The sequence below is a fragment of the Cryptomeria japonica genome, chromosome 9 (genome assembly GCF_030272615.1).
Source record: "Cryptomeria japonica chromosome 9, Sugi_1.0, whole genome shotgun sequence".
Classification (NCBI taxonomy): Eukaryota; Viridiplantae; Streptophyta; class Pinopsida; order Cupressales; family Cupressaceae; genus Cryptomeria; species Cryptomeria japonica.
In genome coordinates this window covers 351,457,199-351,601,377 of record NC_081413.1, presented here as the reverse complement: position 1 = coordinate 351,601,377, position 144,179 = coordinate 351,457,199, and the positions used below count along the sequence as shown (strand labels likewise).

Sequence of the window (144,179 nt, the reverse complement as noted above, 5' to 3'; positions counted from 1 at the left end):
CCTTGGATGCCAAGTAGCTATCACTGGTACTATAGACTACTTGCAGAATTTGTTTTGCCATATCCTCTTTTGAATAAACATGTATGGTCTCCTCAAAGTGCCCTTTGATTTTCATATAAATTACTCTCAAACTTTCATTCAATTCAAACCATTCACACAACTTGTCACTCCTCTGCATTATTTTTTGCCAAATGTTTTCTTGTATATACTTCATTGTATTTTTCATATTTTCTTTCAATCTATCCTCCAAATTTTTTATTTTATCATTTGCATTGAGCAGGTCTTCTTTCAATTGTGCATATTTTTTTCTTTCTTCCTCTACTTCCTCTTGCAAATGTTTTTCTTTTTCCTTCCCACAATCCAATAGGTCCTGTATTTTTCTTATTTTGGCAACACCAGACTCGTAACTTTTGTATAATTTTTTAAAACTGGCTCTTTCCTCATCAATTTTTTTACTGTTGTTAGCCAGTTTTTCTCTCAGGTCCTTCAATTCTGCATCCATCTTCTCCTTCTCTGCAATTTCTACTGCAGAGCCCTAATTTTATATCCTTTTCAATAAATCATTGCACTTGTTATCTTTCGCTTTCCTCCTTGATTTTTCGTTTGCCAGGTCTGCCTGTAACTTTTCTATTTGTTTCTCTAGTTTATTTTTTTCTCTCTCCACCTTTAGCAATGAAGTGTAGACCACTTTGTTAGTCCTTTTTGACACACTAATTTTGTCCAGATTATGTACTTTGGAAAAATCCATTTGGAGGGTGCTAATTTGAAATTCAGAGGGATCTATCTGACTATGTGGTGGATTTTTATCTTTAGTTGGGGTCAGGGGCATAACAACCATGAACTCCATCATATCTTTATGTGGGTCATATGTTGGAAATACCCTATTTCTTGCAGGTTGTTTGTCTAAAACTTCAGTTAGGGCACCCCTATGAAATGCTTTCTTTTTTTATTTATTTTCTTTTGTTGTGTGTTCATATTTTTATAGTAGTCACAAATTTGAAAATTTGCGCTTTCTGAAGTAATTGAATGTTTGAAAGGTGACATAGGAATAAAAGAGGCTCTAGTTCCACTTATGCCTGTGGTTTTAACTAATGCTTGACTAGGATTACCATCAACGATTCATGATCTTGTCCCACTCCCACTGACACTTTCATGTGTAGTTTTTATAATCTTTTGAGGTGTGTGATCTGAAGCTACAAATGATTGTTTTGTAGTGTTAGTGGTACTTGATATAGGATTCTAAATGGTATGAGTATCTATCACTAGTGGCCTCTTGCAGGAGATCTTTTGTTGTAGCCCTTTTCCAACACCAAGACAACTAGTATCAGTAGTAGTACCCATGCCAACCCCACTAATCATAGTGGCACTTGACTGAGAAATATTGGGAATACTATCCCCAGATTCCCCACCTGTGGCAGTGGCACTTGATTCACCACCAATGGGAATACCATGATGTGGTGGTAGTTTTGGATTTGAACCTGAAACAAATGTAGGTGGACCCTGAGGGTAATGAGTAGTACCTATTCATGTTGAATATGAAGAATCAAGTCCAATGACTAGTTTAACAAGAGCTTTTTATTTTGAATCTGATGGAAGTTGTACCTGAAGTGGATACCAAATGCCCTCTTCTCTAGGACCTAGACCACCACCTTCAAAACCCATTTTTTCCACAATGCTTGCCCCTTTGCTATATTTTTTCTTTCATGGACTCATTGACTCCACCTAATATTTTAGGGACCGTAGTAGTTGTTGGAGTTGGCTCAACCTCATACTCATCATCATCTTCACTCTTGTCATATGTTGTTGTGGGATGCTCCATATTCCACAATTTTCTAAACTCTCCATCCTCGTCAATGGTCTCAAATTTTGCACTGGTCTTTGGTTCACCGAGATTCTTCCTCATAGTCCAAAAATCATTTATTTTAGTTTGATTCCAAAAACTCTCTTTACATTCTTGCAGAACTGATTTGGAAATAGATTTGTTAGATGGATTAGCAGATTTTTGGTAGAAATTGTAGGACATCCTATTTTGGATGCCCTGGCCCTCCTTTGTTGTCCTCTGTGTGTGCAATGCCATATTTTGTGATGAAATTTCTTCTGTTGAAATGTTATTGTCAGCTACAATTTTCTCCATCTCTTTTTTAACCTCATCCCATGAGTCCATGTTTCTAAGCTTTTCTAGTAATGGTTTACTTTCATGTTGACATAACGCTGAAGAGTTCCCATTTTTATTAAGCCTTGCTTGAAATACATCGATTGGATCATACTGCCAGAGACCCTCATCACCAAAGTTAAAAATTGTCAAAAAATCATGTGCCACATTGAATGCTTTTCCCTCAAATGTGAACCCTCCACATGAGAAAGACAAGGAAGGAAATATGCTCTTCTTTTGCTGACCATGGAAGTGCCTATTTGTTCTCTCCAATTGTCGTAAATACTCCAATGCAAATACCCTTTCTATCACATGTATTGGAAGTCTGTATGGTTTTATTGCCGATCCGTAAAACCTTAACACAGTGAATTCTTCCATGAAGAACCAGTCAGCCAATTCTATTTGACTTCCGAGTTGAATGCAATCTCTACAAGACACATGAAACCTAGGCATTGGATTGCTTGTAATTTCATTATACATTGGTGCCAAAAAGAAGTCTACAAAATGGTTGTGGTTCTTTCTGTTATCATGCATCCTTATCTTTGGTGTCCATTCATATATTGGACACTCTGTTCTGTTCTGAGTCTTCTCATCAATCTTATAGTTCACAATTTGAAGATTGTGGGTCTCGAATATTGCATGATACTTGGATAGAAGGAGATAACACAAGTAGGATGAGAACCTAAATGTCTTACAGGAACCTTTTTTGATCATTAGTAAATGTTTTTGCATGGATTTAACAATGTGCTCAATAAAATTATATCTTATTGGCTGACCTACACAATGGATATTATAAATCATTTCAAGAAGGCTTTCACCCACTTCCCTATCATTTTCCAATCCTAGGCAAAACGACAGCAAGGAAATAGTATCCCCAACCCATGGAACAAAAATGTTAGAATCATAAGGAGGCTTATGATTCTGATCCAACAGAATACCACTCTTTATTAGAGCTTTGATAAATGAATCTTTGTGACTTGGATCGAGACTCTCATACTTCTCTGCCAACTTTCCTAGGTCAATTTGGACGTTTGAGTTTTGGGCTTCAAATCCTAGGTTCAACAAACAAGCAAATTCTCCCTCATTTATGGATAAAATTTCCTCTTTTGTATTTTTATTGACAATTGCATTTTTATCTTCACCATAATTTTCGGTGCAAACCATGAAAAGATCAGGGCAAGGGAATACTTTAGGTAACACCATGCTTCCCAATCCAGCATCCCATGATGCGATTTTATTTGTTCTTTGTTTTAACATTGGGTTGAAAACAATAAATTTTTCCCTGGATGCATCTGTCACCTTACTAGATAATGCATATCTAATATCTATGATACGCTTTTCACCATGGATAGTAGGGTCATAAATATCATGGTATTCATCAGTGAAACCTGGTGTTTTAACCAGTTCGGTTAGGTACATTTTATTTTTCACTTGGCTTCTTGTTGAACTACTGCTTCCCATTTTCCCCATCGTTGTTATTGTTAATAATTCAAAATAATGCTAGATAAAAACCTGAAAATGCTAACCCTCAAATTGAACCACGAGATTAAAAAAAGCAAAAAAAGCGGGATGTAGGTGTTCTAGATTTTACCCGAAATTTCTATTTGACTAGATTGGCGCAGACAGTCTCTGTTGCAACTTGCATTCCTCAATCTAGTAGTTGTTTCTGAATCTACCTTGATTTACTGGTTTGTCCATGAAATGAAATACAATTATGATTTATGAGTCTCTTATTTTGAAAACTCTGAAAAGTACAAAAGTAATACCTAAAGGGAAAAATATCTAGAATCATGTTGTAATTTTATTAATTATTATTAATAACTATTCAATGCTGAAGGACAAAACATTCATTACTTCAGTCTAAATTCTAACATTAAATGTCAAACGTTCAATTCTGAGCGAAGTTCTCACAAATGTGTTCACTTCCCACATTCAGGCCGAAATCCACCCTAAGTCGTTGATCATTGCTCATCCAATGGACAATGGTACATGTTCTCAAATGTCATGGGTCCCATGACTTCTGCCATTTTTCAGGCATGTCACCATACTTGTGTCACTTTTCGAGACTATTTTTAAAGTCTGTTTAATCATTTTAAACTTCCGCCCGAAAAAGAGCTTTATATACTTAATTATGTTTAATTAAATTTAAAATGTTCTATTCCGAACTAGGTTCTCACAAATGTGTTCACTTCCCACATTTGGGCTGAAATCCACCCTAAGTCGTTGATCTTTTCTCATCCAACAGATGATGGTACCTATTTTCAAAGGTCGTGGATCCCATGACTTCTACCATTTTTCGGGCACGTCACCATACTCGTGTCACTTTTCGAGACTATTTTTTAAGTCTGTTTAATCATTTTAAACTTCCGCCCGAAAAAGAGCTTTATAGACTTAATTATATTTAATTAAATTTAAAATGTTCAATTCCGGGCGAAGTTATCACAAATGTGTTCACTTTCCACATTCGGGCCGAAATCCGCCCTAAGCCGTTGATCTTTGCTCATCCAACAAACGATGGTACCTGTTGTCAGATGTCGTGGATCCCATGACTTCTACCATTTTTCAGGCACGTCACCATACTCGTGTCACTTTTCGAGACTCTTTTTTAAGTCTATTTAATCATTTTAAACTTTCACCCGAAAAAGAGCTTTATAGACTTAATTATATTTAATTAAATTTAAAATGTTCAATTTTGGATGAAGTTCTCACAAATGTGTTCACTTACCACATTCATGTCGAAATCCACCTTAAGATGTTGATCTTTTCTCATCCAACGGACGATCGTCGATGGTACCTGTTGTCAGATGTTGTCGGTCCCATAATAAGAGACATTTAAAGATGTGCAATAGTTTGAGATAACTATTAAATATAATGTTAATATTATTTGTAAAAATATGAAATTCAAAAATAGTATAGAACATGAAACTTAGTTTCAATAATAAAACAAATAACTAAATAAAAATATACAATTTGAAAGGTAAAGGTTTAAAATAAAAAAGAAAACATTCAATATTAAATCTAAAATATTAATTTAAAGTTTAACAAAATTCTTAAAAAATATGTTTACGATATATAATTTTAAAAAATAGTTTAAAAATATATATATATAAGTTCAACATAAATTTAATGTAATATAAATTTTAATTTAATAAATAAATAAAGACTAAAAATACATATAAAGCTCAACATAAATTTAGTTTAATATAAATTTTAATTTAATATAATTTTATTGATAAATAATGTGGTGAATCTTATTGATAAATCTGCACCTTCTAAGGACCTATGCAATATGCATTACCTTTGATCCTAGTGAGACTATTGGAAATTGAAATTTGAAACACGTGATGGCCCACTATAAGTTTATATATCACCTACAAAGATCAAAGACATACTCTCACGAGGGGTTCTCATTGATGATTGATCCAACATGTATGGTGAATGTAAAAAGTTAAGAATATCTTTATACTTTACATTGTTACAATTGCATGAAGTAACATTGATATGATACATTTGATTTAGTGGTTAAGATCTTAGATGGTTTCTCTTGTCCTACTATAGGTTCTATTACTCTTCCCGTTCTCGTTAAGGTTGGTACTAAGTGCTTAGATGTGATTTTTTCTATCATTCCTAAATCCTACTTCATAACAATTTTGTGTGAAGTTGGGACATCCTTGCCCTTGGTTCACTTCCATGAAAGCAATCCCATCTACCCTTCATAAATGTCTCAAATTTCTTCATTATGACAAAATCTTAACTATAAATCATAGCATGTACCCAGTACCAAGTTACCAACCCATGCATGCACTAGTTCAAGACTTCAACAACAAGTTGGAGTTTTAGTTTTAATTCACTTATTTTTCACGAGATAAACTTCTTTTTTTATATATTTATAAAATTATAATCAACCATAATCAATGTACAAATAATTAATGGAACGAACTGAATTTTTTTTTATATATATTAAATATAAAGGAAGAAGCATTACATAAAAAAGATCACGGTATTAAATTTATTTCCATTGTTTAACAAAATATTGAAATAACGTAGCTCATAGACAAAAGGCATTTGAAAAACTTTCATTAATAAAAATGAAATAGAATTATAGAAAGCATTTTTATATCCATAAGACTCTAAGAGGCAAACTGAAACAAACTGGAATTTGAAAAATTATCATTAATATTTATGCTTTGGAAATTTATAATTTTTACGTCTGAGACTTGAGTCCCTCAAAAACTTAAAAGCCAAAATGAGTGAGCCACTGAGCCTGTTAGGTTTCGAGGACATAGGGAAAAAAAACTACTAGGGGCCTAGGGGGGCGGGGCTAGGGCACAGGTAGTGGATGGTTTACAACTTTGCCCTAAAATCTGGCCCTCCTTCCATGTAGAATTCTTCAAACAACATAAGCTGAGAGAATTATTCAAGCCACATGTAGTTTGGAAATTAGTCGAGGAGCAACCATTTCCAAAGGAAGTCCCTCCCAATTCGTGCCCATTTCTTGTGATGCGACAAGTGCTCTGCATTCAGGTTCACGAGAAACGGTTGCTTGGCCACTGGCACTGTTTGGTCAAGGAGGAGAAGCTTGGATAATTCACTCGCCCAAGGGATCCCCACCCCTACTTCTGCAAGGACGACAACATTAATGTCGTCTCCAAGGAAGTCTTCCTTAAAAACCTTCCTCAACAGCATCAACATATCCACCTTGTCTCCTCCAAGGTCCAGAAGAGACACTAGGAACCAAGATGTAATGTCTATGTTAACACAGTATCTATTTTTCATTTCGCAAAAACTCTCTGCCCAACACCATCCGCACAGCCTCATTGGTGAACGACCCAATCTCCTTGTAGACTGATTGGAGGGTTTGGTCTCTAACGGAGCCCAAAAAGGCCCTCTGATCCTCTGCAGAAATGCTTCTCAAGCGGATGGGAGTGTCCATCTTGAGAAAACATATTAATAAATTAAACAACCTGAGCCTATAAACCTAAACCAGAGGAAGAATTTAAATACCGCGAGCTCCGACGATTTATCTACCAAATGGCAAAGGCTAATTGAAGATGAAAGAAGCAGAGATCGTATATAAATAATTGAAGCTCTTGATTGTAATAATTACTTCTCTAGCCATATTAATTGCTTTAAATTTTTTTAAATCTTTCGTATCTCTGCAAATATTTCCCATAAATGCACGAGTGTGCGAAATTGGAAACAACTATAAACCAGTACCAAGTTGGCAAGTACCACATTGGAAGTCATGGGGACATAGTGGATTGCAGTAAGTGAATAGATATATATTAAATGATTGAAATTATTGATCGTGATTCGTGACATTTGATACGTGTCTATTGAATCCAATTCCATTCTGGGCACTTTCTGGTGAGTTGTGTTCTCTTTAGAAAATTGAGCCAAAATAAAACTTCAGTCATTGATCTACAATCATCGGACAATGTAAAATCATTGATGGATTTTAGGTATGTGTCACCCTTCATGTGTCATGGAGGCAACTCTTGTTGATACATCGTGTAGATTCCGGACTCAATGTGATGTAAGTTGATGTGATGTGATGTGCCTTGTCTATTAATGGCAATGAATTCATGAAATTGCCAATAAATTATATATTTTTCCATAAATAACAAAATATTCACCAAAACAAATTCAATAATTTTCAAGCGGTGGATAAAAATCGCCAATACATTTAAATAATTTTTCCGTCGGAGTAAAATTTTCGCCCATACAATTATATATTTGTTCCTTTTAACAAAAATTATTCGCCTCCTACAATATATATTTTCCCCATACAACAAGGTATAATTCGCCATAAATTTATGGAATTTCCATACCCTAGAAAAAAATCGCCAATACAAAATAATTTTTTGCCCTATTTTGAAAAAAAAAATCACCATCCATATGAAAATTTCCCCCCGAAAATAATGTCTGATTCACCAGGATTTTACACAGTTGCCTGGGGGGTGGTTTCTTAAAGTTATCCCTTCTTCCATCCATCTTAGGTCCTTATATCCCTCCATCTTTTATTTAGGATAAGCAAAGACACACATCTCTGACAACCTTTCCACCATATACTTACATCAAACCATCCAAAATACCTTCATATCATCCATATCCATCAATAAATTCCATTCCCTTGGGAAGTAATTTGGATGCCAAGCATAAAATCCATAAGTCCAGCAATCCGTGTGTATTTAAGGATCAACATGTCCCATCTAATTGACATGTAAAAACAAAGCAAAATATGATCCAAAGAGAAAATTAAGTATTTAAAAGGCCAAAATGGCCCATTGAGAACAAGAAAACAAAGTCAAAATCCATATGGGTTCCTAAGTCACATGTAGAAGAAATGTGTTCCAAGGAACCACAAAACAAAGAAAAGTAAAAAACCATGTGGATTCCCAAGTGGCTCCTCAAAGCACAACATTGCAAAGAAAAATCAAATTTGGCATCCAAAATTGTTATCCCTCCTTTTAGACTCCTTCAACCTTTCAAATCTATTTTGGGTCCTTATGTCCCAAAATCCATATTCCCTCCATCAAATTCTCAAAATCCAAAATCCACTTTTCCTCCATTACTCCACCATCCCTCAAGGTGTGTTCCAATATTGATCTCGCCAACATTTTTCTCCACATATGCACTAGTCTTGCAACATCCAATCCATTATCCAATCCATTATCCAACACCTCTTTTCCACTCTTTCATCCCTCTTATCCAATCCTTTGCATTAATCCCTATCCCATTTCATTATCCTATCAATATCTTTGAGCATACCTTCATAGCCTTAGTATATTGCAACACATATTTCAAGGGCACCATCCAAACAAGAAGACCCTTGAGTCCTTCTTCTATTTCCTATCATGAATCCATTGTCTTCTGAAAAAGTACAAAAAAAATAAAAAATTGAAAAATGATCCGGAAAAAAGTATAATTTTTTTTGAAAAGGGATCCTAAAAAATATAGTAAATAGAAATAATTTATCCACTAGGGAAAACCTGGAAAACAAGTGCCTTCGGAAAGTACCATGATGAAAACCTAGCAAACAGGCATCATGCGTAATCCTTTATCTTCTTGCATTCCATACTCAGGGGTAGGTTCCATTCATTTTATCCTAGCACATCCTATCCAACACATCTTTCATTATCCTTCATCCTTCATGTCCATCATCCTTATTTGCACCCATATTCTCTTTTCCATCTTTGATATTGACAAGGTTAAGGATCTTCCTAATCGTCACATGTCTTATTTTCCTCACCTTGTCTGCATCCCTTTTGTAAATATCAGTTCCCTTATCACACCCTTATCCTATTCATATCCCTTATCCACTTTTGATCTTGCTTGTCATATCCATGTCCCATTTTAGTCCATACTCTTAAATCCATTCCTTGATCTTGATAAAAGCTAAGGACAAATAGAAAAATGCAAAAAATATTTTCAAAAATCTCTTGACATGTCTAATCTTGTGGACCACGTGCCATATTGTGCACCATACTATCATCTTATCTTATCATTGACAATCCCTTAGTTTGGTGAAAGCATGTTCTCCCATCATCAAATAGTCCTTGACAATTAAAGAAACTTCAATTCCATATAAGCTCCCATTATATTTCCTCTATCCATTTCCATATTACCAGTTCATTCATCCATTCACAATGTTCATGCCTTGCATTTTTTTGAATGTGGTCAATAGATGGAATCCTTCTCCCTACAAAAAATCAGAGAATGAAACATGTACATAACATGATTTCTTGAAAAACAAAAATCCAAAAACATCCACATAACAACCTATAAAAAAAGATGAAAAACATTCATAAAACATCTTGAAGAAATCACAAAAACATCGAATAACCATAAAACCCTAAAAATTCTAAAAACAATCAAAACCTAGAACCAATCCTAGTTATTTCATCAATAAACTGTCCCTTACAATGAGACAAACATTTGAGCAGACAAAACCATAAAACTCATAAAACACTACAATTATCAAATCACACAACAACAAACAACCTATCAACCAAATAAACAATCAAATAGATCAATTTATCATATCAATCAACCTATCAACTAGCCCTATTTGACTATCATTTTTCTTATACAAGGTGCAGTATACTCGAAACCAGACTATGCCCATCTTATATGGGGTACATCATTCTTGAAACTATACATCATGATTGTCCTATCGAACACAAACTATCAAAACTTTGAAAACAAGATCAGAATGGTTGTTGGTTCGCTTGGTCTGGTGAGTCTTATCCTTCTTTTATTTAACTTTGATTATGAACCTATGATACTCAAGGATATCCACAAGTGATTAGAGTGGCCGAGATGGTTCATGGTCTTTTTGTTTTGTATTACGTTTGTGGGATATTTTCATAGCATTCTGAAATAATTATGTCTTAGGTGTTTATATTGGTACGTTCACCATGTAACTATCACACATATCTTGACCCTTAACATACACACCCAACATTTCAAAATAGATTGGAACATTCATTGTTTGTAATATGTCCATTTTTCTATAAAAGGATCACATAATCGCTCTGACCTCATGTGTCATGATGCGATGTATCCATTTGACCATATTTAATAAAGCTCCATGCTACTAAAGGTGCACTTATGAAAGAAAGGATTCAGCATTACTAATTGTTCCTTGTCTAATATTGTTTCTTCTTACTAACCTTTTCTTAACTTTCATCATATTTCCTCTTTCATCTAACATCATTCTCTTATTTCGAGAGATCATTCTTTCATACACAAACAATCTCTTGAGGGGGAATCCTACCTCGATCCCTTGGTCTGTCGAGACATGATTGTTTTTAATTTTCATTGAAACAATGTTCTAAATCACATTGTCTCAAAGTGATGGGATGGGGTTAGGGATAGACTAGCCTAGTCTATGCTCTTGGATCCTTCCCTTGGATCACCTGGTGTTCTCTTCACACCCTAGGGTCTCTAGGACTTCCCTTGCTTGAGGAATCCCCTGACCTTGCCCAATCCACCCACCAATGAGTTGCAATGCTGCTCCTAAGGTCTCACCTACTCATGAGACTCAAAACCCCTTACTATGGCTAATAAGGGCTTGGCTTGTCCTACTACTTCCTAGGTCTTAGCAAGGTTAGGTTAGGTCTATTTCATGGTTTTTCCACCCATTCATGTGCCCCCAAGAGGTTTCAAGATTCCAACCCCTTACCGATTTCACTATTTTGTGTTTTTGCCTACAAAATAGGGCTACAAGGATTTTGACCAATTAGGCCTCCTACCCGGTCCTTTAGGGCTCCCTCTCACAAATGATGCACAAACTACCCAAACTCCCAAAATAGAATACCATTCATTTGGCAAGGGCTCAAGGATTTCTCTGGTTTTTGGGCCTCCAAGTGGCCGTACAGTGCCTTGGGCGAATTTTGGGGTTTTTTAGGGTTTTGTGAGGGTTTTATGGTCTGCCTGGGTCACGGTGTATGTTTTGTGTTTTAGCCACCTTTTCTGGATTGTTGGAGGCTCCCCCTTCACACCAGTAGTGCTTCACACACTCCTCTACACCTCCTCCAAAGGATGCACTCTCCTCTAACCAACCTTTCTCTCCAAGACCTCTGCAACTTGACCCTTCCTAGTCGGGCACTGTCCAGTCTCGCCTAGGAGTGGGTCTTTGTATGGCCTCCTTGCATTTTCAAGGGCCCTGCTTGCATTGAACTATAGTACAAGACCTACACTCTCATTCCCCATGGTTTCATGGTGGTTCCACAATGGGGAATGGAGTCATGATTCCATTTGCACAAACCAGTCCAAAACTGGACAGTGAGAAGACAACTTACAAAATATTTACAAGCACACCAAACTTACAAACCACAACGTAATCTAATTGCTCAAAATGAAATTATTTACACCATAGAAGACACTCCACATAGTTTTGTATGTAAATCAATCCATTAACAATCTTCCTTTACTCCATTTGTGCCGACTGGAAACAAAAATGCAGTCTCAATCAGGTCACTTTGCTTGGGCCATACTATGTCTGACATCCAACCCTTTAACTTAGGGTTTGCAATTACTTATACCACCTTTGCCTTGGTCTGTGTGCCCATATTAGGGTTGTCCACACTACATTAAGTATTTTGACCTCATGGTGGAAAAGTTGCTTGACAACTTTTGAGCAACTTTCCCAATGTTGCTTTTCTTGACTCCTAGACCCACATTGGGAAAACCTAAGGACACCACCATGCTATGAAGGACCCCTAAACACCTCAAAGACACACATACCCTCTATTTTCAAGAAAATCTCAATTTTTTACTCATGACCCTAAGACCTCAACTAGGACCCTAACTAGGACCAATGAGCACATGGCTCTTATTGTATGTACAATGGCTTCATAAAGAAGCAAGAAGACAATCAAAAACAAATGGTGGGAGCCCTTTGAAGGGTGCTCCTGCACCACAAAGAGAGGCAAAATATAGACATCAAAATTTGGTAAATGCCTATGTTCTTCATTTTTAACCTAATCATGCATATAGTCTTTATTATTCGTCGATCTTGTCTTGCTTCCCCTTTCCCATTTTGTGTCCCACTGACACCATTTTCTCCCCATTTTGACTGTAGGATATCATTGTGTCCTTAATTTCATCCTCTTCATGTCATTTCATTCTCTTTTTTATTTGATGATGTCAATTTGTCCCTAAAATTGCTTTGATTAGGTCATTTTGCTTCCTTTTTGGTCATACCACTTCTTGCTTCCCATTTTTTGTCCCGTTGGCATCATTTTCTACCAATTCTTGGTTTATGACATCACTTTGACCTCTTCTCCTACCCCGTGGGTTTGCATTTGTCCCTTCTCTGTCTATTGACCCATTTTGACCCGGTTTACCCTCTTTTACTCGGTTCTACCCGAGTTGACCTTTAACTTTCCCATTTTCACTCAATTCTTCCCATTTTCTATCCGAACCTTCTCATTTCTTCCTATTTTCACCCATTTTGACCTAATTTGACTTAATTTGACCACATAAAGGTCTCTGGACATCGGTTTGACTAATTTTCCATTTTAGGTTTAATTTATTGTTTAATTAGTTAAGCCCCTTTTACTAATTCTCCCAAATAATTTTAATCATTCATCATTAACATGCCTTTTTAATATTAATTAAATAATTTATATTATTTAATTAATTTTGAATTTCACACTTTAATTAAATAATTTTAATTATTTGATTAAACATTCAATTTCTATCTCCCATAATTGAATAATTTATTTAAATTATTTGATTAGCTAATTATGTCATCATAATTAAATAAATATCTTTATTTATTTGATTATTTATCTCCTAATTTTCAAAATGGAAACAAATATATTATTTGCTTTATGTGATTTTCCCCAAATGCTTCTAATTTTCAAAAATTGGAAACTAATATGCTCTTTGATTTTCAAAAATCTATTTTTTTGGAAATCTCATTTATTTTAATTTTAAATTTGAAAATGAGGTATGCATCTTTGAAATTTTGCTTTTTGTTTTTTCTCTGCTTCTTCCTTGTCATCTTCATCTTTCTCCAAATGGTAGCTCTATCATGCGCTTAATCAGGTTTGTCCATCTAACCAAAAATCATTTCATCTCATCTATCTTTTGAATTTCAAGTTTTCTATAAATAGAGAGCTCTTTCATCAATTAGATCATCTAATTTTCTCATCATAATTCTGTCAAATTTTCTATCAATCATCGAGTTTTTAAGTATTGTTATTTTGTTGCATTGGTTAATCATCTAGTTTTTAAGTATTGTTATTTTATTGCATTGGTTAATCATCTAGTTTGTAAGTATGGTGATTATGTCCAATCATCTAATAATCTAGTTTTCATGTATTTTTATTTTGAATTCGTTTCATTGTAGAATTGCATTTTCAAGTATTCTTTGATGTCATCCTTGCTTTCATTCATACTTGCACCTAGACAATGAGAGAGACATAAAATTAGAGAAGGAAGAACAATGGAGCCACATTGAAGGAATGGTGATATTTGTTATTTAGTTTTGTGTTATTTGCATTTCATTTCAATGTCTCTATTGGTTAAATAAGGATAGTTTAGCATTAATTGCTAGGTAGTTTGTGATTTGCTTTGATTGTGCTTTGGTTTTCATGATTAACCCGATTTTCTTGATCCACAACAACAGTTACAAAAAACTAATAGAAATAAACATAAATAGCATGCATACCATAACACAGTGATTTACATGGGGAAACCCTTTCAAGAGATGAACCCCACTCCAAAAGTTCCCAATATATTATTTAGAAATTAACAATAGATTACAATATACTTGCAGAGAAAGATTCTCATAGGAGTATCACCAATGAAGATCTAGAGGTAACTCAATATTTATCAAACATAGAGGAATTATTGAGAATGATTTATCCAATACTCTAAATACACTTGATCACTTGTGTTTTTTTATAGCCATTTAAACACACCATTACAATATTCAACACTCTAAACACACCAATACACTTTTAATTATTATTTCAATGTTGAGACATCATTTTCCTAACAATTCTCCCACTTGTCTAACACTTTGCAAGAGCAATGGGAGGGGTTCCAACATCATTGTTTAATCACTAGGGTTGGGAAGCCTATAAACATCAAACACCATTTGAACTTCTTTGTGGTGACAATATTTGTTAAAGAATATACAACATTCATTAAATTCCCTACCTTAACCAACTTCACCTTGTCATCATCAACCATATCTCTAACAAAATGATACCGAACATCAAAGTAGTTGGTCCTAGCATGGAATGTCAGTTTCTTAGCTAGGGTAGATTGCACTCTGACTATCACAATAAACTGTCACTACACCTTGTTTTATTCTAATACCTGAACACAGAATCTTAAGCCAAATGGCTTCTTTACAAGCTTGAGTAGCTACCATATACTCTATTTCAGTAGTGGACACAACAACCATAGGCTTTTGCTTACTCATCCAACTAATTACACCACCAAATAAAGTAAACACATAAACATTGGTGGATCTTTTTCTATCAATATCACCTACCAAGTTTGAATCCATATAACCATGAATATTAGGGGAAATATTGTTTCCTATCAAATTACCATGATTACACAAAGAGTATTCTAAGGTAACCTTCAAATATTTGAAGACCCTTTTAACTGCATCCCAATGAATTCTACTAGGTTTAGACATATATCTAGAAAGAACTCTCACTGCTTGGGCAATGTCTGGTATAGTGCAAAATATAACATACATAAAAATTCCAATTGCATTTTGCTAAGGCAATCTACTCATGTCTTCCATCTCTGATGGGGATGTATGTGTGTAGGGGAAAAAGTGAGACTAAGCATGAAAACCCTAATCCCACTCTCATACACACTCACGAAATACGAAAGAGCCTAGGGAGGTGACACACTTCGGGCTACTTCTTATGTGGAAGAGAGAGTCGAGGATCACCTCTTAGATTTTATATTCCCTTGTTGCAAATGGGAGGGAGGAATGATTCAAAAATGCAATCTAACCTAGGATGCAAGTAACCAAGGAAACCCTAATCTAAGAATGCAGATCAAAGGACAGTTGATATACTGCTAAAAAGCATAGATCAGAAGGAATCAGAGGTGCACCTATGTCTGAAATCTGAGTAGAAATTTCTGGGAGCAGGGTGCCGTGCCACTGTCCTGATTCTACAAGTCTTGAGCTACAACTAACAGGATGGGTTCTGAAGCCTGCAAGACACTGTTCTGTCAAATCCTGCTAATAGAGGGAAGGACCATGGTTCCACGCCACTCTCTTGGATAGGAACAGCGCACCACGCCCTTGTCCTTAAGGTTTTTGCTAAGATCTGCAGCCAAAAACTATCTTTGTGTGATCTTTTGGTCCCGAAACTTCCAATGACGCACAGATCCGAAGCTGTATTTGAATCTGCAAAATAGGGTTTGGGGTGGCTATATGGGGCTTTGCCTTAGTCCAACCCTTGTGTTTGTGATTTCCACCTCCACAAATAGCCAATAATGTACTAAAATGTGTGTGTAAGAACCTTATGTACATGCAAGATCCTAAAATGAAAGCAAACAATCTAGAGCAACCCTAAAGAGTAAACCCTAATTGCTTATAATTGGCAAAGAAAATGCTCCAAATCCATGATGCAAAGTGATATAAAGCCTGAATATGAATCAAAATGAAGCTTATATAATGACATGAAAACAACATGAAACCATACCCAATCCCAAGGGAGAGGTACAAGCCAATCATCAATCAGTGATCTCCTATTGTTCTTCTACATCTTCAAAATCCCCCAATTGATGAAATGTTGCTTGATGAATGTTTGGTAGATGAATTTTGAATGTTTTTGAAGACTTCAAAGATCTACTCTTTCAATACAAATAAGGCTCTTATGCTCCAAAAACCTGCTCTTAGATTCTTAGCCGAAGACCTCTTCAAATGAAGAAAGAGAGATCTTAAGTATGAAACCCTAGATCTTAATTTCATGTTTAGGATGACCTAGGATTTCAATTTCTTGCCGATATATTGGGGTTAAGCATTATTATATCATAAGATTATGCTCTCAAAATTTTGGGAAAAAAGTCAAGGACCATGTGCATTCCCGCCACGATCCAACCAACTTTTCACCAAATTTTTAGGATCATTCGATATGATAAAATTAGTGTTGGTATTATGGATGACTTCGTCATGTGTTGCATTGGTTTTGTTATTGATTTCAACACTTATATTCTTGGAGGTCTACATTATGTTCACTTGTATGGTTAGTGGCTTATGCACAATCACCGGTATGTGTTCACCAGCAGGTTATATTGTTCACTAGCAACGATGATGACTTGTTATCATCTGGAGATCATTTGGTTATGTCAAAGACATGGATTGGAAGTTTTGATTTGGTGTTTTTCTTATTGGTCTAATCAGGTTGACAGATTTGCCTTTACCAACAAAAAGGTCTAGGTTATGGACCGGTACATGTTATCTATTCCAAATCAGCACGACACATTATAGAGATGGCTTATTGATTGGTAAATGTATTGAGCCGACATGTTGTATCACATCAAGACTTATTTGTAATTGATTTAATTGTAATATCTTCAGTGAGATGACCTACACATTTGGTCATATGTTTTGTATAAATGATTGTAAGATCTTATTGAAGATCGGGATATAGGATATGGTATGAGTGTGTTCGAATATTGAAGAGTGAAAATAAACAGATCCTTGTGCGAATCACACAGACATTATTTTAAGGTTGAAGGAAGGTTATGAAGGTGTTTTAGCACTCATGTTCAGAGCTTAAACTGGTACTGAATCCAGCATTGCAGATGCTACTTTAAGCAGTGCATTATCATTGGATTTAACCATCCAATTGTAGTCACTGTGACTCCTATTTTTTGATTGAGAAGTGAGCTCTAGGTGGTTGGCCTTTTTGTATGTGCAAACCCCATTTGTATACACTTACTATATGCAATAGTATCATATGATTTTGGGTAAGGTTTCCCACCGTGGTTTTTCTCCTTACCGGGTTTCCACGTCAAAATATTTGTGTCATGTGTTGTGGATGTTGTTTCTCTTGATGTTTCATGCATTAAGTTATACCGGTATTGCTATATTTGTTAATCTGTTTTACCGACACTTAAGTTTGGTTTACCTACATTGAGTTTAAGTTGGAATGAATTGCATTTGGATTATAAATTATTCACAACTAATTCACCCCCCTCTCAATCGTCCTTCCTGGGTCCTAACAATTGGTATTAGAGCTAAGTCCTCTTTTTGCAGAAGCCTAACAGCTTGAGGAGATCCTATGGCAACAAATCTTTTTAGGAAGGACAATCTGAAGCTTGATAGAACTAACAATGGTATATGGAAGATCAAAATGGAAACACATATAAACTGCATTGGAAGAGATATATGGGATGTTACAAAGAATGGCTATGTTGCTCCTGTTCTGAATCAACCTCTTCCACCAACATTGGCTAAGGGCATGGACAATGATTGCAAAGCAAGAGAAGCACTTCTAAGTGCATTATCAGATCAACAAATCATGGGATTATCAGACCGATCTACTGCTAAAGCTATTTGGGATAAGCTGGAAACACTGAATGAAGGAGATACCACTGTCAAAATTGCAAAACTGGAATGTTACCGGGTCAGGTATGAAAATTTAAAAATGGAAAAAGATGAAATAATTTCTGCATTTATGCAAAGCGTTAATGAAATTGTTTTAGGAATACAATGTTGTGGAGGATCCTTAAGTGAAGATGAAATTGTGTCTAAAGTTTTAATAGCATTACCACCGACTTACAAAATGAAAGTGATTGTTATTAATGAGATGAGAACAATGCCTAATACTTCAATTTCTAGAGATACTTTGGTTGGAAAACTTTCAGCATTTGAGCTTGAGGAATTTCATCCTGTTGCTACTGTGAAGACTAATTTAGCTTTCAAAGCATCAGCATCATCATCTGACAAAAATGATTGGAAAGCACTTTATGCAAAAGAACTTGAAGATATGAGGAGAGAAAATGAATAACTTGGAGAACTTGAAGCACTATTTGCAAGGAAGATGCCTAAAGGTCCAGTAGGGAGTAAGTATGAAGTTAAAGCACCTTTCAAATGTTTTAATTGCAATAAAGTTGGTCATATAGAATCTAGATGTCTTGATAGACATGCAAGACTAAGGGAGGAAGCAAAAAGATCATATAAGCCTAACCCTGAATATCAGAGATATAGATTCAAGAAAAACAGAGATAAGTCATGTTACTATGCAGATGAAGGTGTTACAGATGATTCAGATGAAAATCCAATAGATAGCGGATGGGCTTTTGTTGCAATAAAGGAAGATCAACCGGCACCTATTGTCAAACCGGTAGAGTAGACACTGGCAGCAAAAATTGAAGAAAATGATGAATGGATAATAGATAGTGGATGCTCGTATCATATGACTGGTGATAAAAGCAAATTCTTATCTTTTCAGCAAATTCATGGAGGTCTAATAAGGTTTGGAGATGATAAAGCTTGTTTAATCAAATGTAGAGGCACTATATCTTTGGATGATAAGCACAATACTGACAATGTTTATTATGTAGAAGGTTTAAAGCATAATATTTTTAGTGTTGGTCAGTTAGTTGAGAAAGGATTTCAGTTACAATTCAAAAATGGAAAATGCAAAATCATAAACAAAACTGGATTGGAGATTGCAACCGGTAATCAGACTAAAGGTGATATCTTTCACTTGAATACCAATGATAAAACATGTTTGATTGCACACATTGATGAAAGTTGGTTATGGCATAAAAGACTCTGTCATGTGAATTTTGATTGCATTGTAAAGATCAGTTCAACGAAGACAGTAAGGGATTTACCTAAGATTGTGAAACCTCATAATCTGGTATGTAAGGAATATCAAATGGGAAAGCAAGTTAGAACAACATTTAAGAGTATTACTGAGAAATTCAATAATATTCTTGATTTAATTCATATTGATTTATGTGGTCCAACAAGAACAAGAAGTCTACAGGGAGATAGATACTTTATGCTAATAATTGATGATTATTCTAGAATGTGTTGGGTTACTTTTATCAGGGAGAAATCAGAAGCTTTTGAAAGATTCAAGATATTCAAGGCAATGGTAGAGAATGCAACCAACAAGAAAATCAAATGTTTGAGATCAGATCAAGAAGGAGAATTTACATCAGGAGAATTTAATGCAATCTGTGAAGTGAATGGAATCAAAAGACAACTATCAGCACTAAGGTGGGTGCTAACCTAAGTGTGAAATTGTACCACCCTAGCAAGGGTATACAATTTACAACACTACATTTAGCCCCCACTTTAGCAGTCATATGACACTACATGCATATGCAAGCTAAAGTACAAAAAAATAAACATCTTTTGAAAAACGATAAGCCATAAGTTGTCGGATGAAGCCCCCAGTGGTATCTGCAGTACACAATTAGGAACCACACCCTACAAAACCACATGTTAGATCACAAAATCACCTAATGCTTACTAAGGAAGGTGATGAAATTCACGGGTAGCTATATGCCCCCCTGTTTCGCCTTTCTTACTAGTGAGGTGAAACAGGGTATCATGTTTACCACAACGAATTGTGATAAAGATTTTGATGAAGAAAGTTCACAACAAGGCTTGATTACTCATCCAAGCACGTTATGGAACTAATACGGAGAGAGAGGTAGAACTCATGATTCTAAAACCACCGACGGTGCGAGAATCAGAGCTTCCTAGCCCAAGGTATGATGAATTGAAAAAAAAAGTGCAGAAATTAGGGTTTTAACTTAAAACATAAAGTGAAAAATGTTCATAACGCATAAATATGAAAGTGGCACCTTCTTTTGTCACTTTTTGACTTTTTCATGCTTTCAATGATTTAGGGATGGTGATGTCATCACCGAGATCGGGTCTGTGCCACCTCTTTGGGCACCTTGGAGTCCTAGGGCGCCCTGGTCCCAAGGGGGCGCCTTGGTCCTCCTAGAGCGCCCTGGTCCCAATAGGGTGCCCTGGTCCACTCAGGACACCCTAGTCCTTGTCCGGGGTGACCAGTGGTGACACGAGATCAAACAATTGAATGTTAGAATAGATAGAATGAATGCTTTGATTAGATTATAATGATAATGATCGATTACTGATGATAGGATGTTTCACTTTTTTTAGACATTGCCATACATTCATGAGCATACTATCGAGCTCACCTTCTGGAGCCTTCGAGAGAAGATCCCAAGGCTGACAATGGGGGAGAGGGAGTTGCTGCATACAGTGGGCTTGTGGTATGCGATGACTATGTCGGCCATCAGATTCCATTCTGCGATGGTGATGGCATTGATGGAGAGGTAGGATGCAAACACCTCAACATTCTTGTTAATTGTGGGGGAGATGAGGGTCACCCTCAAGGATGTATACTACATCTTGTTCCTTCCCATCAGGGGGGACACCATGAGATATTGATCCGACCGTAGTGAGGAGGATTATAGGAGAGAGAAGGTGTATGTTATGGGGAGAGTGATGCTTGGTGAGACAAGGGGTCGTATCATGGTCAGTTGGCTACTATACCCTACCGGGGAGGTTCCATTAGTGAGGTGACTCATGATCGTGACCCTTGCATTAGTTGTGTTCCCTAATGGGCGCAGCACACACATGCATGGAGGACTCATCTACACTATCTGAGTGATGGAGAGACATAGGAGGGTATACTCTTGGGGTCGAAGCATGCTTGTGCATCTCTATCACTACCTTGGGGAGTATGTATTTGGGTAGGGATGCAACCTGCTGACAAGCACGCTACTACAGGTGTGGATGTTCAAGCATATTACCTGCACTAGGCCTATTGGAGACCCTATAGACTTAGTCCTAGAGCAGCCTAGGGTATTTTCTTATCCACTTTCCTATGAGTGGAAATTCGGTGATCTCTTGCATTGGAGGTTGAGATTAGACAGATTGACAATGGGTGGAGTCATATGGAGACCCTACCTTAGGATGCACATGTGGGTAGGGATGCACAGGCAGTTGTTCAGCATGTAGAGGAACCGTCTACTAGAGGGCTAGTACAACCACATAGTCGTACCCTTCTACTTCTATCGAGTTTGGCAGAAGTTCGGGTTAGAGCAGTGTGTTCCTACTAATGTGCCTGTGTACATCCTACACTAACGCGTGATGTCCAGGCTAGGAGCCATTCCTAGGCCTACCAATGATGAGATCGACATCATAAATTCAGACGGGTCGGATCAGGACATTGCGACAAACTATAGAGATGATGTGGGCATGCATCGGCGGTACATCACATGGTGAGGGAGGACATACCTTGGAGCCATATTCCTAGCAGACTTCCATGGAGGGAGCCCTGGACCAAGGAGACAGACAAGTGACAGAGAGGGATCCAATACATTCGAGGATGACTCAGATGATCAGGCTGATGATACAAGAGAGCAGGAGGCAGGCGGAGACAGAGATGATCCTGACACCGGAGAGGGAGATCGGGAAGGAGATGATGAGGAGGATAGAGAGGATGAGGATGAGGAGGATGAGGACAAGGACAAGGAGGATGAGGAGGAGGAGGATGATGATGAGGAGGATGATGAGGATGAGGAAGAGGATGAGGAGGGGGAGGAGATTGAGGAGGAGGATGAGTCAGATGCAGTTCCTCATCATTCGGGGGGGACACCATAACCCTAGATCCACCTATCCTCCCATTACAGGTGGAGAAGGACCCTATAAAGGGTCTTGATCCTAGTCCCCATCGGCCCATACCCATTGTACAGAGACAGTACGAGTGCGAAGAGCCTAGCAGGTCCCAGTCTTAGGTGGTCTCTTTTCACGATCCCTACTGGCGAGAGGGAGATCCAGGTAAGGTGTCTTGTTATTGATTAATTTATGTATCTTACTTGTTTAGATTTGATGATATAGAATGTTACTAATGCAAATTTCTCTTTCTTGCAACTACAGTCTAGGAGTGGCGTTCTCTTATTCAGAATGCAGTGATAGACCTCATTGTGACTGCACACATTCCTATTTCTTCACAGATAGAGCACAGATCCCAGAGGAGTGCAGGATGACACAAGGACCTTTTCTCCCCTATTCAGATGGAGATGGAGGTCCTACAAGGGAGATTATGATAGACAAAGCACGACCTATCAGCATCACAGACAAAGGCAGTCACATATACCGGGATTATGATGGAGAGGGATCACAGGAGCTCCTTGTGGAGCTATTCGCGGTCCATATCGTGATACACCCCCATGGGGCCACCCCCACGGCTAGACCAAGTACATAAGGGAAATATTGAAGACTTTTGGAATGGAAGATTCCAAACCTGTTGGAACTCCAATGGTTACAAGTTGCAAGCTCTCCAAAAATGATGAGGCTAATGAAGTAAATGAGGCACTTTACCGATCCATGATCGGTAAGTTGCAGTATACAGTACATAGTAGACCGAATATAGCACAAGCAGTTGGCTTGGTTGCTAGATTTTCTGCAAATCCAAAAGAGACTCATATGGTGGTGGTTAAGAGAATATTTAGATACCTTAAGGAGACTAATGAGTATGGTCTCTAGTATCCACATAAGGGATATTTTAACTTAAGTGTCTTCACTGATGCAGATTGGGCAAGGAACATTGATGACAAAAAGAGCACTAGTGCAAGTGCATTCTTTCTTGGAGATAGGATTATGTCATGGACAAGCAAAAATAGAATTTAATCTCTCAATCCACAGCTAAGGCAGAGTATGTGGTTGTTGCAATTAATTGGACACAGGTAGTATGGATCAAGCAGATATTGGAAGGTATGCAAGAAAAGGTGACTGAACCTATGGTGATACACTGTGACAATACAAGTGCTATGAACATATCCAAGAATCCGGTGATGCATTCCAAGACAAAGCATATAGCTATCAAATACCACTACCTCAGGGAACAGGTTCAAGACAAGGAAGTAAGATTGGAGTATATACCAACAAAAGAATAGGTGGCTGATATCTTTATCAAGCCACTACCAAAGGACACCTTTGAATATCTCAGAGGTAAGCTAGGGGTGATACCCGTACCTACATTAAAGTAAGTAAACAAGGGCTCTACATCAATCTGGTATGCTTTCTTTATGAAAAATTTCTAAGACTAGATTGATAAGTGTGGACTACTCCGGTTACGGGGAGCAGTCTTGTCAGTGTATTGAAATACATCTTTGGCATTGTTGTCAAAGGGGGAGATTATTATAGTGTTTGAGTATTGTTGAGTAGTGGGCAGAATGTGTGCAGTAGTGTTGAGAAGTAGGTTGATGAAGGTGCAGTAGTGTTGAGCAGAGGGTTGCTAGAAATGGTTAGAGTGGTCTGTTGAAACAAGAGTATTGTCAGTGTTAGGGGGAGATACTCATTACTCAGAGCAGAAGTAATGACCAGTATGAAAATAAAGAAAGAAATGAAGAAATTACATGTAGGAGCAACTGATAAGACAAATTTTGAAGTGTTGCCATCAATGCCAAACGGGGAGATTGTTGGCATTACTGATATTGACAAAACCGGTTAATCCAGTGAACCAGTATATTAGCTGAGATTTGTCATTAATGACTAACACTGACCAGTGGAGTGGTGTATCTCAGGAGCAAAGGTGATGGTTTTCAAACAACATGGAAGCAGTATTAAAGATAGATGATCAAGGTTCAATCGGTTCAAGGGAAGACAAAATAAGCCAATTGGTCTGTCATTCAAGAAGATTGGTGTTAAGGTCAAATCTTCAAGTTGGCTATTCTGATGATGATGTAGTCACATAAGGTGACTTAGGCAAGAAGGTTTGAAGTCCTATGCAAACTAAAACCTCATTGGCAAATAGTAAAAAAGGCTTAATGGAAGTACTGCAAGCCAGTAGTAAAGGACGAACTGGTACTGAAGAGCGCAATGGTATACTGGTAGGTCGGTGAAGCAAAAGGAAGATAGGTGGTCACCGTAAATCTAGGAGCAGTGATCGGTAACAAAGTTGCGATGGCAAAAGGTGAGTTGGTTAGTTTGTGATAATGCTAAACTAAAGGTTAGTGAAGTCAACTTCAGTCATCATGTAGTTAAGCCATGATTTCTTGCAGATTTTTTGGTTCGCATTTAAATGACTGAACTCGACCCAGAAGTCGCTATTTTTGGGGGATGCGATGATAGATTTGGATGAGTAGTTGGTGAAATTGTTGCAGGGCGCGTAGAGAAAGAGTGGGAAGATTTGAATTTGAAATCTACCGAGATTCGTGATTGCATTGATTAAGGAAACACCTAAAGGTGATGATAGAGGGAGTATAAAGTGTTTTGAGTTCATGCAAAACATTTTGATCGATAAATTTGCAAAGTGCAAATCCTCTAAGAGGCGATCCAAAGTGCAGAGTGAAGAGTGAGGAAGTGCTAAGTGATTTAGCAGAGCAAAGTGTGTGTGAAGTAGACCGACAGAGTGCAGAGTCAAGGGTATGAGTAGACAACCGGTGTAGTGCAGAGCAGACACAACTAGTGCAGATAGAGTATGAGATTTATCATGATCTGATCAAGCAATCAGTAGCTATTCTAGAAGATCAACTTCATGTTGCTTTCTAATCATTGCAACTCAAAATCCCTTAATTGGGTGGACTTTAACAGGTCCCTTTCGATGTCTTTTTCTGGTTCTTCATGTTATGTGTGTTGAGATCCCTTTTTGTTTCGATGGGATCAGTTTTTGTTTTTGAAGTGATCAAGCATGGTTCTTTCTAGCTCTTTTACTCTCCTATTATGTAAAAGGTTCAGGTTCCTTTCAAAAACCTATTTTTACTTAATCAAAACAAGTCCCTTTATAAAATCCCTCAACCAGGTGACATCTTAATTGATGATCCTAAGTCCTTTAACAAGGCTACCTCTAACAAGGTAAAGGCACTAATAGGCCTTAAATAAAATCTCTTAACCGGGTGCCACCTAATAGTGTCTTTGTAATCTCCTAACAGGGATGCCTCCTCATAGGGCATACTCCAAAAGAGTGCAGATTTTGTGAGTTTCTACTCACATCGTGGTTTTCTCCCATTTGGGTTTCCACGAGATAAATCTTGGTGTACTTGTGTGAATGGTCATGTATGTGAATGTAGTTTATTAATGTTTCTTATTCTGATGTATTAAGTTTGAATAAAAAAATTGACTAAGGTTAAATCTGATATAACCAGTACAGTGTTGATTCACCCCTCCCCTCTCAGCATCAGATGGGACTAATAATGCATTCACGTTACATTGATTCTCGTAAAGGACTAAATCACCTACTGAGAAGGAACATTGAATAACCTTATCATTGTAGCTTCGTTGCAAAGTTTTATGATATGCTTGAATATGCTCGAGGGCATTTATAGACTGTTCATAGAGCATCTCAAGTTGTTGAAGTCTTTTCTCTCTATAGGAATAATCATCCAATATACCCCTAAGAGAAAATCTCAAAGAAGGAATTTCTAACTCCAAAGGCATAATGGCATCAACACCATAAACAAGATTATAAGGAGTACAACCCGTAGCAACGCGTACACTCGTGTGGTAGGTCCAAAGAGCATAGGTTAATTGAGTATGCCAATTCTTACCATGCTTGTTTACACTCTTTTGAAGAATTTGTTCAATTATCCTATTAGAAGACTCAACTTGACCATTTGATTGAGGATAATAAGGTGTAGAAAATTTAAGTTGAATTAGATATTTCTCGACAAACTTCTTCACATCCTTATTTTTGAATGACGTTCCATTATCAGAAACTAAGGCGGAAGGTATCCCAAATTGGGAAATAATGTTTTTCAAAATGAGTTGACAAATTACTTCAGCGGTAGTGGATCGAAGAGGAATGACTTCCTCTCACTTTGTAAAGTAATCAATTGCAGTTATGATGAAGTATATCCTTGAGATGAAGGAGTTATTTTACCAATGAGATCCAAACCCCATGTAGAAAAGGGCCAAGACGCCACTCGAGATGGAAGTTCTTGGGCAGGGGCATGGATCAAATTGCTATGTTGCTGACACTGATGACATTTTTTAACAAATGCAAAGGAATCCTTTTCTATGGTCTTCCAATAATATCCCATTCAGAGCAATCTCTGAACCAAGGATCTACCCCCAAAATGCCCCCCACAAGCACCTAAATGTGCTTCCTCAAGAGAAATAGGGATTTTAGCCTATTTTAAGCATCGAAGGAGAAGACCATTATAACCCCTCCTATAAATAACTTTAGAAAGGATAATGTATCTAGCAGCCAATTTGTGAATCCTATCCGTAGTATTCTTATTCATAGAGTCAGGAAAGGTACCATCACTCAAATATCTCATGATATGCAAGTACCATTCATCAGAATCTATAATGCAACAATACACCACATCACTAGGATTATCAACAATAGCCGCGGTAGTGAGGTTGTGAATAGTGAATTTAAGATCTACCAAGGGGTCCTCTAGAGACACAAGAGAGGCAACACATGCCATCACATCAGCATGTTGATTATCTTTTCGAGGAAGGGCTCCATGGTATAAGAATTGAATTTTTACAACAAGGATATAGCTAGATCCCTATATTGTGATAATTTATCTTTCTTAGCTTGATAAACTCCTATCACTTGTCTTATGATTAGTTGAGAATCTCCATAAATATATAGATGTTTCACATTCAATGCCAAAGTTGCTTTAATTCCAGCTATAAGAGCCTCATATTCAGCAATGTTGTTGGTACATAAAAAATTGAGACAATATGATAAAGGAATATGCTTCTTTTTAGGAGATATTAAGACCACCCCTGCCCCCGATCTTATACAACACTTAGAACCATCAAAGTACAATTCCCAAGTCTCATCATCCTTAGTGGAAAAAATGTATTTGTCGGGAAAGGATTTTGGATTAGGTAGGGAGAAGGGTGAAGGAGCGTCAACTAAGTGGTCAGTCAATGCTTGACCTTTTATTGCCTTTTGTGAGACAAACTTAAGGTCAAACTCGGTCAACATCATAACCCACTTAGCTAAGCATCCAGAAAGTTTGTTTTTGGAGAAAAGATGTTTAAGAGGATCGAATTTAATGATAACATGGACCTCAGCATTCAAGATATAATGCCTCAAATTTTGGGTTGCAAAGACTAAAGCAAGGCATTGTCTTTCTATTGCAGAATATTGGACTTTGTAACCGAGTAGAGTGTGGCTTATGCAATAAACCAGGCATTCTTTACCATCTTTATCATAGTATGCCAATAGGACTGCAAGAGCTTGAGGGGAAGCAGCAGTGTATAGTGTTAGACAGTTCAGATAACTGGAAGACAACTGAGAGGGGGGGGTGAATCAGTTATCATAGATTACTGGAAGCATTAGCACTTAAAAATTTAATACCGGAACCCAAAACAATAATACCGAAATAGCAGTTAATCCAATTAAGAATAAACAATAATCACATAATAAAAGTCATCCACACAACACCAAGATTTGTACGTGGAAAACCCGGTAAAGGGAAAAACCACGGTGGAAAGCCTACCCACAGTCAGATAATACTTCTCCAGTAAGTATGTGAATTACAATGAAGGGGCCTGCACTTGCAGGAAGACCAACAGCCTAGAGCACACTGCTCATCACAAAAGGAGTCTCACTAACTACATATAAATCCAAACTACAATCCGGAGAAGTGTTGTGTATACACCTAAAAATGGTCTGAAGATAATTAATTAAATAAGCAATTATTTAATTAATCTCCCTCCCCAATTTAATTGAATTCACTAAACAATTTGATTAAATTCTCCCTTTCATCTACTTATTCATAAATCTAAGGATTTATTTAATAGGTTCATTCCAATAATCCTCTTTAATTAATTAATTCAAATTAATTAATTCCCCCCATCAAAATAATTTCTTCTAAATCCCCTAATTAATTAAAACAAATCAAATTCATGAGTTGTTGAAATTAATTAGCCTTTTCCTATTATTTGAATTTTTAAATTCAAATTCTCCTAAATTTTAACCACCTAACCTAACCTCTTCTAAACCTAACCCATTCCATTTACCCATGTCCCCTTTCCTTGAACACTTTCCCCTCTCATGAGCAAAACCTTGTGACACTTGTCACTAAGTGTCCCCTTTCATCTAACCTCTTCTAGAAGCCTCTTGACACTTGTCACCATGGAGATGACAATGTTCCCTTTCATCCAACCCCTTCTCCTACCTACCACTAATTTTCCCCTTTCATCCAACCTCTTTGCCAACCTCCTCCAATTTAACCATTGATATCTTCAAATCAACCTTGACCGTTGATTCCTACCACCTCACCCCTAGCCTTGGGAAATCCTATAAATAGACCTCATTTTGGAGCACAAAGGGTCCCAATTTCATATCATTTTTGCATATCGATTGATTCATCTCATTTGCATTCAAGCATTGTTACTATAGGCATCTAGCTTCTAGTTTCTCATTTCAAGCATTGTTATCATGTTCAATTTTAGCTTAATTGCATCTTCATTCTAGCTTATTTTCTAGAATAATCATGAAATCATGTATCTTAATCATTCTATCATTGCTAGATCATGCATCTTCATCATTTAAATCCTCCATTTAAGTGTAGTCAAGTCACTGGAGTGTGCATAATAAGATATGAGAGCAAAATTCATACTCGCATTTACTAGGAGGCAATAGATCGCTTAGTTATGGTTTTGTCTTTCTTTGATTCAATTCACTAACCATTGCTTGTAATGATCTATTGAGTGTTTTGTGTTTGTAGGAACAGGTACACTTCATAGAGAACAACATTTTGGTGCCTACCGTGAGGCTGAAATCATCATTTTTGGCCTCTCAAGCTTCAACAAACATCCATCTCTGCCAGGACAGAATCAGAATGTTGTACGATTTGATTTTCCAACTCATACGAACTACCTTTTAGTCTGGTACGAAACTTCATCCTGACTTGTACGAGCTCCTTTTCCTTGTCATACTAGAGCTAAATGCATGTCGTACGAGTTTCTATGTTGCAAATTATTTATTCGTACTAGCATAATCCTGTGTCGTACGAGCTGGTTTTGGCTTGTATCAGAGATCTAAATATTTGTCATTTTATCTAATAAATCATGTCGTACGAGTATCTGTCTCTGTGATTTTTAACAGACTACATGTTATGGTTTTCTGATTCTAATTTGAAATTTTCTAACACTAACCCTGACTGGTTTGTGAGATTTTTGGCAGCCTAACTCTTTTCTACAGGACGATTTAAGAAGATACGATTATCAAAGACATAATTCAAAACACAAATCATGACTACTAACAAATTTATTTTGTAGGTTGCCTATGAATCTGACTAAACTTTGTGTATCCATTAAAGTTTTCTAGGCACATTTCAATTTTGCTAAAGGAAATGAACAATCATGTGTTTCGTGTCTTTGATGATAGGCGAGTATGCTCTCACCTTTCTTAGGTGATAAGAAAGCTAGACTTATCTTTTGCTTTCATTAGTGCATTTCTTTAGTAGGCCTGCCCTCCCGAGGAATAATAACTCTTAGCCCTTAAGGCCAGTGAGAGGGGAAAGACCTAAGTGGGAACAGCTAACGCCAAGTAATCCAACCCACTATAAAATAAATGTATTTTTGATGAAAATCAAAGCAACGAAAGTGCTCGGGAATAGCTCTCCTTTGTACCTTCGGGTATATCAAACCTTGGTTTTCAAGGCTGGGAAACCTCTTAATTGAGTTTATACCCCGACGCGCCGAACGGATCCCTTACTAGTACCAGTTAAAATAGAAGCTACCTGATTCACCTCTAAAAGGGTGATAATCTTTGTGCAAGAGAGATAGTAACTCTCCCAAGACACTTGCCATATTGTGCCCCCATTAGCGTATGGAGTCAGATAATATGGCGTTGAGAACCCATTGCGTGAGACTCAGCGGCCGTATTCTGATTAGCTATTGGGTGTGTACCTAAGTCAGCAAGCAAAGGTTTTCATTCTCAGCCAACTTTCTTAGGGTTTAGCATGCTTGGAGTCACTTATCATATCATGTGTTATCTGTGTATTCATCCCTAAATCGACAAATCAGACATCCAAAAACTGGAAGACATAAGCAAAACATTAAAATTCAGTTATCAAAATTCAACCAAACAAGCATTTTTATCTCTGCTCTGTTATCTGTCATACGATTTAGGATCTATGTCATACGAACTTGTTTGCATAAAATCTTGTGTCGTACTACACAACATTTTGTGTCGTACGAGTCAATTGTTTTGTTGTATTGTTCAGAAAAGTGTGGCATACAAGCCTCTGCTTTTTACATGAAAACTTTTGCTTTGTCGTACAGACTCATATCTTGTGTTGTTCTAAACTGCATATCCTGTTGTACGAAACTCTGCATTTGTCTTTGTCAGTCCAGAGCTGTGTCCTGCATGCCTATTTTTGATTTATCATTTATGCCTGATCAATTTGCAGTAAACATAAACACCTGTTATCTATCAATCTGTGCTTAGATTGTCATCCTGGTTCACTTGGTCAAGTTATCATCCGTCAAAATCAGACTTTAGAAAATATACACCTTAAGATTTTCAAGTGCTCACCCTCAACAAGTTCAAAATCTAAAACATCTCAAAGTGCATTATCACCCTCTTTGATAAACTGACCACTCAAACATAGTTTCTCATCAGAACCAATCATCCTTTATCACGAAACTGAAACATTTGGTCAGGATAACCTTGTCCCACATCATAGGATATATCATTCCTACTGGACTTGGGTCTTATCAAATCACCATCATTGCACTCCAAAACCGAAGATCGAAAAGCTTGCAAACCTTTAAACACTTGAACCATCTTTTTGTGTCATATCGCACTATCACACTTATCTTGAAAATTGATCACTTACTCAAAATAACCTTTTGGACAATCGAATCCTAGCAAAATAACACACGTGTATGCCCATTTTAACTAGAGCCCAGAGACGAAGAATCGTAGAGACGGAAATTGAAATGTTAGAAACAACTTAAGAACACATAACCATGGAACATGAAGATGCATTACAAGTTGAAGGAGAAATAATAGAACAAAACATCAGAGACATAAAAAAGGATCCTCAATTCAACAAATTTATATAGAAATTATTAGAGGAAGAAAAAGAAAAATACTTCCTAATGTTAGCCAAATCTAGTGCTACACTTCCCCAAGATTTTGATGTAAATAGATTAACACAAAAGAAAAGTGATCCTCCCCCTAATAACGAACAATATGAGGACATCTTTGGTCTCCGCATGGATGACATATCAATTACAAATAACACCAGAACCAATGAAGAAACTTACATACCTAGAAGAGATGAAGTAGAAATCCTGAACAACATTCAATCCAATGAAGATACAAGAAGAACTAGAGATGACACTAGAAGAGATCCAGATCCTCCTAGAATATAAAATCATGGTCATGCAAGAATAAATCATGTTGATAATCCTATCACAACTCTCACACAACAACTACAAGCAATGCAAACACAAATTCAAGATATGCAAAGAGGAAATGTTAGACGATACTCACTTCAAGAAATATGTCCTTATCCATTTGATAGAAACCTAAACATGATACCATTTCCTATAGGTTTTGAAACTCCTAGATACAAAAAATATGATGGAAGCACTGATCCTCAAGATCATATACGAGAATTTTGCACAATGAGTATGGAGTTTGCACATGAGGATACCTACTTAATGAGATTATTTCTGAAAAGCTTAACTGGACTAGCTATGGAATGGTTCTCCAAATTTCCATCTGGAATAAGATCATTTTCAGAATTGATGGATAAGTTTGTTTCACAATACTCTTACAACATACAACATGAAGTAACAATGCTAGACCTATGTTTGGAGAACCTTTCATGACATTTTTACAAAGATGGAGACGGTTAGCCTCGCGGTATCCTCGTACAGTACCCCCTGGATCAGCACTAAAAACACTTCTCGCAAACAAATTGATCACTTTACCAGAAGAAAGGAACTACGAACCTCAAATCAAACCACCTTGGTGGAATGATAATCAATATTGCAATTTCCATCAAAACAAGGGACATCACACAAATAGTTGTCAGAAGTTGAAACATATCATACAAGATATGATTGATAATGGAGTAATAAAAGTGGATGGACATACAACAAATGAATCTCATATAGCTTTTAAAACTCCGCTTCCAAACTATGAGAAAGGTGAATCATCAACAACAAATAATGGCAAGGGTAAAGCAAAGGTAAACTACGCTCATACATATGATAATGTGGTGAATGTGATTGTAGTAAAAGAAAAACAAAATCAAGAACATGCTCATGCTATCACAAGAAGTAAAGCCAAAATTGTTTTGATGGGTCCTACAACAAACACATCATTCACTACAACAAAACAATACAGTCTAGTGGAGCAATTGCAGAAAACACCCACACAAATATCCATCTTAGAATTGTTAAAACTTTCACCTGCACACAAGCAAATTCTTAAAAAAACATTAGTAGATACAACAGTATCCAAAGATCTTGATATCAATCAATTCCAAACCATGGTGGGACACCTCACAACCCCTCATTGCTTATCATTCACTAAAGAAGACGACATGTCCTTGCAACACCCTTACAACGCTCCTTTGCATATTGAAGTCCTCATTCACAAAACGCGAGTTAAGTGTGTTCTAATAGATGGCGGAGCTGGCCTAAATATTTGCTCACTGAGTCTTGTTCGTGCCTTAAGATATTCAGAAGATGTAGTTGATGTCCGAAAAAAGAATCACTATAAATCCTATGATGAAGAAGAACGTTCCTCCAAGGGAATTGTAATACTACCCACCAAAGTGGGACCTTTGCAGAAGGACACAACCTACCAAGTTCTAGACTTGGACCTATCATATAATATACTCCTAGGGAGACCATGGATACATGACTTACAAGTTGTCCCATCAACATATCACCAGTGTGTAAAATTTCCCTACAATGGGCAAGAAATCACAATATCTACAGATTCAAATCCATTTCAATACTGCAACAATCTAAAAATGGCCCAAGAAGTCATTGTTCCACATAACAGGGAGGTATCATCTTCAAACACACAATCCAAGGAACAATCATTTGCCTCTATTCTATCAAGTATGGAAAAACAAATGCAGCTAAGAGATCGAGGGAGCAGAGAATATTCAATATCACAATTACCACTTTCTCCTAAATCCTTGGGAAAACCATCAAACTCTAAACAACAACCAATTGTGAAACATCTTTTGATATTTGATGGAGCATTTGTTAGCGCTGGAACCTTATCGGAGGAGACAGAAGACAAAGATGTGCTACAGTGGCTATACAAGAATGAAGAAGTTCAACAAAAGATCAACAATGTCAGAATACCTACAGAAAAATATGGAAAAGGATTTAACATTCTCAGAAGAATGGGATACACTGGAACAGGTCCTATAGGAAAAAGAAAAGAAGGTATCTCAGAACCTATTCAACCTTACACTCAGTAGACCAATGAAAAAACGGGCTTAGGGTATGGGCAAGTCACTCTACCAGAAGACACATCTTTTAATAAACAACAAGAGGAATATGAAAACAGACAAGAACAACTAGCAATTGAAAGGGAAGAAAAATCAGCTAAGCAACAAGCACAAGAAAACACAAAATGGCAAAAGAAGCAAGCTTCAAATCAAAAAGAGAAACAAACTAAAAGCATCTCTCAAGAAGCATTAAATCTCAATCAAAACAAGAAAGAAGCTAATATAAGTCTAGGAGAACTCATAGAAAAGTTGACAAAACTCAATCTCAATCTTGAAGAAGTTGAATATGAAAGAAGGAAAAATATAGCCAGAAAAGCGGAAGAAATGTTATATGACCAAATCTATAGAATGCAAGCTGCAAGTGATACAGATTCTAATGAATGAGAATGGGATTCCTATCACTCTAAAGAATCAGTTGAAGAAAATTGCTTTGAAGGAGATATAGAAGTCGATATAGTTCACACGTATGCAGGACAAACGTCAGGAACTAGTTCACTTGAATTAGAATCACATTCGGTTGACTTGGACTTAACCGAGGACAATCAGGAACTTCTTACGCGATGTCATTCTGATGAGAGTACCATTCTAGACATCGACGTACATATTGAAAACTTTGATATATCCATCATGACCCTTGATATCCTCGAAACATACCAACCTGAAGATCCCTTACCTCTAATCCACCCTGAGCTTATTGATTGGGAAAATGAAGGACATACCACCATTGATACCTTTCCAAATGACCATGCCATATCTATATATCTTAACACAATCGAACCCGTAACAACTCTCACCAGGAATGTCGGCAACGCATCTTCCAATCAAGTGGGTGCCAAATCTCCTAGTCACAAAAGTGAAAATAAAGAAAAGAATATCAAGTCTAATGCTGAAAACCATTTATTGGCAACATTAGATCCGGAAAAAGTAAAAAGAAAGGATGCATCTAACGGTGAAAACCTCCTCGAGGCACTGGAAGATGGGATATTTGACACTTTACCTAAGCACTATCAAGAAAGATCATCCATTTTGATCGAACCAACAGAGGCAATTAACATTGGCACAACAGAACAACCAAATATTCTTCATCCAGCAACATCTTTGTCACAGGTAGAAATGCAACAGTATATGGAATTCTTCAAATGAAGGCAAATCAATTTCGCCTGGTCATATGCAGGCATGCCAGGGTTAGATCCAAAGCTTATTATGCATCACTTGAATGTTAGTCTAGGAGCTAAACCAATTAAACAAAAGTTAAGGAAAATGCATCCTCATATTGCTCTTCTAGTCAAGGCAGAACTAAAGAAATTACTGGACGTAGGATTCATCAGACCTATAGCTTATCCTCAATGGGTATCCAACATTGATCCTATTTCAAAACCAGATAAAAGCATCAGAATATGCATAGACTTCAGAGATCTTAATAACGCATGTCCAAAGGATGACTTCCTTTGCCTAAAATTGACATCATTGTAGATTTAACTGCTGGACACTCCATGTTTTCTCTAATGGATGGTTTCTCCGGATACAATCAGATCAAAATAGCACCTGAAGATCAAGAAAAGACAGCTTTCACATGTCCATGGGGTACTTTCTATTGGAACGTCATGCCATTTGGATTAAAGAACGCAGGTGCTACATATCAAAGAGCTATGACAACTATATTTCATGACATGATGCATACATTCATGGAAGACTATGTGGATGACATATTAGCTAAATCCTACGACAGAGAAGAACATATAGAGATATTGGAAAAGATATTTGATAGGTTAGAACAATACAAGCTACGGCTAAACCCTAAGAAATGTGCCTTTGGTGTCACTTCAGGAAAGCTATTGGGATACATTGTTTCAGCTAGAGGTATAGAAGTAGATCCAGCTAAGGTAAAAGAAATCATGGAAATGGCATCTCCTAAGAATATCGGCCAACTAAGATCACTACAAGGAAGACTCCAGTCAATCAGAAAATTTGTTGCTCAATTAGCAGATAAATGACAACCATTTACACATCTATTGCACAAACATGTTAATTTCAAATGGGACCATCAATGTGAAAAAGCATTCAACAAGATCAAGGCATATCTCATGCAACCACCTGTTCTAATGTCACCAATTCAAGGAAATCCATTATTACTCTATGTATCAACTACCGAAGCATCATTGGGATTTTTGTTCGCACAACAAGATAAGGAAGGAAAAGAACGAGCCATCTACTATATTAGCAGAACACTAGTGGGATATGAGATCAACTATTCATCAACAGAAAAAGCATGCTTGGCAGTAGTTTTTGCTTCTCAAAAACTACGACACTATCTACTATCTCACTCCATCAAGTTAATAGCTAAAATCGATCGTTTGAAATATTTACTCAGCAAAGCCACATTGACAGGACGACTAGCAAAATGGATCATGATTCTAAGCGAGTTTGATATCGAATATGTTGACAGAAAAGCTATCAAGGGACAAGTTATCATAGATCAACTAGCAAATACACCACTTCAAGATGACCATCCTCTACAGATTGAGTTTCCTGATGCTGATATCCTAACAGTCACAATAAAAACATGTCAACTATACTTTGATGGTTCATATACACAACACGGATTAGGAGCAGGAATTCTATTCATCACACCACAAGGTCATACCATCCCAAAAGCATACAAATTAAGCTTTCCATGCACCAATAATACTGCAGAGTATGAAGCTTTGGTTACAGGTATCAAAATGGTTGCAGAATGGAATATTAAACAACTTCAGGTCTTTGGAGACTCTCAGCTTGTCATCAATCAAATCAATTGTGACTATCAAACAAAGGATGAAAAGCTAATGCCTTATAAAAAGATGGTGGATGATATCAAGTACTTTGTAGAAATAACTTTTGAACATATTCTAAGAAATGATAATAAAGCAGTAGACGCCATGGCTACACTTGCTTCTCTATTGCAGACACAGGAAAATCAACAACGTTATGAATTCCTGGTAGAAGAGTTGTTTCATCCCGCCTATAATTGTCTTGATTCACAAACCATCTATCAACTTATTGGACAAGATTCCTCTCGCTATGGCTAAAAGATAGCACCTTACCTCCTGACTTATCAAAAAACCAAAAGCGAAACTTTATTCGCCAATCCTCCCATTTTACTCTCGTCGCGGATACCCTGTTTAAACGAGGTCTAGACCGTACTCTCTTAAGATGTCTTGAACAAGAAGAATCTGAGAAGGCCTTACATGAAGTCCATAACGGAATTTGTGGCACTCATTCAAGTGGTCTTACCCTTTCGAAAAGACTCGTATGCTTGGGCTATTATTGGTCGACTATGGAACGAGATTCTTTTCAGATAGCTCAAGCATGCAAACAATGTCATATCCATGGGAATTTGATCCATGCACCAGCATAAGAACTTCATGCTTTAGCAACATCTTGGCCTTTTTGTCAATGGGGTCTTGATCTGGTAGGAAAGATAAATCCTTCTTCATCTAATGGTCACAAATTCATCCTGGTAGCTACAAAATATTTTACAAAATGGATTGAGGCGGTACCTCTCATCAATATCACAGCAAAAAAAATTATTGCATTTATCTTGAATTACATCATATGGCGCTATGGAATACCAATGACCATTGTCACTGATAATGGGCGACCATTCAAGAATCAGGATGTACAAGAGCTATGCGAGAAGTTCAAAATCCAACACAGATTCTCCACACCATACTATCCACAGGGAAATGGGCAGGCAGAAGCATCTAACAAAACTATTATGAAAATCCTCAAAAAGACAGTGAACGATGCTGGGAAAGATTGGCATATTCAACTAAACCCTTCTCTATGGGCTTACTGCACCAGTATCCGCACACCGACAGATGCCACACCTTTCTCCCTTGTATACGGATCAGAAGCCATATTACCAATCGAAGTAGAGATACCCTCTCTATGTGTATCACTAAAAGGAATTATCCCAGATGAAGAACAACGAGTATCTAGACTGCAAGAGTTAGAATTGATCCATGAACGAACACAAAATGCCTTTGATCATTTAAAGGTATATCAGCAAAGAATGCATCGGAGATATAATCACAGGGTCAAACCACGAGTCTTTCAAGTTGGAGAACTAGTGCTAAAAGAAAATCCATGCAACCAGGCAGATCGAGAAAAGAAAGGAAAGTTTGAACCAAAATGGTTAGGTCCATTTGTGGTCACAACAGTATTTGGGTCAAGAGCATATCAGTTATCAACACAGGACGAAGATCAACTTGAAGAACCCATCAATAGCATGCACCTGAAAAATTTCTATGTTTGAAAAATAAGAAAAAATCAAAAAACAGTGAAAATAGAAAAAATAAAAAAAACAGTGAAAGATCAGAAAAAATAAAAAACTGTGAAAAATCAAAATCCAAAAAAAAAAAAATCAAATATGAGGAAAAGTGCAATAAAAACAGATGGTGAAAACCTGGCAAACATGCGCTATCTGTCGGCTAGCTCTTTCATCTATTAGTTCATGCATCTTTCTGCTTGCATTCATTTTCCATCAGAGTTATCCATATCCATCATAAGCATTTGTACATACTCAGGCATCGCAGCTACTCTCTCACCATGGTTTGGATCATTGGGTATATCATGACGAATTTGTTTCTAGGCTTGGGGCAAAATCCTGCACTTAGCTGGGGGCAAAACTTTGGATCAATTTTGAGTTTAATCAAACAGTTAGACAACTCTTATCAAGTGAAAACTGAGACATATCCAACGTTGAACACGAGATCAAACTATCAATTATCAAGCTATCACAAAATCAATCTAAACACATCACACACTTTTCAGTGGATAATATCTTTTTAGATAATGATTGTAACATGTTTGTTCAACTTTTGTATATTGATTTTCGCTATCATGATTTTTGAGTGACTCCACGATGTCTTTGACTAGAGGAACAAGGAAGGAACATGATATTTTTCTTGTCTGTTGTCTGAAAATTAATCATTAATATGTGTAAATTTGTCTTGGGACATGATCATCGAAGTATCATTGAAGATATTTCCGATTTGCGTATTGAAATGATTAATACTGCCTATTTGACGCAAGCAACACTCAAGTCATCTCGGTTCAATTATACCTCTATGCTTGTGCTAACTTGCTATATCAAAATCTAGGAAAGAAGTGCTTAGGTCATCATGGTTTAATTATACCATCGATGTTTGCACTCACTTCCCACATTTCAAAAGCTCAATGATGACAAAAACGCAAAATAATCCATTGACTGGTCTGGTCGTCGCATTGCATTTTCATTTTCATTCTGGCTTGCATTTCATTCTTGCATGGGATCCCACACGCTCCTTTTATCCAAGGTTAAATCTATCGCAAGAATCATCAAAGCATCATCACAAGTGTATACACAATCAGACGAATGACTCATATCTCTCTCATGAAATTATTGACCTAACCCAAATATTATGCTATCTCCATCAACAAAATCAACAATCAGCATATCCAAATATTTCTGCAACTTGATATCAACAAACCGTCAGTTCTTTATCTAATCAACCTTATCAAATCAAATCAATCAATCAAACATAATCAATTCTGAATCATGTCTTATACAGGAAGTATCCTTCCTAAAACTAGACGTTCTGATCATGTCTTATACAGGATGAATGGATTTCTGAAACCAGACGCTTTGATCATCGTTGTCTTATATAGGATGAATCCTTCCTGAAACCAGACTGAATTTCGATCTTATCAATCTAAGCAATCAAGCTAATCGAAGAACTCGCACTTTTATCAAACCACAGTTGCAGAAATCAAATCAAATATATCGAGATATCAATTTCACAAAAACTCCAAAGATCAATTATCTCAATTGATCTCTCAAGGGGGCATCATCGTACCGAAATTTAGCAATCAAGAGCTGGGGCATCCTATCAACCCAATACCATCATCAAAATGAGATTATTCTTTGAGTCAACGCATCATCACACCTTGCTTCAAAGAGGGGCAAAATGTATACACCTAAAAATGGTCTGAAGATACTTAATTAAATAAGCAATTATTTAGTTAATCTCCCTCCCCAATTTAATTGAATTCACTAAACAATTTGATCAAATTTCCCCTTTCATCTACTTATTAATAAATCTAAGGATTTATTTAATAGGTTCATTCCAATAATCCTCTTTAATTAATTAAGTCCCTCCATCAAAATCATTTCTTCTAAATCCCCTAAAAAAATAAAAACAAATCAAATTCATGAGTTGTTGAAATTAATTAGCCTTTTCCTATTATTTGAATTTTTAAATTCAAATTCTCCTAACTTTTAACCACCTAACATAACCTCTTCTAAACCTAACCCATTCCATTTACCCATGTCCCCTTTCCTTGAACACTTTGCCCTCTGATGAGAAAAACCTTGTGACACTTGTCACTAAGTGTCCCCTTTCATTTAACCTCTTCTAGAAGCCTCTTGACAATTGTCACCATGGAGATGACAATGTTCCCTTTCATCCAACCCCTTCTCCTACCTACCACTAGTTGTCCCCTTTCATCCAACCTCTTTGCCAACCTCCTCCAATTTAACCATTGATATCTTCAAATCAGCCTTGACCGTTGATTCCTGCCACCTCACCCCTAGCCTTGGGAAATCCTATAAATAGACCTCATTTTGGAGCACAAAGGGTCCCAATTTCATATCATTTTTGCATATCGATTGATTCATCTCATTTGCATTCAAGCATTGTTACTATAGGCATCTAGCTTCTAGTTTCTCATTTCAAGCATTGTTATCATGTTCAATTTTAGCTTAATTGCATCTTCATTCTAGCTTATTTTCTAGAATAATCATGAAATCATGTAGCTTAATCATGCTATCATTGCTAGATCACGCATCTTCATCATTTAAATTCTCCATTTAAGTGTAGTTAAGTCACTGGACTTTGCATAGTAAGATCTGAGAGAAAAAATCATACTTGCATTTACTAAGAGGTGATAGATCGCTTAGTTATGGTTTTGTCTTTCTTTGATTTAATTCACTAACCATTGCTTGTAATGATCTATTGAGTGTTTTGTATTTGCAGGAACAGGTACACTTCACAGAGCACGACATGTTGAACTGCAAAAGATAGCATCTCCTATGCCAGAGTACAATTCTGGTTAAGCTTAATACCAGAGGACTAAATCCTCTTAAACAAACCCAATTCGATATCCAATGATTGACCAACTCCTCTACCTAAATGATATTACATTATTCGCACTTTACATTCCTTGACCATGACCTCTTACATTAACCATGATGATCTACAATGAGATCTTACATCTATTTATACAATCCCTTGACCATAAACAATCAGGTCGGCCACCAGACAATAAATCGATTACATAATTATAAACCATGTCGGCCTTAGACCAAACAAATAATAACAACACATAAGACATCCCAGAAATACAACAATAGGTCCTATCCACACGTTACATTAAAACTGGTCCATAACCTAGATCAACTGGGACCAAGTATAGGTCCACACACTTCAGAAATGATCTCCAGCCGCCAAGTCTCTAACATGATCACCAACAACATCCTGAAACTCCGTCAAAAGCTGCACCAACACCACTTATGCAATTCATCAAAGATCTCCATCAAAAATCTCTACTGGTGAAACCCTCGCCAGAACCAAAAACCAATCTTCTAAGCAAGCAGGATAGCATCCAATCACCAGACCAAAACCAACTGATCAAATAAGAGTATAAGTATCATGAACAAGCCAATTTTATCATTAGATTGTATCGGACCATGTCGGATCCAAGTTAACCAGAAACCACTCATCCTACCGGAACCAGAAGGGTATCGGTAAAGCATCCAAATGGCTAGTGTTGACATCAATGATAAAACATCAATGCAACATAGAATCAATTCCACCAAATGGCCAACAATATCCCCATTTTGCATTGATGGCAACACTAGATGTGAAAAACATCGAAGTAATAAGAAATGCCAAACAAGTCTCCCCCTGTGGAAGACAACCAACAATCACCTGCATATAGCTTTGAATATCAATATCTCTCCCTTTTCATATTTCTCCCCCTTTGACATTTATCATTTTCTTCCTTTATCTTTTTCACATCACTATCTCTCCCCCTTTGACATCAATGCCAGAAATTTGATAGAAATATCAAAGCAAAAACATAAGCCTCTGAATGTCAAAGCCGACTACTCCCCCTAAGCAGTAGCATCCCATATCAATGTCAGAATGAATAGTATCTCTGATAATGCATGTCAGACTGATGCCAAACCGCATCAATCAAGTCTTTGCGGAAGGGGCGGAAACCCCCAATCTGTCTCTCAGGTACTCAAATGATTCCTTGGATAAAGGTTTAGTGAAAATATCTGCAATTTGCTCTTTAGCGTTCACATAAACTAGTCTAACTTCCTTTGCTTCTACCTTCTCCTTCAAAAAGTTATACTTGATAGATATGTGCATTGTCTTAGAATGAAATGACAGATTCTTTGATATATTAATAGCAGTGGAGTTATCACAGTGAATAATTACCAGTGCATCACAGTCTACCTTTATGTCCTTCAATGTTTTCTTTATCCATAAAACTTGTGTATAATTAGTAACAGCAACAACATACTCAGCTTCAGTAGTAGATAGAGAAGTACATGACTGTTTCTTGTTGATCCATGAAAACAACTTCTTCCCAAGAAAGAAAGCTCCATCGGAAGTACTTTTTCGGTCATCAACATCTCCAACCCAGTCAACATCTGTATATGTACATAGAGTAAAGTTATCATCCTTAGGGTACCATAAGCCATATTCTGATGTACCTTGCAAGTATCTAAAAATCCTTTTCACCGCTATCTCATGATTTTCTCCAGGATCACTCTGAAATCTTGAAACAATACACACAAAATTCATAATGTCAGGCCTAGTCTAAATCAAATAAAGCAGACCTCCAATCATAGATTTGTACCTTGTAGGATTTACCGATGTAGAAACATCTTTTCTTGTCAATTTATCACTTGTAACCATAGGTGTACTTACCGGTTTGGAATCTACCATACCAAATTTCTTCAATAATTCCTTAGCATATTTAGTTTGATAGATAAAAATACCTTTGTCATTCTAAGTAATTTGCAAACCTAAGAAAAATTTCATCTCACCAATCATAGACATCTCAAATCCTTTCTCCATATTCTTAGAAAATTCTATGCACAATTTATCTTCACCTCCAAAAATAATGTCATCAACAAATACATCAATAATCAGTATATCATCATCAATGATTTTATCATATAAATTATTGTCAGCACTGCCCTTAGTAAAACCAAGCTTCAAAAGATATTTATCCAACCTTGCATACCAAGCTCTAGGTGCTTGTTTCAATCCATATAAAGCTTTCCTTAACCTGCAAACAATATTTGTATCATCTGATAGTGAAAAACCACCAGGTTGCTCAATATAAACTTCCTCATCAAGATCCCCATTCAAGAATGCACATTTAACATCCATCTGATAAACCTTATAGTTTTTATAAGCAGCATAGGCAAGAAATAATCTTACAGCTTCAATCCTAGCTACTGGTGCAAAAGTCTCTCCATAATCAATTCCTTCTTTCCGAGAATATCCTTTACAAACCAATCTAGCCTTATTCTTGATAACTTGACCATCCTCATAAAATTTAATCCTAAAAACATAACATTTTTATTTTTAGGCCGGGGAACCAAAGTCCATGTGTTATTTTTCTCAATCTGATCTAATTGTTCTTCCATAGATTTTAACCAAAGTTTATCTTTACATGCCTCAATTACTGATACTGGTTCAACTTGTGAAATTAAACATACCTCATTAGTTGCCAGTCTTCTTCATGTCATCACTCCATTTCTCTTATCCCCAATGATTTGATCTTCAGAATGATTCAATCTCATATACGTAGGAGTCTTCCGAGTCTCTGTTCCTCTTCCCTGTTCTTCAGTTATTGTAGAATTCTTTGATGTTGCCGGAGTAACTTTTTCAACTCTCAATTCCGGTAAAGGTGCTACCGATTCAGATATAATCATTTCCACTATCGGTTCCTTCTCATAAACTTTGATTTGACTTCAGTTCAGTTCATCTACTTTGACATTAGCACTCTCCACAATTCTCTGCAATCTCTTGTTATAACATCTATATGTTTTTCTTTCATCAGAATAACCAAGAAATATGCCTTCATTACATCTAGGATCAAATTTCCCAATAGTATCATCTCTCCTGATATAACATTTACTACTAAAAATTCTGAAATACTTAACTGTAGGTGTATTCCCAAACCATAATTCATAAGGTGTCTTACCGGTTTCTCCTTTGATATGTACTTTGTTGAATGTATAAACCATTGTACTCACTGCTTCTCTCCAGTAGATATGAGGTAGATTATCTTCCATCATCTTTGTTCTAGCAGCATTCAAGATAGTTATGTTCTTCCTTTCCACAACTCCATTCTACTGAGGTGTCCGGGGAGCATAAAATTGTCTTCTTATACCATGCTTGTCACAAAAATTATTAAACTCACTGGATGTGAATTCTCTACCATGATTTGATCTCAAATATTTAATTTTCAATCATGTCTTAGTTCCTACTTTAGCCTTAAAGATTTTAAATTTTTCAAATGCTTCATATTTTTCTCTCAAAAAAGTAACCCACACCATTATAGAATAATCATCAACGATTAGCATGAAATATCTATCACCATGAAAACTTTTAACTCTAGCAGGGCCACACAAATCAGTATGAATAAGATCAAGAACATCATTTGATTTATCTTGTATACTCCTAAAAGAGGTTCTGACTTGTTTACCCATTTGACATTCTTTACATACTGGATTATAGGGCTTCATAATCTTAGGTATATCCCTAACAGCCTTAGTTGAACTAATCTTTACAATGCAATCAAAATTTACATGACACAACCTTTTATGCCATATCCAACTCTCATCAATCTGTGTAATCAAACATGTCTTCTCACTGAAGTTTAAATGAAATACGTTACCTTTTGTGTGTGTACCGGTTGTAATCTCCAAGTCAGATCTGTTAATGATTTTGCATTTTCCATCCTTGAACTGTAATTGAAATCCCTTATCTAACAATTTTCCTACACTCAAAAGATTATGCTTCAAACCTTCAACATAATAGACATTGTCAGTATTGTTCTTACCATCCAATGATATAGTTCCTTTTCCTTTAATCATACATTCCTTATCATCTCCAAATCTAACTAGTCCACCATCAAATTCTTGCAAAGACAAAAACTTCCCTTTATCTCCGGTCATATGATGTGAACAACCACTGTCAATTACCCATTCATCCTTGTCCTCAATTTTAGTAGCAAGTGCCATCTCCTCAAGTACATTCTCTTCCAGTGGAAAGTGATATTCTTTTTAAGCAATTGTGTGAAGGGAAAGGTATGATTTGCAAGTTGAGAAACGAACCTATGAATAGCTTGGATCTTTCCTTGCAAAACTTTTCGTTGGGAGACACTCTTAGGAGGTGGCATGTTAACAGTAGCATCTATCTTCTTCGTATCCACCTCAACGCCATGATGACTATGAATTCTAAAAAAATTCCACTATCCACACCAAAAACACATTTTCGGGGATTCAAACGCATGTTATACTTACGAATTATCTCCAAGATTTGACGGAGGATCTTAACATGATCTGTATGAAGAACATATTTGGCTAATATTCCATCAACGTAATTTTCTAAGGTCTTATGCATATAGTCATGGAAGATGAGAGTCATAGCACGTTGATAGGTTGCGCCTGCGTTTTTCAATCCAAAAGGCATCACAACCTAACAAAACGTACCCCAAGGGGTGGTAAAAGCATTTTTATACCGATCTTGAGGATTAATGAAGATTTGATTATATCCTGAGAAACCATCCATAAAGGATAATAAATCATGACTTGCTACTGAATCCACTATCATATCAATATTCGGGAGAGGAAAGTTATCTTTTAAAGAGGCCTTGTTTAAATCATAATCTTATTCTTCAACCTTAGCCACAAACACAATGTTTGAAATCCATGGGGAATAATCGATAGGACAAATGAATCTAGCATCCAACAGTTTTTCAATCTCAACTTTAAAAGGTAATGCCACTTTAGGGTGAATCTTTCAAATCTTTTGCTTCACAGGTTTAGCATTAGGAATTAGGAAAAAAGTTATGAGTGAAAATCTTAGGATCTATGCCATGCATGTCAGAATATATCCAAGCAAAGATCTCAGGGAATTTATGTAACAACTCAGCATATCATTTTTTCTCTTCTTCATCATGACCTTTCCCTATCTTGATGATTTTATCTTCAACACGAGGATCCATCTTGATATCAATGGTGTCATTTATTAGGAGATTGCTTTGTTGAGGAACATCTTTTAATTGAGGAAATTCCTTATCTATCTCCTCGTTATTTCTTTCTTTCCCAAAGTAAGCTTCCACATTTAGACAATAGGGAAAACTACGTTTATGGTGATAATGAGGAAGGTTTTCATAAGATCCCAGCAATTCAGCTAAGGAATCATCGGTAGAAAAAACATCCAAAGCAAAGACACAAGAAGAGTCACAGTCAATATATTCTAGATATTTTAGCGAGAGAGAAGCAGAATTGACTTTAACACTAATAGATGGCCTCTTAGAGGCTTTAGTATGCTTGAAAGGATCATAACCAAGCCCAAATGTCATATCATGAAAGTTGTTTTCCAAGGGAACCTTAATCCCTTGTTCTTGAGCTCCACATCTATTTCTATTATATCCACACCTAGCTAGGATGTGAAAACCAGGACCATAAAGGTTAGTCATTTTCGAAGAAGAAGGAGGATTTTCATAAAGTGAAGAATCAAAATCCTCTAGGCCAAAAACTAAGGGAGATGAAGTCTGAGAAGCCACCACAAAGTTATTACTCAATGGCCCAGACAAAGTGGATTGCTTTTTAAGTTCTTCTTCTTCTTTCTTCTTTTCGACCTTAGGTTCTCTAGGGTGAATTATGTATTCCCTTACGAAAGTAGGATTGAAATCAAGGGATCCCCAATCATCTTCTGCAAGAACCTTCTCAGGAAAAAAGGTGTCCTCAGTAGTAGAGTCAAGCTGAGAAGACTCTTCCTCAAGAACCTTAGGTCCACTTGAGGAAGAATTGGGAATCGATTCAGATTTAGGAGACATGTTTGATGAAGTGGTCACACTAAATGGAGTATGTGGTACTAGGATATTATGAGCTGCTTTCAGATTGTTGCAATGCTAAAAAGGATTTGTGTTTGCTGATACTGAAATTTCTTGTCAATTGTATAAAAACTTGAGACATTGGTGATATGTTGATGGTACTGCTTGCATCTCATGAATCCAAGGGTGACCCGAGAGTATGTTATAAGACAAGTCTATAACCAAGACTTGACATATGGTATCCTTCTAAATTGGTCCCACTTGGATGGGCAACACCACCAATCCTTTTGTAGCTCTTTCTTCATCATCATATGCTTTTGTGGTTATCTTATTTTTAGGATCAATAGCTTTTTTTGAGAATCTCAATGCACAAATAAGTTTAAGAGTACATATATTTAGACCAGATCCTCCATCTATTAGCACACATTTTCTTTGATGTTTATGGACCAAAACTTTGATATGGAGCGGGGTATTGTGCAGATGATTCAAAGAGACGTCATCATGTTCTGAGAATGATAGGTTATGAGGTGCGATCAAATGTCCCACCATGGCTTGGAATCGATTAATGTCCAGATCGTTTGGAACTATAGTGTCGACAAGAGATCTTTCTAAGATATCCTTGTGTATCAGTGAAATTTTGAGAAACTCTAGTATCGATATCTGGGCCAGTGTTTTCTGTAGTTGATCTACCAAACTGTATTGATTTCTAGGAGGTGTTGTTGTTTTGGAAGTGCCCCCTTTCAATATAGATTTTGATTGGGCTCTCATAGCCACATTTATCGGGATATGTTCTTATTTGTCTTTGATTGTGATGACATTCACTTGATTATCACATACTGATATGTGATTGATGATATTGTCATAAAGATGGTTTGTGTGCCCCCCCCCTTGTTGTTTTATGCTCCTCTCTTATCATAATTAGGGAGAGGATTCTTGAATGCTTCATGATAATTATTGGTTTTATGTCCGTCTATCGTTATGTCACCCTTGTCTAGTAAATCTTGGACCAAGTTTTTTAACCTTAGGCAATCATTTGTGTGATGCCCCTTGTTTCTATGATACTCGTAGTAGTGTGTGTCATTCCACCATGATGGTTTGAATTGTGGTTCAAAATCCCTTGTGTTTGGCAATGTAATGAGTTTGTTTGTCAATAACTCTTGAAATGTTGATTCAAGAGATTTTCCCAAAGGTGTGAACTTCCTTTGATATGGTGTAGGTTTTGTGTTATTGTTGTTCCCTTGATTGTTGTTCCCTTGATAGTTGTTTCCTTGATTATTGGTTCCTTGATTGTTGGTTCCTTGATGGGTGTTTGTTGGAGTAGTACCTGATAAGTTTAGCACTGTTTTTTTTGATTTAACATGGTTAGCGTAAATTACACCATCATTGACGATATTCTTGTTCCTTTGTCCAAAATTTGGATTTGTCTGAGTTGTTGTTGTTATAGTTGTTGTTTGATGAACTAGCACCTTCCTTAGAAAATTTTAAAGTTCCCTTTTTGATTAGGGCCTCTTCTATTTGGATGCCATTGTCAATCAACTTTTGAAAACTAGGTAGACATTGTAGTTTAAGTTGATAACTCATCTCATCATTTAGATTGTTTACAAAAATTTCCATTTTCTCCTTTTCAAGTACGGTCCGGGTATATCTAGAGATCAACCCTCTCCATCTCTGCAAGAACATTATGAATGGTTCATTGTTCTAAATTGTTTTGTGTTGCAAAGGTCAATCATGGTGACCTCATGTTGAATGTTATAAGAATATTGTGAAACAAACTCGTTCACCAACTCTTCAAATGATCTAATGGCAGGTGTGACAATTTAAATTTTTTTTTTTGATGTAAAATATTGAATAAATGCACCATATGAAAATTTTTGAAAAAAAATATGTCACAATTTTTTTACTTTAAATGGATAGACATGATTGTTATGCATTCACAAAATTGCAAGGAAATAAAACACTTTATTCCATTGATTTGATCTAGGTCTAATAATGAATCAAATCAGAACCTAGAAAGTGTAAGAGTTGAGATTAATAAAATAAGTGTTGAATATAGAATAAGGAGTTAATTTTATTTTTGATATAATATCAAGTTTGACCTTGTTTATCAATTGTTATTATACAACAAAGGATTAGAAATTGAAATATGGTTTTGGAATAAGAGAAGACCATCAACTTCCTTGATATCCAATCAATCCCCCAAGGAGTTGTATAAAGTTTGAAAATATGTCAAATAGTAATGTAATGCCAATGCAATTAGTGTAATTAGAACTAATGTAGTAATGATGGATTCCAAGCCCTCGAGGAGTTGGATAAAGTTTGAAAATATGACAAATAGTAATGTAATTCCAATGTAATTGATGTAATTAGAACTAATGTACATATGATGGATTACAAGCTCCCAAGGAGTTGGATAAAATTTGAAAATATGCTAAACAATAACATAATGCCAATGTAGTTGATGTAATTAGAACTTTTACACCTGAAAGTGTGGATCTACAATGAAACATTGCAAAAGAGAAATCTAATGAACAAAACAAGTTAATCCATTAATTTCCTAAAATCATTCCATTGTTCTCTATCTCCAAGGATGCTTCAAATCAAGATGGCTCTCAGCTTGGATGAGCACTTGATCTCTAGGATGACTACCTAAAGAATGAGGGATATATGATCAAAGATCTAAATGCAAAGCAACTAAGATCTTAGCATGATATTGATACGAAACTAGTTATGATATGGTGCAAGATGATGAGATTAGTATGAAGCTAAACTAGCATGGAAATGCAACTAACATGATATATTATTAACATTATATGCAAAACATGATAAATCTATGCTATGATGCTACTAAAATGATCTAATTACTATTATCAAAGAGAGACTAAAATGCTTGATGAAACGAGACTATAAATTAGATGCATGAAGACTTGGATTGATGAATAATGAAGAAAATGGAGCCTATTTATAGAAGAAATGGGCCATTGGAGGGTTAAGATTGAGTAATCTTAACAAGGGTTAGGATTGAATGATCTTCAATCCTTGTGAGATTTTCAACCCAATCCTAGGCTGACAAGTGTCACCATGAGGAGGCTTGAGAGGAGATGTAAGAGGCATTAAATGCCTGAGAAGACATGGTGGGTACCGTAGGAGGTAACGTTAGGGTTGAGTTATTGGATAATAGTTTTACCCAAAGGATAAACTCTTGTGCAAGAGTTAATGAATAACCATGGTCAAAACAGTGAATGCTTGAAGAGACCCATGAGTTAAAGCATGGTTAAGTTAGAGGGAAAGTCTCTAACCAAGAGTTGAGGTTGATTTAACCATTAATGGTTATTGAAGACTTTGGAGGTTAACTTGTTGGAGACACAAAGCCTTTAATGGTTTATGAAGACTTTGGGGGTTTGAGAAGTGACTTGCTTTTGCTTAGGGATGTGACAATGTTTATGAGGGGATTAGGCTAATTAGAAGCTGGGATTAGAAGACTCTAGAAGGTGGGTTAGTGAGCAAGTGGACCTTGTAGGAGGATACAAGTGGGGGGGGGAGGGGCGATTTAAGATTTTAATCAAATTAAAATGTTTTATTTCAACTAAAAAAATGGATACAACTTGCATTTGTAGGAAAACACAAGTGGTGGGGCGAGGGGGGAGGGGTGGGGGGGTAATTTATAAATAAATATTGATTTATTTATATCAGAAGAATTTAATAAAATTAAATGTGGAAAGGGGATTTAATCAAATAAATATGATTTTTATAATTAACAAAAGAAAGGGGAATTAATCAAATGTTGAATTTGATTAATGGTTGGATAGAAGAAAAGGGGATATTAATTAAACCCAATTTTAATTAATAGGTGGACAAATGATAATTAAATAAATAAAATTTATTTAATAAGTATGCAGATTTAGGTGTCTACAAAACTAATTTAGTTATGATGGATTATATGCATAATGATAGAGTTGTATTAGTCACCTGAATGATGAAAGTTTTGAACTCATCAGCATTTAGGTAACTACTTACACCAAGCGCCTTTCAACAATAGATTATATTTTGAATATCAATACTTGATCATCTTTATAAACTAAGAAATGACATTAAACACATGTACCAAAGCACTCAACTTGATACTTCTAATACATGAATGGATGATATAACAATCATTTTATAAAGTTTAACATTGTTATCACGTTGCATAAAGATTGCAAAGTCGATTTGATGAGTTGAGCTGTCCCATAGACTATTTTTAACCTCATGAAAGTTAAAATCCTCTTCTTCAAAAAAATGAAATTTAAAATAGAGAGACTTAACTTTATTGTGTAAATAGGCAGACTAAACTTTATTGAGTGGGCTGCAACACGACATAATATGAGAAAATTTGGAGATAGGTGACTAGCTGGGCCTAGGTGATAAATAAATTAAGGGATAAGCGTTAGTAAACTAAATAAACCTGTTTGAATGTTAAATAAGTCTACTTTAAACGCTACGACAATAAATACAAAGGTAACCATCTACATGGTAACATAATTTGATAGTCCTTAGACGTGGGGGGTAAGACGAAAGCCGAAGACAGGGTAATAGTAGTTTGATGGAGAGGGGCGAGAAACAAAGCACAAAATAAAAAGCAGCTGGAATTGGTGCATCAGATCGGGTGTGGGTGTGAAATAGATCCGATGGAGTGGTTTCCATTGCAACATCTGGATCTGCGGGGTCACAAGCACAAGCATAAGCAGCACCAGCAGTCGCCTCAATGCGGGGCATTTCATCACTCGCAGGCTTTGTTTGCAGCAGCCCTTGACAAGTACATTCTTGGTATGCTTCCAATTACTCATTCCTTATTCCTTTTATCTCAATTATAGATTTCAATTCCTCAAACACACCGATCAATATAAATGCGCTTCTAGAACTTGGAATTTAAGATCTTAATAAATAAGGGACTATATGCTGGCAAAAAGTAGTATTGTTCAGAAGTAAAACCGACTGCAAATTGCCGGGAATTGGGCCATTTTAATTGATTTTCTTTCTGAACATTATTATCATTATCAGTACTAAGAGATTTTGTAGATTCCAAATCTATTGACATTATTCTCTCATGGACAACTACTTTCTTCGTTCTCCTGATCCAACTCTTACCATAGACATGTGATAGCATTTAACTCCTTTCACAGCCTTCCGCTTGAGTATCTTTATTTGTTGTAATCGACTGCCACAAGTCTTTTCCTGTTAAGTATAATTTTTTTTTCCAGATGAGGGGACATAACGAAACCATCAAATATTCTGAGAAACTATGTTATTTGAGTTTCAAAATAAAAGCTAATATGCAATAAAAAAATTGAATCTGAGTATATGATTTCACATACAATTCCTCTTCGATGACCCTGCCTGGGTCAATATATAAGTGGAAGGAGGAATTGTAGTCTTAGCATATCCGTCAGTCCCAAGGGCCAAATTTACCCTTTACAGGCAGATCTGTCTCCTTCCATTGTTGCCGAGGGAAAGCAACCGGTTCAACCGAATCCTTTTTGGACACATAAAAAATGTTTTAATCTTAAAAGGAGCAAGGCACGCTGCAGGCCTTCCTTTTTCAGACAAACTTCTCCTCGCTAGAATCAGAAAAACCTCAAGCTATTCATTCCCTTGCTTCTAGAGCCCTGTTCATGGAAGCTTTAGGACTAACTGCAGTATCAACTGCAGGTTTGGGTGCCGTTATATATGAACTTACCCCTTCCCATTCTTTAAATTGCATTGAATACAGGGCATAGAACTGGAATGAGAGTGCTCATATGTCTTACCTCCTACATACAATAGAGACTGCAACAACAAAAGACTTCCAGTGAGAAGGTATCTGGAAGCGAGCACCTCAAACAACCAACCAGGTCAATTTTATTTCAGCAGCAGGTCACATCCCTTGTCTATCAGTATGAAATATTACACAGACCACAGTACTGTACCACAGTCAACCAACATGGGAAGGTAAACCCAAGTAAATGTGATACAAAACATGTAGCACACCGGTCAGCCATAACTAGAGAGCATGAAACTTCCCCATCCCCCAGATTCCTTTAAGGATTGCGTTGATGATCATTCTTACCATCTGCGTAATGATTCCTTGAGTCTCATCAGTCATCCTTTGCTCGATCATATTTGTGCATTAGAGATTTGTTCTATCATCCTTTTGATTTAAACTTTGCATTAAAACTTTTGTTGCTTGGATTTAATAAACAAATGCTTTTTGGGCCTTCTTATGCCTAGTTGTTAATGCATATCGCTTAAACCAAATTCTCAGACAAAATGTTCTTCGTAGGAGATAAAATGAGCTCCCTTTCCACTAACTCTCGAACAAACCTTACCATTTTAAATTTCAATTTCTTTTGCCTATTTGCTTAGCCTGTTGCTCATCTATATGCCATGCCCCTTGGTCCAGAAGACTGTTCAATGGAAGATTCCAAACAAAGTTAGCCAATTTATGTGCCGCTCTTTTATATTTTTGTGGTTGATAAACCAATTAATATAAACTGCATGAGTTGGGTAGGCTTTTGACCAGAATCTACAGTTGACACAGTTCTGAGGTCTTCGAAGGCCCTTTAGCCTTCCGATGGGGCGAGGTATAGGAATTCGTTTCAAGAATTAAATTTTTGACATTTGACACTTCATTCCTGAGCTATTCCTAAACTATGCTATATCCTGTATGCCTCAGCAAGGTTGTTAGATAAGATTTTAATATTTATCCTACTGGAAACCCAAAAATGGGATGCCCCCTGGGATTTTGACAAAAATCTCTTGCTCACCTTGGAGAGCCCATCTTAAGCCTTGCCATCTTTTCCCACTCCATCATTTGATGTGTTTAGATATTTAACTGTTCCTGCCAGGTGGAATTCAGTTTTTCAGATCTGTTTGAAGTTGAACAAATGGTTACATACTATTGCAGTAGAAGAAATGGCCACAGCTAAGAGGAAGAAAATATTCACCGATTATGAAATAAATAGTGTCAGGCTAGGAAGGTATCAGCTTTGACACCTTGCTATGCGCCCAACATGCTGGGTTACATCTGTATTGTAAAATAATATAGTGAATAATCATCAGCAAATGACTATTTATATATTTAGAGAATGGCTTGTGTTAAAAGCACATTTCCCTATGGAAGATTTTATAACAAATGGCTACATGCTATTGCAGTAGAAGAAATGGCCACAGATAAGAGGAAGAAAATAGTTACCGATTGTTAAATAAATAGTGTCCATCAATTTATCAAACCATATTATTTATTTTCCTTGTGGAATAAATCTTGAGGACAACACCCCTCAAGATTAGAAATTAATGGATGATCACCCTTAATTTCAATTGTCAAGCTAGTGGACGAAAACCCCTAACTTAGGCAGAAATTTAGGAACAATACAAAGGTATTCATATAAATTTGGAAGAATAATTACAGCAGAGGCTTAAAGGATAAGTTTAATATTTTCAAGAGACACAACATAAGATTTAAATCCAACTTATATAATCAAAATTGTAATTTCTAAGATAAATTATTATTTATAATCAATTATGGAATTATTATCGTTAGTTGGGGTTATTTATTTAAGACATAATAAGGAAATTTCAGAATGGGACATTACAAGTTAGTATCATAGCAGCAGTCCTGCCAGCCTGTGGGTGTAAGTTCAGTTTATGCAGTGGAGCCAAATAGATCAAAGGGCCTTGGAGAGAAAAAAAATTAGAGACAGCATTACAAGAGGCTAGGAACCAAATTAGAGGTAGAGGAAAGAATAAGATGGTTGATTGAGAGGAAGAACAAAGAATGAGTGGAAGGCTTGTATGCAGAGACATGAACAAATGACACAGTCGCTCCTTCAAATGCTTTCGAATATCAATAATACAATTAGTTCCCTTAGGCCTATACAAACTAATGGAGGAGAAGGTAGTAATTCAAAATTCAAATCATTTAGTGTCAGATCATAACAATATGTAATGTGCCCTTTTGCGATTGCCCTAAATCCTGCCCAAGCAACTGTCAAAGTCTACTGACTTTACCTTGATTAATTATGAAATCAGATATTCTGTTTGGATTGATTGACTTGCTTGTCTCTTTTGATGCTTGATCTGGAATGATTACTTGATCTGCTTTATATCTTATGACTGATCTGCTCTTTATGAGCAGTGATGCTAATTGAATTGTTTCTCTTCTATGATTATCAGTGTGCTTATTACTGATCGCAGATCTGTATGTCTGATCTGATCTCATACAGATCTGATCTCTTGCTTTTCAATCCATTGATCATTCAATATAGACATTTTCATTGATGATTTAATTGCTCTATGGCTGAGAATATAACCCCACTTGCTGGTTGATGATTCTGTTGATCTGCTTATTCTATAACCCAATATAATTTATTATAAATGATCCAATTCCCCATGGCTAATTGATGCCTGTAACTTAATAACAGTGCTGATCTGGTCTGATTGTTGGTCATATCACTGGAGGCTTTTGATTCCTTTCCTTTGTATCACTCAATGTGGGGGGAGAGGTCACACCTCTTCATCATGTATGCCCTTTGGCAAGAGACACACCCTTTCACCCTTAGCACCCTTTGAAAGAGTGCGGCTCTTTATAATTTCTGCCCTTTGAAAGGGACACAACCTTTCACAATCAGTTTGGCAGTTCTCATTTAAATCAGATCTGCACTTCTGATTTCCAAATTATCCTCCTCAAATGAGGTTCTCTTCTCCCTTTTATATCTCATGTTTGAGGGAGTCACAACTTTTCATTTCTTGTCTTTTGACCATTCATTAACTTAATTAAAATTTAATTATAATTGTATATTTTAATTTCAAATTTTATTATTATTATTTACTATTAACTTGTATTTCAAAGTGGGGACAGTACACATTAGAAGAGGAAGAGCCAAATATGGCAGCAAATGACTTTGGATGAGTGCATAGATGCATACTCAAGACTTGATCCAAATATTAGAAGATAGATTCCATTTATATGATTTCATAATGCAAGGGCAAGGAATATTTCAAGAAGAGAAAAATACAACCCAACAAATATCAACAACAAAGGTTAAGTAAGCTAACTTTCCCCACTTTTGATGGTTCAAGGAAAGTCATTGCATGAGCATGGGTCCAAAGAGTGGTTACCTATCTTTCTCCTAGCCCCATGATAGAAGATGCAGCCATTAAGTTTGCCATCCTTCACTTCGAGGGTACATCACTTGAATGGTGGCATCATGGGCTAATCACTCAAGGGTATCATCAAATCGTGACATATGTTGATTTCACATAGAGGCTCATAAACTGCTTTGATAGGAAAGACTTGGAGATAAACTTTAGGGAGTTGACACAACTAAAGCAGTAGGGTACCATAGAATAGTATGTAGTAGAATTTCAAAGGATTCTAGTCATGGTGCCGGATATTACAGTTTAGAGACTTTAAGTTTTTGTTTATCAAAGGGCTTTCATGGTCACTTCAGGGGTTGGTCATAGCTTTTGAGCCATCATCTCCACAAGACGCTATTTGAAGGGCCTTAAAATTGGAAGATAACACATCTAAGAACAAGACCTATTCCAAGAATGTACCATTAGGGTTGCATAGGCAACCATCTCACAAGGATTTTTTGCAGCCAAAGGCATTACCTCCTCAATCCAACAAGTTGGAAGAATCTAAGAATGAGCTTTGGAGCAAGAAACTAATCTTTTCTTGTAGAGAATAGTGGGAGATAGGGCATAAATGCTTAGGCAAAGGATATGTTTGTTACATAGAGGTAGTCACAGAGGAGGGTTCAAATGCAAAAGAGTTTGAGTTTGAGGGTGTTTTGAAGGAGGTTGAACATGAGGATTAGGAAGTAGAGAAGCCTTTTGGAGGTACATGTTGATGGGACATAGATTAAAATACTTATCCTCTCTTGAGCAAAATCTTGTGTATGCTACGATTGCGAAAGATTATACATGTGACTCCAAGGTTCTTCTCTGTTAGTTCCTGACATGTGGATAAGCTCAATGGTCGTTGTGATATGCTGGTAACACAAAGGGACTTACTTTTGGATCATTCTTTCAGTTCTTTGTTGTAGCTGGAACTTCATCATCGGATATAGCAATTCTGTGATGCTTCTGCTTCGAACAAATTGAATTAAAATGAACTGAAAGTAAAAAGGGAAAGGGTTAGAGAAACCTGATTCTAATCCTAAGGACAATGATATCAATGGATAGTGTTCCAATGGACAAATTCCAAATAACCAAGTCCTGCTTTACCAAGATTAAGTACAACTCTACAAGAATTGGTGCAATCTTCCAAGGGTTATGCAAATAATTTTCATATCATAATGAACACCATCATAACGAACAATGCACATTCAATGATTGAAGTTAAGCATCCATATAAAAGGCTCAGGCTAACTTTACACTGCAACTTATAATCAATAAGATGCAAAAAGTATGAGCCATGTAAATTCATCAAACACCATCACATTCTCCATTAAAACCAAAGTACTTCGTCCAACAATTGAGAAATTAGAACACCATGCAACAAGCTGAAATAAACATGAATCCACCCTATCTTCAATGAAATCAAATGTTTATTTCTCCAAGTCTTACAACAATGTCTTCTCTCTCTTACTCTACTTATACTCTAAGGAGCAAGAGCTCTCTACTTCTAATGAGCTAACCATTTAATGAATTACAAATGAGAAGGCATGGCCTTTTATAGAGATCCTCCCACAAATGAACGGCCAAGATTGATCTGAAATCAAGGGCCAAGAGTACACCATGCAAACCCTAATTAGGGCTTTGATCAAAATGAACCCTTTGTGGGGCCAAGTAGTGGGTCTTAGTCATTAATGAGACAACACGCCCACTAAGCATTTAGTAGCCCATCACTTAGAATATCACACCCACTAAGTATTTAATAGCTCACTGCCCAAAATAGCACGCCTTGGCAGCAAATGCAATGAATTTGGTCATGATGGTTTGGAAACACTTGATTGGTTGGAGAAGGTGATGGGGTGCCACCTCAGCATGTTGGACACCATGTGAACCCGGTAACTCATCACGAAGAATATTCCATTTTGACTGATTGTGATGGAGTATATTCCCAAATTGTATCATCTAGACCAAGGTTCTAACTTTGATCAACTTCTTTTGAAATTGCCCTTGATCATTTTATTCCTTCCATGTATTTGCTTGGGAATTCACCTTCGTGGAATGGATTGGAATCCCTTGTCAATGATTTTGTCATTCTTGAAGTCTTTCATACTTGAACTGGATCTCAAGAACTTTGTATGTCTTCCTTGAATGTTTGGAATTGGAATTCTTCCTCCATGAACTTCTTGAGATTGGATTTCTTCTTGAACCTAGATGTCATAAACTGGATCTGCTCATCTTGGACCTCCACGCCTCTTGACGTCCTGATGTTGTCTTTGGATTGGATAGATGAATCCTTGGTGTTGTCTTTGGATTGGAGAGATGAATCCTTGATGCTTTATCATTTTCTGACATTTTGGAGATGGGTGAATTTGGAGCTTGGAGAAGAAATTTCTTTGTAAGTCAAATATTTGAGTTTCCATTCCTTTAGAATGCTTGGGTGCACATGAGATGGCATGGAGGATTTTTCCAACACTTAGTCACATTTTGAGTTTCCATACCTTCTGGAATGCTTTAGCGCATATTAGGCTTGGAGGAGGAATTTTCAAACACAACCAAATTTTCAATTTCCATGACTTTATGAATGCTTGGGCACACTTGGAGGGGGAAGGAAGACTTTTCAAACATTTAACCAATTTTTATCATTTCCTCCCTTCATGAGGTTGGGCACATTCTCGAGTGATAGGAAGAATTTCCAATGCCTTAGTCAAGTTTTGAAGTTTTTATGCCTTTTTGAGACTTGGGTGCACTTGGAGGGGGAAGAAGTAATTTTCCTATACTTAGTCGAATTTTGTCATTTCTTCCCTTTTTGGAGACTTGGGCACATTTTGGACCCAGAGAAGGATTTCTGCTTGCAAGGAACATTCCTCCCTGCTTTGGAATTTGCACCCAAGGATGGATTCCTAGCACACTAGAGTGGCAGAGAAGGATTTTTGGAAAATTCCTCCACTTCATGTGATTTGTGCCCAAGTAGGGATTTCTGGCGCATTGGAGTGGTAGAGAAGGATCTTTGGAAAATTCCTCCTCTTCTTGGGAACTGTGCCCAAGAATAGATTTCATGCTCAGTCCTTCCGAGGAGGATTTCCTGACTTAGATAGAATTTGATCACTTGCTTGCTTATTTGCTTTTCCGGATTAGAACTAGACACTTAGGATCTTTTTGCAGTTAGTGCTTCACTTGCTGCCAAGAATAGACCTTCCAAAAATATACTTACTAAAAATAGTAAGTTCTCAGAAAATGCTCAAATTTCATTGGTAGGTCCTTTGAAGGATCCTCTTTTCAACACTTAGCCAAAATTTCACTATGCCCAAGGTTACTAACCTCTTCTTCGAGTCTTCAGGACACTGCTTGCTTCTAGACTTAGCATAAATTATCTTCATTCATCCAAACATTGAATTCCTTGATTTGGAGCGCATTTTCACCTTTGGGGAGGAATTTTTCTAGACTTAGCCAAATTATGGTTGTTTCTCTTTCATTTCTTCATATCAGTTCTCAGGGTTATCTTGACACTTAGCGAAATATCCATCATTCCATTCCTCTGTCTGTGCATTCTCTATTCTATCATTGCAATCTCTTCCTCGGATGATGATATCATCCACTCAACGATGTCCTCTTCTCAACATCCAAAGTCTTGCTCCCCGCAATTTACCTGAAAAAGACAAGGAAACGTTGGGAAGTACAAGTATCAGTCAAGTTCATAGTTAGCAAAATGCAAAGTTCAAAGGATAAAGCAATAAGCACAATGCATTTCTCAATACATCAAAACCCTAATTCTCAACTTGATGACGATATTAAGATTGTATCCTGTCTAGGTTGTATATTCCTTAAGAATCCATTCCCTACTTATTTCATTACTTTCAAAGATCAAAATCTAGACTGACAAGACCTTACAACTCATTCCTTAGGGTCGGGAGACAACACAAATTGCAAAAGACTTGGTTTATTTAGCGAAAAGAGGGGGTCCCCATTTGCTATGGGGCGATGTGTGAAAACGTCACAACAATACACTCACGACACTTTCAGTAGGACCTAGATATCACCCCTTCCATGCATGAGGAGTGCGTTAGGGACATAAGGTAACAAGTTTAATTGATAGTTGGGGCTACCATAATTTCATTGATGAGGGGTTAGTGACTAGTTTAAAATTGAATATGAATAACTTTGAGGATTTTAATGTGGTTGTGGCTAATGGATTTACTCTTTTATGCACACAAAGGATACAACAACTTGACATCACATTGGGTAGGCACAAGATTTGTGATGATTATGTGATAGGCATTAGTGAGACAAATGTAATTTTAGGGGTACAATGGTTGCACCCACTTGGGGAATTCACACAATTAGAGGAAGGTTCCAAGCTGGTCATCACTACACCATATCTTTTTTGAGAGGTTATAAGGTAGAAACTGAGAAAATAATTAAAGAGCTACTTGATATGGAACATATACAACCATGCTCTAGTCTTTTTGCTTCGTTTGTGGTATTAGTGAAAAGGAAGGATGGTTCTATGAGAACGTGTGTTGATTATAGGGCATTCAATAAAAAGACTATTTAGAACCACTATCCCATCCCCAAAATTGATGAGTTGATTGATGAACTCCACTGAGTGGTATATTTATTTGAGATTGATTTGCATTTCGAGTACCACAAGATAAGATGAGGAAGGAGGATGTCACAAGATAGCCTTCAAATGTCACTTTGGGCATTTCGAGTTTCTACTCAAGGGTTGACTAATTCTCTAGCCACATTCCAATCTTGCATGAACCAAGTATTTAGCGAGCAGCTAAGGAAATTTCTTTTTTTTTTTTAAGATATATTGATTTATAGTAAAACTTGGGAGGATCATTTAAATGATATAGACGAGGTATTGGGAATACCTGAGTAGTAGTTTCTGTTTGCCAAGGCATCCAAACGTGTGTTTAGGATGATTGAGATTTTTTATCTAGGGCATAAGATCAATGTCCAATGCATCAGCCTAGACGAGGAGAAAATCAAGGTGATAGTGGATTGGCCTTAACCTAAGACTTTATTACATTTGAGAGGATTTGTGGGACTTTGTAGGTCTTTTGGGAGGTTTGTCAAAGGGTTCTTACAATTGGCTACCCTACTAATAGGTTTAACTAGGAAGGGAGCATTTTCATGGAGTGAAGAGGCACAATGAATTTTTGACAAGCTCAAAGAGGTAACGAGTTCATGCCTCATGTTAGCCATCCTTGATTTTTCACTCCCATTTGAATTTGAATGTGATGCTTTAGGAGAAGGTATTGGAGTAGTATTAATGCAAAATAAACACCCAATAGCATTTGAGAGCCATAAGCTCAAGGAGTCCAAGAGAGATTACTCTTTTTGTGACAAGGAGATGCCAATCATCATGCATGCATTGGTGAAGTTCAAACATTACTTGGTTTGTGGGAAATTCACAATGAAGACAAACCATAGCAGTCCAAGGTTTTTCTTGAACCAAAAAGATTTGAATGATAGGTAGCAAAAGTGGGCAAGCAAGTTACATGCTTATGATTTTGATATTGAGTATGTGAATGGAAAGAATAGCGTGGTTACTAATGCTTTGACTTGGAGGCCTCGTTTATGCTCTATGATGGCTATTTTTGTTGATAAAAAAACTTCTATATTAGTAGAGTATGCCAAAGATACATTGGTTAATGACATATTGGAAGGCAAGTTGCAAGACGACATGCAAAGGGTAGTTGAGGAGCTAATTCTCTATAAGGACCGAATATATCTAGTCCCAAGATTGAAGATAAAAGAAAGAATTTTGAGAGCATATCATGATACCCCTTTGGCTTGTCATGAAGGGTACTCTAAAACATATAAACAAGTGAAAGAACAATTTACTTGGAATAGCTTGTCATGTTCCTGCCATTTAGGCAGCCTATTTTATTTAATAAGTAACATTGTTTTTAAACACTATTTAATGATTATTATATTAAAGTCAGGTGATTTCCACAGTCCATAATGTTAACAATATTCATTTCTGGATTGCACCATGTAAAATTTTTCATCATCAATGTTTTGGATCATACTACATGATCCATCATCAAGATGAAAGCAAATAATTTTATCCTAATGATGGATCATCATGTAGTATGATCCGAAACATTGATGATGAAAATTTTTACACAGTGCAATCCATAATGAATATTGTTAAAATTATAATATTAATTATATAGTATTAAAAATAAAAACAAATAATTAATAATAAATAAATATTTTTTTGCTGGGATTGACCCCTTTTTCTTTCTACCCTTGTCCAACATGTTTTGTAAAATAAAAAAAGGGGTATAAATGTGATTCTTCCTAATCTGGGTGAAATTATTTGGAGAATTGTCAAGAATTTTAGGATGTTTTCCTAAAATTCTGCTTGCCAAGTTGAAAACCCTAGCAACCTCCAAGGTTAGGATAAAACCCCTAACCTTGTTTGTCAATTTATCCTCCAATTTGTGCAGTTCCAGGTGTGATTTGCCTATTTGACCAGTGTAGGTTTGTGTTTCCAAGTTTAGGTGATGCCAAATCAATTGTTGTATGTTGATGCTGACTTGTGGTGACCCGATTTGAGCGTAATGAGGAAGCTTGTACCAAGATAGTTATGGTGAATAAACCCCTGCTAGTCCCATTGCAAGATTTCTCGTGACAAAAACTCTCAATGTTGTAGGCCCAACCTGAGTTTAAGTGACTCTATAAGTCTCAATAACCTTCCAAGACCAAATTCTCCACCTGGAATTGATTGTTGTAACATGCTTGGTTGTTAAGGTTGAAAGCCGACATATCGCTACACAAGGAAAACTTAGAGACAACAACCTTCATGTTGGTTCCCAAATCAATAGATCCCTAAACCCTAAAGATTTAGTCACTTTCTTATCTATAGGTTCAAGGTTGGATTTGGCCAATGAATGGGTTTTAGCCTCAGGACTGAATACTCCTACACTTTTGGCTCTGCAAAACCAAGGCGGGTAGACCTTAACAATGCCTTAAAATACTAAGCATACATATTGGTTGACACTGTTATGATAAGCAGATGTCTCAATGAAAATATACCAAGGAAAGCATCAATACCTCAGATTTTGGCTACAATCTTGGCATACTAACACTCACTCAGCGATTGAGACTGGTTTAAGACCATTTCTACTCCTACTCCTATTGTAGAAAGATAAAAGGTGAAATAAGAATATAAAAGGTGAAATAAGAATGATTTTTGAAACCGTGAATCTGACCAGTGCCTATTGTGGGTAAATAGAGTCCAACTTGTAGATAGTCAACACTTGCTATGATATATATTCAATAAGCACTGATGAACATATTATGACTTGCACAACTTGTTTGGAAAATCATAACAAAATGACTAATACTTCAATCAGACACACATTGTAGTAATCTTGAAAACAGACTTTAACTCTTTCATTAAAAGAGACCCACATTCAAAATCACACATTCCTACTTGAGGAAGACAAATTCATATGTCATTAACACAAAAACTCATACAACATGTGGACATAAGCATGAGACAATCTGAGAATGATCTTCTTTCATTAATTTTCAAGAGTATAAGCATACATCATAACAACGGGCATCTGTAGAAAGGAAATGTTCACTCTCTATTCCCTTAAACTGGCTCCTATTACATACTACTTAGAATTTTTTCCAGAATCCCCTCACACTAGCCCTGAATGCCCTTTTATATTCACAAGGGAGCAAAACAAGCTTCAGGCCGAGTGTGACACATGTCAAAATTTCACTAGCTACAGATTACAAAATGCTACAAAGTAGCTCAGGACAAGCCTTGTGTGCAAACTTCATGATTCATTAATTACATCGGCTGCAAGCACTGCATCTGGAAGATGGAGTGGCATCTCTGATGAGTTTTGTTAGGTAGTCCCTTCAGTACTTGCACTGACCGTGATGGGGATTTGGATCTCAAAGCTGGAGTAGGCGCACTTGGATTGAGGCACCATAGTTGAGTACTCCAATCAGCTTGCCAAAATTGGAAACCTGCATAGGAAAAACAAAAAAGGAATACCAAAATGGATACAGCCTTAATTACTCCTCCTCGGGTTGATCCTCTTCCAAAGAGCAGCACCTCTTGTGCCATGCTTCAATTTCATTGGTTGGCTAGACAAAGGATTTTAAACTCTGCAGTCTGTTCATTGCATCCTTTGTTTTTGGGGCCGACATGGTGGCAGTTTCCAATGTGAATTTATGATACAGATAATCCACATCGATGATCTTGTCAATAATCAAACGATATGTATTCTCTTGATTAGGCTCATTGGCTAATGCCTCCAGGACTACATTAACTGCTGATTTGAAGTCTTCCTTCCATTTGACAAGATCTTTCACTTGCCCATCCTTTGTCAGAATTGTGGGAATGTCCCACTTTTGCAGGCCCTTGAATTACTCAATCTTTTCTGTCAATGTTTTCCTTTCTTCCTCCACGTGGGGGAGCTCTTTGATTAACAAATTATAGTTTTTCCATGTAGCCCCCACATTTTGGGGTGCCTTGGGGTCATTTTTGACTGCCAAAAGATTTTTTTTCAATTGCTGTGCCTTTAGGAACCGATCAGTCCTAATGGGCTGAAAAAATGAAAGAATATCATCTAATTGGTCACATAATTGTGACACCAAAGAATAGGAGGAATGGACCTCGTCCAATCTGTCCAAGACCTTGTTTGAGATTTGTAGGATTGTTGACTTCAAATAATTTTTCTCTGTCTCCTCTTTCATCCTTTGCAACTCTTCTTTCATTTTCTTCAATTCTTCTGGTTTGGGCCCTACCGAGGATGTGGAATCCCTCTTTGTCAGCTCAATATTCAATCTAGCATTTTCAATGAAAAGCTTATTGTGGTCTGCAGTGAGAGCAACATGTAAGGCTTTGAGCCTCTCGTGTCTTTTCTCTTCCTTTTCTACAACCAATTTAGCAAAATGAGCCGTATGCATTGAAATGGTGGCAGCCTCCAGTGCACTTGTATCTGCCTAAGTCCTAACAACTACATCACCAACTCTCTTTTCTACTCCATGCAAGACCATGGGCTTATCTGTATTTGGGCCTTTAGCCCACATTGCAAATGCCTTTATGTTGGGGTTGACCCCTGACCCACGTTCTCCAAACTCTTGAGCATAAATTGTTCCTCTTGCCGCATAACCTGATCTAAAACAAAAATTTTCTCCAGGTTCCACCTTGGCATCAATAATATGTTGCTGCTTTTGACTAATTCTCTTGCTTCTTGAGGGGTGCATTTAATATTATTCTTATCAAAATTTTGTATGTCCTCCTTAGACAAACCTTTCAATTCCTCCCACAGCCAAAAGGATTTGAATTCATTCGTGTTAATGAAGTTGCAATCTGACATGAATTGTTTGGAAGCTATTACCATTTCATCAATGTCCTCATCTTCAGGGATGACACTAGGGATGATTGCCCTACCCATGTCCATTAATACCTCTGCAACTTCATCTTCTCTGAAGGCATCATGAGGGGGAGAACGTGGTGGCACACTGGAATTCATTTCTTCTTCAACGACATCAGCAAAATCTGAAATTCTAGCCTCCCTTTTCAACCTTCCTGACTACTTTGTCACTTGATTGCCTCATCCCTTGGGGATCTTGCTGGGGAGCATCTTGTGAAAATTCACTTGTCAAAATTGCCTTCCCTTTATCTTTTGCAGTAGCAGGAGGATTGTATGTTGGCCTCTCCTCAAGGATTTCGTTTGGCTGCGTAGCCTGCCTCCGGGCCTGCTCCTTTGTCATCAAAAGTCTTGACTTTGCATGTCATCCTAGCAAAGTCATTCTGAAGGTTTGACAAAAATCCCTTGAATCAGGATCTTCTTCTCTCCTTTTCCTCTCCAATTTATTCAAATACTCCCACTTTCTTCTTCTTTGGAGGGCCTCAGATGGGTTAGCATTTCTAATTAAGTCTTCTCTCTCATCATATTGATGAGAGAAACCCCTCACCTTCAATATGTTGACTCTTACATCATTGATGTATCCCTCTGGATCAAAATGCCTAGCGTGGCTGACTTTGAGTCTGTATGTATTCACATCAAAATTCTGCACATTCTCTAGGGTATCACACCCCACAATGAATTCATTGTACTTTGTTACCCGAGGGAGATGCTGCCCCTTTTTCTCTGTCCTTATTTGATCCTTTTCCATCCATAGTAATTGCCATATTAACTCTATGAAGGCTAGTCTTGGAGAAACTGTAATGGGCAACATGTGGGGTGCTTGATTGCATCCATACACTTTGATCAATGTACAATTAGAGTAGAAGAAGAAGTTCCCAAAATTGTGGCTGAATGCTCCCTCAGGGTATAAAACATTTTCTGCCCTTGCACTTCTTACTCTCAAAATTTTTATTATATCCTTTGGGAGCCTTGGCAGACTGACCCCACACATCATCAAGATTCTCATGACAAAACAATCAAAGAATGCTTTATAATCTGAACATTTGGACCCCTTGTCCCATACTTGGGTCCATCACTGTACTGGCCATCCTGCATCAAGAGACACATCATACGCTTTAATTCCGAGTTATATAATTAAAATCATAGATGAACTACTCGCCACTCGACAAAACTCGCCAAGGCTTGAAAAAAAAACTCGGGCAAAACTCAGAAAAACTTAGCAACTTAAAAACGCACTTAAATTTAATTAAAAATGCATTTTTTTTGCAAAATTTAATGAGAAGATACATCCAATGAGTCAATAAATGAGACCACAAAAGAAACAAGCTGATTCTAGATATATTTAAATGCAAAGTGTCTACAAAATCGCATCCTCATGAGGAATGTTGATGGTTGGAAGCCTGGAAGCAAAATAGTAAATAGTTTTTGTAAAACCAAAAGTAAATACATCATTACAATTTCAACTTTCTCTTCCCAGCTCTAGCAAAAATTAGGGGAGAGGTAGAACTAGAGGGTCTAGTCCTAGAAGTCTGTGGTGGGCGTGACTGTGCCTCCTCGTTCGGTATGGCTGGCTTGTCCTCCATCCTGGATGAAGCTATGTCTCCACCTGCTTTTGGCACTGGCAATGACTCCTCATCCTCATCCTCTTCCTCCTCAATGTCATCCAGCGTGAAACCAAATCCACCCCCCTTCTCCTCCATAGCCTGCCTCTCCAAATCAGTGATGTCATCCTCAAAAAACAATGGAGGCTGCTCTTGTGATGTCCAATCACTGTAAAGATCTATATCATTGAAGTCAATTGGACCACCTTCTACTCCCTCTACCTTCCTTACGCGCAATCGTAGATTATATTGCACGAAGACAAGGTCATTGAGGCATTTCTGCACTAACTTGCTCCTCTTCTTCTTGTGGATTGCTTCAAACAAGCTCCAATTGCGCTCACAATTGGATGAACTACAAGGTTGACATAAGATATTGAGGGCAAATTTTTTGAAATGTGGGGTATTTCCACCCCAACTTTGCACCAAGCATCTACAAATTGAAATTAGGTTGAGAGTAGCACCCCTCGCCAGGTTTTGAGGGTGAAAGAGGGGTGGAAAGATAGGTCTAGATCTTGGGGGAGAGAGGAGAGGGTGAGATGGAGTGTGGTAGAGAGGGGGATAGAGGAAGAGTGATAGGGAGATAGATAGGTCTAAAATTTGGGGCAGATAAAGTGAGTGAGATAGAGAGAGCGAGAGAATGTTGATAGGAGCATACTGATTACTGAAATTTGACTAAGTCTGAAAAATTAAAAGATCTTCTAAAACCTAGAATTTGCATTATAACTCCTAGAGATCTGAAACCACTCTCAAACATCCTGCCAATATATATATGAAATATAACTTAAAGTATAAGAAAGAAAAAAGACTTATACTTAAATGTTATATTTCATGTATATATCCTGATGAAGAGAATGAAACTGACCTGAAAAAACAAAAATAGATAATTTGTTTGATGTGTTTGGGCCTCTTTTTTTTAGTGTACCCGAGTTTTTTGCAAAAACTCAAGCGAGTTTTTTGGCAAGTTAAAGTCAAAAAACTCGCAAAGCAGAAAAACTGTATTGACTCATTTATTTTGGCGAGTTAGCCAATCTTGATTAAAATTATAATTTCTAAGATAATTTTTTTTTTTTGATATGTACTACCATTACGGGGGTAGCTCCCTTTTATTCAAAATACGAAAGATAGATACATTAAGTATGCTTCTTTCTCTAAGAAGCAGATTTCTGCACCATAGATACATTAGGTATACTTCTTACAAAGAAGCTGATTCCTGCATCAAAATCATAGATTCTCAGCTTCTGATCATCAGAGAATAAATCCTTTTCTGTGGCAAAAACCAGGCCCATTGAGGCAAAATCGTCATTCTTAACACATTTTTTGAAAGTTGCCCAAGCTTTCTTCATTTTCCCTTTCATACCCTGCTTGTCCATATCAAACATGGCTAACTCAATTTCGTCCAGTGCATTGGATACTGCCGGCCAGTTGTAGCTCACTACCTGTTGGCTCCCAACTTGGCGAACCCATTCTCTAGATCCAATTGTCTGCAACATGGGACCTAAAAAGTGCCTATAGATCATCCCATCATGTATGTGTGAGCCTTCCCCATAGCATCTTCTCAGCACCAGGAGTATGGACTGCCTTGTATTTCCTCACAATCAAAGAGGCTTCTGCAATTGTTCTTCTGGTGTCTCTTCTGCACAGTTGCAGATAGCGCTAAATATGAAAACCATTTTGTCTCAGCTCTCTTCTTGCAGGCCTTCTCTCCCTATCCTATCAACCTCCTACTCCAAACTCAGATCTTTCGTGTTATTTATGATCAACTATGCAATTTTTTTTTTAAATTAAGTACTACCTTATGGGGGTAGTTCCCTTTATTAATTTCAAAAAAGGTTACATTCTGTGAATCATTAAAGACCCAACTTAAGCCAAAGTAACCAAACTTCAGCTTAACATAATATGCCTAACAAAAAAAAACTGGACACATAAACTGATCCACTGAACCAAAGAAGCCAAAGACCCACACATCTGACTCAAAAAACTTATGAAATCTTCTGATAGAAAAGGTGTTTCCCTTCCCCAGCTCCAGTAGCCTCCTAGCTCCCGATCTTGAGAGAGACAAAGGCAACGGGTTGGTGTCCAAGATATTGGAAAGTTTCTTAAAGTCATTCATCTTGACACCCTCCTTAAAAGCACACCAAGCAGCAGAAGCAAGCTCTACCTCATTATCCTCCACCTTCTCTTTATCATCCGCTGAAGAAACCTTGCTGCCCTCCTCCTCCCAATCCCCCGTCCTAGCTGAGGAGAAATAAGCATAAAGTGGTGAGGACAAACAACCCAGTAATCAACTATGCAATTATTATTGTGTGTTAGGGTTATTTATTTAACACAAAATAAGGAATTATGAGAGTGGGACATTAAATATCACTTTTTAATTAAATATAGATTACACTGCTACAAGTTTTATCCAGACAGATTATGCCTAAACTGGATTCAGGCATTGATATAGTATCTCCATGCTGCCATTCCTGGGATAGAACTAGTACATGCTGCAATTTCCATTTCGTTCTTTTCTTTTTTTATGCATCAGCTAGTCATGATTGGTGCAATGTAATTCTTTCTGAACATCTAATTGTGATCTCTGCAGAATTTGATGCTTTAACTGGATGTAAGCTGTCGACCATAGACATTGGGGCACCAGTTGTACAGATGTCCTACAGTCCAGCAGGTGGCCATATTGTAATTGCAGTGCTCGAGGTTGGTAGATACTCAACTCATATAAGGAATAAACAATTTTGCATTACTTTGAAAGGTATTTGGCAGAAATCTTTTAAAATTTTTCTCTCTTCTGGTAATGATACCTTTGATGAAACAGTTATGTTTGTTTCGAGCATGTCATATTCAAAATTAATATTAAGTTAAACAGACAACTGACTGTGGCAATTGTTTCAAAATTGTTTTTTTTTTTAATTTCTTAGTAATGCAGTAACTGTATTTTGGTGCTTGAATATTTTTGTTGAGTTTGAATCAGAGAAAGATTTATTTAATTGCCATTGTCTTTGAAATGGGATTAAAATATTGAGGGTTGCCCGTAGTGTGAACTGAATCTAAAGCTGCTGAACTGCTGAAAAAAAATGTCTGTGAGAAGTTGACATGAAGAGATGAATTAATGAAAATGGAAACTGTAAGGAGTCAAGGAGGAAATTGGTAGAAGTAGAAACAAGAAGAAGCAAATGATCCAACGGCAGATAGATAGAAATAGAATGATTCCCTCTAGGGAGACATTAGGAAGCGATAATTTTATTTTGTGCTATGCTTTTTTTAAAGTAGTTTTGAAAAATGCTCTGAACAATTTTCTTAATTCTTCATGTGGTTGGACCATGGTCAGAAGAATACATTTACTATTGACTAGATGTTTTTGAACCAAAAATTGAGAGTCACACTGTCTGTGCAATTTTACAACTGAAGATGGATATGGAAGGAAAATCATCTGTTTTTGATGTTGAACAAAAAGCATCAAGGGATTTTGAAAAGCATGTCTTTGAATGGATCTTAAAGATAGATAAAAGAAGGGAGGGTGCTTAGAGTTAGTGATCTTTATTTGAATACTGTTGGTTTTAGTTCTACTGCAGATTCTTATTCTATAATCTATACCATGTTTGTTATCTTATTTTTTTTGTACCTGTCATTGAGACTTATTTAGATAACCGATTTTGGTCTTTTGTTTCTTGTTTGGCTTAGATTTTCTTATTTATATGCTTCCACCGTTTCTCTCTATATAGCTAAACCATGCGATTTGATCCATTTCATCTTCTAATGTCAATCAAATTATTGTCCTAATTCTGTATTGAGCTCTTAGGCCTTTTTCAATCACCATTCTTGATCAATGTTGTGTTGATTAAACTTAACCTTCCAGACTTATGTGTACATTAGTTTGTTACAAATGTACATTTATTGTTCCCTTTTTCACATGCATGCACACTTTGTTCTCTTTCTCACTTTCATTTTGTTCTGTTAGTTGAATTCCAAGTTAAAGGGATTGCCTCTCCTTGTTCTATTCCTTTTGTTTTTCTCATTGTTCTGATATTGACAATGTGTTTAATCATGAGTCACCGGTTGTGTACAATTTGGATAGTATATCATAGTTGACCATGCTATAAATGCAATTGGCAGTCCTATCTCCCAGGGTGTCATCTCATAGGATGCCACTTTGTACCCAAAATTTATAACCTATCATCTGCAGTTTCTGATTCTTAACACCCCACGTCTTTTTTGCATTGTTTTGCTTTTGCATCCCTTCATTATTACAACTTTCTATATTGTAGGTTACTCTATTTTTACTCAACCATGGTAAAAGTGCACTGTGAACTTAAGGTCCCGTGGATAAATTGATAAATCGCGACTGTGTTTTCTGGTGCATTGAGGATGTTTGACATTATGGACCTGCTATAGCTTAAGATTCAAGTGTTTTCTGTGTTTTGTAGGATGGCACAATCAGATCATGTGATTTCGACACAGAGCACACCTTTGTGTTATACTCTCCAGAAAAGAAAGCAGATAGGTTGAGTTCAGGCACAGAAGTGCATATTGCTTTAACTCCTCTTCAACCAGTAGTATTTTTTGGACTTCACCGACGCTTGAGTGTAACGGGTATGTCATCAAGGATAGTTTCTATTTATTTGATTATTCAAATTTGTTTCATATCATTGAACATCCTTTGCTTGTAAGGTGTTTCGGTGTGTTGTGTTGTGTTGAACAAATAGTATTCACAATTTAAAATGTGATAATGAGGGTTGGATACACAAATTGAACTATTATAAGCCTTAAATATAACACCACTAAAAGTGTAACATATTATCATGAACGGCTTTGAAAAATATGTTCTGTACGAGCAAGACTATGTTCAAAGTGTTGCCAATTGTCCATTCCAAAGTAAATATTGAATTTTGCACCAACCTTTATTTTTAGGATTTCTGCCAAATCTGTGTCAGTGTCAACTGTGCCAAAATCGTCCTTTGTGTTAGGGCTGACAGTGCCAAACTAGACATTGATGGCAACACCAATTCCAATTCATGTGCCAAATGCCAATGGCCTGATTTGTAGTTGTCTCAACTTTTTAACACTATTTTGTTTAGCATCAATTTCCATTGTGATGCATGTCAGGTACAGGTTTGACTCTCATCATTAATCACTTTAATCAAGTCATATGTATTCTAATGGCAACTCACAAAGAGAGGTACAATCCTATTGTCTGCAAATGTGCGAAGCTTCTAAAGATTGGACTTTGGAAATGACAGCCTTCAGAATCTAAATGGTCAAGCGTCTCTGATCACTCTTGATCCCGCGACAAGTAACTGTATTTGGGAGAATCATGGCTTAACTTCATAAATACTTTATGGGATACCATCCTTTCCCAAGATCATACATTCACTTGTATGCATTTGATATTTTTTTCTGTGCATCAATATAAAATATCATTTTTGGAAATCAAATGCGTTTCTAGTTTCAAGTCACTTTTATTGACCCACCTTTCATGTGTAGTGGTTCACAATAATCTTTTTCTCATGAGCTTTGATGGGCAAAGTAGTGGGATTAAAACTAGCTACTTTAACCTTTGAACGGTTTTAAATTGTCAATCATCACTACCAAGATGTGCAACTGGAAATTGGATATTCTGGCAGGTCACCCATCCCAATACTATTTCAGGTTTGGTGTGCTTAACTGTGTAGTATTCTCCACAGTCAAGCCAGCTTCGCTTGCACTTCCATTTGCAAAAGCTTTGCAGGTATTCTTCCTCATGAATCATTAATTTTGTGGGTCTCCCTAGCTCTTTCTTTTAAATGTATTTGTTTTTTCTGCAGTGAGTCATTGTTAAAAACTTTATTTAAGCTCAATTGTGTTTTTGGTATTAAGTCGATCTTAATGAAATATTTCATGTGTAGTGATTCACAATAGCCCATTTCTCATGAGCTCTAATGATCCACTTGACACTCATTGCATCAGTTGATGCTTATATACATTAAACAGGAGGGCTGAAGCTTAATATCATTGATTGTCACCACTGGGACTGGCATCAATTAATAGGAACTTCTTGGGAGGACATCCGTTCAGATTTTAGCAATTTTCATCCAAAGAACTATTAACCATGGATTATTCCATTTGTTGTACCTTCAACAAGTATTATGGCTTATAAATCATTCCTTTCCTGGTTGTTGCATTTATATGCATGTGATGTTTCTATGCACATCATGTAGGTTTGTTTTTCTCTATTTTTAAGTCTTTCCAATGGAAGCATTTGTCATCTCCATATAAACATAGAAGTCCAATGAGGCAGAGAGCCCCAATCCATGATTGGGGAGGAGAGCTGATTGTTAATAAATTGACTATAGAAATTCAGACTTTGATGGAGTCTGTTCAAAACCAGTGTCTGGAGACAGTTGTTGACAGTGACTTGACACAATGCTGATTTGTAGAAGTGCCTGGAAAGCTATATGGGCTTGGAATGCAAATCAGGTGGGAGGGAGTTCTAGTTTTTATTCCTTATCTACAAAGGTGTATTCGTGACTTTCTGGGGAGAGGAACTACTTCTCACAAACCTTTTCTTAATCATAAGAAATACTTTTGAGGAAGCCCGTTGATGAAGCCTGATCTTACCAATATGTTGCTGATAACCTGTGATGGTTCAGGCCTATTACGTTATCATGATGATGCACAGTTTGCAGGCATGGTTGTGTTGACGTGTTTTTCATGCGACTATCGAACACAAAATAAAGTATTGAATATTCTATCGTCTCTTGAACAAAGACTTCTCAAATGCTGAACACGGAAAGGATCACTTGAGGCGATTTCAAGGTTTACAATGTTAGGGCTTGATGTGTTGGATAGCTTCAATGGTGTGATGTGCTTGCTGTACCTTCAAAGGAGCTTACATAATTGTTCTTCAAGCTCAAGGAATGGTGTTCTACGAATGATGTTGCAATATTGCACTTTCCTACTACTAATGATCTTTGATAAAAAAGTTAAAAAACAGAAAAGGATTAAGGTTTAGGAATGCTCTACTAATGCTAAGAATGCAAGACAATGGACAACTTCACAAGGCTAGTGCAATCTTCTAGGGATAGCTTTATGATTTTCAAATCACTACTACAAACATAGATACCATCAAGATGAAGCATATCAATAAAATTTTAATTGAAGTTAAGCTTGGTTAAACTGAGTTCAGTCGACTACACAAGATACTTCACCATCGATGAAATAAGTATGAACAATAAGAGCTTCAATATTAATCATGCACATGCATCTTTGATTCATCTAAATACTTAAAGCAAATTCTGTTCTATCTCTTTTTTTTTGTCTTTTTAATTTTAAGTTCTCTTAAAAGGATGAAGAAACAAGCAAATGCTCCGAAACACAATAAGTCACCAATACTTCAATGATTTTATTAATTCTGGCAGCATCAAGCAACAAATCTTCAGAATTCTTCTAATTGATCCTTTACAAATGAAATGAGTGGGGCTTATATAGTGCTCCCAAATACAATGAATGGCCAAGATTAAATCAGAATCAAAGGCCAAGATCTTGCCACCTAAACCCTAATTAGGGTTTGTTACATCAAAACCTAATCTTATTGCAAATTATTTAATATCATCCAATGGGAATGTGACATCCATTGGGCACAAACTTCGAGGAAAAATCCTTCAATAAGAAAAATGACGCAACTTGGGATCATAACAAAATTTCTTCTAGAAGTTTGTTTCCCTTATCCTTTTTTTGTTGCAAATTCAATGAATCTGGATGTCTTGAATTCAATCTCGGTTATGGGAGTAGCAGGCATGTTCTTCAACTGTTCTTCTATGAAGCTCACTTCGTCTAAGGCAGAGGTAAAGGTTTTCTCTCATCTTGGCATGAAGTCTCTAGTCTTGCTGGCAAGTACCATGAATGAGTGTCATCCAGCTGTTTCTCTGAAGGCGATCCAGCTGTTCCGAAGAATATGATCTATCTCTCTATCAGCTGATTGACATCTATGTGAATTCCTTCATTCATCTCCTTCTCAAGTATGATTTCGGCTACCTCCATGATCGTCATGTATCACATTTATTGCATCGTCCACTTGGGTGCATCCACTGCTGATATCTTCGAAGATGACCTTCCTCATTTGGAGCAAGTTATACCACTGCTGGAGATTAGGTGACTGTCCATCTTTCAACACTCCTCCATTCACCAAAGTTTGCCTGGGTAAATTTTTCATTGCTTGCAGTCACGACATGGTGTAATCTCTAGTGAAAACAAAAGTATCATAAGCTGCCATGAGGATTTGAGTTATTTCAAGAATACTTGAGATTTTATCAAATATCCTTACTAGTTCCTTCACAAGTGCATTTGTCTTCTTGAAAGTCTTATTTATCCAACTTTCCATCAGGTGAGCTGAAGTTCTCATTTTCTCCAAATTGTCAACTGAGTCTGGAGGAAGCAATAGTGGTGGCGTAACTGAAGGATCATGTTGCCTTAGCGGTTCCTTGAACTGTTGTAGGTAGCTTCTCAATGCACTCACTTCTTTCTCTAGTTTCTTGTTCTCCTGTACTTCCAACTTCAACATATCATGGTCTGCCTTCATTGTATTATTCAAGTCTTCCAATCGCCTGTTCAGTGGTAAGAGGACCTAAGTCAATAGTCTCCAAGTCATAATCTTCTATCGTGATCTCATCTTTAGGCTTGTCTACTCTTGGAGTGACAATTTGTATCACTTGAGATCCTGCACTTTCGTTTGTTATCTTCGACATCTTAGTAGCCTTCTTCTTCTCTGTTGTTTCTTGAGTTCAGTTTAGGAAACTGTTTAGATCATCCTGAGGCTTGTCTTCTATCACTATGACTTCCTTTGCTAATCTCTCCTTGAGCCATGCTGGGATAGCAGATTTCTCTTCTCCTACTTGCACCTCCTTAAGTTGCTGATCTTCTCTGCGTGGAGAGGTTACTTCTTCATTGTCATTCTCTATGTCCACATATTCATCTCCACTTGCCTTGCTATTAGCTTGGTCATGTGGAATTGAATTGTCTTGACCTTAAGGTTGCTTACCTTTGTCACTCTTCTCACATTTGCTATTCTAGACTGAAGACTCCATGGATTCATTCACTCCACAATCTTTGTTTTCTCTAAGTGATTGACTCTCTTTATCAGCTGCTTGATTAATCTCTACATCCTGTATGGAAGAAGTACTAGTAGAAGGACGACTTGAATTCGATTTATGCTTCTTGTATGGCGATCCTTCTTTATGACCTTCTTTCCTCTTTGAGCCTCTGGAGTGAACTGATTGGGTGGCACTTCCACTCACGCTTGTGCTTTCTATATCTTCATTAGAGGATTTTGTCTCTCCCATCAATTCGAAAGTCAGCTATGCATTCTGGCTCTTCAACTTTTGAATTTGGATGTCTACCCATCGTCGTGCGTATGCTAAGACTGGTTTTATCAAATCTTTCACCTCTTTGTCTTTCTCTTGCTCTTATACCGACTGAAGGCGTCTTAACACTATCTTGTGTTTGATTTGGAATGTCAAAATTTTTGCACATCCTGACAATGTCAATTTGTATCCTTGAGCACATCTTTCTTCTTATGTCTATATCATCTTGGGCATTCATCCTATAGTCTTCCAACTATAGCTTGTGCTTGTGTTTCCTTCTGTTAGCTCTCCTCATGTTGCCGTAAGGATCAAATCTCTCTCTTGAGAAGTATAGGATAAGGAAGTGAGATCTCAATTCTTCTTCTGATTTCTTTGTTGCATGTAGGGATGGACACACTTCCAACGATTGCCCGACTAAGATGGGAAAAGTAATCCCTGTCTTGTGTCAATTCTTTTGTACTTTATCATATCTAGTCAATTGTCTCACCAAATCAAGCAGGATTATTTTGTCGGTAGGATAGCGTGGTAGCATGTAGGGAAGACATGAGCGTCCTTGAATTCTTATGTAGGTGAACTTAGGAAATTGGATATACCAAGCATGAAATTTCTTCACAAACTCTTTTGCTTGTGGGGATAGCCTTTGATGTATGCCGCCTTGCAATGTTCTTGTTATATGCATGGTGAAAGCATCATTCACCCTCCTGTAATGTGCTTTGCTAGGATAGTTTAGCTGTGTATATGATTTGCATGTTCACATCTCTCCAGCTCCCATTTTGATTGGACCTCTATACATTAATCATGCGTACTCATGAGCTTTGGCAAGTGAATATATGAGATATGAACTCATGTAGAATGTGTTAGTATGTTGGAATCTCTTCAACTGTATGTCAACATTATTGCTTGTGATTCTCTCCCAATTGATCCTTTCTTTTCCATTTGATATTGTCTCCATGAAATAGAACATCCAGTTCTCAAATTGATATGCTTGAGGACTTCTTGTAACTCAATTGAGTAGAGTGATCAAATCACCAAATTCTTCCTTGAAATCAATTCTGTGCAACCTGCTAGGTACCTTTGATAAGTCGGGTCTAGTCTTCAATACCCAATACTTGTTGATTTATACCCAGGCATCTGTCGGGATCATCCCCATAGACTGCTTGAGGTCCTTCTTTGCTCTTGTAGATCATGTCTTTGTGGTCCTTGATGTGTAAGGCTTCGCTGATAGCTTTCTTGGATAGGTAGGCAAGTACTCTACCATCATGTGCTACTACTGTTCAGCTGTTGGCATCGTAATCTCTAGGACATTCAACTATCAATTCATTGCATTGGATGGCTGGAAGGAAACCTGTTGCCTTTACTATCTCACTCTCAATCATCTTCTTTGAGAATCCGGATGGCTTGCTTGTGTATAGGGGACCTTGGAACTTCTTCATGTCAATTTGACCAAGATTGGTGTCTCCTACGTTGCTCCAAAATGATGTGATCTTGGTTTTGAGCATTGCTCCTCTTGAGTCCTCCTTGATAAGAGTTTGCCTTGAGACTGCTCCTGCCTTCGGGGCTGCCATGTTCTACCTGAATAAGGTGTCTAAGTTAGGGTTTTGATATGATTTCAATGTCTACAATATCCAAAATGCATCTAGGTTAGAAATTCCTTCTAAAAGCACATAAGATTATTGAAATCTCACTGAATTATTAAAACCCTAGGCATGGATATAGACCCTAGACTTGAAAATAATCATCTAATCAAATGAATTGTGCCTTAAAGCATGCTAGATGATCAAAATGTGATGGAAGAATCATGTTATGAATGAAACCTCTTAAACATAATGAACCCGAAGCTGTACCGGCATCATTAAGGTCTGATTTCCATGAAAATGGTCAAGTAAAACCTGATTTGGACTTACAAACAAGCTCTAAACTGACTGGTAACTTCAATTTGGAAAAAATTGCCCTTGTATTGATGCACTTTTGATATCAAATACTGATGTTTGCCTGATTACTGATATAGAATCGCTGATCTTATTATTGAATTCACTGATTAGCAATGATGAATTCGCTGTTCTTGAATGGCGATTGACTTGGATGATAAAAGGTTCGCTAATTTTGAATGGAATTTGCCTTGCTTTGATGGAGTGCACTGACCTTGAATGAATTCACTTTGTCAAAATCGCTAAGTGTTGAAGCTTGATCGAGATCGCTGTCACTTGATGAAGTAAGAAATCGCTGCATGAAAGGATGAAGTCGTGGATTGATCAAATGGAATGATCAATCCAATCTTCTATAGAGTTGTAAAGAGGTGTCCTTTCATTGCATTAGGCTGACTTGCATTTTCTATTAATTTTGAATAAAAATTTTCATCGCCTTCCTAGGCGAGGTGCTCCAAACATAAGCGCTCAAAACATACCTGATCGCCAATTTGGACAAGCTAAAAAAGTTCGGACTTTTACATGTGCACCGACTGAGATGGATTGGGTTTCCAGGGGGTCACCAACTGGGATGCTAAGGTAGATCGGACTTTTGGTACCCCCATTGATTGGAAAAGTTTGGACTTTTTGGGTGTCATTGACTGAGAAAGTTCAGACTTCCAGGGGGTCATCGACTGAGTCTCTAAACTTGTTGACCTTCCTTAATCTTCACTTCACGCGTACTGCTTTGTATTGATCTTCTTTTCATCATTTGCTTGATCATTAACTTAAACATTTTCTTCCATTCTTGGGCGGGGGTTTTCACTTGGCATGGACTAAGCTTCAAGTGAGTTCGTGGATTAGACAGGGCATTGACTGAGGAAGATCAGGCTTTCTGGGGGTCACTGACTGTGCTCAAAAGTAGCTAGCCTCACTTATTCAGTTTCTTTTCTGGGGGTCACTGATTGTGCTCAAAAGTAGCTAGCATCACTTATTCAACTACTTCCACTTATCAAATATCAAACATTCATCCTCAAAATGTTCATTTCGCTTAACAAAAGCATCTTCATCTTAGATCAGACTTTGGAGGGGTCATTGACTAAGCAAGGGAGAGATCAGACTTTGGAGGAGACACTGACTGGAAAAGTTCGGACTTTTGAGGGGTCATAGACTGACAGCTAATGCCAGGCGAGGCTTTTGGGGGGTTGCTGACTGTGACTTATCCAAATTTTGGGTAGAAGTACTCACCTTGCTGACTCAAAGGGTCCTTAGTCGTTGTTAAATCCTTCTTACACAGTCTAATTCTTCATATTGCATCAATGATATCATTCTCATGACAATCCCCATGCTTGCATCCATTGTCTCTATCTTATATGATGATGATCAAATGGAATGATCATCATATGTCATTGATAGCCAAGGTGCTAAGGAGCAAATCCATTCAACTTCATCTCATCTAAAGGATCCGACTACTGCCAAACCTATCTAAAACCTAAAACTAAAGCAAAAGAGGGGGTCCCCATTTGCGATGGGGCGATGTATGAAAGGGTCACAACAGGTTGGTGTGCCATATATATGATGAGAACCATGGTTTATATATGATTGAAAACTGTCTATTGTTACTCTTGTGTAACTGTAGACTGATTTTTATGGTTTTGTGGATATATTTCCTATTGTTGAATTGTTATTGTTGTTAGCAATCTAGTATACCTCTAGATCGATAACAGGATAACTGCATTTTATATGCAATTTTCTGATGAGGCAGTTAATATAGTAGTTTTTCGCCTTGATCTAAAAGCTGCATACCATATTCATCAAAATTTACAAGGACTAGTAATAAATTATATATTAATTCTAGAATAGTAGTGTAAGATATGCATATTTGTAATATTTGAGAATGCAATATATTGTGTTTATTTGTGTTTAACTGTTTTCTGGTACTTATGGATTAAGGGGGCTTTCGATTTTTTTTGAGTTTGGATGATGCTTTTCCCTTCAGAACATATGCCCTTTTTGGTTAATGTTGGCTCCCCTATTTGGTACATATTGTGTTGACGTGGTGAAGTTTGTGGTCAACGGTGAGGGATTTGAAATTTTTCTTGTTTTAAGGCTTAAGGTACAGGTCACCTACAGTAAAATAACGAAAGATTATTACCTAGGCTTATCTAATTTCTTCAAATCAAAGAGATTAAACAAAGTAAATCTTTCCTTTTATTTGGAGATTTGTGACATCAAGGAGTATATGATTTTGCAATTAATGACACTCACAGACTTACATCAACCAAAAATATTTCCTTAAAATGGTTTTCTTTTATAGTTCAATTCCTTTGTTTTCTAGTTTTTTTGGTTCGTTCTAGTTTCTAGTTAGAGTGTTTGATACAATTGCCAATAAGGCACTCAATCCAGCACAATGAATCATCCTTGACGCTCCACATATGATTGCATGTCTATTTTGAATTCCGTTGTCATTGACTATGTGGCATGCCAGATTATCCTAGAGAGGTCTACATGTTACGCGCCGATCTTAGGGCCTTGCATCAAGGTTTAATTAATTCAAAGAGCCTTATTGGTTCCAAGAGGGGTTGTGCTTAGAGCTGCTTTACATTTTAAAGTTCTTAGCTTGAGATTCATCTAAAGAAGGCAGACTTTTTAAATCTAAAAGCAACCCACCTAATATTTTGGTCTCAAATCTCCCCAGTTTTAAATTTATGACCATACAAGCTCTTCTGATATGTTATTTTGATATCTTTTCTATGGAGCGATATAGTTGGCAGGACCGGTTTACAAAGGAAGTACCTCAATTTTGTGAGTTGTTCAAAAATGGTTAAAAACCGATGTTTAATTTCAATTATCATAACCACTTACAAACTTTTATGGCCCCAGGAAGCTCGGTTAACCCAAAGTGAATTTATTCAAAAGTAGCTACAGGAGAAATTAACAATTTCTCTATATTTTATATACAACAATTTAAAACATTTTAAGATGTTTTAAATCATTTTGAGAGCAGCAATTTCATGTGAATGTGAAAGGGTTATTTCATTCTTTAAAAGAAGCGGTTACAAAAACTGAAAAGGCTGATTGAAGAGTCTTTAAATATGTAATTAACAGATTATGGAAAAGAGGAGGAAAAAGGGGAAAAGAAAACTTAGTTTTCTTAGTTTTCTTTTCTGCACAGTTTTATTGTACAGGAGTGTTGAGTCTATGAATTCACATTTTGACATTGAAGGAATAAAGAGGATGTTTCCGAGTCTTTGAATTTATTAATGTTTTCTTTAAATTGCAAAGAACTGTGCTTCTTTGTAATTACTTTCAGTGTCATTCTGTTATATCGGGCTGTGTATGTATTTAATTTTGAAGCTTTGAATTTAGATTAAATCATTTTTTGAAAAGGGCTTGTTGCTCTTTTTTTCCCTGGGTATCATTTGTGAGTGTGGGATGAGCAAACTTTGTGTTGTTTGTCTACAGTCACTATATTCTAAAATCATTCTTTAACATCTACTTGCATGGTTATGGGTAGGCATTAGTCATTGACATGGGCAAAAGAGTATAAAACAAAAGTGACAAATCTGTTAACCAACAGATTTTGGCGACTCTGCTGGGGAAAGAATCAAAGTACTGGTGTCTTCTTTTCTCAAAAATTTAAAGGTGCCTCCCCGAGGTTGGAGGCTGGCGGCTCTGTGAAGTGAAATGTACCCAGAAGCATTACATTCCAGCAAAGACTTTTGTCAGGTTTATTTTTCAGAATTGCACTATGGCACTAATTTCTTCCCAGTCATGGGGAAATCACTTTGGACCTCTTTCTTTGCCACAATATTTGCCATTACCTGAACGATGAAGAGAGCACTTCCCGAAGTTCAGTGGTGAAAACCATCAAGATGCTGAAGACCACATTCTGGCATTCACAGTTTCATGCGGCAGTTTGGGGGTAAGTGAAGAAGATGTTTTTGTGCGATTATTTATTGAACCTCTTATTGGACCTGCAACAAATTGGTTTCAACATTTAGAAGAAAAGTGTATTACTGATTGGGATTCATTGAAGAACAAGTTCTTGGGAAGGTATAAGGGCCCTGTTGATGAAGTTGCTTTGCTGGGCCATTTTTTCAATATTCAGAAGCAAGAAGGTGAATCCATCAGAGACTTTGTGGATAGGTTCAAAAGGCTACTCAAAAAGATCCCTATCTCTATTTAGCCAAGTAAGCAAATCCAGCTCTGTACTTTTATTTTTGCATTGCATCTAGACATTCAATTTGAGTTGAAACGGTGCAAAGTAAATGATATTGAAGTTGCACAAGAAGAGGCTGTAAAAATAGAAGATGATTTGATATTATGTGGGTTATGGAAAGAATACTGGGTTGTAGATAATTCAAGTAATATACCCATGAGAAAACCTATCATGCAAAAACCAAGTTTTCAGCATATATGTCTCCAAAATGCTCAACCTCCTTTTGTTGAATGTTCTAACCTCTCTGTTTTTGATTCAAAGCACTTCTGTGGAGACGAATTAAGCCATTTAAAATTAATCCTGATATGAATAGGGGAATTGAAGCATATTATTTGCATTATGAACAAGATAATGATGAATCCATAAGCCCATCAAATGACAGAAAAAATGAACAATTCCTCCATGATGTTAATGGTGAAGAGAGTAGTGCAAATGAAGTTGTTTCAGCCTCCTTATCTACTACAGAATTGCAATCATTTACTTTTACTTGTGATGAGGAGCAATTGGAGGAAACACAACACAAAGATGAGGTGTTGAACATCCATTCTTCGAAGTACATGCAAGCAAAATACGAATTCTTCAAGCTTCTTGAGCAAAATGAAATCTTTTATGGCTGCAAGAGGAGGTCAGGAATGATTTTTCTATTGAATCCTTTCATTTTGAAAATTTGAGTGCCGAAATTTTTAAACAAAATTTGAAAGATGAGGTTAAAAGTAGCCATGATAATTTTGATATAAGTGATCAAATGGATAAATATGATGAATCTCATATTGAGTATACTCCAAATTGGTGCCTCGATGCTTTTGAGGATGAATTTTTATGCGGAGAAGAGGTCATTATGTCTGATTTGCAAGTCATAGATGAGGATGATTTAGTGAGCCATGAAACTACTGAGCCAAATCTTACAAAGGAAGAAGAGATCATTCCAGCAGGGGATGATTTTCAATCACACAAAAATATTATTTGCAATATAGATTTTCAGATTGATTCACTTCTAGTTTTACATGAGACACATATGGCTAATGATTGATCTTCTAGTGATTCAATTGGTTGTTTCCAGGGATGGGATATCAGTTTGGATGTTGCAGGGAGGAATGGTTGTAGGCAATAATATGTTGAGGAGATTCCAGAGGTTTATGATGCTAAATGGCTATTTGGTTTTGGAGCATTATTCGAGAGGTCATATGCACAATTTCTTTTGCAACATTTTCCACCATTATTGGACATGTCAAAAACACAAATTTGAACCCATGTAGTTCCTATGGATCATATAATGGAGACATTGGTCAAATAAATGAGGAATCAACAAATCCCATGGTGGTGGAGGCAAGGCAACATTAAGGAAAATGGCTCTCTAGAAACCAAATTCAGCATAAGTTTTCTCATCTAGTGTAGAAACTAGAAGCAATGGGGTCTGTTGCTTCTCAAGGAGTGACAAACGATCTAGAGAGCATTGTGGGTCATCTCAATGGCAATTTCAGACATGATTTATGACTCAACAAATGTGGGTACCAAAATAATATTTGAAAAAACATTTTTATCTTTTAATGAGTTTGTCCATTTCCAACTGCTCATTTCAACTTTAAAGTTCACAAGTCACCTCTAGGTGTGGTGACTCTTATGTTCTCACAAAGAACCCTAATTTACCATTTGTTTTTTGTAAATCTTATTATTTTTTGAAAGGTATATAATAGCTGAATTCAAAGCATGTAACCAGTGTAGAAGGTATGCATCTCACTTCAGAGTTTGCCTATTTTGTATATGAAATAAAGGCCATTTTGTTCATGTTTTTAGTAATTGTCAGTAATATGGTGTTTGATTTTGATAGATAGTTGCTTATAATATATTAAGTTTCTCAGCTAGTGTATTGTCGCCTAAATTACTAGCTTGATTCATATCAAAAAGTCCACCAAAGAATTTGATATAGCTGTTTTCTTGGGGCCACTAAGAATATTAATCTAGCATCGTTTCATTTGCACCAATTTCAATGAACTCTAATGGCTACATACAATTATACAATCTCAAGAAACGAGGCAATAGACTTTTACCCTTAATTGTAAACAATCCTAAAACTAGTATGTATTGGAATGTGATTTTCAAATGAATGGGAACATGAGTTGACCAAAATGTAATAGAATGTTTCCCATGCAAAAAGTCAGAAGGAGAATTGATTCAACACCTGGAATGAGTCAAGTCAACTGTACTTTGCTCCCGTCATGATGAATTCGTCTGTGATTGAAACTATTGTTTTCGTACATGGCCTGTACATTCTTCTAGTCCACCTCTTTCTCAGTTCCCCACATGAATCTGCTAAAAAATTATCTCACAATATGATTGATCTCTCAAATGCTGGACCGTGAGGTTGTATCTAAATATTTTTGGATAAACCCACATCCTTTTAGTAAGGCTTTAAGACTTAAGTGCTTTTGTTGAGGTTGCAAGGTGATGGGATGTAGGATGTTGTCAAGTGTCAAAATTCTGCACCACATGGACACCTTTGTGTAAGGTCTAACAAGAAGTTTAGCAGATGATGTGAGATAGCAACAAATGTTGTAATTCCTAAGCTTGCTCCCAAAGACTTGACAAAAGCGGGAGTGTGGTATATTGCACACCTGCAAAGAACCCTAATCTCTAACCAGAGAACCGGAGTGGATTTGAGGGATTGTGACTCCAAAGGAACTTTAGACTCAAAGCTGATAACTAGAGGGGAGCACAGCATTGTGACAAGTGTCAAAATCATGCACATCCACACTGAAAGCGAGACTTAAAAAATACGCAAAGCACAATACAGACTATGGAACTGCAGGTTGATGTTGTGCATCTGCATCATGCGAACTCATAAAATACTGACAGATTAAAAGCATACAAGGAGATAATGGGAATGAGTAAACAGTTAAATAATATACCCAGAGATAATCTTGATGTCCATAGCCCTTTCTACTTGGATTTAAAACTTAAAAAAGGAATTTGAATAAAGAAAAACAAAAGTTATGAATGTGGGGAATGAACAAATGCTAGAGTCACATTTAGGCCCCAAGATGCAAAGAAAAGGCGGCCCAAGGCCAAAACTAAGTTTCCAATTTGCTGAGTGGCTCCAAACTTTGATAATTTGGGAGCGTTAGCTGCAACAAGCTGAGGTTTGGAAACAATAGAAGTTGTTGATATGGACGTGGATATGGCCCTATGGGTATATTTGTTGAAAGCTTTGAAATGCTGAATTCAGATGGGTTGTTGTAAGATGCAAATTCGTTTAGCTTGTGATATAAAACCACCATGTATGTTGAACTGGAGAGATGGGGGGACTGTTGCATCTCAACTTAATATGCAAGGAGAGTTTTCAAGAATGGGTTGCAGAAACGTTGCAGAGCTAGGCTAGTTTGTTGATGCTCTTCGATACCATTCCCAGTTGCATCTGCTAATTATCTTCTGAGAGTTTTTATGACTATTCTTCAGCCCTGACACTTTGACTTGCATTTTGTAGATATGGCTTGACTGAAGCTGTGCTAATGTACTAATTTGGATAGATAGCTAGATAGTGCAATAATTATTTACCTGAAGAGATGGTCTTTGAATATCTGGTTTTTGGGGATTTCAAAGTTTATCTTTTAGAGGAAGGGAACCTATTGCAACCCAATCTTTACCAATTTAAAAATGAAATTCTAAAATAGCAGCATATGATATGTGTATATATGAAAATTTGCCAACCGTATTGTATTGTGTGGCTGCAAGCACTGTATGTAACAATCGATAATCTTAATCTGCTTACTCTGTAACAGATAAAGCCCAGGCTCTGTAATAATATAAATTACCTGCTTTCTTTTTGTCCTGCCTGCTGAGAACTGTTGCATTCAGGAATATTTGAATCTTAATTCTAAATATATCTGTGCTTAAATTCAATAAAACTATGAAGAGATAAGTGAACGTGTATTAATGCAGGGATGAGTATACAAGTTGGATTGCTGATCAGATTGAGGGATTGCAGTCAAATACCTGTCAGAGTGTTACACTTACTTTTAATGTTCCTCTCAAGGTTACATATTGGAGTTTACACTCCTATTTTCACATACCATAATCCCCATAAGTGGAACAGGGTACTCAGAAAACAGTTTGTAACTGAAATGTGAATCACCCTTAAAGATTATGGGGCAAATTCAAAAAATAACAAATATTTCGTTATATGTGACTGGAAATCTTGCATTTCAACTGCTGGAAATCAGAAGGCCACAGAGGTACACCAATTCATTGATATATGAAACTAAATTTGCTAACAAGTATAGAATAGATTAGAGTGAAAACTCTCTAGCCCTTTGCATTACATTAAGCGTGGCAACAATAAACCCTTGCAATTACACTGCTGTACCTCAATATCAGGACTGATCTTCGGAAAGCTCTTCCCCAATCTGTAAGTTGCAGGTCTTTCTTTCTCACATAGAGCTCGAGTCCCTCATTTTTTTTTCAAACAATGCTAACATTGATATGCATCTTTTATGCACTGGATCGAGAGCTAGTGAGGTGATGTACATGTAAGAGACTTGTTTGTATGAGAGACAAATGACAAGCATGTAAGAGGTGATAGGAGTTTGTAATTGGCTATTTTGTGTTTTGGTTTTATCAAGTCAGCACACAATCACATCTTTGCATAGCTATTTAATGTACGTTAATGAGGAGTGTGAAACATACAGTTTTGATAGGAATCTCAGGTTCTCTGTTGCTTGTGTGTGTGTTACCCCTTAGTTTCCACTTATAGTTCTGACAGGGTCATACAAAGATGCCTGTTTACATGAAGTAGAACTGAGGGTATCCTTTTACCAAACTCCTCATGTCAGAGTGTTCAATTGAACTCTCACATGGATATTTGGTAGTGTTACCAGGAGATGCTTCCCCCCGCCCCCCCCCTCCCGAGACACATCTCGGAGACAGAGATGCGTCTCTGATACCTTCGCTGCTTCCTGAAATGCCGATTTGAGCAAGAGACTTTGTGTCCACATCTCCTGCATGTCTCCTCTGACCTAGGGGCCTGGAAAAGTAAAAATAAAAAGAAGAAACTCAATTTTACACGGTATCTAGCTATGTTGGATAAGCATGGATGCGAGAGGTTGTCTTTCCACCACAACATTGGCAGGGTTGTGGAGCTTATGCTGATTGTCTTTCGATGATTTGAGGAGTCAATATTAAGTAGATCTGTTCCCTGCACTTGCTGATAAATTTGAGCTTCCTTTGTTCATATATAAATATATAGCTTTAGGTTTTGTAATACCCTATGAACTCATTTTTAAAACTTATTATGATTATTCAGTCAGACTACACTAACAATAAGGATTCTCAAATCAAGGTTTTCTGTCAGATGGCTCGCATGCCTTGATCATGCTTTCTCATTCTGCATGCTTTGCTTTTGTTTATTTAAATTTTGGCATATAATCTAAAAAAATTACTACTTTTTTGTTTTCAAAGTTATATGTTAAGATATTTTCTGGAAATTATGATTATTAAATTATATTAAAAAAATTTGGCGTCTCCAAGTACCACCACTCCTGGTAACCTTGGTATTTGGATTTCACTATAATTTGTTTTGCTCATTTTATTAACTCAATAATACTATTTAGAATATGATTTCAACCCTAGAATTAATATCTGAACAACATACATTGAATGTCAAGCCATCTTCTTCCGAAGAAATTAAATTTCAAATAAAGGCTACAACATCATCTGTACTTCATTATTATCATCCTAACCTTATTTCATTTAGCTCATTTCATTTATGCCGTAAAAATTTAACCTAGATTATATCTTTCCATGCACAGAGCCACTGCCTTGGGGTACCACGCTTGTAAACTGAAATGTTAAATGTGTGCCTTTGCTTGTCAGTTGTGCCTGAATTAAGAGTATAACCTGCAAATAAAGAAAACAACGCATTATTCTGGAGTGCAAATGTTGGCTTGAGACAATTTAGTTTATGTATACAACCAATTGTTTTAAACAGGAACCATACCAATTGGATCAGGTAGATTTAGGGCTGATAATAATTGTTTGGTGTATGTCAAAAGTTGTAGGAACTGTGGAAGGTGGAAGGCCCCCTACGAAGATAAAGACAGATCTGAAGAAACCAGTTGTCAATCTTGCTTGTCACCCACGGAGCCCACTCTTGGTAAATAGTTTATTGGATTTTTTAATCCTACTTTAAATTCTAGGAATAGTGTTTTTACAAGTGCTTAAATTGTTAACTATTTTGTTTAAGAAGTTTTGTTTTGGTTATAATGTTGAACTCATATTAGAAACTGGTGTGATGTCAGTATGTTGCATATGTAGATGGTTTGGTCAGAGCTTACAATATCCAGTCATTTACTGTTCACTATACCCTCCAGAGTAAGACAGCCTTACTATCAGCTTTGTACATTCTTTTGTTCAGCCTATTTGTCTTAAAACATCATAATTCTTTTCAAGAACTTTTTAATTTGTTTAATATCTTAATTTTAGACATTCTTTGAAACTTGTTTAATGCTCTACAGTTGATAATTCTATCAAGCTGCTTGGTGCTGGAGCTTTTGCATTCCATTCAACTTTGGAGTGGGTTTTTATTGGTGATAGATCTGGAACTCTTTTAGCATGGGATGTGTCTGTGACAGCCAGACCAAATATGATTGGAATGTAAGCATTATATAGCATCTGTTCAAAGTTTTAAGTAGGGTGTGCAAGGTAGGATTTTCTATTTGTCCTTGCAGAAATAAATGTCAGAGTGATTACTGTCTGTTTTGTGTGCATTTACATCAGTTGGAATCCTGTACACAACAAAGCATGTTGATTGATAGCATTTGATAATATTAATATCCCTGAACATAGTTATTAATGAAACTGTTTTTCAGGATGACAAATATATATTCGTGTACTTCCCATTTGCTGTGCATGTATGTTTCCATGTGGAATGGGGTGGGCGCATGAAGATTTAAACCAGTATTTATTATGCTATATAAAATTGTATGGTTTATTTTTAAATTTTAACTGTGCCCCTAAAATGTCCCAGGATATTTTTCTGACAGTTCTTTTTTCTCTTGTACTTGGAGTTGGCAACTATGTCTCAAACAGAACACTAAATGCTATTGTCTCGTTTGCTTTGTGCACTCATCATTCATGCTGCAGGCTTATAATATTGACGCTTTCATAAGTTTTCGTTTTGTTTAGTCTGAATGTGTTTTACTTGTACATAGAGAAGCTCAATATCAATTTTATCATTAGTACTGGCTGCTTGCTAGGCCATCACTCATGCATGCTTTTAGTATAGAGGAGTAAATATGTTATTAACAACCATTTCCATTCCTTTTGCATATAAAAATGTCACTACTTCGACAAATCATCACAGAAAACATTTTACTTCGATAAGTCAACGATGTGTCAAGTAATTTTCAATTGAAGTGCAGTTGACCATATCAGTAAATTTACACATTCAGATCAACATGCGTTGTAAATCAACAATATGCCAAGCTAAAATCTTTGAACACATTGTATGTAGATTGCATACAATGAATGATTTCATGTAAATCTTCATTTTGTGAAATACGCATCAGTTGTTGCTTTTCATTTTCATCTCTGTAGTGCAAAACCTTTAGGTCGTTTACTCTCGGAGACTATGTTTTTTTGTCTTGATGTGGAGGTGATGTGACTACACTTTCATCTGGCAAAGGGGGGATTAAAGATTCTCTATCTGGTGTTGCTTCAAATAATTTAGGTATATAATATTACATCCAAAAATTTCTGAAGAAAATTCATTGTAAAAGGTAAGTTTAGGGTTCCCTGGGAGCATCCAAGCATACTTATGATGAGGGGAATGGTTGACGAAAAGATCTATAAATTACAGAAACTTGAAGACTTAATAATGATCAAATTATCTCCTTAAAGCTATAAGATTTCCACAATCCATTCAAATCTTATATGCAGTTTCTGGATTTGATTGGGTTGGAAATTTTTGACCATCAAAAATTTGAAATTTGTGATGGTCAAAATTTTTTTCCAACACAATCAAATCCAGAAACTGCATACAACAAATTATCTCCTGTTTTTCAGAGAGTTGTGGGAAACATAGAAATGATTTGATCAAATGGTAGCATGGTGCTTGTTGCTTGAGGGCTTGAGTAAATGGTTGAAATTTTGAAGTGGGCAAAGAGAAAATATTAGCTGGGCAAGTTATAGATCCTTGTCATATTGGAAGACACATCATCAAGCACTGGCCCAACACTATGAAGAATTTTTTTATCTCATGTACTGGAAAAACAACAAAGCAAATTGGAAGATAAATAGATGATGGGACTTGCCAAGTCGTAGTAGAGTTTTCCTATAAGCACTGATTGGTTGCATTTAATCAGCTTATCATGCTCACATTTCTTGAAGAGCACACAGGAAATACTGAGAGGGGGGCGGGGGGTGAATCAGTATTTCAATTTTACAAACTTTTAATTACGTGAGACCAAATAACGAAAGATATAAAACTGAGAGAGCAATCATTAACAAGAAAAACACAGAATTTCTCGTGGAAAACCCTTACGGGTAAAAAACCACGTTATATAAAATCTTTCATTAACATAACTGGGCACCAAACCAGGTTACATAAGTGAGCACCAACTCATTGAGAGCACCAACTCTGATCAGTAGAGGCACCAACCTCAGATTGAGCACCAACTCAAAACACTAAAACTGAGATCACACCTTCACACCAATCTTTTCTTTTTATATACAACATCACCACTCAATCACCACACACAGCTTCTTCAATCACATCACACCGAAGAGAAAATATGCTAGGAATAACATGTAGGGCACCATCACATACGTTGCACCAAGGAAATATATACCCCTGAATTATAGGCTCAACCACAAAGAATTACAAATCATTGAGTTCATAAGCTCTGTCTAGTAGCACAATGCTACAAATAAAACTAACATTAGCTTTATAATCATCTGCTCCTAACTGCCCCAGTCATAAACACTGTTCAGCTTACCCTTAGATCATGTTCCACACAACACTTAAACTATGCAGTATCAAAAAAAATAAAAATAACACACAACCTCTTTTCTCAGACATAACAGTCAGCCTTTACTGTGTTCAATTTGCCTTAGCCAAAAATCTGTATTTGAACCTCTATGCATACAATATTTCACAGTCGCTTAGCACTCTGTATACTCTAATGCCATCCCCCCAAAAAACTTCTTTTTAGACTTGCCTCACTTTTTGAATGCAATCGATATATCCCAAAAAAGTCTCTACTCAAAAAATAAATTAATCACTGCAATCAAGTATAGATCTGTTTTTAGTGATTTTTTTTGGTAACTGTAACGGCTCAGCCTGATAAGAAATTCACGTAACTATCTATAGCAAAACTCACGATAAAAATAGTCTTATTCTGAAATCTGCAGAAACGTTAAAAATCTATTAGCCAAAACGTTTTCCACATCGGTTTTGAAAAAGCCAAATATAGCCGCTCCAATAAAGATATATACTCTTATCATTAAAAAACACTACTCCATGATGAAAGGTTTGGCTGAAGAATATTTTCAATGGAAAAACGTTACACTGTCACTTAAAGACCTGACGTAGTCCTGAAAAGGTGAGAGTATGTTGGTGAAAGAATATTTTAATGTCGTCTTACAACTGGCAACTAACGCAGCTTAAAGATAGGAGAAATTGCTTGGCATTTTATTGAATTGAAACTTATTAGACCACAATACAACCGTCCAGAATATAGTAGATGCATTAGGAAGCTGGCCCATCGACCCCTCTAAAAAACGTTATTAAAACACACTTTAAAAACTCCTTTGACAATTCAAGGATGACATGGCTGATACTGACACATGGCACAATAATAAGACAAGCAGCTTGTTGATGCAGACACATACAGCTCAAGTAGACAACCAAGCAGGTCAAATATGCCAGGGCTCTGCTGGACAAGTTGTGAATGCAGGACTGCAAACCTACATCTGTTAAGTTTTGATCAGATTTGAATGAGCAGGTAATTTTAAATTTTATTTGTGCTTTTGATCACAATCTGATATCAATGGATGATATATATAATCCATAGTCTGACTTATGTTTGATCTACTGATGTGTATGCGATTTGCCACTGAAGAAATTCGACCTGCTACAATGAATTCGATCTAGTCACAAGTGAATTCAGTCTGCTATGTATGAATGCCGATCTGTCACTGCTGTCTATCTTGAATAAGCTGTGTTTGATGTTATATCGCAGTCTTTATCTGACCATGCCTGACACAATGATCACCCAGATCGCAGTATATAATCACACCGGTCTTCACGTAACATAAACACAGAGGTATTCACACAGTAATATGTATATCTTCCTGATATATGTTATACACATTGCAGAATATTGCATGCATTGCTTTCTATTATCCACTCGACTCATATGTATGCACTACTCTATAATATATTTCTGATAATAACATATATGCACTGCATCTTATAATACTTCCGCTATATCAATTGATCTCCTTGAATATGAGTTGATCTTGTTCGTGAGGATCTTTGGATTAGTATCTGACCATGTGAATATATATACAGTTCGCTATTCGTTCTGAAGTCTGTTGTTATTACATCTGATATGATGTGCGTATTGGTTGAATATCAAAGAACATGGACTATGATTTTCTCCTTAATGAATATATCTGGTCTGCTAATTGTATCTTCCATCTGATGCAATAATGGAAACCGAACTGCGAATATATGTAAGCTCGACCTGCCTATTATCTGACCAACCCCAAGGAGTGGTGTGATGATGTTTCACTTATAATTGCTGATGGAGGACATTCTTCAAAGGTCGGCTTCCTTCAAGAAGCCACGTCGCTATAAAACAACGCATCCTTTCCATGAAGGGTGGCAGACTTTAGTTAAGAGTCAGCCCTTTATATTAATGACTAGTAAATCGGTCAAACCATATTACTGTTTCAATAATGCAAATGCTAAGTTAATCAAATCAGATAATACAAGTCGGTATATGATTATTTGCTTATAAGGTGATGGCATAAGTAATTGTCTAATACCGAAGGCCCCTCAGACAATTAGGATAACTCTTGTCGGCTCATAATTATTCCGACCGACACTACCATATCATCAACATCATCTCTACACCTATGGAGAGAGTTCCTGAAGTTGTTGGCTAAATCCGGTTCTCCAGTTGAGAATGAATCCGATTTCAGGCAACTAGTGGGTAGTTTAATATATCTCACCTCCATTAGACCTGATTTGAGCTATGCAGTGAGTTACATATCCTGCTTCATGACAGCTCCTACATCAGAACATTGGGCTGCAGCGAGGCGGATCCTACGCTATGTCAAGGGTACTTCAGACTTTGGTATCCTTTATGGGCGAATCAAAGATCCTAGACTCATCGGTTACACAGATTCGGACTGGGCAGGCTCTATTGATGACAAAAAGTCTACATTCGGATATGTCTTCAGTTTGGGCACAATTGCCATCACTTGGACTAGTAAGAAGCAGCAGGCTATAGCTCTTTCCTCGACTGAAGCTGAATATCGAGGAACAGTCAAACTAGCTTGTGAGGCAGTTTGGCTTCGTCGGATGCTTTCAAACATCCAACTGTCTCCAGCCGGTCCTACACCCCTCTTTTGTGACAATCAAGGGCTGCTGAAACTTGCTAAGAATCTAGTCTTTCATGAGCGGACCAAGCATGTTGAGCTTCATTGTCACTTCATTTGCAAGGTGGTTGAAGATGGATCCGTGGATTTGTAGTATGTTCCTACAGAGGACCAGATTGCAGATATCCTCACCAAGTCCCTACTTCCGGATAAGTTTGCTAAGTTTAGGGGGCTCCTTGGTGTCGTAGACAGATTGACCATTAAGGGAGGGTATTAGAATAATATCTCCGTTATATTTGTTTCTATTCTGTTTAATGGTCCCGTCAATATATTGTATATCTTGTATAATTAGACTCTTTCTAATTCTGATGAGTTTCTTATTAGAAATTCTGTTCATTGTAATTCTATTTAATGATCGGTTTGATCATTAGTAAATACATCTAATTTTTACCAATTACCTGTGTTACAGTAATATCTTCCAATAGAAAATTTACATCTTATCTGCTTTGCAGAATTGTAACTTTTTCACTTTGATTGAGATTTAGGGATAATAGTAAAAAATGTGCAAACACTAGAATTCATTGCTGAAATTTAAGAATTATTCATGATGCTTATGGTAGCCATAAGCTATGCCAGATCTTAGATCCTTAACTGTGAGAAATTTTTGCACATGTGAGAATGAAACATGTAGAATTCTTTTATCAGCATGATTTCATTGTAAGAGACAGAATTAGTCTTAAACTAGCTTTTTCTGATGATGCAGTACACAAGTGGGTGAAGCTCCAATTGTTGCAGTTGGGTGGCATTCTATGCAGCAATTTCTCATTACACTCTCTAAGGATGGCTCTTTAAATGTGTGGAGGACTCGCGTCATAATCAATTCAAACAAGCCACCCATGCGTGCTAACTTCTTTGAAGCTGCTGGTAAGTTTTTTAATTCTATGTTTTTAAGTTGGATGATAATGCTTCTCTCCTCTCAAGCTTTACAATATTGCTTAAGTTTTAGTTATATTTTGGAGGTATCTTCTGTCTTCATCCCCTTATTTTTATTGGAAGCTTAGAAACAGAGATGGGTCTTATGAAAATTGCCAATTAATTGACAATACTTATTTGAATAAGTGAAATATACGGGTAAGAGAAGCTTTATCAAACAAGTCATGATTTTTTAAATTTTTGGAAAGGTTTTAAGGTTTAGTAATAAACTCATTTTGAACAAGCTTAATTGTGGACCTTCAAACTGTACATGGTGTTGCTCCTGCACCTTTGCTTGCATACTATAGTCCCTGTTACATGAGCCTTGGGTGTGTTGCATCTTCCATGCCTGAACTCTTTAATTGCTCCCTCTGCTTTGCTAATAATTAATCCTTACAGAGTCCTTGCCATGCCTGATGGCTCTCTACCAGGACAAGTTGACCCCACTGTTTGCTCTCGCAACCAAGTTGTAGCCTTTCTAGCATCAGCTTAACTTATCTACACATTGTCCCTCCTGTCACAGTCAGCTTTAGAGTTCTCACAGTTCCCAGTCCACACACTGTCTCACGATTCCCTATGCTGCTCTTCATTGCACAATTTTTCTGAAATGCCACCAGTGATGCAGGATGTTGCCATTGGTGGTGGTGCTTGTACCAACTAAATACTATTATTGTAATTAACAAAAAGAGAGCACCATTGAAATAGGGCCTTTGAACCATTACTCTGAGCTGTGGGTGGTTAGAAGAACAAAAAGAAAAATGGGGATTGAAGTAATCCAAGAATTTGAAATCAAGAAATTAAGGATTTGGAGGAAAACAGGTACAAACATTCAGCAACAAATTGAAATTTGTGTTTTCAAATTGTGAAACTAGAAAAGCTGCAGAACTGCATCATTTGATGTGCAAATGGTTTCTGAAAATTGCATTCATTATGCCGAGAGGCATAACCTACAGTGGCAGTAGGGGGTGGAGTTGGAGTGTAATGGCATGACCGTGACCCTTTATTAAAAACCTTAAAGATACAATAACATCATCAAATAGAATTAATTTGAAATTTTGATCACATACAAAAGTATACATCGATCACATAAGTATAAACACAAATTGTAGCTGAAGGAAATAGCACACTTAGATAAATGAATTTTGTCAAATGTATACAAAACTCATGGAATATGAAATCCATGACATCAAATGTTCCAAGCAAATATCAAAACAGTACCTAGAAGTCTATGGCTTAGAGGAGATTGCATCCCTCCTACGAAGGCATCTAAGGTGGGTCTTGGATGATATAGCAGCCATAATATTTTTTTAACTATGAATATGCAGAGATTTGTAACAAGGGATATGTATTATGTAGATTTTTATGATCATGATTCATCATTGGCCTATTACTTGCTTAGACTTATAGTTTGATGGGGGTTTGGTGGCAACACCAAAATGAGTTTGAGGGTGGCACCCCTCATGGGGGTCTGAGGTTGAGATAGAGAGAGAGAGGTAGAAAGATAGGCCTAGATCTTGGGGAAGAGAGGAGAGAGTAAGATAGAGAGAGGTAGAGAGGATGGAGGAAGAGTGATAGGGGGGGAGATAGGTCTAGAGTTCAGGGCAGATCAAGTGAGTGAGATAGAGAGATTGAGAGAATGCTGAGAGGAGCTTGCTGATTACTAAAATTTGACCGTTTGAAAATTTATAAGATCTTCTAAAACGTAAAATTTGCATTATATCTCCTAGAGATTTGAAACCACTCTCAAACATCTTGCCAATATATACGTGTTGATGTGACTTATACTTACATTTTATATTACTTGTATATAATCTAAAGAAGAGAATGAGACTGACTTGAAAACAAAGATGGGGAGTTAAATGTTATATTTCATGTATATTTTGGGGGTATGTTGTAAATTAAAAAAGCATTTAAATTTTGAGATTTAAAAGAAAGGAAATTTTATGTTTTTTTTGACTTTTGCCTTTGATTTTTGACAGTTGAGTCTAAGCGACGAGACTTGCTTGGACTCAGTGAGTCCGCTAGACGCGGCGAGTCTCATTGGGACTCGACGGAATCCGAGTCTGAGCCCCCAAGACTTGCTAAGGGTGACTCGACTTGGGACTCGCTGACTCTAGCCAAGTCTCGGCAAGTCTCAACATTTGAAGACATACAAGTTGATTGGTTCTGGAGAGGTTCATTGGTGGGACTGCATTATAATCCAATACTTATATCTTACCATATACATTTCAGGCTGGTCTGTCTACATGTTTCATTGTGCATTGATCATTGTACCACTTTGCTGGTTGGTGCATAACATTCTATTTGCTTAATTCACTATAAAAGCATCCTTCATTTTATGTTGCATGACACTTATCTTGAATTGAGGGTTGGCTCATAATGGTTTGACAGCATTTTGAAGAGCATCATATTGTATATCAACATAGAAGATTGTGATTGAATTCTGCACATTAATTGTGCCTGTGATACATTAAAGTTTGAGGCCTCATGTTGTTGTAAGACCTTTGCAGCAAGATTGTGAATCAATAATATTATTGTTCCATATCTTGGCTGTGTCATTTTGTTTCCACTATGCAACGTTTGTTGTATTGGCTGCATGGTTGGTCTTGTGAAGAATTGTAAGAGGAAACCTTTCTTTTTGTTAATAAGGAGCCATGCATGAAGCCACTTTGTTGATCCTAAATGAGTTTTGGCAAAAATTGTTGCAGCCTCAAGGCCATAATTTGTGAAAAAATCTTGTAAATAAAGTTTAGAGGTTGATAGGTCTAAAATAAGCAAAGGAATTAGCATTGGCCTTCTTGGGGATAAAAATAATAATAGCAGAATTCGATTCCTTTTACACCCTTTGGCCGCCAAAAAACTCCATAGAGGCAGCGATTACATCTCTACTAACAATGTCCCAATACATTTGGAAGAAAAAATGAGGGAAGCCATCCAGGCCAAGCACTTTGTTACCTTCAAAGGAGAAGATTGCAACCTTTATTCCTTCCTCCATAAGGGGCTTATTAATAAGCTCTCTTATAGCATGCTCATCAATCAAGTTTGGAATCTCCTCAAGAATACTTTGTTGGGTTGACAAGTCAATGTCGTTGTTAGTAGGCATATTGTTGGAGAAGAATCCTGCAGTTTTGTTTCTTACATCTTTTCCTCTAAAGTGTGGAAGCTGTCCATCTAGATCAATTTGGTTCTATTAGAAGATTTGTGCTTAAGTGAAAGAATTTGGTGTTTTGGTCTCCTTTCTCAAGCTACATTGCTATAAAACATTGCCTCCAAAGGTCCTCCTCCTTCTTAGATATAAGAGAATGAAGCTTCGTCAGAAGCTCATTCTCTTTTAACATAAGCTCTTGATTCATTAATTTGACTTCCTCTTTCCTCTTAAAGGTTTGCACAAAGGAGGTCTTGCTTCAACCTCTAATATTATTTTTCACACTATTTAGCTTTTGCTATCCTATACATGGTAGAACTCTTCATATTGATGTTATATGATTTTTTTTTAAGATCTAGGTGATGAGTCCAATTTTCTCAGATTTGAAGGGAAAGCCTTTTCTTTTACCCATCTTCTCAAATATAATATAATAGGGAAGCAATTTAAACCTATCCTAGCAAGAGAAGACGTGGAGCAACAATAAAAGGACAACCAATCAGGGGAAATCAAGGCATGATCCAGCCTCATTTGGATGAGAGGACCAATTTACTAGTTTGACTAGGTGAAATTTGCTCCTTCTAGGTGCAAATCCACCAAAATAGTGTCATCAATGAAATTCGCTATCTTTGCTATCTGAGGAGATTTGAGATCCTCCTCTCTTCTCATTATTTTTCAAAGGAGCATTGAAATCTCCCATAACATGCTAGTTAATATTAGAATCTAACTTTTTGAAGATAATAATACTTTTCCAAAGTTTTTTTCTCACGCTTCTAGTATTAGGGGCATAGATATTGAAAGTGTTCCATGAGACATTTTCTCTTTTATTGTAAGAGAGAATGGTAACATGGTTAGGATCATTTCATATCTTGTACTCTCCAACAAAGGTAGGTTCAAAAAAGTAGCAATACTTCTAAAGGCTCCATCAACATCAAACCCAAGACATCCATCGTCTTTGAAAAAATTGTTTTTGATTTTGAACAGTGTTTCCATGAGCATTTTAGTCTCTTGGATAAGAATTAAGTCTGATTTATGTTACTCAACAAGATTAGGTAGGTCATGTTTGTGGGGATTATTTTGCCCTTTGACCTTCCACGAGAGGACTTTCATTTTTTGAGTTTAGGGGTGCTCAACAAGCACATGGCTGTAATGTTTTATTGGCTACCATTAGCTATATCCTTTTCCGCATCCCTCTCCCTTGCATCTTTGATTGATAACATTCCTAAAATTTTAGGGTTTGCATCATAGTCTCTTGAATTTATGTTCTTACTCTGCATTCTAGACTTGGTATACACTATTTTCTCCTTATTCTTTTTCCACCCTTAATGGGAATCAAGGGGTTGTTTCCTCTGATTACTTTGTAAACTAACAATTTTTGGATTCTTAAAAGAGGCTATCGCCTTCTCTTCATATTTACCAACCTGAGGTCCCACCTTATTTAGGCATTCACTAATAACCTTGGTCAGTACCTTGTTTTCCTCTTAATTGATTGAAGATCTCTCCTTATCCAATCCCTCACAATAACCTTGTTCTACTCTTCTATTACGTCTTCTTTACTTGTCCTTTCTCTTTGAATAATTCCTCATGTGTTTCTAAATCAATATCATCTTGTGGGACATTTTCTTCACTCACCTGCAACTGTGATACATTCACATTGATCATCTTCAAATTATTAATATCTTGTTCATCAAATACATAGGGTTCTTCCATCTCATTGATTTTTCTTTGTGGTATTCTTCCCTTGCCTTCTTCATTAGTGATATGATCTTGCTGTCTTCCTGTATTCTTCTTGCTCTTACTAACTTCATTGACCATTTTCTATCTCCAATCATTGATTTCTTTTTGGGATGGACCTTGTTTAGCCCAATGTCCCATTCCCTACACTTAAAGCTAGCATAAGGTGAAGATTCCAACTCCAATATTTGATTCCACAATCCAAGCTTGGAATCTATATATATTTGGGATGGTAGCACCATTTTCTAATAAATACACAGATTTGTAATGTCTCTTTTTTCTAGGCTCTCTTGTAGGGCAACTGTTGTTGACTTTCAAGGTTTGTGCTAGCTAGTTTAGAGGAGTATTTTGATGTCGCGAATGAGTTTAGAGGATTTATTGGAGGAGGGTTTTTGGACAATTTGTCCGTACTTACTATTTATAGTAAGTTTTACTGTGGACGTTGATTGGCTTAGTTGGCAGAGTTACTCTTTCAGGATAGTTGGTGATTGCTAAAATTGATGATATCTAGGCGACATAAGGTGTTTTGAGATATTATTTTAAATAATGTTAGATTACTAAAGTTAAATCAAATATTTAACTAATGTTTTTGATTAAGGAAAATCAAGTTTTAAGGGACCCAAAACCCGCTTACATATCGAAAAGAAAAGCAATAGAGAAACTAGAGAAGACAGAACAAAGAGAGAAAGACTGCAAAAGAACAACACAAAAGAACAACACAAAAGACATCAGCCAAAGAAAAGAACAACAAAAGGCTAGCGAGAGACTGGCACACCTAAAACAAAATTACATTTCAGGTGAAAATCTTTATAGTCTCTTCCGCATCCTTGACCAACATCATCATTGCATTTGCTGCCTCTTTCAGGTCTTTATTTTCTTGCATCTGTTGATTGCATTTGGTCTTTAGCTCCAGCTCACTTGCATTTTGCCTAGTTCTGCGTCTGGAGGAGTGTTGAACAGAATTAGAAGCCGACTTGTCATCAATAATCACAGTTTCTTTATTCTGCTTATTCTTCTCTAGGCAAGCAACCAGCGCATTCATGTTTTGAGAGGACACCTTCAATACAGCCAAACTATGCTCCATGAATTTCCTCAAAGCACTCTCAGTTTTTTGAATCCGATTGTTTATCAGACCATTATCAGACTCATCCTTTTCTTTGAGAATCCTCACCACATCCCCCAGGTGCTTCAAATCTCCCTTTATAATCTCACTTTTCGGCCAGTCCGGAATTTATTTTTCATCCTCTGCAGCACTAGTATCCTCCGCATTATCCTCTTTACCTTTAATGTTGATATCCTTAACCAAATTTTCAATTTTAAAATCCATCTCTCTCTGTTTTTCCTGAATACTCCGCATTCTCCATATCCGGGGCAGAATCCTTAGACCTAGGGTTTCCCTCCATGTTATGCTGAGCATCATCCCTGTTATCCGAAACATAGGGATCATCCTTCGCCTCTGACTCTTCAACATCCTCTTCTCTCTGCTCATTAACGTTGTCCCCTTCCTCACCCTCAACCTCCTTCTCCTGCTCATTCTCCGCCTCTTCTTCCACCTCCTTGTCCTGCTCTTGCTCAGAACCAGCATTCTCTTCAGTGTCTTCTTTAGCTTTTTCACTAACCCTCGATTTCTTTTTAGAAGGAAGATTAGAAGAATCCTCATCAGAGTCAGAGCCGTCATAATCCTCAGAAATATGGGCATTCTCCACAAAGGGATCATCCTTATTAGCCTTAGCTTTACCCTTAAGATGCTCATATATTAACAAAATAAGGCCTTGGTGAGCAATGGGGTAGGAATTAGGTTTCTTAGCATGGTCAGCCAGACTATCATTAAGGGAGGAGGCCAAGTAGAAGGGCAGAGATATCTTAGAGCCATGGCGAAAATGGTTAAGGATAACAAAGTGGTAATTGTAGACTTTCGAAAACCTACCATCAATCGTAAGATACTCCATTAATACTTTCAACATTTTTTGCCAGAAAGATTTTACCTGGTTAGGGAGATAATAGGAAGCATTATCCTTTTTGGCGAGCCGAGCCCTTTCTTCTTCGTTTTTGGGGAAATTCTTGATGGCTTCCACCGAGAACTTGCGGTCTCTGTAAAAACTTGATGCCATCCTTCTGCAAACCGGTCACCTCAGCGACCAAATTTTCATCCACTTTCCAGGTCTGACCGAACAAAGTAACTTTATTATTTTTCCAGCCCTTGGCAAAACCATGGGAAACGGACTTCTTGCTCCCATGCAATTTCTCCATATAATCGGTGAAGCCATATCCGTGCAACCTTCTCCAAATTTTCCATTCACCTTTCCAGCTATCACAGCGGTAGGCTCATTACGGTTGAGATTTCCTCCCATAATGTGATAGCTGTTTAAGTCAAAACCCTCAAAGGAGCGCAAACTGACCAAATGCTGAAGAACAGAGACGCTGGAATCGAAAACCAAGGTGATTTTCTTGTTTTTCAAGTAGCCTTTTAAAACATGCAAATTAACCCAGCACTTAATATGATAAGTCCCTTCACACCGATACTCATTATCACGACGCCTGAGACAGGTAATCAATTGACAATTCGCCTCACTCCAAAATCTATCATTAAAGTCCGAACCCAGAAAGGTAATAATGAAATTAATATGTACCATGGACTCTGTCATAAAATAATTGCTCTCGGACTCTGTTCTTACATGATGATTCTCCGATATAATTAGCATCCTTCGCTAAAATGACCCCCTCCTTGGCTAACAAATCGGCTACCCTGTTACCTTCCCTAAAGGTATGGGTAATAATCATACTATTATAGGCGTCTAACAAATTTTTTGCATTATCCATGATATTTTGGATATTCCAAGAAGGGGAACTAATACCTTTAATAGCTTGAATTATATTAAGGGAGTCCCCCTCCAGCCAAATTCTTTTAAAATTAAATCTCTGAACAAGCTGAAAACATTTTAACATTGCCAGAGCTTTTGCCACATGGTTGTTTTGAACTCCAAAGGGAGAGGCAATCATATCTACACAAAAGCCATAAGAGTTTTTGATGACCCCTCCCCCTCCAACATTCCCTGGGTTTCCTTTAGCTGCACCATCAAAGTTCACCTTAACCCAATCATGAGGAGGGAACCTCCACACAACATTATCTCTTCTACTCTTCATATCAGACTTCCAGACCTTGTGTATCAAATTCCATTCAGTTAGAATGCTTTTCTCATTATCAGTCATGTCAATATAACTACACTGCTTGTTACTTTGTGAATGGTATTGATGTTTTCTTTAATAGCCCTACAAATCTTTTCAAAAACCACCTGAGAAGAACACTTAGTCTCCCTAAAAATTCTATTGTTTCTCTCCTTCCAAATATGCCAATAGGTCATAGGAAGGACAAAGAAACAGAGGGTCTTAATCATGGGAAGCTTGGTAGGGAAAATCCAGAGCCAAAGGACTTCCTTAAAACTATTCTACATTACCCAATCAACTTTCCATTGCGTCCACACTTTACCTAAGATCTCCCAGGTAAAAGAACAGTGAATGAACAAATGATCCACAGACTCAGCCTCTTTCTGACATAATTCGCACCTATTAGGAATCATGAATCCTCTTTGAACTAGGTTATCAATGGTAAGTATCTTGTTGTGAGTTGCAAGCCAAAAAAACATATTAACTTTAGGAATGAGGAATCTATTCCAAACTTTAGTCCATATAGGGTTGCAGGCCCGATAGCTATTTTTTTATAAGCAGAGGCAATAGTAAAATTACCCCTAGGATTACTCTTCCATAAGAAGACATCATCATAATCTTTGCTGACAGAAAAAGACAACAAATCATGCTGGAGCGAAGAAAATCCAGCATAAACCGCATCAAGTCTAACCCATTTATTCTTCTCCCAATAATTACAGGCCATAGAACCAAACCTCCTTTTACAGTCTTCAATGAAATGGCTGCAATCCTTATTAAAAAGAGGCTCATCTTTGATCCAGACATCCTCCCAAAATCTGATTTTGTTACCTTTGTCAAGGACCCATCCGGCTCCAGCTTTAGCAACTTTAATAGATTTGATCATACTATTCCATATAAAAGATCCAACAGGGATATCTTTAGAATAGAGAAGGGAATGAATGGGTTGATTATGTATGTATTTGTCAAACCACACCCTACTCCAATCTCTCTTAATACCATATGCCCTCCAAATCTGTTTGGCTAACAAAGATTTGTTGAAAGGTTTAAGAGATTTAATACCTAACCCCCCATTGCTTTTAGGACAACAAACTTTATCCCAGGCAACCAAAGCAATCCTTTTCTTATCTTCCACACCAGACCAAAGAAATCTTTTCTGAATTCTTTCTAAAGCTTTTGCAAATTTGACCGGTATACTAAACAAACTAAGAGCATAAACAGACAGATTCTGAAGAGTGGCTTGAAGAAGCTGAAGCTTACTAGCCTGCGATAACATAGAGCCTTTCCAACCAGCCAATTTTTTTGTTGAACTTATCAATTAAAGAATTCTAGAAAGAGTTTGGATGAGCCAAACCAAGAGGGACACCCAAATAAGTAGAGGGGAGCAGCTCAACCTTACAACCAATTATGTTAGCAATCCTCTGCTGCCTCAACAAGGGGGTGTTGATGAAGTAAATAGCAGATTTCTCCCAATTAACCTGCTATCCAGTAGCAAGGGAATAAGATCTGAGAGCACCTTTGAAGGCAGAAGCTTCGCTAACAGAAGAATATCCCAACAATATTGTATCATCAACAAACTGTTGATGTGTGTAGAAGAAATTAGCAGAAGAGGGTTGCAACCCTTTGATGGTCCTATTCTCTTTCAACTTTTGAATCAATCTGCTCAAACATTCTGCCAAAATAGTGAAAAGAATAGGCGAGATAGGATCTCCTTGCCTGAGACCCCTTGAAGATTTAAAAAATCTGGACAGAGATCCATTAATAAGAATAGAAAAATTTGGTGTAGATATCAGCTCTCTAGTGATTTTAATAACCTTCTCATCAAATCCAAAGGCCTCCATGATCCTAAAAAGAACTTGCCATTCAACCCTATCATAGGCTTTTGCCAAATCCAGCTTGATGAGAAATCCCTCTTTGTTTGCAGCATTAAGAGAGTGGATATTCTCATGCACAAGAATTATAGAATCCAAAATCTGCCTGCCTGGGACAAATCCTTTTTGCTCCTCAGAGATAACAAGGGGAAGAACAACCAGCAATCTAGAAGTCAGGACTTTTGAAATTATCTTGTAAAAAGAATTACAAAGACTTATTGGCCTAAACTTACTCATAGAATCAGCTCCAGCTACCTTAGGAATTAGATCAATGAAAGTAGAGTTGATTTCTTTAAGAATTCTTCTGGATCCAAAGAATTCTTTGACAGCATTGGCCATATCAGCCCCAACAATGTGCCAATATTCTTGAAAGAAAAACATGGGGAAAGCCATTCAGGCTCGGTGCCTTATCCCCTTGAAAGGAGAAAACAACTTTTTTAATTTCATCAACTGAGGGGATGGCTGATAATATCTTATTTTGATTAGGTCCAATAATCTTAGGAATATTATCAACTAGATCTTGCTGCTTAACAATGTCAATTTCCTTGCTACCTGTCAGGAGGTTAGAGAAGAACCTTACAGCTTCATCACTTATGTCATCATCTTTGACAAGAATTTTGTCATCAACAATTAATTTGGAAATTCTGCTTGCTGCTTTATGCTTCATTGATGTCATATGAAAGAATTTAGTATTTCTATCACCAACTTCTAACCAAATAGCCCTAGATCTCTGCCTCCAGTAAATTTCTTCTCTTAAAATAATGCTGTGTAATTTGGCTAGAACCTCATCTTCTTTAGCCTTGGGGAACTTCTTATAACCATATTCCTGAATAGAGTTTTGAATCTGTTCTAATTCCTCCTTAAGCTTCCTCTTGGATTCAAAAATATCTCCAAAAACCTTTTTATTCCAAATCTTAATGTTGCCTTTGATATTTCTTATTTTTTTAGCAACTTTGAACATGGCAGAACCATCCACAGTTATATTCCATCATTTGGCAATGGAAACTTCCAAAGAAGGGTGTGAAATCCACATTTTTTCAAACCAGAATGGAAAGCAGCGTTTGCCCTTAATAGAATCAACAACAAAAGAAATGGGATAATGGTCCGATTCTATTTTGTTAATAACAGACAGAGAACATCTATACTTAAGGACCCAGTTAGGAGTGATAAGGGATCTATCTAGCCTTACCTGAATAAGATCTCCTCCATCCCTTCGATTAGACCAAGTGTAGGAGGCTCCAGAAAGGTCAACATCAATGAGGGCATTGGCATTGATGAAGTCCATAAGATCAATCCTGCTATCTAGTTAAGCTTGGGTTCCTCCAAATTTGTCAATCTCCTGCAGAGGGGTGTTGAAATCTCCCATCAAAAGCCAACTATCCTGGGAAAAAATCCCTCTTTTCTGCTGGATTTTGTCCCAAAACTTACTCCTAGCAGCTTTAGAGTTTGGAGCATAAATGTTGGTGACCACCCATTCCTATCCTTCAGCAATGCATTTCACTCTCATAGAAATGATATTACCATCTTCATCAATCAAATCTCCATCAATAGTTTTCTTATTCCAAAATATGGCAATCCCACTAGACGCTCCATTAGAACTACTACCACAAACACCATCAATAGTTTTCTGTTTAAAGAATTTTAATTTTTCAACTTTTTCCTCGCTCATTTTAGTTTCCTGAACCAGGATAATGTCCGGCTTATGATCTCTAATAAAATTCCTAAGCACATCCTGTTTATAGAGACCATTTAGGCCTCGTATGTTCCAGGAAATTACCTTCATTTGGAAACCTGGGAGCAAGATTCCTGAATGGTTCGCTGCCTTCCATCAGCTATATTTTGTTTGCTCTCCTGGTCCCTATGCCATTTCATAGTTTTACGTCCCTGTGGGGATTTGGAAAGACCAATATCTGCCTTAGACCTAGTTCTATTTTTAACCCCATTAGAACAACCTGTTCTCTTGTTTTTCTTTTTTCCCACTCCTTTTATCTCTTCTTCTTTTTCATCTTTATATGCAGACTGCTTACTATTCCAAGGTTCTCCTTTTCTTTGAGAAGAGGTGGGCGAATCAGTTCCAAAACTTTGGAATAGAGAGTTAAGGTTAACCTGGGGCGATTTGAATTGGGTCTTTTTTTCAATGATAACATCTGGACCTTCAAAGTCCTTTGAACACACTTTATTACTTTCCTGTTCTGTATCTTTTGGAGACTCATATTGTGATTCATTTATGTCGCCAATCTCACCGTCTTCAAGAATTTCTTCTATAATTACATTTTCTTCCTCTTGAATCTGTAAAGCTTCAAATCCATTGATTGTTTTAACTTCAAATACATTCTCTTTATCCTTTCTGACTTCCTTCTGAGGAGTATCCTTGGAAGGACTAGCTTTCCTTTCATCCTTTGTTATATCTTTTGAGTTACTAGGAAGTCCAATTCCTCCCTTCGATCTACCCTCCTCATTTTTGTTCATCTTCTCTTTCCAGATCTGTTTGACATGATTACTGTGCTTCTGAGCATTCTTTGGGTTACTAGGACAAGCCTTTGCCCGATGTCCAACTTTCTTACAAGAAAAGCACACAAAAGGGAGGGATTCAAACTCTATAACTTGTTCCCACTTACCTAGCTTGGAATTTATTTCGATAGAGCTAGGAAGGTCCATATTCTGTGAGATATTAACACGTATCCTCGCATACACCAGTCTCTTTCGTGCTGCTCCTCGAAAGAATTAGCAATGCCTGAGAACACGTCCTCCAACCAAAATTCAAGCGGCAAACCAGGCAACCGCACCCAGACTAGAGTAGATTCAAAAAAGGAATTATTGAGCTCCATTTTTGGAGACCATTTTCTTAAGGATAAAGAAGATTTCCCAAGCATCCAGGGTCCTCCACCCAGAGCCATTTCCAAATCTTCCCCACAGGAGAAGGAAAAGACAAAGAAACCCCTTGATAGGGCTGAGACATCAACCTGTCCTTTCAACCTCCATTTTCTCTTCATAAAAGACCTAACAACTTCAATATTAGGTCTGGGTCCAACAAATTTCCCCACTAGAGAAAAAGCCATTAGAGAAATACTGTGGTCTATGACCACATCTGGTACTGCAGTAGCTAATCTGCCTACCTTTCTATCAGAAATATCTTCCACAGAGGAAAAAGTTGATTTACTAGTGGGCTTGTTTGCAAATAAACTGTTCCAGGGTTTGAGAACCTTGACTTCAGCCGTCTTTTCCAACTCAGCGTTCAAGTTCTCGGGACCCAAATTTGAAGAATCTTCAGTATTTTTAAAGTCAAGAGGAGGGTCCCGATGCCGTGGGTCCCCATCCTTTCAACCATCCTCATCATCCACCGTAGATCCCAAAGAGACAAGTTGTCCTTGAGCTGCAGAGGCAGCAGAACCAGAGGAACCAGCCGCGCAGTTCCCTCCATTCGCAGAATTCAAATTTCCCTCCAGCTGCGCTATTCCCTCTATGCTGCCATTTCAATGTTATTTAGTTTAATAAATTGACTTTATTTTGGCACTTAAGGTTTTATATAATTAAATAAAGTACTTTTTGGAGGTGGGCACCAACTTAGGGAGACATAAGGTGAATTTAAAATTAAATTAAAAGCGCAAAGCCCTAATTAGGGCATTGGGCTTGGAGGCACTTATTAAAAGGCATTTCAGAGATCATTTGCACATGTGGAGTGTATTAATTTTTGATATTTCACTTTGGTAAGAAGAAAACCCTGCATGTTTTTTGGAGTTGGACTTGGCTTGGCTCACTATTTTAGGACATAAACCCTCTCGAAGAAGATCGGCTATGGTGGTGAAAGATCCATCCTAATTGATATTGCAAGACTCGATTGGAGTTTCAGCTTGAGTGTCAACAGATTCAAGTTTGCAGGTAAAGTTTGGTGAAAGATTATTTTGTGCTGTTTGTGTGCTTGCTGAAAGGTGAAGAACTATTTGATTACTTTTGCAAGTTGCTGGGTGTTGTTTTTAAAAATATTTGGCATTGGAAATTTTCATTTTTTTCCTCATTTCCATGCAACTATTCTGAATTTGAGTATCTTCTTGAAATAGGGGATTAACACAATCAAGAGTAAGTTTCTTCCTTTCTGATTTTCCCATAGAGATTCTTTGTCCAACTTTATTTGAATCTGTGTTTGTGTTTAGAGGAGTATGTGGGGCAATATCTAGAATCTAGCAGGAATAATGATATATTTTTCGCTTCAATACTGTCCACATTTTTAGAAATTTCATCTATGTTATTATCTGTCATTACCTGTGCAGGTTACTGATCATATTACATTTTCTTGGCTGCATCTTTATTTATTGTAGGTAATATTAGTAATTCCTTATCTAGACTTTGTAAAAGCATTTGAAGAATTTGTCAAAATATTACTCCATTTAAACTCTACTTGAATTGGATAATGTAAGAGACACCATTCTTTTTTTATGTAAGTCATTTAAATGGAGGTTTTGTTTTCTACACACATCTTTCTGATGGAAATTGAGGCTCTTGCATTTGTGCACTTTGACATTTAAGGGGAGTAGAGCACTCTGAATGAGTTGTAATACCGACATTCTATATAGTCTGTTACAAACTTTCCTAGGTTCCATGTGATAGATATGTAGATTTGAACGCTTTAAGGTAAAACTACTCCATAACTCTTTTGCAAATGATATTTAGAACTGTAACAAAATTTGGAGTGAAGTGTTGATTATTTGTGTGGATATTAATAAAAATCAAGCTTGTGGGAATTTATGTTTTTTTTATTCAGTTACTTTTCAGAACCTGGGTTTTTTTTGGCCCTATCATTTTTCATTGTAGCCAATTGTAATCTTTGTTCCAATCAACCAACTTTAGTGACTCATGTAGATAATATGATTTCTTTCTTTCCCTCTCATTTTTTCTGTGGCTTGGAGAAAATATAGATTTGCTTGTGATGATAACAAAAAAGTTATTGTTATTTCGTGCTTACAAATTCCAAGTAAATGAATCTTTTATTTAGTCTTTTACCATTGTGATTACAATGTGATGTTTAATTTTTTAGCTCTTTACATTCACTATTTAAAAAATTGAATGGGTAAAGAGAGAGTGTTTGCACTGTATATTCGTTTGGTGAAAACCTTATGTGTTGCAACTATGTTCTGTTAATTAATGTAGGAATTGAATCAATGGACATGGGTAAGATACTTTCTCAGCAAGGTGGAGAGACAGTGTATCCACTTCCACGTATCAAGGATTTTCTTCTTCATCCTAAGTTGAATTTAGCTACAGTCCTTTTCTTGGTTAGTATGAGTTGAATTACTTGGTTAGTATGAGTTGAATTACTTGGCTAGTATGTTGTGTGGTTTCCAGCAGCTCTTGTTGTGATGATGTCTTAACGCTTCATTGAATTTTGTGACAGAATGATGCAATAGGAGATGATTTAAAACTCAAAGGTGTCTCTTTTTCCCGAGAAGCCAGGAAACAACTTTTTGCAGTTCTGCAAAGTGCAAGAGGATCACCAGGTATGTAGCTATTAATTGAGAAACAGATTTTTGAACATGGATTTGGACATCAGCCAGCCAAAATCAGTTATGGAAGTCTTTTATATAGTCTACTTAAAATAGTTACAGCTCCTATACAGTTTTCTTTTTACTTGTATTGTCCAGAAGAGAATTTAAATCCTGTATCCAGCAGTATATGATTGTCTTAACCATGTGAAAGTTTATAACTGTATTGTCTATACTACAAGAGAGCATAAAATATTTATGGAATGGCCTTTAATGTGCCTATGAGTGTGATTATATTGTTGAGTCGATGCTTGTTGCCTGCCACTTATTAAACATGCCATGAAGTATGGAAGGACCGTGAAATATGCACATTAATTATTCTTTTATGCAATTTGAGGTTCTTATTTATATAATTTTAGATAAAATGAATTAACCACTTGGAAAATTGAATTGTCTGTTTGAATAGCATCAATATTTTTGAGTGGCTATTTTGAAACATAATGGGGGTCCTTTTTTTCGAATTATCTCTCCCTCCATGGTTACTGCTAGAGGCATACGGTAATTTTAGCATCTGTATGTGGATTTATGTTCAAATTTATGGAACACTACAATTTCATAATGCATCTGAAGAGATTTCTTTTGGAATTATGTAAACATGCCATATGTGTGAGACATCAATTGTCTTCCACATTTGAAAACTAGATATGCTTTTTTAATGCATTGTAATGTTTAGTTTGTTGTGTATAAGCCTCTTGTCCTAAAATTGCACGATGTTGTAAGTTTATAACATTATGTTATAATAAATTCATATGCATATTCAATATATATTGGGGTTTTGTTAGGAGACATAGATTGTTTGGTTAAGGTTTGTCAAACCTATCTCTCATTGGATTTACTAAAATGGAACTTCCATTGCTGTAATATACACCCCTATATTTTTTTGAATACTTGCCAAATGGGAGAACCATTTGACCAAACAAATAATGGTTTTCTTGCTGACAGGAAGTCTGATTAGAAATCTTTCAATGTACACTCAATGTGCTTAACATGTGTTAATGAAAAATTGTCATTGCAACTAGGCATTTCAATACAAAATTACAATATGATGAAACTATCAACCACAACATCAAATACCTCAAAATATGAGATACTGCAGATTGGTTCAGTGTAACAGACTGACCTGCTTGCTAAAACCACTCTGACTAACGGGCTGCAGGTATTTCCTCAATCAATTTGGAGTTTTTTCCAAAATGAGGAGTGAACTGAGTTTTTCCTGTGGTTTGCTGATACCTGTTGCATTTGGAGTTTTTTTTTTGCAATCTATCTAACATTTAATACACACAAGCACAATAACTTGCTGATAACTACTTTCATTACACTAAACCTTTATGAGAGGAATTCATGGTCCATATAACAAATTCAGTTGCTATTAGTTTCTATGAATATTTCATTATTCATTCAGCTAAATTATTTCCTTTACATATTAAATTATGAACCAGACGTCTGCTGCAAAGGAAGAACAGAAGTTTGAAAAATTATGTGACCTGTACTTTGCTGAAGTCTCAGTCGAGCCCACTAACACTCCACTTGTGACTTATCGCAATGGTTTGCAGCAGTTACTATCACCTCCGGGCATTAGAGTTGTTTCAGCTATGACGTGAATGGTCTGAAGTAGGCGGAAGCTCTGCAATGTTATTCCTCACATTTAGATTTCCAACCGAATACCAGTGTTCATCTAATACCTTCCTTACGGCTGCACACTGTGTCTAAACTCCACCACACCATTAATATCCTTTGCCGCTGGGTGGTCTCTTTCACACAAAAATTACTGCGTCTAACCTCTGCGACTACCCTCAAGATCTTTCGTGGTTTCCAATGTTGATACAACTGGACTACAGTGAGCTATCGTGGCATTACAAGATTCCAGGTGCGATTTCCAGCAGGGTCGATACTACTGTAACTTGGTGCTGAAGGTACTTCCTTTCCTAAACGAACAGCCAGCACTAATAACTTCAACGCTGTCACTTGTGTAAGAGGTTTCCTCACCCTACATTTCCCTTAACTGGTTATCCACTAGCTTCTGCAAATTAAAATGCTTTCCAATACAACAGTACATACCCAAAGTTAACTCCACTTCTCCCTGAGCTTCCTCCTGTGATGAACAATGCCATGGCTCCCAATATCTGCAGTTTGTTTATAGATTTCACAGGCCTGGTTTGCACAGATGTAGGAAATGTTGCTATTGAGGGATTTCGTCCCCAAAAGCCTGAATTTTTTTCCAGAATTGAATCCAGAAACTTCAAATCCCAAGATTTCACAAATTCCAAGATGTCTGAATCTTCATTAAATGCCCATATTTATTACTTCATTTTGGCACACATGCCAAGGCACCAAAAATGTGGGATAAATGAAAAGTCGAATAAAATATTATTATCCCTTTATGTCTCCACAAGGAAGGGGTACTTTTAATTTTTCCCTTTTAACATTAGCTTCAACATTAAATAACCTCTAAAGTTAAATATTTAAATTTAACTTTAGGAACTTTTGATTTTTGCCCAAATAATTAATGACCCCATTAAATTTGCAATCCAAGAGAATAATTAAATGTACCAAATTAATGTCAACCAGAATTGCTTCAAAATTTACTAGTCGCTGAGCCCAAACTGACTTACTATAAATAGTAAGTTTCTGGAAAACCTGTCAAAAATCCTGCGATTGGCCTGCAACTGAAATTGCCTAGGCCAAAACCATCACCGATCCCTGAAATGTTATGGTTAGCCCTCGGGACCATGGCAAAAAGGGCTAACGACAAGTCGCTAGATGACTGCTAGAAAGGGGACATTACATTCAAACTTGAGCAGCAAGTTCAAGTGAAGAACAGTCAACAGCAGGTCCAGAATAACTTATTTTATAGCCATTGATAAGCCTCCCAAGTGCAGCAATAGAATCCAATATAACTCCAAAGTATGCCAAAGCACTCCTAAACGCTTAGAACATTTAATCAGCCAAACCCAACTCAGAAAACTACTTTTATGGCAGAGAATACACACTCAGAACTTCTGCTACAGAAGACAGTAGCACCAAAACACAAGGTTGATTTAATCATAAAATACAATAAGATTTTGCACTTATTTTTGCCTCCCAAAATGCTCTGTGTCAACTTGTATGATTCCCTTAGAACTAGGTGTCCTCTTATTGCAATAAAATAACCTAGAAAGACAAGGCGATTTTATTCCTTCAATCCTCATATCCACATCAAACTATAAATAATAACCTCTGTAGATTTGACCTCAAAAACACCTGGAAAGTGATCACTCAGCTGAAAGAAATGAATGGATCAGCACCCACAAAAAATGGTTTATCTCTTATCCTGGTGTCCAAGAAAGTAGGGTTCAACTCGCACAAGAGAAAGTACAGCTTGGCTGGAAACACACAATCCTTTCAAAGTGACCAGAGTTCCCAAACTCGCCGCGAGTCAGGCGAGTTCGCCGAGTTGGCGAGTCGAGCCAAGCTCGCCGAGTTTTGCTGACTCGGGACTCGGACTCGGCGAGTTTTGACCAAAACTCGCCTGACTCGCGAGTCAGGCGAGTTATGGCAAAACTCGCCAAGTCCAAGTTCCAAGACTCGGCCACGACAGGTCAATGTTTTGACTTGTTTGACAAGTTAGTCTCTTCGCCAGGATTCATATATGGAATATAACATTTCCTTATGTCTTTTCTCTTTCTTATACTTTAAGTTATATTCCATATATATTGTCAGGATGTTTGAGAGTGGTTTCAAACCTCCATGAGTTATAATGCAAAATCTAGTTTTTGGAGGATCCTTCAAATTTCCAGACTTAGTCAAATTTCAGGCCATTTCAGGATCAGGATGACATTCCAGACTTTTAAGGCAAGTTCACTCTGACCTTGATGTAAGGGACGGGACCTAGGAGGACACTATGCATTCAACCAAGGTTTGATTTAGCAACTTGAAGTGTGACCAAATAGTACACAAAAACCCTAGGAATGATCTAAATAACCCCTAATCACTCAACTGACCTAACCTCCTTCACTCCACCTTGAGGAGATCCACCTGATTTGATGACCTTTGAGAAACTCAATCCCTTCAATGCAAAGGCTAAGACACTAAAACAACCAACAACAAAACTAAAAGAGCTAACCCTAGAAAGCAAAAAGTGGGGGTCTTCATTTGCAATGGGGCGATGTGTGAGTACCTCACAACAGGGATGTTTCTTAAAATTTTGATAAAAGGGGGTGAGTTCGGGACATTTCCTACCTGTCCCCACATCCCAAAAAATCCCCCCATGGGGCACAAGGTTATTTTTGGCAAGGGACATGTCTCTGAGGAGCATATTTTCAAACCCTTGTGGCCTCACAATTCTCCCTTCCATCCAACATGTATATAGCCTAAAAACTAAGAGGTCCAAGAAAGACCAAGGTCAACTATAGTCCCAAGGTAAAACCTAAGTTTAACAAGCACACTATTTAATGCTACCATACGCAAGCACTCCTTATAGGTTCCAAGTGAAGATGTTCATGACATCTCATGTTGGTGCTCCCAAAATTTCAATTTGGCCAAAGAAAATACTAAACAAGAAGCCCCAAACAAGTAGATACTCTACCAGCATGCCTTTCATGGCATAACAAGCTAGCACACATTATAATTGGGCTTTATTCAATAATGGGTGCATGAAACAAGTTTTAAATTGTTAAAAATCTCTTGATTTCAAGGGTTTTTAATTTTGCCGAGTCATGAGTTGAGTCGGCCTTGCCGAGTCCGAGCCGAGTCCGAGTCTGGGAACTTTGTTTCAAACAAACCCCCAAAAAATCTACCAAGAAACCATCACCAAAAATCAGTGAGAAAATTGCAGATCAATTAACCTTAGAAATCTTTATCTCATTAAACATCGGAAATCCAGAAACTTCGTTAAAACTTCTGTGTTTTTTGTGTGAAAACATCAGACCATTTAGGGTGGGTTTCTCACCACCAAAACCAGCAAGACTGAATAGGGTTTTTGTCCTTAACAACACCTGGAAGAACTCCTTTGTTCCTTTTGACATCTCCTTAAGTGTGCAAAATCTGAATGAATGAAATGAGAGCCGAAGCTCCAATATAGAGTTTGGAGAGAAATTAGGCATTTAAAAATTCAAATATTTTAATTTCCTTAAAAAATACCACATAATGATTTCAAAATAACTTAATTTCCCACAACTCCGAGGCATCCAACTTGGGGACATTCACTTTTACATATCTAAACACTTAAGTGAATAATAATGACATCACTTTATTACTTAAGTGCAAATATTAAAAAAATACCAATCGCCTTACGGAAAGCTTGCCAAGAAAATAGAAATGGAAACCACTTGTACCAAAACACAAATGAAGCATGAGGAAAGATACCCAATGCCAAAAATAACACTTTCTAAAAATAGGAGTGTCCTACAAATTCTATGGAGGGCAACCTAGCAGGCTTAAAATGATACAATGAGTGTTGCCACCAGGAAGACACCAATTGAACTCCCAAACTACTATTGGAAACCGACAAATTGAAATAGGAGCTCCCTAACCACCATTGAATAGTCTACAGGAAGCCATGAATAGGCCAATGGAAAGCAAAGTTGACTAGGTGTGAGAAGGGGACATTAGAATTTCTTATAACTTGAACACCATGCTATGCTTATCCAAGATGGATTGTATGTCAACATGATAAGGGCTCCCATCCTTGGATGGTTCTATATTTATAATCATTCATTTTGCTGCCCAAGCTACTTGGTCTCTACAAAAAGCCTAAAAGGCAATTTCAGGCATTTTAATCCTACCACTAGCATACCCTAACATTGTTTAATGGAGATTTTCCTTTTTCAGGAGTCAGTGAATATGTTTTGGCCCAGAAATCTCTTGGATATTATAAGGCACACTAGTAAAAGGGGTGCAACAACCTTGTTTTGAGTCACAATGACACCTAGGGTTCATTTAGCAAGACCCACAGAAGGGGAGTTTAGGTTGCGTATGATATTAATTGGTGAATTGAGGACCGAGTATGTTTCCATGTCATTAACGATACTTAGGAGGCTAGGACCATAGTTGAATTACTTGCCAAAAGCAAAAACTCACCAAGGCCTGAAAATAAACTTAGTGAAAATTTGGCAAAAACTCAACAAAAATTTCGACAACTGCAATGTCCCCTTTTGTAAAATGCCCTAGTTTTCCCCACATTACAATTCTCAGCCAATTTGGGAGAGTTAGAGGGGGAGTACCTTTATCTCCTTGAAAGGGAAAACCTGCAGACAAGTTAGAAAATAACCTATAAATCATATTATATAAGTGAATAGTAATTACAAACAACTAACTATGATGATACATAATGTAAAGAATGACGGATTATGATGAAACATAAGGCAATGAACAATTACAAACAATAGTAAATGTAGAGATCAAGATCGTAGATCATAACTTACTATTTGATTACAAGGTCACTTAACTAACTAAGAAACCTCAATCATAGCAAGCTAGGATGGGTGACCTGATAGGGTGTCTTTACAACTGTTCGCCCTCAATCAAGCCATAGATAGGTAACTTGATAGGGTGTCTTTACAACCGTTCCCCCTCAATCAAGCCACGAATAGGCAACTTGATAGGGTGTCTTTACAACCGTTCCCCCTCAATCAAGCCATGGATGGGTAACTTGATAGGGTGTCTTTACAACTGTTCCCCCTCGATCAAGCTACCTTCTCCCACTCATATGATTCCATCCATCACCATGGTAGAGAGGATAAGGATTTACCCCAATAGGATGCCCTAAGTCTAACCCTCCTAAGATCAAAGGTAGAGCACCTTCGCCCCCCTTTGGCCTCATGTGGACCCGACCATACATATGAGGTGGCGTGCTTAGGGGTGACCCCAACACCATTCCCCCTATTTAGGATCCCTTCCTTCTCTTACATATATGTATATATATATATATATGTATATGTACATACATACATATACATACATACATACATATATATATATATATGTATATATATATGTATGTATGTATGTATATGTATATATGTACATATATATATATATATATATATATGTTGCAAGGTGTGTACCTTTGGTCTCCTTGTACTGTGCAGCTCAACGCTCAGGTTTGTGACATGGCTTAACTGCCTCTTGTGGATTTTATAAGTCTAGTGGTTGTATCGGGCATTAACAGGTCGATCTTTTGGTGCAACGGCAATTGTACTTGTAACAATAACAATATATATATATATATATATATATATATATGTATCATAGTTACCAAGAGACCCATCTCCTACCCCTAGAGACTTGTACTGGAGACGCATCTCCTCTCCGGTATTGGATACTTTTTCGGAAACTTCTTGACGCATAAGGTGCTTTTGGCTGCCGTCTCCGAAGTCTCCCATCCAAAAATTGACATCTCCTAGAAAACTTAGGGCAAAATGCAGTAAAAAGGCAAAAAAATAAAGCAAACAAATAAGATAAGCTTGCAACAAAGCAAAGTCATAGGGAAATGACTAATAAGGAAATTGTTTCACAGGAAGACAAAAATCCATGCAAAGTTATAGTGATCAGATCTATTGACAGTTTAGACTTTTTGAGAGGACTAATTTCTTATCACTGTAATGGTCTAAAGAGAAATTGCCTTTACTGTTTAGTCGACAATATTGAGTGTGCTCAACATCTATATTACCTTACTTTCACTAAACATTTTAGACTGGCTATGGTATCAACAATATAAGCAATTTTAATTTCAATTTTTGTGAAATTTTAAAGTTAATGTTAGCTTTACCATTGTTCTTGTTTTCAAAGTTCTCTATCATGATATGTTTTGGAAATTATTAAATATTATTTATTAAAAAAAATTGGCGTCTCCAAGTAATCCGTCTCCTATTTTTGAAAATTAGTCGTACCAGTACCGGTACCAGTCTTCGGAGTCTCCAAGTACCTCCGTCCCCTGGTAACCTTGATATATATATATATATATATAAATATATGTCTCAGTCAAACACAGAATGCCCATAATCAGATCCATGCTCAGAACATGCATAAACAGCATTATCAGAAACATATAATTTGACATAAATATGCAGAAGTAGATATATACATTGATATTATGCAATTTGAATATTTGTAAGCAGCAATATATTAATTCTGGAAACTTTAGATATAAACATGATTAGTATGCATCATACCACCAAGCAGAATGTGTAATCGCATAACTGGACTTAATATTGCTGTAGCCTTTTAGTCTAACCTTCGATGGTTGAATGATTAATGAGTAATTGTTTGATTGAATGAATTCCTTTGATTGTATGATTTGAGGTAGTGGTGAGTGATAATGTAATGGAGGTTGGTTTGAATGTATGGTGATTTGATAGAATGATTTCCTGATTGATTGTTGCTTGATTTGAAAGATTGGAATGATGATTGATAAGTGATCATTGAATAATTGGAATGATCTATTTTATACTTCATTGGTAAAGGGGTCACCACCTTTCATAAGACTTGGGTCACCACCCTTCATTAGAATTGGGTCACCACCCTCCATTGCTACCTTTAAAGTAATATATTATTTCCTAATTATTCTCTCTTCCTCCCCTCCTCAAATGCGACCTTCTTTCCTTTATATCTTCCATTGTGAGGGAGAAGTCACACCCCTTCAATATATGCCTGCCCCTTAAAAGGGTCACAACCTTTCACAATCACCACCCTTTGAAAGAGTTACAACCTTTCACAATCACCACCCTTCAAAAGAGTCACAACCTTTCATAATTTCTGCCCTCCTTTGGAAGAGTCACTTCCTTATTTATTTACCATTCCTTCTTTCTTGATTCGCAAGCTCCCTTCATTCTTTTCTCTTCCATCTTCCCTCTCAAATGAGGTTCTCTTTTCCCTTTTATATCTCATGTTTGAGGGAGTCACAACTTTTCATTTTATGCCTTTTGACCATTCATTAACTTAGTTAAATTTTAATTATATTTAATATAAATGTTATTTTTATTCTTTTGTATTTTGATTTTATTATTTATATTATTAAATCCTATTTCAAAGTGGGGACATTACAACAACTTAAAAAATTGCTCAAATTTAATTAGAAATGCATTTTTTTTGCAAAATTCAATGAGGAAATGCATCCAATGAGTCAATAAATGAGTACAAAAGAAACAAGCTGAGTCCAGATATATTTAATTGATTTAAATGCAAATTGGGTACAAAATCACATCCTCATGTGGAATATTGATGGTTGGAAGCAAAATAGCAAATAGTTTTTGTAAAACTAAAAGTAAATACATCAATACAATTACATCTTCCTCTTCCCAGCCCTAGTAAAAACTAGGAGAGAGGTAGATTTGGAGGGTCTAGTACTAGGAGTCTGCTGTGGTTGTGCCTCCTCACTCGGCACAACTGGTTGTGGCTCGATCTCCATCCTAGTTGTAGCTCTAGTTGCTCTTGGCATTGACAATGTCTCCTCATCATCCTCATCCTCATGTCATCTAGTGTGAATCCAAATCCACACCCTTTCTCCTCCATAGCCGACCTCTCCAAATCATGGATGTCATCCTCAGTAAACAATGGAGGGTGCTTCTGTGATGTTCAATCATTGTAAGAATTTATGTTAACCAAATCATTTGGACCAGCTGGTGTTTCCTATACCTTCCTTGTGCGCAACCGAAGATTATATTGCACAAAGACAAAGTCATTGAGACGTTTTTGAGCTAACTTGCTTCTCTTTTTCTTATGGAAGGCCTCAAACAAGCTCCAAATGTGCTCGCAACTGGATGAACTACAAGGTTGACATAAGATTCTAAGGGCAAATTTTTGGAGATTTAGGGTATTTCCACCCCAACTTCGCCTCCAAGCATCTGCAAAATAAAATATTAAAGAGTTAGAAAGAAAAGTGAAAACATATTTTATCAAATTATCAATAGTTGTAACCTATAAACTTGTAAATTTGAAATTTGTAGCTTTTAAGATACATGTGAAAGACTCCAAATATTATACTCGGGGTTTGAGTGGTTCTTCCTCTCTTGGCCAGCTCTGAAGAGAATAGCTTACCACTTGCTTCCTTGTAAATCTGGAATTCGGACACAACGAGGTCTCTCACCTCAACCTTAGGTATCATCCTCTGAATGCATGTAGTGAGGTCCTCCATGACACCCTCTGTGACCTCTCCATTGGGATTGGAGTGGAATCCTCGAACTTATAACGAGGGTTGAGGAAGTATCTTGCTGCATGAATGGGTTGGTGGAGCTGATTGTTCCACCTATCAATAATTTCCCATATGGGATCAAATTTGAGACTGTTCCCCTTGTAGTAATTTTTGATAGACTCCTTGGCACTATCCATGGCCTCATAAACATACCCCATTGGGGTTTGATCCCCATCTACCAAGCAAAGAACTCTAACCAAGGGCTCCGACACCTACAATTGAAAAATACAAATTACAAAAAGATTAATCATTGAAGTTAAAAATTAATAATGAGAGACTTGAATCAAAAGAAATTAATTATTCAAGCTTTGAAGTTATTTTCACAATCTCTGCAGCTCTTTGTGCAAATAGGTTGTCGAAGATTATGCATGCACCATCCTTTCCTTCAGGCTTCTTTGAATAAGTTGAGTCTAGCCATGTTTGACTCACAAACATTTGTATCAAAGTCATCAATGAACCAAGAATGCTTTGCATTGTTAAGAAAATTGTTGCAAACCTTGTGACACCTGCTCTTACCAACTCTTTCCCTTCGGTGTGTTCTCTCATCAAGTGAAGAACCCAATGGTGTCACCATCCTCTTTGCATCCTCTACAATTGGTGTCACCCAATCAAGTTTCCCTATGTCCTCCAAAAGAAGGTCAAGGACATGCTACACAAGGTGTCCAAAAAAGAGTAGGGTATTTCTCTTGGAGGATTCTACCAGCTGCCATATATGCTACTGAATTATCAGTTATTATTTGCACCGCATTTTTAACTCCTACCTCCATGACAATTTGCTCCAACATTAGAGCTAAAGTTTCAATATTTTTCACCTTGTTGGAGAAATCCACTAATTTCAAGAAAACCACATTATTCTTGCAAGCAACCAAAAAATTAATGATGGTGTGGTTTTTGCCATTTGTCCACCCATCAGAAAGAATAGTGCAGCCATATATTTTCCATTCTTTTCTTTGGTTTTCCATCTCATGTCTTTCCCTATCAACTGCATTTGTGAGCAACCTACAAGTACAAAGTGAATAAAAGTCTTACTACACAATTTTGGTAAAAAAAACAAGTAAAACATATAAAAATTAAAACAAGTGGACTAAGTTACTAACCTTGCACCTAAGTCATTGCAAGGAAAGGAGCCTTGTATCCTTTTCCCGAAATTCCCAATGCAGTAACCAAATTATGCCAACAAGGATAGTCTGCCACATTGAATGGGATGTTGTTGAAGTACCAAAAATCGACACATGCGATGTCTGTTTGCTCATGCACCTCCCTATTTCACCCAGTTGCCTCTAATGATGGTTGTGCTCTAGGTGTGTTCTTGTGGATAAAATAATCACCTATAAATTACGACATTGATGGTGGTTTAGTTTGGTTCTCTACTAGAAGGAGCTAAAGTGGTGGCCGAAGTGGTGCTGGATTTGCGGATATGTGTGCCACGAAGAGAGTCCACTATGCCTTGAAGTGCAACTTCTTCTTCTTCAAGGTCGATTGGAGCACCTTGAGATTCAACTATGGTGCTCTCATGGCTAGTTTTGCCCTCTCCCTTTGCAACTTTTTCTCTTCCCTGGCTGCAAGTAAGGCATTAGTTTCCCTTTTTATTTCCTCAGTGGCCCCAGAACAACCCCTAACATCATGCTTATTGATGCCTGCTAGGTGGTATTTGAGGCGGTTTATGCCTCCATGAAATAATTTTTCACATTTAATGCATATTACTGACCTAGGTTCCGGTCCTTCAAAGGCATACTTCCAAGCCTTGTCTCTAGCGCCTGTAGGATGACTGCCTACTTATCCAAATGGGCATGCATCTATTGACGAGGCGGACCTTGAAGCTGAACCAATTGTAGAACCTTCTCTATTTGCCATTATAAATTAAGGGTTAACCTACACATACAAAGTGAAAACACAAGGTTAATATTTTAATTAAAAAATTTAGCAAACAAACTAAATTAGTTTAAATAATTTTAGACATCATTGAAACTTGAAAAAAAAAGTGTTAGGATTTGAGTTTTTTTTTGAATTGTAGAGATTCTTGAAAAAATAGTAAGGAAATTAGTAAAAATTGTCAAAAAATGGTGTTAAATCTTGTTCATTGGATTCTAAATCAATTTAGAGTACATAGGAAAGGCCATTGTTGATTTTCTATTAATCTAGGTGCAACAAAAAAGAAATAAAATGTTTTAAAAAAACAGAGAAAAAAAATCAGAAAACCTACCTGGGAATCCAATTTTGCTTCGAAATCCACTTCAAATCCGCTTCTAATCAACTAAAATTGATGACTCTCACATTGGAGAGGCTTGGGAGGCTGTTTTTCCTTTTGAGCACCAAAAGAGAACTCAAAAGATGAAATTAAAACTCACTTTTTGACATTCCTGCCCTTTCACACCTGCACGTGTGAGTTTTTGACATGGAATCATCGACTAAAATTGATGCAAATCACGTTGGAGAGGCTGTTTTTCCTTTTGAGCAGAAAAAGAGAACTCAAAAAATGAAATTAAAACTCACTTTTTGACATCCCTGTTCTTTTACACCTGCATGTGTGAGTTTTTGGCATGTAATCACTGAGGTTTTGCCAAAAACTCGTGAAAAACCCTGTGAGTTTTTGGCAAAAAGTCAAGCGAGTTAATGCCAAGTTTACTCACTAGGCCTAAAAACTGCGAGTTTTTGTCTACTCGCGGAGTAGTCCATCTATGCCTAGGACAATGTGGTAACATTTTTACTCAAATGATAATTGCCTCTATTAGAAGTTTTATCGAATTTATATTGATTTTGTGAATTTTGAGTTGTCATGGCTAGTAGTATGCATATGTAGTTTCATCTTTAATAGTAATGATGTATAAATTGTTATTTCCGAGAGTGAATGGTGTCCAGTTTGGTTATCATTTTGTGTATCCATTTGAGGAACATAGCAATTATAACACTAATCATTTCTAAAACCCTAGATCCCAGTACACAACAGCCCTAGGACATGTCACACTTTTATCTTGACTCATAATATCAATTCCATTTCCTACAATTGTAGAAAGTATTGTCATATTCATGATTCCCTGCATAATTTTCCTACAAAAGACACCTCAAGGGAACATGCTTACTTACATATTTTCTGTTATAAATTCTCCTACCACCCAGCTATGTGAATATATTTTGGTGTTAATAAAATAAATTTGAGAGTTGAAGTTTGTGAACATCATTATATGATTATTACGAGTATTCAACTGCATCTACAAAATTCTAAATATCTCAATGAACAAAATTACAAGAAATAATCATGAATTTCAAGTCAACCAACTTCACGTGTTAAGTAATGAAGACACTTAGTGGCTATCAAAATGGATCCCAGGTGGATCTATCTTGATTCATTATGTCATTATTGTGAAAGCTTATCAAGCTGGAATTGCTCATCTTCTACATGTGCTTTGTAAACTAAGCTTTTCCAACGCAAAAGGATATGCAGTGCACCTAATTAATTATTAGGAGACAGCTTGTAGAGATGTGTGCTAACTACATGCCCCTTTGTAATGTCTCTTTATGTTAATTTCTTATGAATAAAGAGACAATTTACGCTAAATCAATTGCAAGAGACTTCTTTCCAAAATAAACTCTAATAACACTTAAATAATGATAGATTATGATATCACTTATAGTATGATGATATATAAGATAAAGTATCACTGCTATCTCTGATACATCAATTTGATTTATGCAAAGATGACTTCTGATCTATATATCTTATCTGCACTTCTGATATACAATTTAATGTAGTTGATAGCTGTATCTTTAAAAGTATGCAAACGTATTCACTATCACTTACAACGATTTTACTGCTGTTTTTGATTTGTCTATACAAGTATGCAAGTATATTCAATATCACATATAACAATGTTATTGCTGCTTCTGATCTTATTCCTTAAATGTATGCAATTGTCTTCAATATCACTTATAGTGTTAATATTGCTGTGCCTGATCTGAACTTTAGAAATATGCTATGGTGGTGCACTTCCTGATTTATTTCCTTAATCGTATGCAACCTGATTTGCCAAAGGCCAATGCTCACTTGAGCGATCCAATAAGTATGTATAAGAAAATGAGAAGTAATCGATGATGATTGGGAGAATGTAATCGATATTCATTATGTATCTTGCAAACTCAAATGGTTACATTCTTTGGATGTGAAGAGGTGTCGCCCTTCCTTAATTACCTCCTTTCATAAACAAGGATTAATGTTTATTGTCTAAATGCATACCTCTGATTGCACCTTTATATAATTGCTCGTAATCGGAGTTGCTCGTTTAATACAATCATTATGTGAATAACTAACCAGTGGAATGGTTATTTCCCTTAATTGATATTTGTTACTTGAACTCCAACATATATTATTCTTGGTGGCATTTGATAATGGTAACTGATATTCTTTGGATATTAATTAAGTTTATCTTGCTTAGTCTCCCTTCAATCGATACTTATTGTTGATCAATTTAGTTGGTGCTTTAACTGGTATGATCATATACTTGGACTCCATGGATTGTCGACTTCCCCTATATATTACTCTTTCCCCAATCATGAGGCAATTGATATTCTTTCTGCCCTCTTTTGACAGCAATAAATGGGAATGGATGTTATATCCATGCAAAACAGGCTGCCCTCATGTTGTCTTGATGATGATAGGGGAATATGTTACTCCTCATTTCCATCATTTTTCCTCTGTATGATAGATGTTATAGATCGATGTAAGAGATCTTCACTATGATCACTGCTTCAACATGCATCATGTAACTCAGTAGATTGTATTCTCTTACGTCTTTATTCCTTGATTATGGGAATGGGTGGATAACATATCGACTTCTTGACTTCACTACATCTTATCTTCTATGCTTCACTTGAATCCTTGATAGGGGAATTGTGAAGTCTTATGAATAAGACTATTTTCTATAATGTCTTTCATGTTGTAAATATACAACTACCTACTTGAACTATGTACAATTTATTATTTCCTAACTACTAGCTAATTGAAAGTGTTTTCAAGGTTGCCACCCTTGATCACATAATTGTTTATTGCTTCTTAATATTACATTAAAGATGGGGACATCACACCCTTGTCTCACATATTTATACTCTATTATCTATTCGCTTATCACACATATTTGATAGGATAGAATAAATGTTCTTATAGACATTTTTTGAACATGCCACTCTCTTAAGGAAAGTTCACTCATGTAGGGACAAGGATGGTAGGGGATGGTGGGGAATGCTCTTATATTCATTAGTATGCTCTGGTGACTTCATGTTACTTTGGTGCTCATTGTATATTTTTGAATAGCAAAACAGTTGAATCCATTGCCATGTCGTTTCTAGGACAGGGATTGGTAGGGGATGCGTTTCTCGGATGGCAAAAAAAAAGGAAAATTAAAAAATATAGTCAATATAGAACCTTTTTTACAATATTAGATCTGACTTGAATTCACATGAAAGGCAACACACGAATTAACAAAATTTCATTGCTTTCATTGTCAGTTTATGCTAAATTATATAAAGAATACTAGAGAAGAAAAATGCAAAAAACAGAGTTCCTCAAATGGATCAACATGATAATAACAGTCTTATCTTGGGTGAACAATGTAAGTCTACAGTGCATCTAATCAAGGAGAACAGAAATATATAAAATGCCCGAGATTGAAAATTGTTGAATGTTTGGAACTGTTTATACTAATGATGGATTAATAATCCTACTTTTGAAAATGACAATTTTTTTTTTAAGTATATACTGGGAGCATTGCTGCAGACCTAATCGCTTTCTAGAAAAACAACAACATTAGAATCAGTGAAAAATCCTAGTTGTCAAAATAGAATACCTGTCACCATAACACATAAAACACAGTTTATCTCTTTACGAGCATTTTTTATAAAGTAAAAAATATGCCGAGGTGCTTCTAACAGCAGGAATAAAACACAGTTTGTTTCTCTATGGCCATCTTTAATGAAATAAGCAAAAAAATGCTGAGGTGCTGCAAGCATCTGTTATATCACAATTTATTGTAACAACAGGAACCAAATCAGTAAAATTTCAGTTAGACCCATCAGCAAGTTTGAAACGGCACAGAATCATGGCTAGTTTTCTTCTATAGCAATGTTTTCTTCTAATCTCTCTTTTTTTTATTAAAATATTTTTTAGTGCTGGGCCATATGGTTGGGGGATGCCTAGGTGTCCTGTGGCTATCCTACAGATGACTAGCAATCCTCTGCCATCTCTTTTTCTTTTTTTGCCGTCCTAGAAGCATTTCCAAATATTTGCCAGATAGGCGACAGCCTTGGGAATGTTTCCTAAATGTCCCTACATCGCTTAATTATCATGGAAATGTTTATGGCAGCATTTTCCTAGGGAACACATCCTCATGTCACATAGGTTTAAATATTTTGTGCCAAACTGAAATATGCCATTTGTTAACCCTATTTTTTGAATTTTTGACTTCTCAAAATCTATCTTGTTTGTACATGTGAATCACCCCTTGCTATGGGTCAGATAGAAAAAGTCTGATATGACTGAAGTGAGTCCAATTCCATTAACTCCTGGCATGGGTACCTTTGCAATGGATGGGCTAGCCATGTGGGTTGTCCACGTGCTTAGTCTATAGGGGTGCTTGTGGCTTTTTACAGAAGGGTTGTTGGTTCTTCCGATTTGAAGTGTCCCTTGTGGGCAGCCCCCTTGGTGCCTGGTTCTCACACACGGTCCTTTGTCAGCTTTGCTGCGATGTAGAGCTCAACATGGACTTCTGCTGAGGTAACCCTAGGCTTGTAATGTCACTTCCTCTAAGTGATCCAACACCTCCACAAACAGGCCTAAGAGCTCCTGTCATCAAAACTTTTGCTGATCCATTGCTCACAGGGAATAGTCCCTGTATTAAAATTTAGAAATCTAATAATGGTGACATCGAGGCAAAATAGGGCAACTTTACAATGTTTAATTTGAGGGCTTAAATGGAGAATTAGGGAAAAGGGCAAAAGTACTAGCCCACCGAATTTTTCATGAAGAATCCAGATCTCTGATGAGATTTTGAAAATGCTGCTTGTAGATCCCAAAATAAGGGATTTGTGAAAAACCCTAATATTGCAGTTACTCATCGATCACGATGAATTGGGCAGCACCATTAGAACAACAGCTCTATGGCTGCTTGATCTACGATAAGCTTTTTAAGTTTCAACTTTGAAATTCTATAAAACCCCAACTGAGTGCCTTATCTCCCATTCTATCATTGTTGATTTTGCAAAAATGCTTTGAAATCATGGAGTGCTAGCCTTAAACCACAAATACCATACTAAAACAAATCTATGGATTTAGTTAGCCTCAAAACAACATCATTGAAGCATTCAGCAAACAACTTCTATACTTGATCTTGCATAGCATGTTCAACAATAGTCTATAAATCAAGCTGCTAAAAGGAAGGAAAAGAAAATTGCAACTCATCAATGTTTTGGTGGTATAGAGAGGAATTGATGCAATTGCTTATGTTAGGTGAGCTGAACAATAAAAGCATGTGTCCTTTATGTAGACCTTTTAATCACATGTCACATTTTGTAAAGTGTTTGGCCCACACCTTACAAAGCCTTCTTTATAAAGACCTTTTAGTGACATCTCACCATTTGTTAATTGTTTCCTCCACACCTTGCAGAGCGCTTATGTGATTGACCCTTACACAGAGAAGGGGCATGTTCACATTAACTCCAGTTAGAAGGTATAATAGTGTTAACTCACATTGATAAGGTTGTTTATGCATGATGGCTCTGACTAAGTGGTATGCATTTACCAATGACTTACTAAGAGTTGTAGCATGTATATGGGATGGTCATGTACCTCACTATACATTCTATGAACAACAGACATTACTTTTAAGGAATAGTTCTGAGGGCACTTGGGCTTGAAGCAAGATTGCAAGAGCAAGAACAAGCGCATTTGCTCCAGCAGGTAGAAGAACTAACATGATGGTCTATGTGCTTTTGTGCCAGAAGATGGTGAAAAAATTAAAGTCAGTTGTTCTATCTTCCATGGTGAAAAAATTAAAGTCAGTTGTTCTATCTTTCACCAATTTATTCTGCCCTCACAATAGCCTATCCCTTTCACCAAGCTATTAGGAATATCAATGACTACAGCTGCAAGCAGATGAGTGTTAAGGAAAACCTTCTTGCATCTACAAAGTTTTTGTGGTCGTAATCCTATTTAATATTGTGCAATGTCCTTTGCATTTCACTGGTAAGGAGTCTACAGGGAAAAGTCTACAAATATTAATTTCCAGTAAGGCAAATCCCTTCTTTAATCAAGAGGCCATGGCTTCAGATACAATACCCATTCACTAACTTGGGACCACAAGGAGAATCAGTCAGCTATTGCAGAATACCTAATCCATTGTCAGGTAAAGTAACAATCACCTAAATACTCTACTCCATTGATATAAGCCAAGAGTCGCTTTGTGAAGGATGTTTGGGGACCACTGGTTTCATCACACATTATTGGAAAATTGATTTTGTGAGCTTCTTGTCTGCTTTCAGTACCATAGAGAATACTCTTCTGCAAGGCTTCCCAGGAAAGATCTGCAGAAGCAATGGGCAAGGCAAGTGTCAACATTACAGTTTTAAAATACAAACCCACCCCTGCATGTACTTCTGACTCAGCATCTAGAATGTCAAGGAGTCAGGGGTTTTAAATGATAACTATATAATTTAGTTATATTGTAACGTTGTATCAGATCACTGCTGGTCCATTTATGTATTTTATAATTTATTTAATTCAATATCTTTGTGTCTGGAATGTTGTCTTTTGCAAATATTTGTTGATACAAATATTGAATCCATAGTCCTAGGCATATTCATAGTCATAGCTAGCCCTGGCTGTCCCAGGTCTTTTTGTTACTGTCAGAGTGCTGGAGTTTCTACAGGATATCTTCACAACATATCCTTCAGATTCCTTCGCTTGCTAGTAGGTCTCCTAATCATTTTCAATCAACTCAGTAATAGATTAATCAACTATCCATGAGTTTTTATTAAAAATAAGTCTCACTTTTGTATGTTGTATTTGCAGTGATTATAGTTCTTTTTAACTTATGTCATTTATAATTCATTTTGTTGTTCCAGAGTTTTAAAATAGAGCTTGAATAGTTCTGCAATTGATGAAATATATTAAAATATGATAACAAAGCAAAAATAAAAACAGACCTTTTCTTGTACATAACTTCTACTCATTGATATTTATGGTCGGTGAATAGTATTTGTTCAAGAAGTGCTTTTAAATTTGTATTTCCACCACACCCTTACCTTAAATTTGATACATGTAGAGATTTTGGCTAATCAGTGTACACATGCTTGCTTAGATTTTGTACATGCAACCCAACAGACATAAATAGGTACATAAATACACATGTACTTATATACCTACATAGATACATACGTTTACATACACAATTACGCTACATATATTAGGAGATGGTATGCCATCTACATACTGGATTGGGTATAGGCCCACACGTTCTATTGTGGTCTTCATAGAAGGATGATCGATGATTCTTGCTTTTGTTTATTAATACAATTTTGTACAACTGACAAACATAGAGAAAACATACGGTGAGCTCACATAAACTATAGCAGTACGTAATTATAAATTGATATATCTATGTTAAGTAGTATTTACAAATTTAAGAAGGCAGGTACATTTTTTTATATGCGTAAGCCTTTTGGATTGCATTTGTTTTATTTGTTTGGAAACTTATTACTAAGAGATATGATTTAGTATTTGTTTTGAACCATTTCACTCAGTCCTGAAGCTGGGAATATATGGTGTTCATGTTTCTAATATTTAGGTATATGATGCTGTGCAGGTCCTGTTCTTAAGGAAAAGCTGTCATTATTGGGTTCCACTGGCAATTTAGCGGGTCATCATCTGCAGTTGCAGCTGCAGGTACAACAGGCCAAGGGGTAAGGTTTGGAGGGGCTTTGGTACACATGATATAATCTTTCTTTGACAAAGTACTAGTTTAGTATCTGTAAGTAATATGATAATGAACTTAGGAAAATCCCAGCAAGTTCAATATCAGAGGTGATGCAAAACCAAAATTTTATGAAGAGTTAGAGCTTTCAATTGCCATGACAGTACACTGCAAAAAGATGAAATATAAACATCTAATGGTGAAATGTGCATTGATAATATAAATAAATTAACTGTAAATTACGTACAGAACCAAAATCTCAGGCTGCCTTTCCCTTGCATCCAAAGGTAGTACTTCTTCCGGAAATCCAGTATCTAACGGTAACCAATTAGCATGCTTAGCTCTAAGCTCTGATTTCCTTTTAAATCATGTGATCTAGTAGAATCAAAGTGTTCCTTTTTATGTAGCCATTTGGCTTGTACTGAAATTTCTTTCTGTTATTTGCAGTCAAAATCAGCTTACTGCCTCAGATATTGCTCGGAAAGCATTTCTTCATAGCGTATGTTGATGAACAGCCTTACATTTCTTGTTTGAGTGAAGGTGTCCTATTGGGTTAAGCCTTCACAAGAATTGTGTTCAATGCATGCAAATCATTTTCTAGGAAACTGTACATTATGTTCCCTTAGTTAAGCTCAAGAAAGAAAAGTTGTTTCTCTGTCATATGCAGCATTTGATTGGGGGACATGCGAAAATTGGGCCAGTATTGTGTTTGCCACTTCTTAGTATTGCAGATAAAAACCATCCACTTAGGGACATTCCTGTATGCCAGGTACTTTATTGCAGGACTAAACCTCTTAGTAAGATTTTCATGTGTGGTAAGTTGGATACTTTTGGCATTGAAAATAACTTCTTTTTTCTTTCTTCTTCATAGCCTTTTCAATTAGATCTCAATTTTTTCAACAAGGGGCATCGAACTTTGCACTATCCAGTCAGGGCATTTTTTATGGATGGATGCAACCTCATGGCTTATAACCTATCCACTGCAGAGTACAATATATATAAGAAACTTTCTTCAATGGTAATACTAGCATGCATGCTTGATATTTCTCATAATAGTTTTGTTAAAGAAAGAAAATGGTAGAACAGTGAATGCTGGGATTTTAACCGTTTATATCTGGGAATATTTGGCTGTTTTATCATGAAAAATTCTGACTATGAATCTTAGCTTGCTTTAGTTTGTTTCTGATCTGCAGGCTGTTGTTGGGAACGAATGGAGTCCAAAACGCATCCTATATAGTGCAAAACAGCATCTTTTTGTTGTTTTCTTTGAAGTTCGTGGTGGACCTAATGAGGTGGTTCTATATAGGGACCTTATAGATTCGCAATCAGTTACTGAAAAAATGAATACAACTACAGGTCTGTATTTTACACTCTCAAAGTGTTAGCATTTGAAGTGACTGTTTTATTCTAAGTTTTTAATGTGTTGCATGCTAATTATTAAAGTTGCGAAACTTGCATTTCATACAGGTTGTGATGGTGCTTTGATTGGCCCTATGGAAAATCAATATGCCATTCTTGATGATGATCATACTAGTCTTACTTTGCATTTCCTGGATGTGGGCATCAGGGATCCTATTGTGGAAGGTGTAAATGGGAGAGTAGAAAATAATGGAGCAATAGATGCTAACTCATTCACTGAACCTAATTCTGTCAAGGATCAAGCTCCATTGCATTTTGTTTTTGAAAATAAGGTTGAACGGATTTTTTCTACACCTTTAGGTGAGCTACAATACGTGTAATTCTAAATGACAACCAAAGAAGGCTATTTCTGTGATAGTAACAATTACTCATGATGTATCGCAGAGTCAACAATTTTGTATGTTTGTTCTGGAAGCCATGTTGCATTTGCCAAGTTGTTCCAAGACACTTACCGGCTTTCTAGAGACAATGGTCTATATCTCTCCACCAATCCAGAACCAGGAAAGCATATCAAGCTTAAAGCCAATGAGACAGTAATCCAGGTGAATCTATATATGAAATCACTTGATTGAGTTTGTAATATTAGAAAAAGGTCAACATTACTGAGGGAGTTGTACATGGCAACTTGAGTATGGTTCTAGTTCATTGAATAATTTTCTTCTCTTTATTTCTGGGGAACCAGACATCTTATATTAGTCATATAAAGAAAAGTTAGGAAAGTGAACAAATAGACTCTCCTAACAAACATACAGAGAGATCGCTTTCTTGTGTTTGTGTTGGTAAAAGAGTGATGTCACTGATAATTGATTTAATTTTTTATTCCCACAGGGAAGAAATTGTCACTGTGTCTTTGTGCTGCATGCAACTTAAATGACCAAAGAAGGCTTGTGATACTTGAAAAGTACATCCGGATATTGTAGAAATGTATTAGGTTAAGAATGTCTGTAATATCTAAAATTTTCAGCTAATTACTAAGCACTAAAGAAGTATAAGCAAAACAAGAGAGCCAATTCCTAAACTTATTAAACCCTGAACCATTAGAAATGAGTGCAAGTACCAATAAATTTGTGAGGGAAAGGCCACTCACTAAATCGGGAGCTGAAGAACACAGAGCAGGAGTTTATGAAATTATAGACATGATAGACGTTATACAAGAGTCTTGGCTACTATGAGAGTCCAAGAGCTGAGTATTTTGGCAGAGCTTTGCTGTGAGAGTTCAAGAGGTGAAGAAAAGCTGAGAAAGATGTTTCAATCCTGTCAAAATGAGGAAGAATGGGAGTTTTGTTGCTTGGAATGGGTGGGACTAGCCATTACAAATGCGTTTGACTGCTAGGACATGCATTGAAAAGCATACTACATGGAATATTCTCTTTTGAATCTTAGAATCTATCAGGACTTTAGAGCACTGCGATCTCGTCCAACTGATTTCTTCCAAGAATCAAAGCACAGGCTGATATTTCTTCATCAATGCTGCCTATGAAGTCAAAATCATAAAATCTTGATTATAGGTTTTGTCATAAATGCATTGGCATAATGCGTAAGTGTGAAATTGACAGAAGGTACAATTTGTGACACTACAACAGGTCTGCAAATCTGAATGATAATCAGCAACATCGAGACTTCGACATTGTTCATTCACCGTTTTGCAAAAATGATTGAAGCTTCAAGGAATTTTGGAAGATGATAGGGAGTTACTAACTGATGATTAGCCTGTACCTCTCCTCAAGGGCATGACAGGAGGTCAACACAATCACATTTCTGTAGCAAGATTTGGGCTAGAAGAGCCAAAAAGATTATTTTTTTTAATAATGATATCGCATGTTCAAAGGAGATTCCCTGCAAAAGAAAATTATTTTAACATGTCCAAAGTTATAAGATAAAGAACTTAACAGAGGGTCTACAAGGCTACAACACATACTAAACTGATATGTTCATAGCTGTAGTTTTGTTGGATTTCGCCCATTAAACTTACCCCAATTTTTACTAAGAACTATCTCTAAAAAAATGTTGATGACATTTAGTCAGAATTGGGACATCAATATATACATTGCAGTGAGAAACTTTTCATTTAGATGGAGCTAAATGCTTGAAGGTAACAGAATAATATCCATATATAGTATAAACAGAGCCTTTTTCTTGTACGTTGAATTCAATCCCTGGTCATTAATTGATTTGAATTCTTTTCCTGGGGCAGGGGCCACTCCAAAATCATCGATTAGTGTAATGCCAAAATGTAAAAGTAGAAGACCAGGTTTACATAGACACATGTCGAGCAAAACTTTAAGATTGGTCAAATTCTTCAAATGTGGCCTTGGGATCCAGTTTACATCTGAATCTCCCCTTTGAAAGCAGCCTTTTAAAAAAAGATCCGTCTGTTTTTAATGTTTAAAGATTAATAAGAAACTATTGTCCATGATTCACCTTCTGACAGGAGCTGTTTGAAATTCCAAGCAAACTTGGATGGTTGAATATTCTTATTATTCTAATCATTAATGAACGTTTCCATGAAAAGGAAGGTATACGTACCTTAATGTTGATGCCCAACTTAATATACTAATTCATCTAGGTCAGTGAAGTAGAAACATTAAGTATTTGTAGCTTACTTGTGGCAACGAGTTCTGTGCTTCAACCATCAGATGTAATTAAGGGAACCTTTGCCAATCCTCAAAATTTGCAGGGTTAGAAATTTAGCGAAAATTCACGACTAAATGTGATGAAAGTTAAGAGCCAGTTCCTTGTTGCAGTGATTTTTTGGCATATTCAAAATTAAATTGTGTATAAATTTTATAACTAATGGGATGGCATGGTTGCCATTTTGATAAATTAGTACTTCACAGGTTCTGTTTATGAAAGACAGCGTATGCAATAAACATTAAACATACCCGAATACTTGAAAACAAAAGACTGTAGATTCAATAGGCTTTGAACCTGCCTCTATGCTTAAAAACAAATTGACTTTAATTAGTGCTTTTGAAGCTAATAAATATTGATTTTTCTCTCAGGTTCAGTGGCAGGAAACTCAAACGGGCCAAGTAGCAGGCATCTTAACAACAAGAAGAATAATGATAACCTCTGTAAATCTGGAGATTATAGCATGCAGTTCAACTACCTTTGATAAGGGCTTTCCTTCAATATCCTGAAGTGATTGCATTCATAAAAGCAATGTTTCAAATTCTGCTTTGCTAATATTCACATCATGTGCTTTCTTGAAAGACACTTATTTGGTACTCCGTTGCATTACATAGCTTTAAAGTTTAAAACAATCCTTAACATCTTCCTACTTCAGATCATTATTGTGGGTTGGTCCTGCACTTCTCTTTTCCACTGCAACAGCAGTTGGGATTCTTGGATGGGACGGGATACCACGATCCATAATTACAATAAACACACCTTATGCAGGTGAGTGCTCTTGTACAGTGACATCTCAAATAAATACAATTGGTCCTAGAGAGTTATCCTGGTTGTGATTTCGTATTTAATTTATAATTTTTATAAATATTTGTTTGATTAAATTCGTAGTCATAATTATTTGCTGTTTGAAATTACATTCGTGTCTGGATATTTTTTAAAATTGCTTTTCTTTGGTACAGCACTAGTGGGTGCATTGAATGACCGTGTACTGCTGGCTTGTGCAATGGAGGCAAATCCTCGACAGAAGCAAGCAGTGGAGATTAAAACTTGCCTTGTAGGACTTCTTGAACCTCTTCTGATTGGATGGGCTACAATGCAACAAAAGTTTGAGCCAAAGCTTGATCTTTCTGAGATATTGTATCAGCTGACATCCAGGTAAGATAAATAAGCTTTCACCCATGGAAACCGTGGGACTGAAAATAATTTTTGATACCTACTTTACTAACTGTGCAAATAATCTTTGTAGTTGTCGGTCCTAGTGTACATCTCATTCAAGCTTTTCATGCTAGCTACATGGTTATCTTTTGCTCAAGATTATATGTTGGTACTTTATGGATGTGCTGCATTTTTTTCTTTATTTCATGGAGAGTTAATGTTTATGCACCTTTCATGTATTTAGTTTTTTGAAAGAAGTATCATTTGCAGTTTATGATTTTTCAAGTTATTTTGTTGATGAAGGTTTGACAGTCTTAGACTTACTCCAAGGTCGGTTGATGTCCTTGCAAATGGTCCTCCTGTTTGTGGAGACCTTGCTGTGGCCTTGGCACAATCTGGTCCCCAGTTCACGCAGGTGACAGGACTAAATAAATTTTTTTTTTAGTAGAAGTTGTTTCATTTTGACACCATATAAAAAATTTCATCATTGTTCTTGTACTACATGTTTTTGCAACTCAGGTTCTGCGCTGCAACTATGCAATCAAAGCACATCGTTTTTTGATGGCTTTATCTATATTGAAGGATGAATTCTTGCGTTCAAGGGATTACCCAGAGTGTCCTCCAACTTCTCGTCTATTCCAACGTTTTCGGCAACTGGGGCAAGCATGTATCAAGTAGGTTTGGATTCTGCACTTCCATAATGACAAACATTTTGGTTATTTAATATATATCTAGATTTGGAAAAAATCAGCCTTATTTAGTTATTTGTTTCATGGTATAATCAGTTGTGATTAACCTCATTGAAAGTGCAGATATGGTCAGTTTGACAGTGCAAAGGAGACATTTGAAGTTGTCTCTGATTATGAGAGCATGCTTGACTTATTCATTTGTCATCTAAACCCAAGTTCCTTGCGACGGGTTGCTCAGAAGTTAGAAGATACTGATGCAGAATCTGAACTGAGGCGTCAGTGTGAAAGAATCTTGAGAGTTCGCTCTAGTGGATGGACACAAGGAATTTTTGCGAATTTTGCAGCAGAAAGTATGGTTCCAAAAGGTCCAGAATGGGGAGGAGGTAACTGGGAGATCAAGACTCCTCCCGAGTCAAAGAATATACCACAATGGGAACTCTCTGGAGAAGTCATGCCATACATGAGGACGTCTGCTGGGCCCATTCCGTCCATCATTGCTGATAATATTGGAGTATACTTAGGAACAACAAAGGGTAGGGGCACTGTCATTGATGTCAAAGAGGACAGTTTACGAGAGACATTTGCAGCAGGTATGAATAATGAAAGAAAGTCTGAGGAATCAAATCTCGTTTTATTTAATCCTGAACCAAGCCAGTCAAGCAGATCTGATGAAGTAAGTGTGAAGCGAACTTCTGTAAGTGGTTCATCTAGCCTCTCAAAGGCCTTTGAAGTAGACACTGCTAAAGATGAGCAAACAAAAGCTGCAGAGGAATTTAAGAAATCCCTATATGGAGCCGATGACAGTAGTAGTGAGGAGGATGAGGCAGTATCGAAAAGAAGAACAATACGTTTTAAAATTCAAGATAAACCTATCACAGGAACTGTTGATGTCAACAAAGTTAAGGAGGCTACCAAGCAGTTCAAGCTTGGGGATGCTTTGCCGCCCCCTGGAAGTAGAACAAGGTCATCTTCTGGAGGATCTCAAGATCTTTCTATTGTTTTAGCCCCACCTTCGATCTCAGGGCCTCAAAATGGGACAATAACTGGAGCGATATCAGAACCAACATCACTAATGGTGGGCATGGGGGTTTCAGCTGGACCGATTCCAGAGGACTTCTTTCAAAATACAATATCTTCCTTTCAAGCTGCAGCATCTTTACCTTCTGTTGCTGCATACAATCAATCCCAAAATCAAATGTTTCAGGGTACAGCGAGCAATAGAGTGCCCCCTAACAATCAAGGGCTGCCTGTCGATTTTGGTCTTCCTGGGGGTGGTGTACCTCCTCAAATTCCAGAGTCTACTAGCATGGCTTCTAGTTTGTATGTGGATGGTACACCTCCACAATTTGTGGGCCTTCCTGATGGTGGTGTACCCCCAGTATCAGTCTCATCAACGCCTCTTGATACCTCTGTTTTAGAGCTTGCAAGTAAGAACACCGCCGAAACCCAAGTATCTGGTCTTGGAGCAGGTGTCAGCAAAACTCCTGGTCGTCCTGGCTCGCCGCCTATAGTTGTACGACCGGGGCAGGTAAAGTGCTGTATAAATGCTTTTGAGATGTCATTATCTTTTGGTCAAGAGTTTATTATCAACTGCTCAAGTGTTATTTGGTTTTTAACTTTTTTACACTGTAACTGGTTTGCTTATTTATCTTAACATTCCTAAGCATATCTGACTTGCTAGAATTCTCATTATTTCACTGTCCCATTTTTTGGCATTCATACTTGATTGATGAAAAAGAGAAACTTAACCTTTTCCATCTTTCAGGTGCCTCGTGGAGCTGCAGCATCAAAGTGCTTTAAAGCTGGGGTTGCTCATCTTGAACAGAACCAACTTTCAGATGCCATGTCCTGTCTAGATGAGGCTTTCCTGGCATTGGCAAAAGATCAGTCGCTTGGGCGTGACATTAAGGCTCAAGCTGCTATTTGTGCGCAGTACAAGATTGCCGTTTCAATACTTCAGGTAATGCACCAAAAATTTGATATTGCTAGAGTCAAATCTATTTGTGAACGAAAAAATTTCTGTCCAGGAATTTTTCTAAAATAGATTGCTGGAGTATGCAGGAAATTGTTCGTCTACAGCGGGTTCAAGGGCCTAGTGCTGTTAGTGCAAAGGAGGAAATGGCCAGGCTTTCTCGTCATCTTGGTACTTTGCCTCTTCTTGCTAAGCACCGAATAAGTTGCATTCGAACTGCTATAAAAAGAAACATGGATGTGCAGAACTATGCATTTGCAAAATCCATGCTTGATCTTCTTCTCTCAAAGGCCCCTCCCAACAAACAGGATGAGCTTAGAAGCTTGATAAGTGTATGCATGCAAAGGGGTCTAACTGACAAATCCATTGATCCAGCAGAAGATGCATCACAATTTTGTGCAGCAACTCTTGGTCGCTTGCCTACAATAGGGCATGATGCTTGTGATTTATGTGGTGCCAAATTCTCAGCTCTTTCATCACCAGGCTGTATAATATGTGGCATGGGCAGTATCAAGAGGTCTGATGCAGTCTCAGGTCCAGTTCCCTCACCATTTGGTTAAGAGGTGGAAACAATGGACCATGTTTTGTTGAGTGAGTCATAATAGTCTTGTCTAATGCAATAATTCCCAGGTAAGGAACTCTATGTAATATGGTAATGGGTACATTGATTGGTAAAAGTGCTATTGCGATTAATCTGCCATCTGACGAGCCAGTAGCATATGTAGTTAGTGAGGTAGAGTGTGATTGGAAGATGGTGAAAATGTGATTTGAATCTGAGATTTAAAGGCTTTCATATCATAAGCTTCGTCTTTGTAATATTATACTATTCTGTAATGCATTTTTGTGCATAAACTGTTTTGAGTTTCTTCGTCTCTTACTAGAGAAGACAGAGGGTGCTCCAATTGGGAAATATCTTGGGTAAAGTGAGACTCTGGCAAAACATTGATAAGGAAGTTTTGATTTCAGTTATAATCATTGTAGTCTAGAATTTTACCATTTAACAGTAGAGTTTTACCACTTAACAGTAGAATTTAGATTGTTAGTCGGGGAAACAAACAACAGCTTTCAGAGCTGCGAAAAGATCATTCTCATTAGTAGGTTTGGCTAGTTTCCTGGTGAATTAAGTGTTCAGTTAGCAAGTGGAAAGCAGATATCAGAGCTAAGGTTATCCGAGTGAGTGATTGTGTTTGCAGAGCCGGTTGGAAAATAGTTGAGGTTGATAGTAGTGCAGGAGATTTGTTGAAGCAGTCCCAAGATGACGTTGGAGAATTAGCTGTTTAAGAGTGGGAAAATTGTGGATGAGGAGGAGATCTTGTAAACGATCGAAGAAATTAGCAGCATTTGTGAAGGAAGATCGCAGCTCCAAGTTAGCCGCTCCAAGTTAGGTCGCAGCTCTCAGAAACATTGAGGCTGCCACTGTCAAAGAAGGATATCTGAAATGTCAAAGCTGCAGATAATTTATTTAGATCTTCATCGCTTTGAGCTCTGATTTCCACCTTCACAAACGTGATCGAAAGCTCCATTGTTGATCTAGGAAGATTCAAACAAGTAGTAAAAAAAAAAAGCATATATAAAACAAGGCAAAGTTCGAAACGTGACTAGTGCTTGGCTTTGAAACTTGACACGAGCAAAATTTTGCATGCATAGAATAATTTGACACTACTGCGCATGCATGCTCATACCAATATCATGCCTTTGACATGAGCTACAAATAATTCACAAGTCAAAAGTATTTTAAAGCTCCATTGTTGATCTACGAAGATTCAAACAAGAACTAACAAAAACAACATTATACAAAACAGAACAAAGTTCGAAATGTGACTCGTGCTTCGTTTTGAAACTTAAGAATTGATTCACACCATCGACAGGTAGATGGACGGTCACCAAGGAAGAATAAGGAAGATGGAACTTGTCTTTTCTATGTGAGGGGCGATTAGAAAGGAATGACGTCTTATCATAGAATCTGTTGCATATGAAGATATTCAATATGAAAACAATTTATTTGAAATTGGTCTCTAAATGAGCTATTTGAAGAGGTTTAGGTTTCACAAAACTGTTGGCTTCTTGATCAAGATTCATAATAGGAGAGTCTACATCAAGGCTTAAAAATTGTTAAGGCCTTGACTCTCAGTCCATTAGATTTTTTTGGTTTCGTGGATGCTATTAAAATTCTTTCATTTATTCATTTGAGATTTACAAAAGATCAAAAGTCATTAAAGACAAAATTTAATCATTTTTCAAATGGGATGTCAATCTTCACACACAAGATTAAATCAGTAGAGATAAATAAATGTACAAATAATATATAAATAATGAATATTAGAAATGTAACATTGAAACATCTTTTTCCAATATTCTCTTATAATACACAACTATAATAAGATCTAAAAATGATAATAAAATAATTAATTGCATATTTGAATATAGCTTTGAGGTCAAACCCTATTAGATATAAGTGAAGGAAACGAGGATCACAATCACAATTAATCTTCACATAAAAGTTGCCACAAGGTCACAAAACCTAAAATTATCTAGAAAAAAATAAAATGACTGAAAACTTAATGTAAGAAACCTTTGTGAAAAGAAAAGCAAACAATAGCACTATTTGGATTACGTTTCTAGTTATTATTATAATACACCAAAAAGATCATCTCGCGTGTTTGATATGGAGCTAGAAAATTGCTTTTAGATAGTGTGTAAGGTAAAAAAAGGTGAAGACTAAATTGTTTTGATTGTACCATTCACATTAAAAAAAACATGTATTCCTCCTAGATAAGTTGGGTGAGATTAAATTCCCTAACCCTTATACTTTAGAACAATCGAGTCATATGCACATAACATTGAACTAGCATTTTGATGAAATTGCACTTTAATTTTTTTAAATTTAATTGGATAATATTTAAATTTTAACATATTTTATCAATTGCCAATAAATATATATTTGACTATAACTTTAAGATAGAGTTTTTAAGTATAATATTATGAGCGTGATTACTATTTTAACATCAATTTTTTAAATTGTTAATTAGTTTGTTAAATTACTACAAGACTAATTTTGTAAGTTGAATCTAAATAAACAAGAGACGTATTTGAGTCATGTTCTTCCATAATGTTTTTTATATTGAAATTGAAACTTTTGTAAATTATAGTAATAATATTAAAATTATGACAACATTAAATGATAGTTTAGAATTCTTTAAATAATAATTGTAGTAATAAATTGCTTTGAAAAATTATCGATTTGATCATGGTGATTTTTCCTTTGGTAGCATTTTATGTTTTTTGGATTTACTAATGGATATTGTGGCGATTTTTTCATTGGTAGCCTTTGAAACATCAAGCCTATTCAACACGTGTTTCTTATGGAGGATGACAATGTCTCTTATCAACAAGGTGACATTGACATTTCTTGACTTGCTAGAATTGTGCCTTCAGAGGTTGGTTAAGTAACTGGATCGATTATTATGTGCAAAATCTTTGTATTTAGGTCATATATGCAAATGTAATTGGGCTAGGTGCTTACATTGTAAAAATGATTGTACATGGGACAATATGGGATCTTCATATGACCCATTTTGATTGTTTCTATGGTTAGGGTTATCTATGTGGTTTCAATTAGGGTTTTTGGACAATTACTTCTTCCCTCCTAGAAAATTTTGGTATATTTCCAAAGTAGGGTTATCTTGACTATTATTATTAATATAAGTTTAGTGACTTTGGTCACTTTTATTGAAAAATTAATTGTAGTAATAATATTAAAATCTTGACATTGTTAAATAATAATTTTGAATTTTTTAAATAATATAGTAAATCTTTTGACAAATAGTCTTGAGGAAAGTTTAACCTTGAAGCATCTATATTTAAATGTTAAAACATAAAATATGTTTTTCCCTAGTAAGGAAACAAAAGATGCATTGCATCTAGTTTGTGTCAATCAATAAAATCTATAGATGCTTTGCATCTAGTTCATGCCAATCTGTAAAATCTATAACATATTGCTTAGTCAAACAACAATGTAACAATTATGTTTCTTCATGTAACAAAAACTAGATATGTATGAAAATGCAAACAAAAATACAAAATTAGGAAATTTGGTTAACTTGTTTTAATTCTTGCTTCTAATTGGTTGATGCTTTGACATTAGAGTACTATTATCCAATAGAATAACAATAAAGCAATTTATAGTATTTCAAAATAAATTTGAAAAAAAATATAAACATTAGGAAAATGGTCAACTTGTTTTACTTCTTGATTTTGATTGGTTGATGCTTTGACATTTATTAGATTTGGGTGAATGCATTAGTATTCTACCGTGACAGGAACTAATAACATTTAATAAAAACTACAAAAAGTTAATTTAACAAATAAAATAATAAAATATTCTTTACTCATATGAGTAAGATTAAATGAGTGTCTTACAAGTATGTACTTAAATGAATTTCTCAATCATAACAAATTGCAAATAAACCAAAATATAATTTAAAACTGAAATAATAAATTTAATATCGTATATTTTATTAATATTTGTTTCAATAGAAATAACATTGTTTTAATCTACTCATTGTAATCAACTTCTATTATTCATGATAACTAATCAACTACTTGCAACTTTATAATTATAGTTTGATAACAATAATATAGTAAGCCACATCAACTTATTGTAATGAATATTTTGTTAGGTTTGCCTTTTTATTTGAGTTTATTAATTTTTGTTTACATTGTATTGTAATGCAAGATTGAATTAGTTTTGATAAAAATGTGCTTGCTCAAGATTTATTATCATCATGAACGAGAGTTATGTAATTGAATAGTAGGAAGTAGTCTAACTGTTAATGCATTATAGCTCTTGCAAGATAAGTAAAACCATACTTATATATGGCGTTATTTATACTATTTAATCATGCTGACAATAATTATCTTGTTGTTGATAATAATCTATATATCGAACTTAATAATATTGCAACGTGTATCGGACTTAACTAAATGTTGTTGTTAATAGAGCGCCGATTCAAATATACAATGCGCCTTTGGTTATCGGGTGCATTAAGGCACCGATCCTAGTCATGATTTGCAATATGATTATCGGGGTTTATATGAACCGATCATTATAGTTAAGAGATAAAACAAACATATATTGAAAAGGCACCGATCAATGGGTGCATTGATCGGTCATGCCTAAAAGGCATGACCGGTCAATACACCTATTGACCGGTTGCCTAAATGATATATATACCAACTGAATTCATTTGGAGAAGTCATATAAAATATTAAATGATCTCTCTCCC

General features: G+C 36.6%; 1 protein-coding gene across 1 annotated transcript; it reads left to right on the top strand.

Annotated features, from left to right (window-relative positions):
* Positions 1–51,791: 51,791 nt before the first annotated feature.
* LOC131029704 (uncharacterized) lies at positions 51,792–139,804 on the top strand. Its single transcript, XM_057960305.2, has 24 exons — positions 51,792–52,087; positions 70,015–70,124; positions 71,852–72,017; positions 88,933–89,033; positions 89,179–89,251; positions 89,395–89,533; positions 95,250–95,410; positions 110,513–110,637; positions 110,757–110,859; positions 130,921–131,017; positions 131,476–131,527; positions 131,696–131,797; positions 131,900–132,046; positions 132,222–132,384; positions 132,496–132,747; positions 132,832–132,989; positions 135,450–135,578; positions 135,729–135,846; positions 136,038–136,233; positions 136,537–136,648; positions 136,753–136,907; positions 137,046–138,450; positions 138,688–138,882; positions 138,984–139,804. Exons 1-24 carry the CDS (start codon positions 51,949–51,951, stop codon positions 139,452–139,454), a joined length of 4,869 nt encoding a protein of 1,622 aa, XP_057816288.2. The 5' UTR covers positions 51,792–51,948; the 3' UTR covers positions 139,455–139,804.
* Positions 139,805–144,179: the final 4,375 nt, after the last annotated feature.

Bases quoted from the DNA above. Each gene is read 5' to 3' on its own strand.
- LOC131029704 (XM_057960305.2), top strand. From the start codon at position 51,949: ATGGAGTGGTTTCCATTGCAACATCTGGATCTGCGGGGTCACAAGCAC. The intron at 89,534-95,249 runs GTAAGCATTATA...CTGATGATGCAG, and splicing joins AGACCAAATATGATTGGAAT to TACACAAGTGGGTGAAGCTC. The intron at 132,385-132,495 runs GTCTGTATTTTA...CATTTCATACAG, and splicing joins AAAAATGAATACAACTACAG to GTTGTGATGGTGCTTTGATT.